We start from the raw sequence: 126,373 nt of genomic DNA on the forward strand, positions 1-126,373 counted from the left end.
TGACCCAGGTCAAATGACACTTAATTTTGTTTTATGGTTATCAACAATCAAAAGCTAGCCTGGGTGGTAGTCTACTGAAGCCTGTTGCCATCTGGCAAGTCAACAATGGAGTAGTGTTGAATGTAGGACTAGTTTGGTACCCAGGCTGTCTGAAACAGTCTGAAACAGCCATATTACTGTCAACATACTCAGTCTCACTGTCTCACATTGAAAGGACCTCATAATCTTAGGGAGTCTCCTTCTGTCTTGTGGATACTGTTGAATCATCAGTTATTTTAATTGACCGTATGGCATGAAGGCACCGCAGCTCCTCACATCAAGACATTTACATAACAGTCTACCGTATTTTCCGCCCTATAAGGCGCACCGGAGTATAAGGCGCACCTTCAATGAATGGCCTATTTTAGAAATTTTTTCATATACAAGGCGCACCGGCTTATAAGGCGCACCGGCTTATAAGGCGCATAGAATAGATACTGCAGTCAAACGTTTGACTGGGGTTGCGTTACGCCCAAGCTCCACCTACTGCGTTGCGTCACCTCTCCATCGGTGTTGTGTCAACTTCCCGTTGTCCAAGCTCCACCTGAGCGTTGTCACCATCAACGTTCTACCTGCTCCACTGTCAAAAATATATATTTTTCCACCTCAAGTATCAGCCGTTCGTCATCCATTTTTGCAACAAGCGTCAAGGACCTGCGGTGATTCACAGCTGACTCGCGTGAATAGCAATTCGCAATAGCTGCAACCACGAGATATAGAGTAGTTAGCTACAAGCATTTTCAATCTGCTATTATCTCTATTAGTGGATTAACCGCTGTGGTGATTTAACAGCTGATAAAAATACATCAAGTAGACTACAAACAGAGCAAAACAACACCAGAAAACAACCAATAGGCTATACAATTATAACCAACAACCAATATGTGACAGCTCCTGGTGAAATGTGCAACGTACTTTTTCAGTTTTTACACATGCTTAAACTGCAGATTGTAAGCTTTCAAATGATGTGTCATACATTCAAATCAGAGAAAGATTGAACACGACAGGCGTATTTGAATGTTGGTTCATCTCAAACACTGAATGGGAGAAAAGTGAATCTGACCAAAACACAACAAACGCTGCTAGCGGCTAACAGCTAACAAAACACATCGCTACGAAGGTCTAAACTGTATTTTAATAACATGACAACATACTGGGAGAACATCGACATGCTAAAAACACATAACTACACATAACTAGATGAACACACAGTTCTTGCTTTTGAACACGAGCTAAAACGAAAGTATGTTTACAAATCAACCCTCCCTTACCGGTAGCCTCCGGCAAACGAGAATAATGAATCCAATACACAAATGATAAGTGTTTAGTGATCGTTAAACTGTTGTTTATTATATCGAGTGGGTACTTTAAAACTTCAAGTTGAAAGCACCAAGAATCTCACTTTGTTCCCTCGGAAACTCTGTTTAGTCTTCTTTACTTGGGGTCTTGTGGTGTGGGACTGTGAGTAAGCACAACACCGGTGTTTACTGATTACCGTAATGCTGCAAGCGGTGTGAGTGTCCGAATTGAACAGTTGGGTGAGTACGGCATCCATTCAGAGCACATGATAGAATAACAATAGCATGTAGTGCCGAGAGACGGGAGTCGGAGGCGGCGTATTAAATGTCACAGCTAGACGTTTATTGACAGACATGAACCAGTTGTTATCACACACTTAAAACAGGAACTAAAACTCAGTACCACCCACTTAACCCTCCGTACGGAACAATACTCCCAACTATTAGTTCCGGGGGTGAATTATGTTAACCCACCACAAGCATAGCATTCGCGGAGATTCCAAGATGGCGGCCGTCGTTTACTGATTACCGTAATGCTGCAAGCGGTGCGGCTTTGTAGTTTACCAGTCGTACTGAAACATTGTATTATTATAAAAAAAAAAATATTGGTCATGTAATTTTTACATTTTGATCCATATATAAGGCGCACCGGGTTATAAGGCGCACTGTCGTTTTTTTTTTTTTTTTGGGACTTTTAAGTGCGCCTTATAGGGCGGAAAATACGGTACTTGAGTCAACTTCCTCACTCCGACACTCCCCCAACTCTCTTTCAACAAGCACACATCCTTCCCCAGCTCTACAGGAGGGCAACTCAGCTCTTTGAGGCATTTTTGATGGGACGAGGGAGCATTTTTTAAGTGAGAGAGAGAGAGAAAAAGAGAGAGAGAGGGTTGAGATGATGAATCCCGCTGAGGTAATGAATGTCTGCAGACAAAAGAGAGAGAGAGGGTTGAGATGATGAATCCCGCTGAGGTAATGAATGTCTGCAGACATGTGAAATACCTCCTGGACCATTCATAAACTGCCCCCAGTGTCCTGCTGCCACATTTCGATTAAGCCAATAAATCGCTTGATAAAGCACCAAATTTGGCACAAAGAAAGATTCATGTACTCTGAGAAAAATACGGAATGCCTCAGATATGGCTCCTCGGGGCCACTGATGTTGTCATATACAGAGCTAGTTGGGAAAGTAAAGCCAGATATACTGTATGTATGCTAGGAGCAATTCATAATAAAAGGTAATTCATAATAAAAGTTAGTTCTAGAGTTTTGAGTGTTATATCTGACTCAAACAGGTTAGCCATGTCACACATAGCTGCTATGAAATAAAATATGTCACTGCATGTGAACAATTTCTCTAGGAGGAGCTAAAATAGTATTTACCGACCAAAATACACATACTTTTACTTAAATTGCCACTAACTCCCTTTGAGACCAAAGTCTCTTTTTCAAGGGTGCCCTGCATACAACATATATACACATCACTATAACTTACATCAAGATTTTAAAAGGACACACATTATTATTTTTTACAGACAACAATCAATTATAACAACAGCAGGGTTAGGGTTGAAGCTAGGCCTAGGTTTGGATCTACTTTTTTTTTAGGGTTGGAGCTAGGATTAGGGCTGGTGGAACGCCTTGAAGAGGGCATCTGATAGGAATGTAAACAACTCTATCTTGTTGTGATCCACACGTAGGAAGTCCTGCCAAATGCCAATATCCCAGAAGGGCATGTCTGCAAACTCCTTGACCAAGTTTTGCTCTTGCTGTTCCCTTCAGAGAATCAACAGCTGTCCCACACAAGGTCAAGCCCTAAAGATCTGATGTATGACATTCAGTAGAATCATTAATTATACCGAATCTGTAGTGGCTCCATACAGTATGTACATCTTGTCAGGGTATTTTGGGGCCATTTTGAATACAGGTAGTCTGTGATAACCCTGACTCTGTGGGGGCGAGCATTGTCATCTTGGATGAAGGAGTTAGGTCCCAGATTGTGGAGATATGGGATCGCCACTGGCTGCAGAATCTCATCCCGATATCCCACTGCATTGAGATAGCCTTGTTTTACCAGTGATGGAGATACCGCCCCACACCATGACACTGCCCCCACCAAAAGCTGTTACTCGATCGGTGCAACAATCAGCATAGCGTTCAGCACGTCGTCTCCATACTTTGACCCTGCCATCCAACTTCCACAGACAGAATCTGGACTCATCACTGAACATGACAATCCCCCACATGCTCAGGTTCCATTGTTGGTGTTGCCGACACCAGCGCAAACGGGCCTGACGGTGAAGGGCAGTCATTGCAGGCTTCCTGGTAGCCTTATTAGCTCGGCAGTACCCAGCAGTTCCCATGCACACTGGTGCTGCCAATCAAGCACCTGATTGGCAGTACCTGGAGCTCAAAACAAGAGTGAATACCAACAGGAGAATACACTGTTTAGCATTGGCAATTGAGAATTTTGGCAAATTTTACTTGGGCGCTACCCACATAATTAGCTGTGCTGTTCATCCCACAACTGCATGATCCTAACAAGTTGGACATCGAGTTGGACATTATATAATGCCAATTGGCATTGTAACAACAGAGAAGTAATCGACCAAACACACATTTCTAGGGGTATCAAAAATTGTATGATTCCCTCAAATATGTCTGTTTAACCACTCCACTATAATTTCCCCAACAGGCTGTCAATCAATGTAATTGCCCTCTTTTTCCTCCTCTGCCACGGTCTCTCCTTCGTCACAGTAGGTGAGCCTGTTATTATCGAAATGGAAAATGTGACACAACCCCAATGGTTTTAAACTCTAATTGGTGAATTAGATCTTAGATGGTGCAGCAAGGCAGATGTGCTAACATTCATTGGTAATGGCCTATTATGATAATGTAACTGCTGTGCTCCGGTGTCTGTCTGCTCAATCTGTCACGTCTTTTCTTTCATTTCCTTCTGCTGAAAAAAAGTCCTTCACTTTTCCCGGAATAACCTCTTAGCCCCATTTTTGTACTTTTGTACTGTTCTCTATTTTGCAACGATAATGTTATAATAATTTCCTTTTCGAGGGTTTTAATTCCTACACTTATATGCGGTCTTGTCCTCCAGTTAGGTGCACCAACTGTCAATCTTTAGGACAAGAGCATCTGTAAAATGACAGATGTAAATGCATCAAGGCTTTACAGACTTAGCCATTGTGTTATCAAGCAAGGACCGTAACTTGATCTTCCTATTCCACAGGTGGCCATCAAGTATGTGTCCAAGGCCATAACTGAGGAGGAGCTGGACATTGTGAGTGTTTGTGGGCCCTGTGTCCGAAGAGCTCCTCGTAGGGTTTTAATCAGGATAGCACCAGCTTTTCAGATTGCACTCTATTAGTTAATGCTAATAACAATCCTAGTGTCAGCCTTTATTAGCACAACGCTAATTGCTAATGTAATAGTTGCTAATACTCATAGGAATCCTAACGGCACAAACATTTTTCCCCCTCATGGGTCCATCACACACACAGCCTGGGCAAGGGGGACCCATGCCCCTGGAGGTGGCGCTGATGAAGCAGGTGAACGTGGCCCCACCGAGCCCCTATGTCCTGCAGATGTTGGAGTGGTTCGACCAGCCCACGCGCTACGTCATGGTCCTGGAACGCCCCGAGCCCTGCCAGGACCTCCTTGCCTTCTGCCATGACCGGGGGGGTACCATGGGCGAGGGGATGGCGCAGCCGGTGATGGTGCAGCTGCTGTGGGCGCTGTGCCACTGCCGGGAGCGAGGGGTCCTGCACCGTGACATCAAGCCTGAGAACCTGCTCATCCAGACGGACTCATATCAGGTCAAGCTCTTTGACTTTGGCTGCGGGGTCCTGCTGAAAAATACCCCCTACAAGGACTTTGTAGGTGAGAGACAACAGGGGATGCATGTTGATAAGGTTTTTAGTATTGCCCTTGTTTGGTTTTACAAACTGAACTGTTGATATGTACTCACGATGGGATCTTGAGGGTTAGACATATACAATATTTAGAGCTTCTTAACAAAAAGGACTGGATAGGTCTAAGCAATTAGGCAAAATCATACCCTACCTAATCTTGCTTCATTTTTACACAATTACTTCCCTCTTAAATCTTCCCCCATGTCCGCCCCTCTCCCAGGCACCTTGGAGTACATCCCTCCAGAGTGGTTCCTCCAGAGGCGGTATCTGGCCGGCCCGGCCACAGTCTGGTCGGTGGGTGTCACCCTCTACAAAATGGTGTTTGGCTTCCTGCCCTTCAGCACCATCCGAGAGACCGTCAAGGGTCGTGTGCGCTTCCCCAAGAGAGTCTCCCCGGGTGAGCAGTCTCTTTCCACAACTACTGTGTCTGTTCCACATAGCTGAGAAAAGGGCTATTCCGCCCTCAAAACCAGAGGCACCAATCAGTAGTGTCTCGACTTAGGATGGAAGGGGGATGAAAGAGTTAAGAAAAGGGGGTTATGAGACGGACAGGTAGGGATGGAGTGATAGAGATGGTGGTCTGTGTGTCCCAATAGTGTGTGCTCTATTCCTCATATCCTCCTTCGTCTGAGGTTCCGCCCTTTAGATATTCTCTTCCAATGCTTTTTTTTTTTTTTTAAGTAATAGAGAAAAGACAATTGGAACGCAACCTGAGAGGGAGGAAATGTGGGTGGGTGAGATTACATGAGGTTAGGGTTAAGGATATATTGAGTCATCAAAACCCACAAGAGGACAAGATAACAATGACCGCTTCTTATAATGAAAGAAGTCTCTGTCCAATCATGCTCTGATTTCCTCATTGACAGAGTGCCGTCAGCTGATTCGCTGGTGCCTGAGCACTAAGGCAGTGGACCGGCCAACCCTGGAGCAGATCCAGCTCCACCCCTGGCTCCTTTGAGAGCCCGACCACACCCAGGTCTGCCTGGGTCTGCCCAGACAGCCAAACCCACTCTGGGAAAGATTGGTTAAAACATTTGCAATCTGCTTTGTCAGGAACAAGATAAACCTCAGATAACAAAACTGTTTTAGTACTATTTTTTACTTGTATCCAAATACGATGATCAGATCACAATCCCATCACAGTATACTGTGCCCACAGTGACCACATTTCTATCTCTCTTTGCTGTATTTAATAGGCTATATGCACTTTCTGTGGCCAGATTGTGTCTAGACTGGATGTGAGAGAATGTGAGAGCTGAACAACAATAACCGGCATATTCCTAGAATTTGAATCAAATGAGTTTCAACCATGAGGGGTGTCATACAGAGTAATCTTGGCCCTTTACTGTGGCCCAACAAGTGCCTTGAAACTCACTTGATATGTGTACTAGAAGTGTTGCCGAGTGAATAGACACTTGAGTTGAGAAAGACGGGTGTTTTATGTCTGAACAAAGTCAAATGAAAGCTTTGCTCAAGAAAGACATTATCAAAATCACACCACATTACTGCGTCTCCTGAAACTGCAATGAAAAGATTGGCAGCTCTTTCAAAACATATGAAACCCTACAGGTATGCAAAACAGAAAGGGTTTCACTTAAATTTCCTTTGAAAGAAAATTCCTCCCTGAGCATCCCTTCACTGCAGTTCTTAGTGATTGTTATTATATCTCTTTCTTCTCCATCCTATGCAGAATAATATTTTTTCTGAATGTCACCATATCTCAGTGATAAATCTGCTCACATTCCTTTGTATGCAACTTTATCAACCTATTAGCTGCATCACTGACGCTCCAGGTTTGGTTCTCAGTGTGCATCCCTGTTTGCCCAATTTTATATTCATTTGACTCTGCCACTGTTGTCAGATGGGTTCATTTCCGTTGGGTTACTGGCATTTTGTCAAGCATACATTTCCCAGAAACTATGGAAAGTGGGAAGGTCAGACATTAAACACATTGTTGATTGGTTTCCTTATAGGAATTAAATGAAAAGTCCCTAAGCAAACATACTGTTAGGAATAGCTAGACTAGACAGGTTCAGTATAGAGCGCAGTTCAAACAGTACATTATCACATTTCACAATCCGCACCTGTGTTAGTGGGCAGTTATGACTAGGACCCAGGGCGGAAGTGGCGATGACGAAATGTTATGTGAGTGTGGGGGTTGGTGTGAAGGCCGCCACTGAAGGTTGGTGTGAAGGCCGGTTGGTGTGACAGGGTTCGACAGTGCGACTGTTTTGGTCGCATTTGTGAGTGAATATATTTCTGTGCGACTTGGAAATACATTCAATCGCACCAGTGTGACCCTGTCATGCGCAGTCAATCTTATGTTCGTTAATAAGATCACAGCGCATCTAAACCAATGCAATCCTTTGAAAACAGAAAAAAAAAAAACAGACACGTGACCCGCAAGCACAACAAGCTCGCATTTACATTTGAAAATCCTGTCAGAAAAAGACCGCTGTTAAAATGAATCCGATTACGGCATACTTTAGCAAGGCTAATGTTAGCACCGTTCCAGACAGAGAGGAGGTAGAGGGGGGTAGTGGAGTCAACATTACAGCTGGAGACGAGAGTGACGAAGAAAACATATATATCCTCCAGTAGGTCCAGGCACGAGCGGCCCCGGGGCGACTTCCTCGACACCCTGGCCACCGAGGTCACCTCGTTCAGCAGCACCAGATGCACAAACAGGAGAGACACTCGACCGAACATCGTTGAGCACTTGAATGCGTCGCAGCCCAAAACCCACAAAAATGTCGACAACTATGTAATTTACAGAAGAAGAAAAAACACGAATCAAGAAAATATATTAATTTTTCGTCTCAGTTGTATATTAAAGTTGTATCCGAGTTCCCTCCCATTTTGGCGTTGCGTAAAAATGTTTGACTTTCTCCGCTGTGCGTAAAAGACTTTCCTATTCAGAGGTAAAGTAAATCAAACAGTAAATGGAGGCTAGACCATGCTGCTTTTAAAGCCATACCAACACTTTTCTTTAAATATGTTATGATTATGATAATTTGTTGTCGTCATACGAAAATTGCGCAATTTTCATTGTGCTACTGAAATTCTTGGTGTGCTACTAAATTTTTTGACATGGTAGCACAGTGCTACCTGGGGAAAAGGTAAGCGTCAAACCCTGTCCAAAGGAGACCAGTCTGCTACATGAAGAGTTGGAGGTGAGTGATGTTATTATTATTATTATTTAAACATTAAATATGTTATTTAGCTAAACGTTACTCCTCTGTAGCAGCTGACGTTGGGACAATCATGAATGTATCATTCAAAACTATAGCTAACGTTTCTAGATTCGTTTATGTTTTGGCTTTAGATATTCATGTAGTCGGCCTTGCCATGTAGGCTACTACACCGTAACTGTATTTTCATTACAGAATTTCGTGAGGGCTGGACCTGGGCGACAAGGTCAAAAGTTGTGTGACCGGGTTATCCGAGCCTGTAACCATCAACTGGAAGTGGGACCCCCGGACAGTGACCACGTCACACGTCTGATCCAGCTGGTGGAGTTTGCCCTCTCCGGGTATGACCTTTCCGGGGAGTTTAAGGCTCAGAGCAGTCCTCTGTACATGGAGAAAATCATCTTACACATACTGAGGAAACTGAGCTCTCTGGGAGTGCACCGTCCGTTTAGCCACCTGGGAACCCTGCTCTACCAAAGGATTGCTCCAGCTCCACAGGTAAAAGGAGCAGAAGTACTTGCTTTTTAAATGTAGGATAGTATAATGCATCGAGTTTTTACTGTGTACACCTGCTCAATCTGTTGTGTAGTTGACTGTGTCTTCATAGACCGGGGACTTCCGTGTTGTGGTGCAGGAATGCTTTACCGTGCTGTGGAATGGACTGTCAGGAGTCCAAGACAACACCCCCCTAAACCCTAGGGACAAGCTCCGTTGCCAGATGCAGTCCCTGGGCTTCCTGCTGCTGCTTGACAGGGGGAGTCCACTTCCTCTCTCGAGCTCCAAAGTACCCATGTACACAAATAGCGCCCTGGCCCAGTACGAGAAGAGCTGTGGGACTCTGACGGAGGAGGACGCTTCCTTCCTCCTACAGGAGACACACAGTCACCTCCTGGCCCATTGGACTGGGGGACAAGGCGGGGAAGGGGACAGGGAGCTCTCGGAGCAACCCTGCCTCTCTACGCTCTGTGAGGTGGTGCTGATGAACTCCAATCTCCTCTGTAAGGCAGGCTGCTGGGGTCTGGCCTCAGGACTGATGGACGGTGTTATGGGTAGGGTCAAGGGGTGTACTAACGGACTCAGGCAAGCTCTGGTGTTGGGCAGGCGGGCAGTAGACGTACATCGCTCCCTGAGCTCAGGAGAGGATTGTCGGCTGGCGTTCACAGACTGTGCATGGGACCTCAGGTCTCTCCCTGCTGCCTTAGAGGACCCGGTGGCCCATGCTGTCCTGTACGGATGCGGGATGGTGGTGTGGGCAGTGGAGGCAGGCAAGAGCAAGGGTCTGAGTGGAGCAGGCCTGCTCGCCTTGCTCTTCTTTCTGCAGGAGTACCATCGATTACTACAGAAGAGATCACAGAAGGTTGGTGACATTTATCATTGTCAGGCGTGCAGACTTGTCATCTTTCTGCTAAATTAGCCGTTTTTACGTCTAAGTCTCATCCAAGTCACATGATGCGTGAGCTAACTAATCTTCCTGTCTGCTAAACTCTGCTGCTGTTGAAATAACTTTTAGCTTCAGGCAGCTAGGTACAATTCCAGACAGCGTGGATAACAGTCAGAGTAAACTGTTTTCCAAGTAATTATGAGGGTGTTATGGTCAGGGCTGCCGCTACTTACACGGTTAGACCATTGATACATTTTCTTTGTTTTCAGGCAAAAATAAAAAAGTGTCACCTTTTTGGGCCATCCCCAATTTGCACCCCTGATTGTATCATGATAAAATGCTGTAGTGGAAGAATTTCCAATGTTCTCACAGAAACATGTCGGGTGGGTGTGTATGTCGCTCTTTAACAGGATTTGGCGCCGCTGCCCGAGAGCCAAATTCAGAAGCAGCTGTGTTTCAGCATGTGCCGGGGCTTTGTGTTTGCCTTTGAGAGCCTGTTTGCTTCGAAGGTAAGAAGGCTCCCAGCTCTCACCCAAATGAGTTTTTATCCTCTTTGGAATTCTACTTCAGTTCAGGCCATTGGATCATGGCCCTAGTTTATAAAGTTGTTGGTAATTGTTTAGTCAGCATTCACATTTATTTGAGCTCAAATTGTTAATTTGAATGAAAATGCTGTTGTTTTGTTTCAGCTGGAGAAGAGGGAGACACTAGACAGAGTACTGCTGTATTGCAATGCCACAGCAGGCCGGATGATGACTGAAGTCCGCAAACTGCCCAGTGACGACATGCTCGTCCAAGCAGGTAACTGACCGATTGTGGCATCTCATTTAATCTGGTTCAGCCCCAGCATGTTAATACCAGATGGCTGATGTGTCTGTGTGTGTGTCTGCCGTCCTCTCTATAGTCACAGCAGTGAATAGGCTGGCATGTGCTCTTTACAACCGCCGGCTGTACGACCAGGCCTTCACTCTGTTGGAGATCCTGTGCCAGGACCTACGGAAGAACTGCCCAGCCTCTCTGTCTGATAAGGTGATACCTACCCCCTTTAAACATGTTCATTTGTTAGTAGATTATCTTCATTTTTTTATATATACTGTATATGTTTTTAGGGCATTTCTGCTTTATTGGGATAGAGATTGACAGGAAAGATGGGTTGGAGAGAGGAGGGATGACATGCAGGATAGGTCGATGGCCAGAATCGAACCAGGGACCCTGCGATTACGCTGCATGCACCTTAGTGAGCTACTACACTGCTTAGGCGTCTCTAAACATGTTAATTTGTTAGTAGATTTGAGTGGATGCCTCATTTCCGTGGGTGGATAGGTTTCGATGTGAAAGTCATTGATACTTTGGGAAAGAGCTACTGTACATGAATTCAATCGGATGTTGTTGTTTTTTTGTTGTATTGTTTGTTTTTTTAAATATGTTTTTTGGGCATTTCTGCTTTAATGGGATAGACAGTAGAGATTGACAGGGAGAGAGAGAGCATATCAGAGAGAGGCGCCCCTCCATTCAGATATTGTTCATCAACACATTTGGTGTGTCTTTCTCCAGTTGAGCTGGGCCTTCATGATGGCGGTGCAGAGCTCTCGCTGGAGCGGTCAGCTGGAGCGTGCCTTGGACTGGGTCATCCTGTGGCTGCAGGCCCTGGGTGACCGGGTCACGGGTCACATGACGGAGCCCGTCTCTCTGTGGGTCAAAATCAAGGTGGATGCCGTTCAGGCCGGTCAGGAGGACACACGCCTCAGGTATTGGTTACTAGTAGGGATCCACTGTTCACAAGGCTTCTGTTGTTGTCAAGTGTCTGTGTGTTGTCAAGGAGGTACATTTTTCATCTTGTCTCCTTTATTCTTCTCTTGAGTTTCTATTAATGACTTGAACTGTTTGTGGTTGTAACTTGCCCTGTGGTGTTCGCTTAAATACTTCATCATCCCTCCAGTACTTCTAAATTCCTCCTCCAGTAAAGGTTATATTTTTACTGGAGCGGCTGTGGCGCAGGAGGTAGGTTGGCAGATCGGCGGTTCGAGCCCCGGCTGGCCACATGTCGAAGTGTCCTTGGGCAAGACACTGAACCCCAAATTGCTCCCAGTGAGCGGGCGGGCGCCTTGCATGGTAGCTTACCGCCATTGGTGTGTGAATGCGTGTGTGAATAGGTGAATGAGAGGCCGTTGTAAAGCGCTTTGGATAAAGGCGCTATATAAGTGCAGTCCATTTACCATTTAATGTTACGCATACAGAGCGACTGATTGGAGTAACTCTCCCCTGTCATGTTGTTGAACATTCTTTCGTTTTTGTTACTTAACGTTGACATTTGTATCTGAATGCCAATGTTGAGGAACCAAAGCCAGAAGAATTTTACTCTTGTGTACTTGTACATTGAGATGTAATAAAAGCCATTCTGAATCAGGACTCTGCGCGACGGTTTTGGGTGTAACGTCCCAGACGAGGGCGTGATGCTCTGTCTCCTCGAGGAGGAGCTACGCGTCTACAGGGAGGTGTCAGGAGACACCACCGAGGAGCGCTTCAACACACTCTGTGACCTGCTGGACATCTGCCACGAGAGCAGCTCCCACACACACCTGCGTGCTGTCTACCTGTGTGAGATGGCCCAGGTGGTGTGTTTCCAGGACTTCAGCGAACAGACAGACTGGTAGGATTTACCTTGAACTGTAGAGTGAACGATTTACAGAACACACAAACATGGCCCACGTAAGTGCCTTCTTTTTATATAAAAAAATAAAAAAATAATAATAATTCTTTGCAACTGTGCAGCTCGGCAGTTGATTTTACCCAAGAGGCCCTGCGCTTGCTGGAGGAGGAGCAAGAGACCAGTAAGAATGCTGATAGGCTCAAGGATGACAAGGCCCACGCCTCTTTGTGGCTCTACATCTGCACCCTGGAGAAGACCGTACAGGAGGTCGGTGCTCCCTAGTTTGAGTATCAGGAGTTGAACATTTTCCCCTTTTCCTTCTTTATGTGTCTTTATGGACATTTAAGCCTTAAAACTGACCGTTGGGATTTCTTCCTGGCCCTTTTCTAGGCCATCGAGACAGAGAAGAAGTTGCAGGATGTGAGTGAGCGGGCCGGGGGCGACGCCGTTCCTGTGAGCAGCAACGACCTGGACTACGAGGACAAGCAGAAGCAACAGGACAGTCACCTGGTGTACGAGGGGCTCGGCTTCGACTTGGCGGCAGAGAGCAGTAAAGAATTACATTTACATCTTTGGCATTTAGCAGACGTCTTATTCCAAAGCGACTTACAACAAATACATTCGACTGTCTATGTGAGTCATCTATCCACCAGTCATAGCAGGAACAAGTAATCTATGTTCAGGCCTGGAGCCATTGGCAGTCGGCTAGAAGAAGTGATTTTTTGGGGGGACATAGGAGAAACAGTATGGGGGCGGGTAGCAGATGTCTCAGGAGAAACAGTATGGGGGCGGGTAGTAGATGTCTCAGGAGAAACAGTATGGTGGGGGGTAGTAGATGTCTCAGGAGGGACAGTATGGTGGGGGGTAGTAGATGTCTCAGGAGGGACAGTATGGGCGGGTAGTAGATCTCTCCGGGGGGACAGTTAAGGTGTAGCCTGAAGAGATGGGTCTAGTCTCTGGCGGAAGATGGGGAGGAATCCTGTAACAGCATCAGCCTTGTGTGTGTCAGACCTCAGTTAGGATGTCTGTCAGCCTGTTGTTTACAGGGGTGGCCAGCCCTGGTCCTGCTAGACCATCGTATTTCAAAACGTTTAATCTAGATCTGGACAATGCAAGTTTTTGCTATCCAGGATCAGATCTATCTGGCCGATTTTGAGTAGTACGGGGGGGGGGGAAATCAGCCAGCTTGATCTGATCTTGGTTAGCAAAAAAGAATCTGGATCATTCTGATTCTCCAGATTTGAAAAATTCGAAATACTCGACCCTGAAGATTCAAATAATCACCTCAATTGCCGCCTCCCCGGTTAGAATCCACCAGACCTGGGTTGACCTGGGTTGACCTGGGTTGACCTGGGTGTTTGTCTGTCTGTCTCCTCAGAGCGGAGCCAGCCTCTGGACAGGGCGCTGAGAGAGTGGTCCTCTCTGCTGCAGAAGCGTAAAGATCTACCTTCAGTCAGGAACCCCAAACAGACCTGTTCCTCCATCGCCCTCACCGCTGCTCTCTACAAACTCATGGGCAAGGTAAGAGACTTATCAGTTAGTGTTAGTCTTCAACTGCCCTTTGGCACATTCAGATCTGAAAGGGATCTGATAGTTTTGAGCAGAAGGGTTTATGGCTCCATCTTGCCTTTTGACGGGTAGGGGTTATGAAGACAAAGGCACATTTATTTGTATACCACATAATCATACAAATTAATCTAGACTCGTAATGCTTTACAAAAAACATGAGCTAACATAATTAAAACGTGAAAAAAAAATCAGCTTTAAAACGATTCATAAAAAACAAATCAATCGGTTAAAAAAGCCTTGCTTAACTCTTTAAAAAATACACTCAATTAAAAGCCGAACAGAACATAAAAGTCTTCAGCATATTTTTAAAGGATATAGATCCAATGTGCGTCCGTTACTAGACTGCATCATGTCAACTCTTCACTTCACCTCTCCTCATCCTAGCCTCTGCAGGCTCTTGAGAGTTACCAGCTGGCCATCGGCCTCTCCCGTTGCCTTGGCGATGCCCAAGGCTGTGCCACCTCCCTGTGCCACTCTGCCAGACTGCTTCTCGACCTGGGTGCCCCTGGACCAGCACAGGTAACTCACCTGCTGATAGGGTTGAGGCTTCACATAAGCTTCACAGACGCATGACATCTAAGGCCGCATCTACACTTGACACTTCAATCCAATCCTTTTGTCATCCGAACAGGATGATCACATACTACTTTATGATAACTGTACACAGGGCTCCCATGGGTCCTTGAAATCCTTGAAAGTTTGTGAATTTCAGAGAAAAAAAAATCTATTTGAAAATAGACATGGGTCTATAAAGTGCTTGAATTTCTCTCAAAAAAATTACTTTACACATATTTCACAATATATTGTTTTGCTGTGCTGGGGTAGAGAAGGTTAGTTAGAGAATCTAGTGTTCAAGCCTCTACATTCAAAAGCCTCTCTTTTTAATTGTTGTCTGTGAGCGGATAGTTCCTATTATATAAATTCTCATCTAGATCTGTCTCAAACTATGCCGTGTTGGGTCCTTGAATTTGAGGAAATTGAGTCTTGAAAGTCCTTGAAAGGTGCTTGAATTTGATGTTTCAGAAGGTGTGGGAACCCTGTGTACAGGTCTAGATGATGCACAAGAGTCGCATTGTGTTGACATTGTGGCCCGATTGTGTTTTGGCATCCGGCTGACCACCATTTTTTGTGTTTGTAATACCAGGTGAGGACACATGTTGTGATCTGATCGTCATGTTTGTATATCAGAAGTCTGGTTTTAAATGTCAAGTGTAGACGAGGCCTAAACAAACGGGTGAAACCCTATTCAGCTACATCACGTAAGCTAAATGTTGTGTTTTATCTTGACCTTTTGATTGGCTGTTTCAGAGCCAACTGGAGGAAGCAGAGCAGTGTCTGACCTCTGACTCCATCAGCTCCACCACTGAGGGACCCTCTTCTCTCTCTATGACGGCCAAACTGCTGAGGGCTCAGCTCTGTTACAGCACAGGACAGGTAACACACACACACACACACACACACACACACACACACACACACACACACACAAGCTTGTGACAGTGATACACACTCGCACAGACAGACACAACAGAGGAAGCTCACTAGGCCGTAGCAGATTGACTGACATTTTTCGTCATTTAGACGCTTTTATTCAAATCAGTTAATTTTATCTCCAATTACAGGGACATTCTCCCTGGAGTAATTTAGGGCTAAGTGCCTTACTCAAGGCCACACTAGAGAGTGGTGTTCCCAGGTGGGATTGGAACTCATGACCTTCTGATCACCAGTCCAACTCACTATCCACTAGGTCAGGCCAACGCTAGCCGATGTCGGTACCACCCAATATAAACGACAAAGGGATCGTACAAGTAGCCATTGCTCTCTCACCCTCACCATCTCTTGTTTCCTTTTCTCCTCCTCCTCCTCTCAAACTCTCCTGTACCTCTTCATGTCTCCAGGTGGAGCTTGGGGTGCCTTACCTGTGTGAGGTGCTGAATGAGTTGGGCCGAGAGCAGAGGTACTCTAAGAGCTGGTACCTGCATCGTGCCCGAACCCTCCAGACCAGCAGTGCCTACTTGAGTCTGGACACGGGCACGCTGCCACAAGGCCTACGGCAACAGATCACCCAGCATGGTCAGCAGCACCCTAGATTTCAAATTGTATTTGTATTTCTATAATAATAAAAAAACTGCTTTATTGGGATAGAGACGGTAGAGATTGACAGGAAAGATGGGTGAGAGAGAAGAGGGGTGACATGCAGGATATGTCGACGGTCGGAATCGAACCAGGGACCCTGCGATTACACGGCTGACGCCTTAGTGTGCTACGCCACCAAGCGGCCCTTTACGTTTACATCTGAACCGTTTAGCAGACGCTTTTATACCAAAACAGCTTATAATTAAACATTACAGGGACAGTCTCCCTGGAGTAATTTAGGGCTAAGTGCCATACTCAAGGGCACACTAGTGGTGGTGTTCCCAGGTGGGATTTTAATAATACTATCTACATGTATAGTATCATATCTGTATTTAGCTTGCAGGGTGGCCCCATTACTAATGGTCATTAGTGATCATATGCCGTCTGTTGCTTTATTAAATCTATGATGATATGATGATATGACAGGTATGAGAATGAGGTGTTTTGGTTGCATTGCTGTTTTGATGGTGTGTGTGTGTGTGTGTGTGCGTGCGTGTGTGTGTGTGTGTGTGCTCCAGGACTGAAGACTGCAGACACTTCCCTCACTGTGAGTCTGAAGCTGCTCGCCAGTCTGCTGGTGGCGCTGGTGGGGAAAGACTTGTACGGAGCGAACTGTAACATCGAAGCACGCTTCGTTAACCAAGGTAGGGCCGGGCTGGCATACCGTCCACCACATGTACTGTAGTTCATAGACTGCGGCATCGACTGGCTAAGTCGTCTCATGAAGCTTCATTGACCATGGTTTGGGTGTTCCCCCCCACTCCACGTAGAATACGTGTCTATAAACCTCTTGAATGTGGCTCAAGGGAAATCCTCACTCTTGTACCCCATTTTTAAAACAGTGGTAAGATGTGCCTACCTTTTATACGATACTCCTTTAGGCCCGTCCGTCTGCAAGTCGTGCTGAGGTTAATTTGGTTGTCAGTCTGTTCTATTGACCTGCTCCCTCTGCCCCCCCCCCCCCGGTGATAACCTGGTGTTGTGTGTCAGTCTGTCCTCTTGACCCGTTCCCTCTGACCTCTGACCCCCCCCCCCCTCCTGCAGGTGATAACCTGGTGTTGTGTGTCAGTCTGTCCTGTTGACCTCTGACCCCCCCCCCCTGCAGGTGAGAACCTGCTGATGAAGTGCCTGGTGATGTCAGAGCTGCTGAGCTGCTCGCTGAAGATGGTGGCTGTGAGGAGCAGCACCGGGGCCGTAGATGAGGCCAGGCACCAGTGTCTGGATGCCCTCAAACTGGCCACCAAGCTGCAGGCTCTTAGCCAGTACGTGTGTGTGTGTGTGTGTGTGTGTGTGTGTGTGTGTGTGTGTGTGTGTGTGTGTGTGTGTGTGTGTGTGTGTGTGTGTGTGGGTGTGTGTCTGTGTCTCTCAGCAATACTAGTTGTATAAACATCTTTCTTTTTCTTTTAGTATGCTGAACATTTATTTACATTTTTGAGCAACAATTTTCTGCATTTTCAATCTTGGAACAAGAATTGGAAAAAACATGCTTTTGGCTTCTGAAACTCTGAGTGTCTTTGTCCTTGTGTAGATGTGCGGAGCTGCTGGTGCTGAAGGCCGAGTTGGAGCTGATGAAGGGCAAGAGGGTGGAGAGTGCACTGGACCTGGACAGAGTCTTTAACCTTCTGGAACTCTGCATGGGTTAGTCAACTTCACCCTAGTAGTGCCTCTTACTGTTGGAAACTCTTCGAGTCCTGTGGCCAACGATGCTAACAACGTTTTTGCTCTCTTTAACCTCTTAGATTTTTCTAATCAGGAGAAGAAGGTCGAGGTGAAGATCAAACCGAGGAAAGGCCGTCCGTGGCGGAAGCCCGATGCCCCCATCCCCAGCCCTGTGGAGGACTCCAAGAGCTTCCTGACCACCAGGTGGCTCCCTAAGGAGCCCGTGGAGAGGAAGGACCCGGCCAGCTCCCCGCCGCTCAAAGCTCGGCCCCAGTGCTGGCCCTCCTCCCTGGACCACAGGACCGACTGCCAGTGCCCCTGCTGCTCCGAGCCCAGCCTGGGCCGGGTCACCGTACGCTGGGCGACCGCACAGGCCGACCTGGCCCTCCAGCTGGGCCCGGCGGAAGCCGGCGCCAGCCGCAAGCTCCACCTGGCCACCTTGCCCCGCTGCAAGAGCGTCACCGCCAAACTGGCCGTCAGACTGTCCGGGCTCTTCCCCGGTGTTGTTTCCGGCCCTGCGAACCGCTTCCCCAAACCAGCCTTGCTGCAGGACGTGGTGGGCAGTGTTTACCTGCGCATGGCGCTGGCCGGGCTGGAGCTACAGCTGGACAAGGGCCACGGGCCGTGGAAGATCCTGGAGGCCGGCCTGGCGTTCGTGACCGCCAAGCCCTCTCCGGACCTGGGGCCCCTGAGGGCGGGCCTGCTGGCGGCCAAAGCCCTGGCCGCATGTCTGGCCCTGGCGGCCCAGAGGGACTGCTCCCCGGAGGAGCTCTTCTCTGCCGCCTGGACTTGGAACGCACCCAAAGGGGACGTGGAGACGCACCACATCAAGGCCAAACCGCTGCCTCTCCCAGCCTCGGCCAGGAAGACGAGGAAGGAAGACCCGGCGGCTGTCGCCGCCGAAAGACGCCAAGACGCCCAGAGTCCCCAAGAACAAAGTGACGTTCTCCTTGTCCTCCATCAAAGCAAGTGGCAAGTGTCTGGCCCCGCCCATGACACCGGTGATGGTGAAACCCTCCCAGGCCAGATCTGGAGGGAGGGAGCTCAGCTCGTTTTACTTCAGCACGGAGGTGCCCACGGTGGCCTGCACCCCTGTCCAGCGGGCCAGAGCACCGAGAGGAGGAGCGAAGGCGGCGCCCAAGCTGGCGTTCCAGGTTTATGAAGAGGCGTCACCATCTCAGGAGAAACCCCAGCCTGTCCCTGCAGCCCCCAAGAAGACAAACAAGTCTCGCTTCAAGGTACGCCAGGGCCCAGTCGTTCAAAACGTACAATCTGGATCAGAATGATCCCGCTTATTTTTTTTTGCTATCCAGGATAAATGGTAAATGGACTGACTTATATAGCGCCTTATTCCAAAGCACTTTACAATGACCTCTCATTCACCCATTCACACACCAATGGCGGCATGCTACCATGCAAGGCGCCGTCCCGCTCATTTGGAGCAATTTGGGGTTCAGTGTCTTGCCCAAGGACACTTCGACATGTGGCCAGCTGGGGCTCGAACTGCCGATCTGCCAACCTTGCGATCATTAGACGCCGGCTCTACCTATTAGACGCCGGCTCTACCTCCTGAGCCACAGCCGCCCCAGCCATTTTGAGTCATTTCAGCCAGCTTGATCTGATCCTGGATCACAAAAAAGAATCTGCATCATTCTGATCCAGATTAAACGTTTTTTAACAACTGGGCCCAGGAGGTCAAATTATTTTAGGGCTTTCATAATCCATCGTCTTATATGATCTTTAGAGAGGCCTGATCATAAAGACTTGTACTACTATCATATTTGTATATGTCGGTCTGTTTTGTGCATCTTGAAATTAATTGGTATGGTGGAGTGTTAGAATCACTAGCAAACTGCCACGGGTATTGCAGCACGGTTCTGACCTTTTGTCTCCTGGCCTAGGTGCAATTCAGTGACGAGAGTGACGCAGAGGCCGACCCCCAAGAGAAGGGGCTCAAAGAGAAGAAACCGGCGGCCTCAAAAAAGCCGACCGCCTCCACCAGAACGACCCGCGTCCGCAAGCAGCCAGCGGCACCGGAGCCGCCTGCGGAGAAGAAGTCCCTTCCCAAGAGGCAGGGCAGGCGCAAGGTTAGCACAGCGGTCCCCCACTCCACCTCTTCTGAGGTGGAGGTGGTGGAGGTGGTGCCGGCCCCAGCCAGGAGAGGAGGCAGACCCAGGAGACAGCAGGCTGCCGGAGAGAGAGACTGTTTGTCTGAGCTCAGGAGCGGAGGCCCCCTTCACTCCAACGCCGTGCCAGGTGAGCGTCACGAGTCTGAGGCCCTGCTCTGTCACTAGTCGAGGCTTTTAAAAAACTAGCTAAAACAGATATTTTCTCCCTGGCCTTTGACCTGAGGTGAGCCTGCCTCCCGACACTGCACTTTTTGCACTTTTATTTCTGCACTTGTATTTGTATCGCACCATGTTTTTAGATTTTATCTATTTTATCTGTTTTATATCTGTATTTTATCTTGTTTTTTTCTTTTACCAGCACTTTGGGCGGCTGTTTGTCATTGTAAAATTGTGCTATATAAATAAACGTTACTTACTTACTTAGTCTTCCATGGTGTGCATCTGAGAGCTCTGTTGAGAGATTTGAGACATAAGAGATTTTGTTTGAATCTGAGTGATCTGTATAGACAAGACAGGCGAGTAACAGCCCCCCCCCTCCCTCTTTCTCTTTCCTTTCCTTCCACATAGATGGTCTTTCTCTGGAGGTGGTGCAGTCTTTGCTGCGTTCTGCCTGGTTGGCCCTTCAGCATTTCCCCCCGCCCAGCCTCTACCCCAGCCTCTGTACCCTGCTGGCCCTCTTGCTGGGGCAACAGGACCCGGTCACCACGGCGATGCTCCATGCCCAGTCCGTGGGTGTCACTACCCAGCATGACATGATCCGACATCTCTCAAATCGCCTCAGGTCAGTCACCCATATTCTCTTTCCTAAGTCCAAATCAGCCCCTTCCCCCCCCTGGGATTGGCAATGATCAATAGTGCCATGGAAGTTGCCTTCCAAAACAATCGATTCAACCTAGCCTATCAGATCTACACAAGGGGCTAGGGGGTAGATCAGGAGATGAGCATCTCTCTTTGATCCTATTTCTTCCTCCTTTTGTTTTTGTGTTTATTGTAGTATTGTTTTTAAGTCGTTCCGTCAGAGAAGATCCAGTGACCTTGTTGCTGTGTTCCTTCTGTAGGAAGCTGAAGAAGAACGCCAGCAAGCTGAAAGACAAACTGGGTTCTCTGAGTCTGGACGACCCCCCTGCCCGGACCGGGACGGTCCCTCTGGAGCAGAGACTAGCTCAGCTGGAGAACATCTTCGCCTTTCCTACCGCAGACCCCTCCGCCTTCCCACAGCACCACTGCCAACAGTTCATCCAACAAATAAACAACCTCCCTAAAGGTACAGTACATAGGGTTCCCACGGGTCCTTGAAATCCTTGAATGTTTGTGAATTTGAGAAAAAAAATCAAGGCCGTAAAAGTTTTTGAAAATCGACATGGGTCATTGGAAGTGCTTGAATTCCCCTCTCTCTCTCTCTCTCTCTCTCTCTCTCTCTCTCTCTCTCTCTCTCTCTCTCTCTCTCTCTCTCTCTCTGTCTCTCTCTAAAATAAAAATATAGGTAACATGTAGAAGGGAATAAAACAACCATACTAGTTACTACGGTTAATTAGTTAGCTAGATTTTAAACCGACATAACGCCGCTAGATTTGAAAACCGTTCATGGTCATTCCTATTATATACATTCTCATCTAGATCAAACTATACCGTGGTGGGCCCTTGAATTTGAAGGAACTGAGTCTTGAAAGTCCTTGAAAGGTGCTTGAATTTGATGTTTCAGAGGGTGTGGGAACCCTGAGAACAGCTCAAGGGTTTTACATCAAGACCCATCTCTTCAGGCTATGCACCTTATGTCAGTTATTCTGCCTAAAATGTCAGTTATTCTGCCTAAAAAGTATGTGCTAGGTCTTAAAAATGAGATCCTGCAAGGAAATCAGTCCGACCACATCTATTTACGCAGAACATAATGAAGCTATATGGTGTCGCGAATAGGTCTAAAATTATATTCTAAGAGGTCTATAAAAAGGTCTAAAAAGATCTTACATTTGACTTGTTGGAACTTGTAGGAACCCTGAATAAAGCTTATTAACACCCAGGAGCAAACTGTCAGTGAATGCGAGTTGTGTTTTGGTGGTTTACAGCATGGTGACCTGACTTCTCTCTCTGTAGGGGTGACGGTGTGTCTGCTCTCGGTGGCCAGGGTGCAGCCAGGGGAGATTGGGGACACCCTCCTGCTGTCCCGTCTGGAGAGGGGCTCCTCTCCTGTCACCGTCTGCATCCACACCGCCCAGCGGCAGGTGAGGAACTCACACACACACACACACACACACACACACACACACTCACTCACTCACTCACTGACTCACACACACAGACACATGTCTATTACATGTGTATTACACCGTTGATTGTTGCTTGATACCTATGCGTGCGCGCACACACATATACTGTACATATACTGACTGTCTGTCTGTCTGTCTGTGTCTCTGTGTAGCACACTTTAAGCTGGCTGCTTCAGGAGTTTGACAGTATCCAGAAGCAGGTGAAGGTGGTGAGCTCTGAGTCGGAGAAGACCCAGTGGTGGGGAGGACGCTGGGCACTGGACAGTCGCGTTGAGGTAAGGGCAGGGGCGGGCGGTCACTCTGCTGGGTGCGGGCAGGCATGGATGAGCAAGTTGGTCGGGAGAGAGTCGGGCTTAACCCGTACATCTAGAGGGCGATGCTTAACAAGCAAGTGGATGCATGTCTAACGGTTGTTCCTCATGTGGGTGTTTTTGATTTGCCCCTAAATCTTGTCTCCCTCTCTTGTCGTCGTCGTCCCCCCACCCCTTGTTTTCCTGTCTTAGAAATTGTGTGAGAAGATGGAGGCATTGCTGGGCTGCTGGCGGGGGCTTCTTTGGCCCCTGACCTCTGACCCCAAGCTCATCACCCAGGCCAAGCACCTCCACAAGACCTTCACTGCCTGGGGAGTGCAGACCTCTGAAGAGATGCTCAAGGTGTGTGCCCCTCCCTCTCAGAAAAGGATGTGAAAGGAAGGGAGTCTTAATGGACATATCGCCACGCGATATAAGCCACGACCCAAAATAGAAATTGTCCAATCATATCACAGCAAAAGTCACTACAGGCAGAAAACTCGGACAAACAACTTGCTAATATCTGATGGTGAAAAGCTTCTAGACTAAATATTCTTGTCATCTTTTAAAAAAACATGTCTATTACTTGCTGTGGCAGAAATCTGAAATTTGCCAACTCCCGCCATTGTAAGTCATTGAATGTCATTCAGTCACGGTCAGTCAGTCACTGTCAGTGAAGCGTTGTTTGTTTTTCCGAGTTTTCAAAGGGGGCGTGGCTTAGCGATAGGTCCATTGATCCGAGTACACGGTCTCTCTGTTGACTAACAGGCGGTTCTCGTTAACCCTGTGTGTTCCAGGCTTTGCTGTCGGCCTCTCCTCTCCTCTCCCTGGGAGACGTGCGATGGTTCGCCCAGGGACTGTGTCCGGAGCAGGCGGAGGAGTGTGTGGTGCTGCTGCGGGCGGCCGTGTCGGCGCTGCGAGAGAGGGCGGAGCCACAGGGACATGTGGTGCTCATCCTGGACAAGGTTAGTGGTGGGAGGGGGGGTCACATAATCTCAGTTATCCCTCATAAACATGCATGTGTTTATGAGGGATCGCACACACCCACACACACACACACTTTTCCCATCTCTCCGCAACTCTGTCACTCAAATGTGCACCACGATGTCAACATACCCTGCGGACAACAAAGCACAGTGTGGTAGTTTGTGTGACGTACTACTATGCTTTTTTTAGTTGTTCACGTATTGCAAGCGCTGTGATGTAATATCTATCATGTTTTCTCCTCCGCAGTACCTCCAGAAGCTTCCGTGGGAGACCATCTCCTGCCTCAGTTCCCGTGCCGTGACCCGCATGCCCTCTCTGTCCTCCCTACTGGGCCACTGTGCCCTGAGAACTGTGAGATGAAGCACTGTTTGAATCGGCACATTGGGGCGCGGTCAGTTAGCCTGGTCAGTTAGCTTGGTCAGTTAGCCTGGTCAGTTAGCTGGGTGCGGGCAGGCATGGATGAGCAAGTTGGTCGGGAGAGAGTCGGGCTTAACCCGTCCATCTAGAGGGCGATGCTTACAAGCAAACTAACAAATCAGTAACAGTTAACTAACAGTCAGATGCATGCAGCAAATTATTACTTTTTTTTTTTAATCAAAAAAAAAAAAAAAAAAAACTTCCTTCCTTCACTCCCTTTTCCTTCTCAAGTGGGTATGCTTGGCAAGGTGTGAGTGGGGCTGCTCCCGACACTGACCATCTGCAGGAAGCTGTCACTACTAAAGATCTCTACATGTGAGTAGGGAAATGTCACAATTGAGTTGACTGGAACTTACTTCTGTTTGGAAATGTCTGCTGCAGCTCCTCTGTGTGGTATTTCAAAATGTTTAATCTCTCTTTCTTTTGCAATCCCGGATCAGATCTAGTATCTGGCAGGTTTTGAGTTGTATTGGGGAAATCAGCCAGCTCGATCTGATCCTGTATCGCAAAAGAAACATCTGAACTATCATTCTGAGCTCGTTTGACATTTTTTAAATACTGGGGCCCAGGTGTTCAAAACTTTTAATCTGGATCAGAATGACCCCGACTCTTTCGAGCTGGCTGATTTCCCCTATACGACTCAAAATCAGCCAGATAGATCTGATCCTGCATCAGAGAAAAGAATCGGGGTCATTCTGACCCAGATTAAAAGTTTTGAACAACCGGGCCCAGAGGTTGCCCAGTCTTTCCTGTGTTGCTCACGTGCCGCTCTCTGTTGCCGTAGTTACGTGGGCCACGGAGCAGGGGCACGCTTCCTCGACAGACAGAAGATCCTGCAGGAGGAGATGAGGGCCGCCTGTATGCTGTTTGGCTGCAGCAGTGCTGCTCTGGCTGTGCGTGGGGAGCTGGAGGGGTCTGGCATCATCCTCAACTACCTAATGGCAGGCTGGTAAGACTCGACAGACAGGCTAAACCCAGGGACGCATGCACGAATACACAGCGTTTCCTTGTCTCTGTACTCTGCCAATTAAATTGAATCTAAAGGGGAATCCTTTTACAGTATTCTATACACACATCATGCAGGGTTCCCACTGGTCCTTGAAATCCTTGAAAGTGTGTGAATTTGAGAAAAAGAAATCAAGGTCTTCAAAGTTTTTGAAAATAGACATGGGGTCATTGAAAGTGCTTGAATTCCCCTCTCTAGTTCTGTCTCAAACTATGCCGTGTTGGGTCCTTGAATTTGAGGGAATTGAGTCTTGAATGTCCTTGAAAGGTGCTGTTTCATAATGTGTGGGAACCCTGATAATTCTACTTTAGTGCCCAATCTGCCCATACAAGGTACTGAAATAAAAAAACTGAGTGCGTGATCAGTTGCTGTGTGCGTGTCTGTGAACCGGATGTTTTAGCGTGTCCCGTCTGCTCTGCCCTGTAGCCCGTTGGTTCTGGGGAACCTGTGGGACGTTACGGACGTGGACATGGACCGCTTCACCATTGCCCTGCTGCAGTCCTGGATGTCTGCAGGCCCTGGGGCCGCTCTCCTGGACCACATGGACTCCTCCCGCCAGGCCACCCAACTCAAATACATCATAGGAGCTGCGCCTGTGGTCTACGGCCTCCCCGTACACTTGCGATAGGACGAGGAGACGCACCGTTAATATAGTTGTTTTAAGCAAAAATGACACGTGTTGTTATGCACTGTTGTATAAAAAAACGATTGAATAAAAATATATGAAAAAAAAAAAAGAGCAACAATGATTTAGGCAACCCACTGTAGATTTTAAAGTCTGTAATGGGAGCCATCACTGCAGCACACTTGAATACGTTGTCGGTTGCTGCCAACATCTTTAGTGCGAGAAGTCCACCAAACGCCTGTTGAAAAAAAGATGAATCATGCACATGAATATAATTCACGGGATGATATAGCATTTTAACCCCCTACAGTAAGAGTGTGAGCTTAGTTAAGTCAGCAGGATAGCATGTGTACTGCACTGACAACCACAATCCTCAATTTTTGTCAAACAAAATGTGTACCTCTGATCCTCTTTCTCAATGCTCTCTCTGATTGGTGGTGGGGGTGTTGGGAGGGGAGGGGAAGGGGGGGGTGGGGGGCATAGGCTACAGAGGGACACACAAAAGGTTAGATGTTTTGATGCACTCCCTCCTTGTCCCCTGCCTTTGAGTGACGAGTGACGACCGGTATACCAACACACTGTAGCAACTGACGTTAAAAACGCCACACAGTACCTTTCCATATAGCCGCACAGTACCTTTCCATATAGCCGCACAGTACCTTTCCATATAGCCGCACAGTACCTTTCCATATAGCGCAATCCTCCTGCGGTCAATATAGGGCAGCTCCATCAACCACCTACAACAAAGAACGCATTCATCTTTCGTTGTGCTTTTTACACTCTTTACGGATGGATTGAATGGTGAAAATGGGTTTTCTGCTGCGAAAAAGCACCACAGTGAAACAGGATTTGAGCTGCTCAAATGTTCCGTTTCTGTTAAGCTTGCAGTAATGTTCAGATGTGTCAACCCTTTCCACAACTGGTCTGCAGCCAGGCAGTAAAAGCATCATCGTTAACACTGTAACTCACTCTGCCGCGCTCAGCTGGTCTTTCACTTTCTGGGAGGTCAGTTTCCTGGGGTCAAGGTTCAGGGACTTCGGGCCTCGTGCCCTCCCACTCCTACTCTCCACCCATGCCACAGCCACTCCATGGATGTTAGCCAGAACCTGGGGCCAGTCCAGAGAGAACCTGTCTGTGACTGCCTGAGTACCAGGAGCTTCATCCCTGTAAGACAAAGATGACTGGGTGATTTTTTTGCTTTTTCGACTACGGCTGACCCTGTGCCTAGAACCCAAAAATACCAAATTCCAACAATTGACTGACAAGTTGATTGCATGGCAAATAAAACATTCTTCTGTTCGTCTTCTTCTACAGTAGGCCTACCGTGGTGGTCAGCTGTGACGTGTCTGTAGTGTGTGAATGGGAGCCGTTTGCCCTCCAGGGCCAGAGACAGAGGCTTGTTGTCCTCCAGCACTGTGTACCCTAGGAGAACAACCGTGGGATACTGACATTTACACAGCTGGATGTACAAAGAGACATTCCAGTGTTCAGGAGTAACAGCTGGAACCATTGTACGGAATACAACTACTTGATTGTTTTCTATATCAACCTCTTCATGAAAAAAATCAGACAAATATATTGTTAAGTAATGCACTTTTTATAGAGAGTGGATGTCCCAGCAGCATTCAATGTCATTTGCTGCTCAAGCTGTATGCAATGTACCGGTACACACAAAAAACATGACACCGCCTCTGAGTCCATTTTGGTCAGACGAATATATAGCTCAACATTTCCATCTAGTGGACACGCTGTGTAAAGTGGAACATGAAAATCCTAAGAGAAAAAAGTGCTTACTGAAATGTTCTCTTGTGCTGTGAACAGTGTGTGTGTGTGTGTGTGTGTGTGTGTGTGTGTCTTCTCTCTCTCTGTGTGTGTGTGTGTGTGTGTGTGCGCGCGCGTGTGTGTGTGTGCGTGCGTGTGTCTGCGTGCGTGTGCGTGTGTGTGACATCAAGAAAGATAACGAGATATACATATATTTACCCAAGCAGTGAAGAATGAAGCGACTAAGGCCGGGGTTGAACTGGGGCTTGTAGAAGCTACAGGTCTCCGTAATGGAACAGGTCAGACAGTGTCTCTGGGAGACACCCCAGAGGTTCACACTGAGAGAGGGGGTTAGTGAGACAAAAACATTCAGATGTCGCTATCTAAACATGTATTTGAACCACAAACATTATTCCAGGGTATTATGAATGCAGGTCTACCTGTACAGATGTCTGCTGTATGTGGATTCCTCTGTGCTGACAAAGAATCTACCAAGACAGGGAAACATAGGGAAAATGTCAGGCTGTGGGTTGGGGTTATGATGGGGTTAGATATGTAGAGATACAGTATGCCAGATATTGATGCAGGGCCCCAGTTGTTCAAAACTTTTAATCTGGATCATAACGATCCTGATTCTTTTCTCTGATCTGGGATCAGATCGAGCTGGCTGATTTCCGCTATTATCTCAAAATCAGCCAGATAGATCTGATCCTAGATCAGAGAAAAGAATCGGGATCGTTCTGATCCAAAGTTTTTGAACAACTAGTTCCCTGGTGATTATAGGATCACAGATTGCAGATGGCAGATTGTGCATCAGAATAAAGTATGATGAGTATGATGTTTCCCATGATGTTGGCGAAGTGACCTGTCCTCCTACATCTTCTCTGCGTCTTCATCCAGGCCGCAGAGCGACGTCACGTCCCAGTGTCCCGATATCAGGAAGCCCGGCGACATGGGAGAGGTCAGCGGCTACAGAGAGAAAGAGAATGAATGAATGAATGGTCTTTATTGTCATTAATACAGTACAGGTACCATACAACGAAATTTAGGAGGGGGGGCTCCCCTGGTGCTAGGAAAAAAGACTAAAAACAAGAGAGCCAAGGATAAAACAAAAAAAGAGAAAAGAGCTGGTTGACATAAATAAAGGCTATGTACACTATCTACTATACTATACTACTATACTATACAATAAAACACTGTGCTGTACTCTATGCTATGCTATACATATCCTAACTTTTCCTATATCTGAACCTTATGTACACGTGGGTTGTCATATTGCACATAATATTTGTGCACAGAAACAGAGCGCGCGTGGTGCACAAGACAGAGATGAAACAAAGCTAAAAGACAGAGAGAACGAGGGGAGAGAGAGAGATGGACAGGGAGAGACAGGAACACGAGATGGATTGGAGGGGGGTAATTGTAGTTGTGAAGGGCAGACAGACGGATTGACAACAGGGAAATTAAATAACGCCAGATATTGATGAAATTATATATGAATTATTTATTTGACATATCACTGTAACCTGAGCAGGCAGGACAGCTATGTGTCGATACTCTTCTTCTCCCCCTTGGATGACAGGAAGAGTGACATAGAACACAGATCCATCTCTAGAGAAGAGGCAGCAATTCCCACAATTATCTGATGTCAAATTCCCATTTTACCACCTCACAAGCTGCGTTTCCATAAACCGTTCTGATTCGCATTTCGAGGTGATTCGCATTTCGAAATTCGCTTAACTTTCGTGGAAACACAGAGAGGACATTGTGCCAAAACACAAGAGGGCTTCTCATTTGTGACAGCAGCAGGTGAAAGCGGGAACAAGTCGTCACCCAATCAAAATGTTTCTTGTATATGTTCTGTGTGGACCCCAGGAAGAGTAGCTGCTTTGCATAGCTAATGGGGATCCTAATAAATCAAATCAAATCAAATGTTCAGATTTTTGGTCGGTTGCCGACTTGTTCCCAATTTCACCAGCTGCTGTCACATTTGTGAATAATTGTTGTGTTTTATTGGGAGATTATTGGTCTTGTTTTTAGTGACAAGTAGGATTTTTTTTTTTTTACGTACCTGTGGCTGACCGATCCAGATATTCATGGGCATTTTGTTTTTCTGTAGGAGGGTTGCAAGAAAAAGTGTATTATGTTCAGAGATATCAACTTCACCAGATTATTCATCATGCATAATGTAGAATGATTCCCTCAATCAAAGCACCACATAAAAAAAAAGATACAATTACAGTGTTAATTATTTTACATAGTAATGTAATATATGCAATTTAGCTGAGGCTTTTATCCAAGGCGACTCACATTGCAATGATTGCATACGTTTCATTATACTGTATGCAAAGACATATTACTGAACGGGCCTACCGGGCTCAGGCCCAGGGGCCCAAGAGCTCAAGTGGCCCTCTGCATTTCTTGTCGCAGGGACGCCGGTAGAATTTTGGGCCCTATGAAAGAATATAGTATTGGGCCCCACCAAAACTAGACCTTATGATAGCATTAGAAACTCTTCACCCACAGAAATTAGCTGTTTATATGGCATTTCTTTTTAAGTGGTTCATGAAGACCCCATTATAACTTGTTATCCACCCCTGATCTGTCTGAATGGGGCCCCTAAATCATAAAACACATCACTGTATGCTCCTACTGTAACTGGGACAAATGAGATTCCTTATATGAACATAAAAAAAACTATGTTGAACAGTTTATAAGGGCCCATGTCTTGCAAAGAGTGAAGCTTGTGTGGGCTACATTAGGGTTGGATGGTTTACGGTTAAACCGAAAACAGGGGTTTCTAAAAAATAGCAACGTTTCTTTCCCCAAACCGTCATGACTTTTTAAATTTTTTTCATTATTATTTTTTAACATTTAATCACGTCATAAATTGTTATATTTAATAAACGCCATAAAAGTGTGTGGTTGAAGATGCTATGAAAGTGATTTTTGTAAATAATGTAGACCATACCTGTCAACCCTCCCGTTTTTCCCGGGATTCTCCCGTATTTTACCTTTATTTCCCGCTGTGCTCCCGTTTAAGTATTTTCCCATAAATCTCCCGTATTTTTAACCTATAATATAATATAATTTAACACTTAATTGTTGGACGTTGTCGCATGCGCACAATCGTTATATCCATGTCGGAGTTTACTTGTTTCCTCTCGTTTCTTGGGCTGCGTTCGTACTTTTGCTCTGAGAGCACCGGAACGCACACTAGGTGCAAAGTCATAAAGGGACCACGTAATTTGATTGGACAAGAGGCATTCCATGAGTGTTGATCAGATTTCCAGAGCGTATTTACGAACGCAGCCTCGGTTATCTCCGTTTTGAAATGATCGCTGGTAGCATTGCGCCGCTCTTTTCCCATTGACATCATGGTGTCAAGTAATGTATAAATAAATGTGCTGAATTGATATGCCCTTTTGTGTTTTCATGTATATATATATATGCAGGGATGTTCAAAGTATTTTACTTTCAACCAGGTATCTGATTCTGATCACCTGTAGTCACTTACTTAATCATAGGAACTAGTTAACCCAATTCTTGTTGCACTGAAGCAGGTGGTTGATTGACTGTGTCCCCTTGTCTAAATGTAAGGGGTCTCCTATGGTTGTCTAGTGGTGATGTTAGGACTGACTGTGTGTACCCTTGTCTAAATGTAAGGGGTATCATATGGTTGTCTAGTGGTGATGTTAGGATTGACTGTGTGTACCCTTGTCTAAATGTAAGAGGTATCCTATGGTTGTCTAGTGGTGATGTTAGGATTGGCTATGTGTACAAGTTAAAGTTTTATATTATAGTCTTTGAACAACAGAGCGGGACAGGCGCGAGAAACTGCCATAATATATCATACATATATCTGCCATCCCACACCTTACCTCCATCCCACATGTAGCCTATTTATCATCATATTTTTCAATATACCTCCATAGCCAACCTGGTCTCACACGGCAGCCGCCAGGATTCGACGTCTGTCGTTCGTCTCCAAACGTCGAATTCCGACGAGAAAACGAGCTCTGAAAGCGCAGGGGTACGCCTGTTATGTGCGCCTGTCGGGCTGCACGCCACATTAATTAGTTACGCCACATTTTGAGATACAAGCGCTTCAACGTTCATTCATTTGGAACTGCGAGAATGAGTAACGTTAGCCCGATGACACTTGCATTAATAAAGCGTTATATAAATATAATTAATTATTATTATTATTGCCTACAGCTAATTGTTACAAGGTGAGAGCTAAAATAACATACGTGTAACGTTAGCCAGCAATAGCTAGACTAGATATAGCTAGATATAGTCACTATATAGTCTAAATGCAACCTGGTCTCACACGGCAGACGTCAGGATTCGGATGTAATATTAAACTCCCATATTTATTCTTTAAACAAACAAATCTGGGGGAGTGGTCGGAGTTAACGAGATATTGTTCCAATCCATTACCTGCCTGGGAAAAGTATGAAACGTTTGCATTGCCTAGCGTGTAGGCCCGTGAGAAATTGAGAGCATATAAATCACTAGATGCCTACAACTACGCAATCTGTGGTCATGTACAGTACATCAAATACCATGACATAGATTCTAAATAAGAACAATATTCCATTTGCTTACAGATTCCGGGGTGGCGTTATTTGCCGATGTCCGTGAGTCGTCCGCGAATACATGCGTCTTCCTCTTTGCTGGATTTGTCTGCTTGACTGCATCACGTTTTTTAATTATAAATAAGAACAATATTCCATTTGTTCATTTGCTTTAATGAAATGACTCTGCAAAATGACAATAATTAAACAAGTCCTGAGCAGGACGAACGCAGGTGTAAACTAACGTATTCACGCGACACGGCGGACAACTGTAGGGAGGTTCTAGTGCTTGATGTGAAGTGCCGTTTGGAATGAGACATCTTCTCACACGTACAGGCACACAACGAGTACAACATGTTGCATTTTCATGCCATTAGGCAACTTGCTTCCTAGCATAGCAGGTCCATTTGGACTTTGAAATACCTCCATGACTTTATATGGCCACTGTGTGTGTCTGTGAAGAAAATGGTACGTTTGGGCCCAGGGAAGGGGCTGCGAAAGAGTCACACTCACCAAACTTTACACACTCCTTCCCCTTCATGGGACATTGTACCATGTCAACTTTCACCCTCCTAGGCCATTCCCTAGAGGCCCTGCACGCGACTGCTATATATTAGCAGGGACCTGCTATGCTAGGAAGCAAGTTGCCTAATGGCATAAAAATGCAACATGTTGTACTTGTTGTGTGCCTGTACGTGTGAGAAGATGTCTTTTTACAAACGGCACTTCCAATCAAGCACTAGAGCTCCCTACTCTGTATGGTACATTATATTGATAATTGGGTCCCTGGTTACCTACTACATACCTACTACATACTGCATACCTACTACATACTACATACCTACTACATACTGCATACCTACTACATACTGCATACCTACTACATACTACATACATACTACATACCTACTACATACTGCATACCTACTACATACTACATACTGCATACCTACTACATACTACATACTGCATACCTACTACATACTGCATACCTACTACATACTACATACTGCATACCTACTACATACTACATACCTACTACATACTACATACTACATACTGCATACCTACTACACTCTGCATACCTACTACATACTGCATACCTACTACATACTACATACCTACTACATACTGCATACCTACTACATACTACATACATACTACATACTGCATACCTACTACATACTGCATACCTACTACATACTGCATACCTACTACATACTACATACCTACTACATACTGCATACCTACTTAAGCATTACTGTTAAGTGACAAGATTCTCTGTGTGTCTGTGTCACTGGCGTACCAGAGACGCCCGCATCCCCTCCAAGACAGGATTTGTCTGCAAAGACAAACAGCACACATGTGATTGTGTTTGCGTATGTGATCAACACACAGCTATGAGGTCATGTGACGGGGCTGCTCACACTAATAGTAAGGGAAACATATGAAAATCTGCGAAGTAAATCGTTACCAAAAATGTTCTTCACCAATGTGTTTCTAAAGGTGTGTAATAACATGTACTAAAAGGTTGAAATTCAACTTCTGTGGGAAACCTCATAAAAAACTGCTCAAAGTTGGGGTACCGATAACCGATTTTTGAAAATTCGAAAATGCTTAAATTGGACTTGAGTAACTTTTGAGGGGTCAAACTAGGCATTTTTCATGATTCTGAGTTGATTGCAAGCATTTATTTGTCACCAAGACCACTTCCTGGTAGAGAAACTGCCACACCCTTTTTTTTAGAGAGACACTCTGCTGGGCAGTAACTTACCTGTTATGGAGGCCTAAAAAAAGGGAGATGAAAGTGAAGCTGAATAGCTTCACTCTCACCTCCCATTGTGGAAGAGATGTACCAACATGAGATGTACCAAGGTCTACCAGAGGTGTTCAGCTAGACACACAGCCCAGAGACAACACACCTTCCAGGGGTGCTGTGACTAGGCCTGTGGCCCTATGCTGGAGGTCACATGAGCTCCAGGGCCTCAGGTCCTGCACTACCAGGCCGAGTAGGAGAGCCCTCACTGGGCCTAGCTGTCTACCAGTCACCCCTCTTCTGGTGCTCTGACCTCCAGGGCCTATGTCATACACTATCAGTCCGATTAGGAGTAACCTCACTGGGCCTAGCTGTCTACCAGTCACCCCTCTCCTGGAGCTCTGACCTCCAGGTACTATGTGATACACTGCCAGTCCGATTAGGAGAGCCCTCACTGGGCCTTGCTGTCTACCAGTCACCCCTCTTCTGGAGCTCTGACCTCCAGGCTATGTGATACACTGCCAGTCCGATTAGGAGTGACCTCACTGGGCCTAGATGTCTACCAGTCACCCCTCTTCTGGAGCTCTGACATCCAGGCTCTATGTGATACACTGCCAGTCCGATTAGGAGAGCCCTCACTGGGCCTAGCTGTCTACCAGTCACCTCTCTTCTGGAGCGCTGACCTCCAGGCTCTATGTGATACACTGCCAGTCCGATTAGGAGAGCCCTCACTGGGCCTAGCTGTCTACCAGTCACCCCTCTTCTGGAGCTCTGACCTCCAGGCTATATGTGATACACTGCCAGTCCGATTAGGAGTGACCTCACTGGGCCTAGATGTCTACCAGTCACCCCTCTTCTGGAGCTCTGACATCCAGGCTCTATGTGATACACTGCCAGTCCGATTAGGAGAGCCCTCACTGGGCCTAGCTGTCTACCAGTCACCCCTCTTCTGGAGCTCTGACCTCCAGGACCTATGTGATACACTGCCAGTCCGATTAGGAGAGCCATCACTGGGCCTAGCTGTGTACCAGTCACCCCTCTTCTGGAGCTCTGACCTCCAGAGCCTATGTGATACACTGCCAGTCCGATTAGGAGTGACCTCACTGGGCCTAGCTGTCTACCATGTAACCCTCCTCTGCAGCTCTGACCTCCAGAGCCTATGTGATACACTGCCAGTCCGATTAGGAGTGACCTCACTGGGCCTAGCTGTCTACCATTCAACCCTCCTCTGGAGCTCTGACCTCCAGGGCCTATGACCTACCCTATAGTGCCCGGTCTAAGTGCCTCATCATCAGACTCCTTTCCTCCATAACACCCCCTGGTTCCTCCACACCCTACCACGTGCACCAGGCGGTCCCGGGCCCCCACACTTAAGCACCCCCCCACTGATAAGGACAGCCATCCGCGACTTCCAGAAGAATGCATCCCTGGTATCCTAAAAACTTTTTTAGTTACTAGTAGTACTGGCAGGACCAGTACTACAACACATGTCCTACAACACTAGGCCCAGTCTCAGAGCCTCTTACTCAGCCACTCTACCTACCAGCCTCCCTGCCCTGGAGCTTAGACTCTAGTGTCCACAGACTAAGTCCCATTAAGTACCAGGCCTAGTAATACTTCCAGTACTTACATTTCATGAAAAATGCCTAGTTTGACCCCTCAAAAGTTACTCAAGTCCAATTTAAGCATTTTCGAAAATCGGTTATCGGTACCCCAACTTTGAGCAGTTTTTTATGAGGTTTCCCACAGGAGTTGAATTTCAACCTTTTAGGACATGTTATTACACACCTTTCGAAACACATTGGTGAAGAAATTTCTTGGTAACGATTTACTTCGCAGATTGGTCAAATATCTGGTAAAATGCCCTTACTATAAGGCTGTGAGAGGAAACATGAATGCTGCTAATCACCTTGGGATAGCTAGCAAGCTAGGTAGTTAGCTGACTAATTATATTATAATAATAAATCGTATTAAAATCAAACGTGAATGAAGAAATGTGAACTAGCTTACCTATGGAAGCTCCTCACTGACTTTACAGTGAAAAAAGCGATTGAAAGAATTTAAACACAATGAGCAGGGCTTACGGAGCAGCTAGGATAGTCTAAAAGAAAATCATTTGAGACGAGATGTTTGCGTGTGTGAAAAAAAAGCATTTTACCCACTCCGTGTCACACACACACACACACAGGCCGTAAATGCTTATTGAGGAAAACCAGATACCAGAAGTTTGCTTTCTTCCTACACAGAAAAACGGCAAAATAGCTTCATACTAGCTTATCCTGATGGGATTTAGAAAATGTAAGGACTTCACATATCTCCTTTATCAGATCTTTATCAGACCTTTATCAGATCTTTATCAGACCTTTATCAGACCTTTATCAGATCTTTATCAGATCTTTATCAGACCTTTATCAGATCTTTATCAGACCCTTATCAGATCTTTATCAGACCTTTATCAGACCTTTATCAGACCTTTATCAGACCTTTATCAGATCTTTATCAGATCTTTATCAGATCTTTATCAGACCCTTATCAGACCTTTATCAGACCTTTATCAGACCTTTATCAGATCTTTATCAGACCTTTATCAGACCCCCCCCACACACCACTCCCAAATTTCGTTGTTTGGTACCTGTACTATAGCAATGACAATAAAGACCATTCACCATTCACCATAAAGTTATGCTCTGTATATATATATATATATATATATATATATATGGGTATAGTACACTTACACACAGGACAAAGTGGCCTGGAACCCACAGTGGAAGGATAAGGGCATCCTATCAGCATGTTCCTGTTCAAAACCATGTACTGCATTTATCATTTTTATCCAACACTTAACTGGGGTGTGCATGATTATGAATTACATGATAATTTGATGAAGTCCTTTCTCATACATGTAGTGTTTTTTTTTGGCTTAGTGTTAGGAAACCATTTAATTTACCTTGATGAAATCAAGTAAAAAAAAAAAGAAGGTATTTAGGACCAACACAGCTAATGTGCTGATGTCCCATGAAGGGCATGCCAATTGTAATGCTGGATACAATGTTGTCTACATAGCTGTTTATCTTATTCAAATACCGGCTCAATCATTTGACTTACTGGGAAATGGCTCATGGGATCACAGTTGTGGGGCTGGACCCACGTTGCGGTTACATGAAGGTCAGCAATGAAAACCTCCTTTCCCTGTAGAATTCAAGTGCATCTAAAATTAGTCAATGCTAGAAAATGGTACGTAAAACATATGGCTGAGTTCCAGCTATCTATTAAAATCACAACAAGGCATATAAGCCACAACATTACCTTTTCATCCAGTCACTTCAACAATCAACTATCCTTAGACATTTCTTGCATACATGATTTGAAAAAAACATACCGTCGTAAGGCGATGACCTATGCAAATATGCAGGCGCGGTATGATGACGCGCTCCAACCACTCCAACCAAATATGGTCCATCAAGTGTCCGGGTGATAGGCGTTGAAGAAATACGTACGCTCCTCAATGTCAATGAAGTATTTAATGACACAGATGAAAAAGCCCTGCAATAATACAAACAATAGAAGCATGAATTGAGATAAAGTATAAGCAGGGTAAATGTAATATATATAACTTAACCAGAAACATTCGAATAACCAACTTACAGGAATTAGGTGGACAGCTCAATAGACGGCCACCGTAACATGAACGTCTGAAACTAAACAAATAATAACATGGCCGACTCCTGACTGAGCCGGACAGCATAACAAACGAGATACTGCCACCTAGTGGACGGCGGTATACCCTTCAGGCGTGATGTCCGCAGCTGGATATACTTGGAGAGTGTTTGTAAGGCTGGCGGCCATCTTAGGTGAGTCTGGTTGTGTTGTAAGGCTGGCGGCCATCTTAGGTGAGTCTGGCTGTGTTGTAAGGCTGGCGGCCATCTTAGTTGAGTCTAGTTGTGTTGTAAGGCTGGCGGCCATCTTATGTGAGTCTGGGTGTGTTGTAAGGCTGGCGGCCATCTTAGGTGAGTCTGGTTGTGTTGTTAGGCTGGCGGCCATCTTGGGTGAATCTGCAGGGCTGCCAAGTTTCACCAAAAGTTTGGAGTGAGATTTTTTGGCGGTGGAGCGACACAAAACTGTTTCAGTATGACTTTTATTAAACTGCGGTTCCTCCCGCGCACGCCCACATACAACATCCGGGTCTTACATGCAACATTATCAGGTCACCCCTAGGTGTCCCTGTAACAGGCTACTAACATATGTGTGGTGGCCTGGGAAAACCCTTCACATGGTGGCATTTTGACATTTTCATTTTTTAATATTTCCATAAATTAGAAGTTCTCAGCTGTTCATAACTGGTTGAATGACTGAGATAGCCCTTTATTTTAAAAAGTTATGAGCATTTTAATGTATCATGTCAAAAAAAGTGAAAGGTGAGAAATGCTGCCCCGACACCTTTCTCCTCCGGGTCGGGGGAGGAGCCTATGCAGATCGGCTGGTCTCGTTTGTCTGCTTGTGATGCGGTGTTAGTCTGCTCGCCTCGTCGGTATGCGAGGGACAGATCAATTTGTGTGTCTTCTAGTTAAGATTGTATTACTTTATGCTTATTGTGAGCATCAGTAAACTGGCAATAACACAGGTGGAAGTATCGTCTCTCCTTTCGCTCATGTGTGCGTGCGTTGCTTAACTGAGAATGAGACACGTTCAACGTGACGTTGTTTCGCTAGCAAACTACCCACCACAAAAACATAAAAATAAGTACTTTCTCTTTTGTTTTCTTAAAATGTTTATTCACCATAATGTAGTATGGAGTTCAAAGTACTAGAATACCACATAATATCAAAATCGCCGAAATAGGACATTTCCATCTATTTTTGCTCTTTGCCACAAACGAACGCCAGCGACATCCGACGGGTTTTCCCAGGCCACCACACATATGCCTATATGTAACATCTCCTTTCCTTTAGCTGGTTGCAAATGACATGCTTGCATCTCCGTCTGCAATTCCATTGACAATAACAATCCCAAACATTAACAATAGCATTACAACATTGCATTATTTCCCTTTTTCTTTTTTTTTCTTCTTTTTTTCTGAACAAAGAACAACAGTCCAGTACAGCCGTCTGAGGCAAAGTCAAAACAGTCCGAGAAGAGCTGTCCCTTTACTCACCCCTTCCTTTTTTTTTCATTTTTTTTTTCAAAGTCATAAGTCCAGTCGTTGTGGCGGCCGTGACAGGCGACCACTCCGTGAGTAGACACCCTGGCCTGCCGTGGCAGGACCCCCCGGCGTCGCCGGTGCCCTTGGTGTACGAGGATGTACCTCGCCGCCTGTCTCCCCCCGACTTGAGACAATCCGTGTCTCGGCTGAGGCAGTCTCCCCAGCGACCTGGGTCTGGTCAGGACTGCTCCGCTCAGGCCGTAGAATGTCTGTCTGTTGCGCTTGAGCTGAGCGCTCTGCAACACGCAGATCCACTCGGTTGCGTCTGTACAGTGTGCCGTCCACATCCACCACGAACGAGCGGGTAGCGACTCTCTGGAGGCACTGGCCTCGTCGCCACCGCCCTGTGCGATCACCTGGCAGAGGCCTCATCCTAATGTGATCTCCAACATCCAGCTCTGGAAGGTCTCTGGCAGACGTGTCATAGAATGACTTGGCGACCCGCCGTTTCCACCGCAGCTTCTCTGCCACTCCGTCCACCACACGTGGTAGAAGCAGGCTGTCCGCGACGGGCAGTGAAGTTTTGAGCCTGCGTGCCATTAAGCGCTGGGCCGGGCTGCTGTCCAACCCCTCTGTGGGTGTGTTGCGCCAGTGAAGGATGGCCATCCACGCATCCGTGCCATCCAATTTCGCCCGCTTGCAGAGTGACTTGACAATCTTAACGGCCGACTCAGCCTTGCCGTTGGATCGAGGATGTCGGGGTGAGGAGGTGACATGGGCAAACCCCCAGCTCGCTGCAAACTTCCTGAACCGTTCGCATGCAAACTGTGGGCCGTTGTCCGAGACCACCCTCTCTGGCTGCCCATAACGTGCAAACTGAGCTTTGCAGCGCGTGATGAGCGTGTCAGCAGACAGATCTGGCAGCTGGTCGATTTCCCAGAAATCCGAATACTGGTCCACAATGACGAGAAAGTCCTTGCCCGCATATGAGTAGACGTCCATACTCACTGCCTGCCACGGGCGCACCGGTATGTCATGCGACATCATCGGTTCCTTCTGCTGGACCCGTGCGTACTCATTGCATGCGGAGCAGTTCGCCACAAAGTCCTTTATCTCCGCTCTCATGTTCGGCCAGAAGAGCGTATCCCTGGCCCGTCTGTAACACGCCTCCCCACCAATGTGGCTAGCGTGTATGCGTTTGAGCAGCTCAGATCTCATGGCTTTTGGTATGACGACGCACTGTCCCCTGTACAACGCTCCGTCTTGAACATTCAGCTCGTCTCTGAAGGGCCAGTATTCCCGCACTGCCAGCGGAGTGTCCTCTTTAAAGTCTGGCCAGCCACTGAGGATCACAGATGCCAGCTCCTGAAGCACATCATCCGTCTCTGTGTGCTGCACAATCTGGTGGAATCTGAAAGCCGTAACGTCCAGGTGCTGCGCCTGGTCCAGCTGTGAATACCCGGCCTGGGTGCTGTTCACGGCGCACACAGCATGCTGCACGTACGGGGTGTCAGACCCACGGCACGGGGGCGTGGCCCTGCTCAGAGTGTCGCTGACATACATCTCGGGGCCCGGCTTGTACACAACATCCAGATTGTAGCTTTGCAGCTGCAGCAACATGCCTTGGAGACGTTTCGGTGCGCTCAGGAGGGGCTTCTTGAATATTGTGATAAGCGGCTTGTGGTCTGTTTCTGCAGTGATAGCCTCCCTGCCATACAGGTACTGGTGGAATCTCTGGCAGGCAAAGACTATGCTCAAACACTCCTTCACAATCTGAGCGTAGTTTTGCTCTGTCGGCGTTAGTGCCCTCGATGCAAAAGCCACCGGCTGTCCCCCTTGTAACAAACAGCCCCCCAGCCCGGTCATGCTGGCGTCGCTCTGGACCGTGACAGGCTTTGTGATATCATAGTACTTGAGGACGGGCGTGCAGGTGACCATACGCTTCACTCCGCGCACTGCATCTTCGTGTTTGGGCAACCAGTGCCACATGACGTCCTTATCCAAGAGCCTGCGGAGCGGCTCACAGACCTCCGAGAGCTTTGGCAGAAACTTTGCAAGGTACGTCACGAACCCAATAAAGCGCTGCACTGCTTTCACGTCGGTGGGTGTCGGCATTTCCAGCACGGCCCGTGTCTTCTCTGGGTCGATTTTCAGTCCCTCCGAGGACAGAATGTGGCCGTGGAAGTGTACGGCTTTGAGCTTGAACTGTAGCTTGCGTTCACTCAGCCTGAGTCCCACTGCTCTGCATCGTTCCATGAGAGCACTCAAGTTTCTGTCATGGTCCAGTTCGGCCTCGGCATCCATATCGCCACACCGACCACCAGGATGTCATCCGCGATCGGTTCGATGCCGGCCAGGCCCGATAGCAGCTCGTGTTGCTTGCGCTGGTAGATCTCAGGCGCTACTGAGACTCCGAAAGGGAGCTTGAGCCATCTCATCCGACCCCACGGTGTCCAGAAGGTCGTCAGACGGCTGCTCGCGTCGTCAAGCTTGCACTGTAAAAAGGCAACACGAGCGTCTGCCAACGTGAAGAGGCGAGCCTTGGGCAACTTGTACAACACATCTTCCAGCGTAGGCATATGGTAGTGAGACCTCAGCAGCGCTCGGTTGAGAGGCTTTGGATCAATACAGATTCTTATTTTCTCTGGCTTTGCGACAGTCACCATGTTACTTATCCATGCTGTCGGCTCAGTCACCGGCGCAATGTTGCCGACCTTGACATGTCTGTCAAGTTCCTCCTTGACTCTCGCCTTCAGAGCCACTGGAACATTCCTCGGCGCGCACTGCACCGGCGTCACATCAGGATCCAGCTCGAAGTGTATCTCGCCCGGGACTGACTCGATTGGGTCATTGAAGACGTCATGATAGTCTCTCAGCAGCTGATCTTTGGTGAGGGGCACAGATTGGCTTGCATCAACTGTGTGGAGTTCATCTGGAACGGTGAAGGATACGAGGCCCAGACGTTCGCATGTGCCCCCCCCCGAGAAGAGGCTTTTGCTCTGTGTCGACTATTTCAAATGTGAGGTTGTGCTTTTCTCCCCGGATGACACATTCAGTGTGGAATTTCCCCAGTGATGGCATGATTTCCCCAGAGTATAACTTTAACTTGGCTGCGCTCGGGCCTAGCGCCGCTCTGGGTGACAGCTTCTCTTTAATCTTGCGGCCCATGACATTGCAGGTGGAGCCTGTATCCAGCTGACACTGTTGCCTTTTCTCATTCAGGCATAGATTCACAAACCACTTGCGCCCCTGCTGGGCCTTTGCAGTATTGACACATTCAGTTACTAGAAACAGTCTATCATCAGTATCTGAGTCATCTTCTCTTTGCTCATCATTTTCAAGCACATTCACTTTTTTTATTTTGTCAGCCTTGCTGCCAGCCTGGCATACCTTGGCAAAGTGATTTGCTATGCCACATATCCGGCATGTCTTACCGTAGGCTGGGCACTGCTCCCTGCCCCGTTTGTGGCTGCCTCCACAGTATTTGCAGCTCCACTGTGGCTCTCTCTCCGCTGGCGCTGTTTTCCTTTGATGTGCGCGCCTCTCACTCTGCCTGTCCGCGGCATTCACATTGTCCGTCTGTGCTAGCGGGGCCATCACTCTCATGTGTCTCTCGGTTAGCTCAGCGAGCCTACAGATTTCAGTCGCTGTGTGTAACGTCAACTCACGTTCGCGTAGCAGACGCCTCCTGGTGCCCTCACTCGCAACACCCAGCACGAGCCTGTCACGAACCAGCTCGTCCTTCAGCGCACGGTATTCGCATGATGCTCTCTCCTTAAGCTTTGTCACTCACTTCCCATCAGCCGTCTCAGCGTGGCTGCCTTGATCAGCTTCGACTTCTCGCTCAGTCCGGTAGCGAGCAAAAAGTCCTCAAACTCTGCACGGAAAACTTCCCAGTTTTTCGCCAGATCACCAGTCATGCGCATACCATCGGGCGCGGGGATGCTGTTGCTTGCCATGGCGTTTCATTTCTTTAAGCGTCTTTATTTTATTTTTATTTTTACTTAGATCCCGCTTCTGACTCCATGTTTCAGTATGACTTTTATTAAACTGCGGTTCCTCCCGCACACGCCCACATACAACATCCGGGTCTTACATGCAACATTATCAGGTCACCCCTAGGTGTCCCTGTAACACAGGCTACTAACATATGCCTATATGTAACAAAAACTGTGCAAGTTTTGGCAGCGGCGGCCCCTCTCTCCCACCCAATTATTTGTGCTAGTTTCCTGCAATTTTACATGTTGTTCATAATAAACCAGCACAAGAAATGAAAATAATAACTAATAAATAATAACATTTTATAAAACAAGAAAAAAATTCAGACAATATATCATATTTATGAAATCTTAATAAACAAATACAGTAGCCTACAGACTCTAAAAGAAAAATGGGCCCCATCAACAGGACTCAGCCCCTTGGTCAGCAGCAGGAAGACCCGTGGTCATCATCTTATATACAGTGCATTGCTCATAGATGGCTATCATGTTATACAGTACATACCAGGGTTTTTCCTGGGTCCGAATGAGGGCTTGGTGGGTGATTTTGTGCGCGCACAGCGCGCCCATATTTTTTGGGAGGGACCCCCAATTGTTGTATTTGTATTGTAAATTGTAATTATTAATTATTATTATTATTAATGTACCTGGTTATGTTACAGTAGAGAAACAAAAAACAGTTACCAAAACTGAGTAGCTAAGATTGGCAAAAGATTGGCGTGGTGCAACCGAAATTAGTAAACAACTAGTTTGAAACTAACTAGTAACAACTAGGGGTTTAGTAACTACTAAATGCCTGCATTTAGTAATGACTTAGGCCATATTGGTGCAACCCAGTCCAGTAGGCTACCAGATACGATGTTGTAATGTATGCACATATTTTGCTACCACGGTTGCCAGACGGAATTGACAATGTCCAGCCCAACCGGTCTAAAAGCTGCCGAATCCACCCGTCCAGTGTGACCAAAAGTAGCCCAATCTGGTGTGGCGGGTGGCGCCAATAGGAAAAGGGGAGGTGCCCAAAGGAAAGCACTTAGGGCTCACCTTAGGGGGAACGCCAGAGCGCAGCCGTGTGATCAGGTCGGAGGTAAGGTAGTTGCACACCTTACTCCATGCTGACAGGCAGAGATCAAGAGGTAGGCCGCAGCCTATGGCTATTTTCTGTGCGTAGCGTTTTATATTATTTCTTTGATTGTATGTAATATTGATGGTGTGATGTATTACAGGTCACCTACTTCCCTGCTGGGTTGAAGGCGGCTGGTAGTCGCTGGTAGGACGCTGCCATCGACGTACCAGGTATTTTAATGTATTCGTCATGTAAATTGAATCATTATGTATTTTAATATGTCGGTAATAGTGTTTTAAGATTGTTCATTTGTGTTTCCTCCAGAGCATCAGTGCGGCCAGCTGCTCTTGCCGTGAGACGTTTTGTTTGGTTAAAGTTTATGTTCTTATCTAGTCCGCCTGGGCAAGTGTGCCGGTAGCGGGGCGGACTAGTTTTTCTTTTTGTTTGTTTGTTTGTTTGTTTGTTATTTAAATCCGCTTTTCCCCCACCATTGCCACTTCACCGGGTTAATCCCAGTTCGACCATCAGGGCAGGTTTGAGTGTGCTATATTTATAGATGATTGCAGTGAACAACCCTTTTCTACAGTGTGTAGCCTATGGTGTGCAGTGAACAACCCTTTTCTACAGTGTGTAGCCTATGGTGTGCAGTGAATATAACACTTGCCCTGGTAACAATAACTGAGGTTCTTTGGAGAGAGGTCAATGTGGGCCTGGATTGTGAACTAATGTAATAAAACTATTTTCTATTTAAAGTACATTCTCAACTGTCATTCTTATGCTAGGGACCTATATGGTGGGTGTAACACTGGCAACACTGCTTGCTACGTTCTTGCAGCTTGCGTGAACACAGGTTCTTCCATCAGCGCTCGCCTGCCGCTTCGATTGCAGACTCAAGTTAACGCGCGTGCAGAAAGATGCCACAAAACTCATGTCCGGTAGCTTTCTTTCAAGGAATTTCAAAAATAAAAGTCCCATAAAACAATTGTTATTTCTCGCCGTGAGAAATAGAGATGTGGCGTGAGAGCGTGAGAACTGGTTGAAATGCGTGAGTCTCACGGCGATTGCGTTTGTTATCGCATAACCAGTCGTTCAGAATGCTCTCAGTATTTCCCCTACAGTTGCCTTGGGGTGGGCGGGCCAGACCTCCACACACAGCTTCGTGCCGCGCTGGAGAATGGTTTTGTTTTTGTTTTGTTTTGTTTTGACCGAGAGAGGTTTTGCAGGGTGAAAGCTCTGCAGAAGAAAGTAAGCAAGTTGAAACGTTAGCAAATATAATTACTGTGTTCTGACAGAGAAAGTTCGTTTAAATTAGTCGTTATTATTGTGACTAGAAAGTGTCTGATTATAGTTTCATGATGTGAATAATAGTGTCAAAGAACTAGCAAGCTAGCTAGCGTGCTCAGAGGTGATTAGATGAGCTAGTCTGCTGCACACATGCCAGCTAAAGAGCTAACTGGATGCACTTTATTATTTTACTTAAAGTAGATATACAATCTTTCTTATTCTGCTAGAATTGGGCTTTATGGTAATACCATAATGGTATATTTACAGTACATGGACAGTGGATTGAAGCATTGGAACAAACCCTCACTCATTGGAAATGTCTGTTTTTTGTAGTTGGACATACGATTTTCTTACAGGTGAGAGAGTAAGTAAAGACAGTATCTGACTGCATTGCCCACAGCAACCCAATATTAAATTAGAATGATGTTATGATTTGATATGAATTCAATGTATACCTCTTATTAAATTATAAATACTCTGGTTGTTATATTTGCCTTTTGGTTTACAGCAAAAGAGGTAGAGGGGAGGATAGAGAGGGAGAGAATGAGAGAGAGCAGGATGGTGTCGGCACACCAGAGAGACAGCCAGAACCAGGTGAGAAAGTGGACATGTAGTCAAGACCACATAGGTAGCCTTGAGAACCGATGGTTCTCGAGCCTAACGGCCCTTAAGGGGCAGGAGCCTATCTCCTGTTTCTGTAGCGTGAGGCAGCTTGATGTACAAGTACAGTCCATGCCCCCCCCCCCCCAAGGCAGCAAACACCGGTGTAGATGCATACTGTATGCATAAGTGAGTGTGGTGGTGCTTATGGGGTGTCGCTACGGGACAGGTGTCGCTCTGACTGGGAGGGCAAAATCACAGTATACCCACTAGAAAAAACTAGACTACACCACTGTGTATCATTCATAACTGTACATAGGCTACACATATCATAATATCTTATCACTATTGCATGGAACTTGGGTATACCCGCTGTGAAGAAAAAAAAACTCAGCTCCAACAAATCTGAAGGGATTGGGAGACATACTGTACAGTTTATCATTTTCATAACTGTCTGTACATATACATATCTTATGTATCACTATTGCTATATATAGCCTATATATAAACACATTATGTTACAAATATCAGTCTTATCCACTGTATCTAATTCAGCACTGAAGCCTGAAGGTTGAGCACAGTGTGTGCCCCCTTGCTACCTCTGCTGATATAAAAGAGAATTGCAGCCTTGGAGAAAAAGATGGCAGCCGAATCCCAAGGCAAATACACAGGCACACACAGAAATACTGCAAAATCGCTTTATACTAACTCGATTTTGAAAATGTAAAGATGCTGGGTGGTAGAACGCACATATCTAGGAAAAGTCATGAAAGGAGGGTCCTGACATTTGATCGAGTGCAAAGGTAAACTTTTTTTGGTACTCACTGGTGCCCGATGACACCTCACGGCTTTCCTAGTGTTAAAGTGTTGCACACTGCTGGCAGTGTTCAGCTTTCCTGCCCGCAGGACAAAGCAGCTCCCCGTTTTATTGGCCTTCTAACAGGATCAGCTGAATCCAGGCCCTTTATTGTGTAGTCTGGCGTTAGCGAGAGAGGGGAAGAAAAGCCCTGGTGCGACTGCACAACTTGACTTCCTAAATTCCACACTAGGGTCCTTTAGAGGGGAAGGGAAGCATGAAGAAGGCCCTCTTTTGGATGCATGCACGGAGCACTCCTCTCTTTCGGATCCTGTCCCAACAGTTCAACTGCGGCCTCTCCTCAGGAGGCTGTAGAGGTGTATCAATATAACATGACTGCCTGGGGCTTATTTATTTTAGATACAAGAGGAGTCAGAGGGCAGTGTTGTGTGATTGTGTGTATCTGACATGAAATATATGGTGAACCAAGAAAATATTTGCTAAACTGTTCTCACGTAAATTACTTTTTCCTTGTAAAGGAAATATATGTATTGTGTTGTTCAATGAAAAGTCTAAGCAATAAACTTTATTTCACACAATTTAAAGACCGCTCTTATCAGTTTGAATAGTTTTATATGTAAGTTGTGAAATGTCATGGGCTGCAAACTACCTGCCGTTCAGGACATTTACTCGAGGTGCAAGAGGAAGGTGGTAAGATCATCAGAGACCCCAGCCACTCCCTGTTCTCTGTTGCCTTCTGGCGAAAGGTACCGGAGCATCCAGACCCGGTCCAACAGGCTCCGGAACAGTTTCTATGCGCAGGCCATTAGAAATCGCAACTGATTCACCTCAACCGCCACTACCTCAACAATTATCTTTCCTGGCAGCGTCTTGCAAAACAAGATATGGTCATTTATGTCCGACTCTTCTTTATAACGCACAAAAGCCAGCAGCTGAGCCTCCCCACTAACGTCGGTCATTTCATCTAATTGCAAAGCGAACTGACCTGCTTGATTCATTTTATCCACCACTTGTCCGACAATATTTATGGATGATCAATCCGACGGGAGACGGTTTTGTTTGATAATGGTACCAACTTGAGCGCGTCAGCTGCTTTCTTGTCCAGCATAGTTTTAGCCAAAATCATAGCGGCAGGCAAAATCAGATCTTCGGCGATTGAATGTGTTTTTTTTAACTTAGCCACCAGTAATGAAACAGCATAGGACGCCTCCAGTGCTTTGCTTGACACACTTGCCGCTTCCTTCAGTGTAGCCTGACTTGACTTGAACTCTGACAGTTTTCGCTTGAAAAAGTCGTCAGTTTGACCAACAGTTGCTAGGTGTTTGGTGCTCTGGTGTCGCTGTAAATGGGCTGGCTTCATTGAATTATTAGCCAGGACTTCGCCACAGAAAAAGCACTGTGGCTGTGGTGGATCAGCCGATGTACATGTAAATCCCCACAAAACATATGTTTCCAAATAATAGCGGGGTCCTTTTTTTTTTTTTTTCTCTGATCTGACCGTCTGATCTGCCTCTGATCTGACCGTTACTGTAGCTGGTCGTTTTAGCCATCTGTCCATCTTTGCGGTATACTGACAGGCCTAGCTGACTTGCGCGCGAAAATGATCGTGAACGTGATTTAAATGTGACGTGACTACCACTTGTGTTACAGTCATCACCTGTCGGGGAGGAACTTAAGTTGCAGCGTACCATTTTAACAACAGGTTTATGAAACGACTATATTTAATTATTTTTTGGGAAAGGGAAATAAATTATAATTCCAAATCTTTCCACGTACCCCCTGCAATCCCCTCACGTACCCCCAGGGGTCCGCGTACCCCCGGTTGGGAACCACTGGTCTAGGTGATACGCAGGACTATGCCGTATAGTATACCCACTAGGAAAGGCCAAGGATTTCCGTATACCCACTTAAAAATGTGTGAGGATACGTAACGGCGTTTTGTGACAGAACTTTCACTTTCATTCATAACATTCACCCCGTCTGTGTTACGAAGCGCTTGACTTTTGGACCATTGGGACTGACTAAAGCGTCATATACCATCAACGGGCGGAAACATGAAATATGTCAAAATGCAGCACTATCATGCGCAGATCAGCCTTATAACATGTAATGTATATATATATATATATATATATATATATATATATATATATATATATATATATATATATATATAACAGCAGTGGTGTGCCGTCAGGGCCAGCAAGGCCTTCTCTGCTGGCCTAAACATCATCAGAATATACATTTTATTTTAATATATTTTTTCCACAAATATGTATTAATGATTCCCCATAGTCTATTCTCTTCATTTCATAGCTTTCCTCTTGGTTGCGCTGCTTCCAGTCTCCGATTGAGATTTGGAGGGCTGGCCTTTATGTTAGAGCTTTTATCCAATCAAAATGTGTTGCTAGGGGGCTCCAAAATCTGCCCAGCCTGCACGATAAACGGTGCCGCGGTTACGACCTGTAACTTAACGTTGGAACGAGAAAACCTGTGGCGTTCCTAGTAAACCTACGTAGATGCGAGCAAAAGCAACAACGGCGCCTGCTGTAAGGCTCAATGATGTCAGCACCCAGCACGTCTTTTGATTGGATACGCACTATTGATACGCACTATTGATACGCACTATTGATATTCACTATTGAGATGCGTAACTATGCCGGTAGATGTGAAACTTTTGAAAGTGCCAGGGAAACGGAGCGCCACAACGAAAGCTTTCGTTGACTGATCGATAATACTGATCGATTGTGTCCTGTTTTTGGGTAAACAATAACTTTCATTTAGGGGACACGATAAAAGCGCCGAGTCCACAAACAGGAAACTACGTTGAGCTTCTTTCTTTTCTGGCTGAAAACAACCCAGATTTACATTACCACCTGTCCACAAACAAAGTCTTTACTGGGACGTCAGGCAAAATACAAAACGACCTGATTTTTGCTATTGCTGAAGTGGGAGAAGAGATCAAAATGGAGATTAAAAAGGCACCCTTTGTTGCTATTATGGTGGACGAGACGACAGACGTGGGTAATGTAGCGATCTTAAAGATGTTAGTTTAACACTCTTCATTGTAAATGCGGATTTATTGATTAAAAATGCTTCGGAAATATTAATATAACTCTGTTGTACTTGTCTGACTATGTTAAGGTGATGCAACGCCCGGTTATACTGTGTTTCTGTCTAGTTTCTAGAGCCATGGCGTCATAACGATGGTATTAAGAGGTAGAATAATTCAGGTAGGAATGTGTCGGACATCACTGAAGGCCTAGGTGTGAAATGCACCGCCCGCCACTGTATAACAGCACAGATATATTTTTATGGCGTTACGAAATCCGATGTGACAGGAACACTGGAGAAACAGCCGCTGTCCACTGCATTAGTTAATAAAGGTAAAAAAAAACAGTTTAGTTTTTTCCCCCCTATGAAAGCATTTATAGACATGCTTTTATGTCATGTATGCGTTATTATGCTTTGGACCTCCGCGTTAGCGAGGAGAGGCGCGTGCAGAGGCCGGGGAGAGTGCACTCTTTCCGGATAGACATTTATGCATGCTCTCGGGGTTCGAAACATAACTTCCCGGGTTTGCCAGCAGGGTGGTTGACAGCTTAAAATGACCGTATAGCGATGGTGAAGTTAGCAAAGCAGTATTTTGTTTTTTACCACCTTCCTAGCCGGTGTTATTAATGGACAAAGACGGTGCCCGGGGCACACTCTTTGCGGGTTAATAACGTCGCTTTACCGGGGCTTACGGTGAAAATTCAAATGTGTCCGGACAGGGGAGAGGACAGGGAATCTGAAACCATTTGAATGGTGTCGATACGACATTCCTATCACGATCGACACAGCTAGGAGCGACTGCCCTCCATCAAAAATTGCACATATACTAGTACATAATAACAACTGCTCGGATAGGATTGCGGGTTGTTTTGGTTTAATACGTGCCATAGCTGTAAATAAAACATGGACATAGGTCATGCGCGTCTATCATGCACACATCAGCCTAACGTTAGATAGATAACTTAACATTAAATATGTCTATCATCATCCGCTGTCAAACGCCACAGGTAATCTTTTATTTCTAAACAGGAATGTACATCTCGATGTGAATCGCGCTCCTTATGGGATGGCTGTGCTTGACACTTCCATGGGGCGCTGCATAGGCACAATATCGGCATAATAGCGATCTTTCTTTGTTATGCTTGTTGTAAAGAAAAGGTCTATAATGCATTGAAATGACATCAGACATTTGACATCAGACATGGAAATATGTCAATGCGCGGCTGTCATGCACAAATCAGCTTGTAACGTTAGACACACAGCACATCGGCAATATAACGTTTTGTTTTTGTTGTGCTTGTTATAAAGAAAAGGTCTATAATGCATTTAAATGAATTCTGATACAACCCATTAATAATATTACCTAATAACAACTGCTCGGATTAGATTGCGGGTGGAAATAGGTCAAAATGCGCATCATGTACAAGTCAGACGAACGTTTGATAGATAACTTTACATACTGTATGTGTACCATCATCCGCTGTCAAACGGCACAGGTAATAATTGATTTATGATTGTACATCTCTGAAATGCTCGACTGTCATGCAGCGTTGCGTTACTGTAATGTTAGACACAGCACCGACATAAAAGCGATATTTTGGTTATGCTTGTTATAAATAAAAGGTCTATAATGCATTGTAATGACATTGAACTAAGATAATACGATGGTTATCATAATTTTTCAAGTCTTTAATTACAAGTAATTCCAGAAAAAGTAAATGACATTTCAGGCTCGCTTCCGTATTACGAGAGCGAAAAGAAAATTTCTGTAGATGTTTCGCAATGCATGCCGGAAGGGAGTCTCATGGCTCCGAATCGAACGAGGGTCAAGATTTTCTCCGAACGGAGCCAACCCTAACCCTAACCCTAACCCTAAATGAGTAATGAATTGGGACGCCACTACGGCTACACATGAACGCGCAAAACGGAGATTAGGGGTGAAAACGGAGCCAGAGTGGTGAATTGGGATTCACCCATAGTCTCTGATAACATTGTCTCTGCTGCCCGCCTGTGGACGTTAGATGATGTACTTTAAGGGCTCAAAAACAAAAGTGTCGGTTGTTGATACTGAAATCATGTTTGTAGTCTTTAGTCAGATACAACACTATCATGTCATGAACAAAGAAAAAATAGGGATGAAATCACATTTTGCCATACACTGTACAATGTGTGTGCTACAAATATTATATCACCAACTTCAATGATCCTTCTTTGCAAGTGTGATTTAGACCTGGGCTTTATCTGTGTCAGTGTGACATGTATGATGTTTGAAATGAGCAGTTATGGCCCTGTGATAACCCTGCTCTGTCTCTGTGATAACCCTGCTCTGTGGTAACCCTGGCCCTGTGATAACCCTGCTCTGTGATAACCCTGCCCTGTGAAACCAAAACAATAATGTTTTGACCCTCTAATATACTATACAAGTAACATAGTCTCTGATAACATTGTCTCTGCTGCCCCCCTGTGGACGTTAGATGATGTACTTTAAGGGCTCAAAAACAAAAGTGTAGGTTGTAGATACTGAAATCATGTTTGTCTTTAGTCAGATATAACACTATCATGCTTATAATGATGAAAAATGCGTATGGATCTTCCACCTGCTACTGAGGCTCCTGACGGTGTATTAAATGAATAAAGTGTCAAATTGACCATATATCTTGTTTGTTCCTTGTACTGAGAGAGAGTTCAATCATCCAATCCACCAAACAACTCAAAACAAGAGTCAATACCAACAGGAGAATACACTGTTTAGCATTGGCAGAGGATTTTGGCCATCCCACAAATGCATGATCCTTACAAGTTGGACATCATTGTAAAGGTAAATAAACAGGCTTTCCAACGTTATAAAATACAATGCCAATTAGCATTGTAACAACAGAGAATTTAGTTTATCTTGGTATTCTAATAAGGTAAGACCCTTTAAGCTAAAGATATGCAGACCAAAGCATTAGAACGTAACACAATTTCCCTTATTTAGAAATCCCAATGTTGACAGGTATGGTACAGCAGTGGAGGCTCCTCCATAGAGGTGGAGGAGGCCTGGCCTCCCCAATAATTTGAGAGAAGAGAGAGAGATTTAAAAAAGCAATAATTATATTTTTAAAAATACATAGGGGGAGGAGTCGGGGCGCCGGCCGAATGCAAGTCTATGGCAGGCCAAATACTTTTGGCTTACACGTGAGCTGTAGCAGCGCTCCAATTGGCTGTCTCCTATTTCTCGGCCGGGGCGCAAAAATTGCGTCCCTGAATATCCGGTTGTTAAGTCTCACGTCAAACGTGACGTTTTGCAATTTCCGGCTCCAAACCAGAAATACAACATTGTGCGCGCGACGCGAGAGAGTTTTTGCAGGGTGAGATGTCTTCAGATAGAAAGTAAGCAAGTTGAAACGTTAGCAAATATAATTGCTGAGTGTTCTGACAGAGCAAGTTGGTTAAAATTGGTCGTTATTATTGTGACTAGAAAGTGTCTGACTGACACTTGACAATGACTATAATTCCATTGTAAATAGTGTCAAAGAACTATCAAGCTAGCTAGCTCAGAGGTGATTAGATGAGCTAGTTTGCTGCACACATGCCAGCTAAAGAGCTAACTGGAGGCACTTTATTATTTTACTTAAGTTAAATTAGATATACAATCTTTCTTATTCTGCTAGAATTGGGCTTCATTGGTAATACCATAATGGCATATTTACAGTACATGGACAGTGGATTGAAGCATTTGAAATGTCTGTTTTGTATAGTATAGTTGGACATGTTTTTTTTTCCAGGTGAGAGAGTAATGTCAAAATGACATTATCTGATTGCATTGCCCACAGCAATCCAAAATTCAAGTATAATTATGTTATACATTGATATGGATCAATTTATACCTCTTATTAGATTATAAATACTCTGGTTGTTATGTTTGCCTTTTGGTTGACAGCAAAAGGGAGAGAGGAGGATAGAGGGGGAGAGAAGGAGAGAGAGCAGGATGGTGTCGGCACACCAGAGAGAGAGAGAGCAAGAACCAGGTGAGAAAGTGGACAGGTAGTCAAGACCACATAAGTAAGTAGCCTTGAGAACCGATGGTTCTCGAGCCTAATGGCCCATAGGGAAGGAGCCTATCTCCTGTTTCCGTAGCGTGAGGCCGCTTAATGTACAAGTTAGTACACCCCCTGGACATGACGCTGGTATGTCGCAGGGTCTTACCCCCTGGGGGGGGGGGGGGGGGGGGGGGGGGTCCATGCCACCCCCCCAAGGCAGCAAACCTAGGGGAAACACTGTTATTCTCATGCTATAATCGACTGTAAATCCTGATTTTAAAGTTGATATTCTTCCCCGTGGAGCATGCCCCCATAACCTGTGCCCCACCCAAAAAATTTAGCACCAGCCGCCACTGGCATATACAGTTAAAGCTGTATGTCAGTGAAAAGCTTTACCCAAGGCTAGACTAGGGCATGTTCAATTGGCTTCCACTGCCTTCTGCTGAAAAGTCTGAGATTGGCATTCCTTTTCCATGCATGTTGAACATTTATTCAGAACCTGGCCCAGTTAAATTGAGCAACTCCTTGGTGGGGTTCAGATCAGATGGACTGAATATGATACAGATTTCTATAGACAATTACAAACAGTAAACAAGTGTAAATTAAGAAACTTTAATTTACCCTTCAAACCAAGCAGCACAATAAAAAATAAAATAAAAACCTGCTTATACAGTAGAGTAACCTCATCAAAAGTTAATACAGAAATCTGGAGGAAGATAATTGAACTGAGAACAAAAACTGATACATCTCTAAATGTATTATTTAATAATAATATATATATATTTTTAAAATAATTATTATAATTATTCCAACCAGCATTAAAGGGTCATTTTACTTTGTATTTTAAATTTTAAAAAAAGTGGTTTCGCTTTGTCATTCTGGGGTATTGTGTGTGGATTGATGGCAAATTATTTTAATTCAATCCATTTTAAATTGAGGCTATAACACAACAAAATGTGGAAAAAGTGAAGGGGTCTGAATACTTTCCAAATGCACTGTACATTATATTACATTCACAATATTATATTCACAATGAACACTTTATTAGGAACACTATACTAATAGCCTCAATTCTTCATGGCATTGATTCCACAAGATGGAATTTCAATTGGATCTAACTCTGATGATTGACATGGCCAGTCATTTCTCACAGGATTCTGCAAAGCACCTTTCTCAGGACAATCACCTTGAACATGGCGTTTTAGTTGCATGGGCAAGTCGGTCGCCTCTCAGGAACACTCATGGATTTGTTGTGTGTGTGCACGCGTGGGGGAATTAATTCTCGTTGGCTGGGTCTTAACCAATTCAAATGCTTAAGTCTTAAAAATGTGTCTGTATTCCTCTCTCTTTATGATATGTGAGGAGAAGAAGAGTGTTTTAACATTCTGAAAATGTCCAGTTAGTCTTTTACTGTATATCTGAACCAGACTTAAACTATTTAGGATCTCTTGCGTCCTTGGCCTCCAAGGCTAAAGGAGTTTGGCAAGCTGAACAGTAAAGAGAGAGCTGGATAAAGGTTGGGGGAAACACAAAGTCCTCTGACGGTTCCAAGGCGATATTTCAGGGCAGACTGATGGGGGTTCTGGTTGAAGTACTCAGTCGCTCTCACTGAGCCAGTCAAGTGCCAGTACTCTTGTGGGCCAGGGTCTCCTCGGCAGCCTGCATCCTGTCCTCCAGAGTCACCTCAGAGCCCTCCGGCCTAATATGACACACACACACACACACACACACACACACACACTATTAATGGGGAGCCAGTGAAATCTCTCTATCATATAGAAACGAAATGCCACGGGTCCCCTGACGTGTTAGGAGGTCATTAGGATGTCTGGTGTGTGTGGTGCTGGAAGCCTCATCGCTCACCCCAGGCTGTGAGTGACCTCCCCAGCGCCGGCGGGCACAGCCCCCCGGCAGAGCTCCTTCAGCAGGTCTAGGTGGTGCAGGTTGCTGGTGCCCATCCCTGTGTTCAGGATCTCGGCGTGGACGTTGTACTCGTTTATGGATATCTTCAGGCCTGGCAGACGGGTGGTTCTCACCTACAGACATGCCACACAAGGGTTAGGCTAGGAGTTCAGTTGACTTTGAAATGAAGTAGAGATAACTCTGGGTTATCAAGTTGCTATAGTGCTAAGTGTAATGTAAAGCCTACCATGGGATCAACAAAGACGGTGTTTCCCAGACACAGAACGACCTTGGCTTGGTGATGCAGGCCTTTGATCTTCTGACTGATGGCTCTCGTGACCTGCTCAGAGGAGAGATGGTGAGCCCAGAGCGGGTAAGTTACACCCTTGGAATGTCATTGTATGATGTTCTTCTACAGCAGGGGTAGCCAACACGGTGCCCGCGGGCACCTGGTCGCCCACAAGGCCAACGCTGGAGAATATAACGATTTTTGCGCGACTGTGCAGGCGCAATGCGAGAGAGTTTTTGCAGGGTGAGATGTCTGCAGATGAAAGTAAGCAAGTTGAAAGGTTAGCAAATATAATTGCTGAGTGTTCTGACAGAGAACGTTGGTTCAAATTGGTCGTTATTATTGTGACTAGAAAGTGTCTGATTATAGTTCCATGGTGTGAATAGTGTCAAAGAACTAGCAAGCTAGCTAGCTGGTCTGCTCATCTCCTTTGCTCATCTCTGTCTCTTTTGTACATAGATTTGCGAATCGTGATACTCGAGTCCTGTGACTGTACTGACCTTGGGGTTCCAGTTCACCTCAGCGTCGACGGGCTTGGCCCGGCACACAACCATCTCCACGGCCTGGGGAGGCAGGCTGTGGAACTGAGCAGGCAGCTGCAGCAGCTGGTGGGCCTTCGTCTCCTGCTCGCGCCCCTCGTCCAGGAACGCCACCGTCACGCTGGAGAACAGACGCCCGGCCGCCTCTGGCACCGAGGTCACCCGCACTCTGACAGAGACGAACGTCAGAGCGGGGAGACGGTTAAGTCTCTCAGAGGAGCCGCCTCTTTGTTGTCTAAGCACAGAAACACACTCAAACGGGACTTCTCTCTGAGTCACCCGATTGTTGACATTGAGAACATCGTTTCATAGCTGAAATTTGTTCATTTGTATTCATGTTGTGTTTGGTGGGGGGGGGGGGTTCTGACCTTCTTCTTCTTGTACTCCATAGAGGCCTCCCTCTAGCACCTCCCTGGCATACAGCTTCTCCTTGGCGTAGTGAGAGACCATCTCTGCAGCCAGGCTCTCATAACAGTCGTCTTTGTTGCTCACAATGCGGCCATAATAGAGGGAAGCGGTCTTGATGTGCAAGGGCAAAACCTTGGATGACAAATAGGTAAAAAAGGGAAATATTGTGAGTGTACATACACAGATAAGCATGTTACAGTTAGAGGTTCATCTCATTGTGGAAGATAGACAAGCACCCACTACCACCCATATAATATACTCTGAATGACATTTGGACCATAGTCAAAAATGTGGTGAATCATAAACTATGATTCACCACTATAGTTCCTGAGTCTTGATGAAGTGGGCGGTCCTGTTTGGGGCTGATGCTGTGTCGATAAGGACAAACACTACTGTCCCTGCAACAGAAAGAAAGTCATTAAGCATTACAGAATTCAGTTCCACTTCACCTTTCTTCAGACGCATACCTACAAGCAAAATAGCCAAATCCAGGGTTCAGCTAATTACTGTTGCATGTTAGCAGATTATTAATGTCAAATCAAGTACATTTTAGGTCAATCCGTCCATATTCTAAACACTGACTTGCAGAAGCCGAAGCTCTTGAGGTAGCTGCAGAAGGGCCTGTCTGTCTTCTGCTCCTCCTTGGCCTGCAGGACCCCCTGGGCGAAGTGGAGCAGCTCGGGGGGCAGCGATGCCTCGGTGTGCTTCAGGTAGCGCAGGACCCCGATGACGTGACGGGCGTTCCTCTCAGACAGCAGCAGGACTGACTTCAGGGGGTGGGATGCACCCTTCTTGTCCTGTTGAAGAAAAGCCTTTGGTGAGTCCAGACAGCAATCTTGAGGTTGAGAAAGCATACCCAATACAATCATGGTGCTGGGAAATGGGGCACATTTCTCAGACGTTTGCAAAGCAACAGGTATAATACGCAAATTAAAAGACCTGTGAACTGGGGGGGCGCTAGTGAGTAGTGGATGGATTAGACGTGCTTTCGAGAGCTCCTCTCCGTTCTGCCCTTATCTATGATGGGCCGTATCAACACGATCAAGATGGTATCGCCCCCTAGATTTTTTCTATTTATTTCAGAATCTCCCAATCTTCCTCACTTCAGCATTTTTTAAGAAGTTGGACTCCATTATCTTTCCATTTGTTTGGGGATATAAAACTCATCGCATATCGAAAGCACATCTGCAAAAGTCCAAAACTGAGGGAGGATTAGGCCTTCCTGTATTTCGTAACTATTTCTGGGCAGCCAACGCTAGGGCTTTGTCTTACTGGCAATGGGGTTTCCCAGGTGAGGCCCATCTGTATCCACTGACCATCTGAGGGAAGCCTGGTCCTTAATATCGAGGTGACTGACGACAAACAAGGTTTAGCTAGAATCCAATCTTGATCAATTAATGTCAGGTACAAATTGATCCAATTCAATGTCATCCATAGACTCCACTATTCAAAGACATTACACCGAATTTATCCATCGGTTTCTCCACTGTGTGACAGATGCAAAAATGCAGATGGGTCTCTAGCGCATCTTTTCTGTCTCGGTCCTCATTTGCAAAAATTCTGGTGGTTTTCCAGGGTCTATGGAAGGGACATTCCCCCTGATCCTGAACTGGCACTCTTTGGATGTTCAGAGACTGCTTCCAACTATACGCCTGAGGAACGGTCGGAATGAATGACTGGTATTGTTGCTGCTAAGAAAATTATTCTATTGGATTGGAAATCACCTCCACCTCCCTGCTTCCAGAAATGGCTCTACGGATTAATCAGTATCATGCAGATGGAGAGAATACGCTTCTACAACTCTAAAGTTCCCAATAGATATTTGAACATATGGGGTCCAATTATTGCAGTGTTTCCTCTATATGCATTTATTGGTGGCGGGCCGCCACGAATGAATTTCCTCCGCCACTAATTGATTCAGTCCACTAAGTGCACGATTTCTCCAAAAATAATAATAATTTTTAAAAAATCCACCTCTGAACATTTTAGCTGATTAAAATATATCTGATCCTAGATCAGCGCTATAATGGATGTTGACTAAAAGTGCACCTAAATCCACGCCCATCTCTCTCTAACCGCTGATCCAAAATCAGATTAATGACATTAAACATTCAGTTGACGACGTGACACAAGGGCTACTCCTGATTGGTCTAAATGTGAACCATCTAAAAGATACAAAAAGCTCATCTAGCTAGCTAGGTGCACAAATAAGATATCACGTTAAATAACTTCGAAAAATTAAACGAAAACAGCGACAGATGGATGGATTTTTCAAGAAAAAAGACAGACACTTCAAACATTGCTAAAGCTGAGTTACCGAACGGCGGAGGTACGGGTAAACACGGCTCATGTTGGTGTCCTCAAAGGTAAAAGTTGGTTTCATCATTGATAGCATTACCTTGCTGTTGTTGTTTACCGAATGCTCCATCTGACTGTCACACTGTGATTTTACTTGTGTAAACAGTTAATGAGTAACGTTAGCCGGTTTTGTGCGTGTACTCTCATGTCGGCCTACTTCGTATTGATCTTTCTGTGTGTGTGTGTGTAATGCGCGTTCCGCATGTTCCGCTGCAGCTGTAGGATATGTTGGTATTTGATCACCTTCTATATAAAATCACCTGCTTGGCTTTAATGACTTAACCGATATTTAAGAAATTATAATTGTTGCCACCCTCTAGTCAGTGGTGTAGTCTAGTGTTTTCTAGTGGGTATACTGTGATTCTTCCCTCCCAGCCTCATATCGTTCATTTCGGAACCCCATAAAAATAAATCTGCGCTCCTTTCTATATATATCTAAATTACATGTTATAAGGCTGATCTGGGCATGATAGTGCTGCATTTTGACATATTTCATGTCACATCTCCCCCTTTGATGGTATATGACGCTATAGTCAGTCCCAATGGTCCAAAAGTCAAGTGCTTCGTAACACAGACGGGGTGAATTTTATGAATGAAAGTGAAAGTTCTCTCACAAAACGCCGTTACGTATCCTCACACATTTTTAAGTGGGTGTATGGAAATCCTTGGCCTTTCCTAGTGGGTATACGGCGTAGTCCTGCGTATCACCTAGACTACACCACTGCCTCTAGTTTTTGGTGAAACTACGTCTTTGTTTTGAGCGCCAGTGCGCGTTTTATGCGCGTGCACGCGGAAAAAAAATCGCGCACGCTATGTGCGCAAAAGATAACCACTCCACCACTAATGTGAAAAATCCTGGAGGAAACACTGTATTGACTATCTCAAAGTGTATTCAAATGTTTGATTATATCCTGTAGTGATGCAAGCCTGTACACTTTTTTATTTTTAAATTGTACTCTTTACTTGTACCCTTGTAATACCTGACGATGTTGCATTTTGGGAATTGCTTTGAACCAAATCATACTAGACATGTATGCCTGGCAGTTTGTTGTTTGTTAGTTCGTTTGTTTGTTTGTCTTGTGTATAAAAGAATAAAATAAAATAAAAAAAAGACCTGTGAACTCAGTATGCTTGTGAAAGGAGTGGAGGGTAGCTGGTCTGTCCTACCTTGTCAGAGAGGTTCTGGAAGTTGTCAGACATGCAGAACAGACGGCTGCCAAACAGTTTAGGGGAGCTTGGGAAGCCGTAATGCACAACACACGTAGCATCCCTGATGCCCAGGGCCTTCAGACACTCATTGGTGGTGACTGGAATACAAGGGAAATACAGGGAGACATTTGTTGAAAGTTATCAATAATATGAAATTGACAAGATTTAAATGTCAAATAATTAATTGATTTAATTTACCCAGAATGACATGAGTGCCAAGTCCAATGTCCTTCCTCCACTGCTCAATCACAAAGTCAAACTGGTATGTTAAACCCTCATGAGCTTTCAGGGAGAATGCAGATGTGCTGGTCACACCCTGAATGACAGATACAAGGAGGGAAGATCAAATAGATGTAGTTAAAAACATGTATTAATGTTTGGTGACAGTGTTATGTAGGAGAAATTGTCCAATAGAGTTATTCTGTGATATTGTTATCATTTTATACTACAGTTGTATGAGTCGAGAAATGTGTTGACCAAATGTGACAATATGAAAAATCCAATAAAATCCAGATTATATATATATATATTTTTTTTTAAAAAACATGTATTAATTAATGACCAATAGGGTTGGGTATCGTTTGGGTTTTATCCGGTACCGGTACCTAACCGATACTTGAAAAACGGTACCGGTACCGAAACGGTACTTAATTCGGTACTTTTGATTTTTAAAAATGACATATATACTGTATATATATATATATATATATATATATATATATATATATATATATATATATATATATAATAACACGGTCGACAACATTAAACAGCTTTTCACTTTTTTATTGCTGAGGCACAATATATATTGTTAAATATACACTCAAATTAAAATAAATGAAAATAAAACTCCTGCTGACTGAGGCACAATATACATATATATAATATTACAGTTAAATATACACTAAAACAAAAAAAACAAAAAACAAAAAAAACTCCTACCTCAGCAATTCTTTTGCAAAAAGATCCGCATATTTGCCTTCTCTGGCAAAATACGACACCTCTCTTGACTAATTGCATGACCTGCACATGAGAAAACCCTCTCAGATGGTGTGGATGAGGCTTGTACGCACATGTATTTATCTGAAAGCTTAGACAGTATGGGGAGGCTGTCCCGCTTACCCCACCACCAGGCTACAGGGTCTTGACCTGATGGGATTGAAGACAAACTTGTGTACAGTTAAATTTCTTTCTGGACCACTTCAGTGATGGGGAGGGCACTATTACTGGTCCCTGTTTCCTGAAGAAGCTCTAGGTCCTCATCCTCAAACAGCTCCTCTAGGGCTGACTTTTTGGCACGCTTCTTGTGCTGAAAAATACATAAAAGTAGTGTTTAGACAAACATACTTAAAAAATTGCATTCGTTCATTTGAGGTATTCCATGATTATTTATGAACTTACATGTTCCTCTGCCTTGTCCTCATCTGAATCTACTTCCCCTGGCCCTGTGCCCGCCATTGGAAGCTGTAGGCACAATTTTGCACATAAATAGCAATACTTCATCATAGAAACGGTATTATAGGACACATAGTAAACAAGGATGAGGATAAAATACCTGTTCTGTTGCACTGGCACTGGCAACTGCTGCTTTCTTCAACCTCTCCCAGGCATCAGCATATTTAAATCTGCCTTTGAAGCGAGGGTCCATCGAAGTGGCCTCCTGGAGAAAGTTCTGAATATCTGGATTCTGTAAATGAACATGACAAACTGTTTAGTGTCTAACAGTGAAATTATGTGGTTTGCCCTCTTGTAAGCATAGGCTATGCTTGGAAATGGAAAATACCTGGTATCGCTTTTTCAGATCTCCCCAGACCGCCTCTTTCACAGCACGGGTGAACTGAGTGTCGTCTCCTTCAATCACCCTGAAATGCTTCTCCAGCTTGTTCAGGATGGGGAGAATTTCGCCACATGTGGGGGACCTCTCACTGGATACGCAGAGGGTTGAGGTGTACAGCAACTTCATGACGTTCACAAACTCCTCTGCTTTCTGGAAGTCATTGTCTGTGAGCCTTTCCAGCCTGGGTGAAAAAAGAAGATAAAATAAAGAATAAAAAATATCAACAAAGTTGTTTAACAACTGATCTTTTCAAGGTCCACTTCTCCATACTCCATCACACAGGTATAATGTGCAGTGAAATGTTATTGCTAGCTCATAAAGTGTGCTTAATTAAAATACAACCATCTTGTCCATCACCTGTCTTTCTCCATTGGCTTTCTGAGTCGCTGGTCCAGTGAAGCTGCCTGGATGGCTGGGTACTGCTCCAGAAACCGCTCTACCATCAGGAACAGGGAGTTCCACCGTGTTCTGACATCCAGAATCATGTTGTGTTCTGGCAGGTCTGAAACACATTTTGAATTACAATCTACATTGCTGAAGATGTTTGAAACAAACATAACCTTTTGAGATTTATAGGCGCTACTTACTCAGAAGTCGCTGCTTCTCCCGCAGGACATGTTTTGACAGGGTGGACCGCTTCAGCCACACCACAACTGTGCGCAGTCTGGCACACCACCGTGTAACTGCACTGATGGAGTAAACCTTCTGGGCTGCAAGGTTTAGGGTATGGGCGAAGCACCCCACTTTTAATAAGGGCAGATTTTTCAATGCAACATCCATGTTGCTGGCATTGTCTACTGTGGCGGCTACAGCTTTTTTGTTTAACTTAAATTCATCCAGAATGCCATGTATTTCTTCTGCCACCACCAGGCCTGTCTGTGACTCATACACAGCTTTGGTGTTAAGCACCTTCTGCTTAATGTGGCCATGAATCGAGTAGTGCACAGTAACCGTTAAATAGTGGTCCTGTGCCACACTCGTCCACCCATCACAGGTAATAGCAACCACATTTATGTGTGCTAATTCCTTAATGAGGTTTTCTTTTTCTACGGAGTACCATGCAGGAATAAGGGTATTGGACAGAGCATCCCTGGATGGCGGTTTGTAGCGAGGATTGAGGGCGGTGGTCATCTCTCTGTAAACATATTTGAGGATATTTATTATTAGTCATTTTGACTTTTGTTTTGTTTTGACATAATTGTCTAATGGCACAGATTTATAAACATAAAGTAAACAAATATTGTTTTCACGTCACTTTACCTGAAACAGGGAGATTCCACAGTGGAAAAGGAATGCAGTCCCTTGACCACAAACCTGGTAACAGCCCTGTGAATTTCCTCCACCTTGTCATTGGTCAAAGTTCCCTTCTTTGCCAAGGTGAATGGAGTCTCTGATGCTGTAGCTGGAGAGCCAACAATATAAACATAGGTTAAATAATGTTACTGTAGCTAAATATTTGCTGCTGCCTGTCTTGGATAGGACCCTCTTGAATGCTGTACCACATAACGACACCTGGGGTCGCTTGGGTGCGGATCAGACGGTCTGCCTGCCTGACCTCCACACACCCCTCACCCTACTCCCCCAGTCCAGCTAACACCATCTATCCTGGGCCTACCTACCTGCATGTTTAATCTCTCAATCCCCCCCCCCCTTTCCTGGTTAAATAAAACAAAACAAGAAACCATTTAATAGAGGGCGAATGTCAGGTCATTTGGTCAGTTGATTTGAAAATTGATTTCACAGAAAAAGAATGGGACAAAATATGTGAGAACATTAAGAGAGTATCGAGAGACATTAAAATTAGATTGATCCAGTTCAAGGTTCTTAACCGGTTCTACTGGACCCCCTCCAGGATGTTCAGGCTGAAGCTCAAGGACAATGCTGATTGCTGGAAATGTTGCAGGCCGGAAGGGACCCTGGTTCACTTACTTTGGGAATGTCCTATGATTCAAAATTACTGGCGAAAGATCCACGAATGGGTGCAAAACATTACCCAGGACAACTTTGAGTTTTGTCCGAGACTGTATGTTCTCAGTGATCCACAAATGACGTCTCTATGTGGAGCTGCAGAATTTATTCAGACCAGTATAATGGTTGGAAAACAAATCATTATGAGACACTGGAGGAACGCAGGGGAGCCGTCTTTCCAGGAATGGCTTATGGAGTTGGCAAAGGTGGCAGCATACGAACAAATGTCCTTCAGGACTATGGACAGAAATGAACAATACACAGCAAAATGGGGAGGCTACTTGAGATATATTGCTAGTCGGTTGTAAGACTTAAGTTGAAAAATTGGATGAGTGATGAATGTAATCTAGGGGTGCTTTTAAAAAAAAAAAAAAAAAAATGTATATATATTTTTTTTCTCTGTATTATTTCTGTTTGATGACAGCAAGACTTATTCGGTGATATTGATACCATTTTATACAAAAGTTGTATAAGTCAAGAAATGTGTTAATTGAAAAATTAAATAAAATACTGATTACAAAAATAGAGGGCGAATGTCCACTGTCCCCCTCTTTAAATGACAAACATGACAAACTTCAGAGCCAACAGGCTCACAGCCGCAGAGGATGACCCCCTGCTGGCGGGAAAGCTGAACACCTTCTACGCCCGGTTCGACGAGGGGCGAACGGAGGTAACCACAACACAAACACCACTCTCTCCAGCTCTCAGCAGCCTCACCCTCACAGAGCATGAAGTGAGACGCGTGCTGAAGGCGGTGGACCCCAGGAAAGCCTCGGGGCCGGATGGCGTCCTGGGACGGGTGCTGAGGGACTGCGCCGACCAGCTGGCCGGGGTTTTCACCAACATCTTCAACCAGTCCCTGTCCCAGGCCACCATCCCACCCTGCCTGAAAAACTCAACTATCATCCCAGTCCCGAAGAAAAGCACGGTGAGCTGCCTAAACGACTACCGCCCGGTGGCACTCACACCAATCATCATGAAGTGCTTCGAGAAACTAGTCCGGGACCACATACTCACACGCCTCCCGCCCAACCTGGATCCATACCAGTTCGCCTACAGAGCCCACAGGTCCACAGAGGACGCCATCGCGACGACTCTCCACGCCACTCTATCCCACCTGGAGAGGGGAAACAGCTACGCGAGACTGCTCTTTGTGGACTTCAGCTCCGCCTTCAACACCATCCTTCCAGACAGGCTAGTGACCAAACTACTAGACCTGGGTCTATCACACTCTATATGTGCATGAATCAAGGACTTCCTGACCGACCGCCCCCAGAGGGTGCGGGTGGGCCCCCACACCTCCACAGCCCTCAGACTCAGCACTGGGTCCCCCCAGGGCTGCGTGCTAAGCCCCATCCTCTACAACCTCTACACCTACGACTTCACCCCCGTCCACCCCAGCAACTCCATCGTAAAGTTTGCAGACGACACCACCGTGGTGGGATGCATCTCGGGGGGGGACGAGGCGGCGTACAGGGATGAGGTAGAGCAACTGAGCAAGCTGTGCAAGGTTAACAACCTGCTGCTGAACAAGTCAAAGACCCAGGAAATCATCGTAGACTTCAGGAGGAAAAAGTCCGAGATCCAGCCCCTGCTCATCGACGGAGAGAGCGTGGAGAGAGTCTCAACCCTCCGATTCCTGGGGATGCACATGCGGGATGACCTGACCTGGAAGGACAACACAAAAGCCACCATCAAGAAGGCACAACAGCGGCTATACATCCTGAGAGTCCTCAGGAAGGAACACAGCAAGCAGGAGATACTGGTGACCTTCTACCGCGGCGCAGTGGAGAGCATCCTCACCTACGGCATCTGCAACTGGTTCTCCAGCTGCACAACCGCGGAGAGAAATGCGCTACAGAGAGTCGTGAGAACAGCACAGAAGATCACCGGCGCCCCCCTCCCCTCTCTGGAAGAGCTGTACAACACACGCTGTCTCAGGAAGGCCTGCAAGATCTCCAGGGACCCGACCCACCCTGGGTACGAACACTTTACCAGGCTGCCCTCGAAAAGGCGGTTCAGGACCTTGGCCGCAAGGACAAACAGACTGAAGAACAGCTTCTACCACAGGGCCGTCCAGGCCCTGAACACAGCAAAGACCTAGGTTCTGGGCCCTGGACAGTCTGGACGGATTGATGGCAGCTGCTGGACTGAAAAAATCAGGTGTAGTGCTGAGGCACAAATATGTACATTTCAAGCCTGCAAACTGCGACACTTTAAATAAATGTGCAATAACACTATTGTGCAATATGACAACCCTAGTCGTCTATCTGTACAGTATAGTATAGTGGATAGTGTACATAGCCTTTATTTATGTAAACCAGCTCCTTCCCTTCTTGTGATTTTTTAACTTTTTTTCTTTTTTTTTTCTTTCCTAACACCAGGGGAGCCACCCCTCCTAAATTTCGTTGTTTGGTACTTGTACTGTAGCAATGACAATAAAGACCATTCATTCATTCATTCATTCATTCATAAATAAATAAACGGAAACATTACTAACCTGAGGAAATGCTGCTGTCATCATCATCCTCAATGGGAATGGCGGTCTCCCCCTCCCCCTCTCCGGAGGTGCTTGCTGCTGCTGAGGTGCTTGCCGCCGAAGGGCGGGTGAACTTGCGCAAGCTGTCAAACACGGTGCAGCCTTCTACCCTTAAATGTATCCCGTGCGTTGCCAGGTGTTTCATCAAGTTCGATGTGTTGCCTGCTTTACACGCGAATGATTTTAAACATTTTGAGCACTTCGCGTTGTTTTCATCGAGTCGGGTGAAATGCAGCCACACTTTAGAACGCTTCATTGCGGCCTTCGGCATTCTCGGTGACCTCGTAGCTAGGCTAGCTAGCGAAATTCGATAATGTGATTATGATTATGATGATGATAATAATAATAATAATACAATAATACAATAATACAATCACTAACTATATTACTACACTTACTATAAACTCACTCTTCTTAAGTTCTCGTAACACAACTGCTCAGCTCACTACCACGACACGCACTGATTGGAAATTTAACAGGCGATGTCACGTCACGACTCAGTCACGTGTGGTTGACTGTTGCATGACACCGGACACCAGGGGGGAAAAGAAAAGAAAAAGTAGAAAAGTACCGAAATGAGGTACCGAAATCTCCTTTGCGATTCGGTACGGTAAATACCGAATGTAAAGTAACCGGTACCTATTATCTGCAAACTGCGACACTTTAAATAAATGTGCAATAACACTATGTGCAATATGACAACCCTAGTCGTCTATCTGTACAGTATAGTATAGTGGATAGTGTACATAGCCTTTATTTATGTAAACCAGCTCCTTCCCTTCTTGTGTTTTTTTTTAAGTTTTTTTTTTTTTTTTTTTTTTTCTTTCCTAACACCAGGGGAGCCACCCCTCCTAAATTTCGTTGTTTGGTACCTGTACTATAGCAATGACAATAAAGACCATTCATTCATTCAGACAGTCCTCCACTGCATCAGGCGGTTGTTCCTCTTTAAACTTAGTGAACTCCATTCTAAACATCATAAAATCATGTCTCTCTCTCTCTCTCTCTCTCTCTCTCTCTGACCTCGTCTGGGGCCTGTGAGTAGAGCAGATCCACCTCGTCCAGCACCAAGTGACACAGCCGCAGGAACATAAAGCAGTTGAAGGCCATCAGACGCACCAGGCTGAAGGGAGTGGTCACAACCATCTGGCCTGGAGACAGAAGGGTTAGGGAATGAGGGAATGACATATTCAAATATCCAACAATATACTATACAGTCAATTGTTGGAATTAGGTATATTTGCTCTAGACCCAGGGTGCCCAATCTTTTTTGAACCAAGATCTACTTTTCAAGTAGCCACACACACACACACACACACACACACACACACACACACACACACACACACACACTTCCCAGCCTGCATAGTAAACGCACAGGGGTTAATTGCCTTGCCACATGCAAGCGCCCTCCTGACCTTCCTATTGCAAGCCGGCCTCTCTAACCTCTAGGCTACCTCTCTAACCTCTAGGCTACCGGCCTCTCTAACCTCTAGGCTACCGTCACCCCCACCGCCGCCCCCCCAAATGTTGTAATTCAACCCCCCCCCCAAAACAATTTCTTTGACTTCAACTAGAGCAAGTCTAATAGAGCTCCCGAGACAGTAGGCTTACAGTTCTTCTGGATCTTGATCGTCTTGGCTTCGTCCTTCCCTAGTCCCACCAGTGCAATCATGGGGTGAAGGGACTGGGCAGTCTGGCATTCCTCCAGCCGGTCAAACACAGTCTGGGCCTTCTCCCACCCCGGGCACAGGATCACTGCTATGGGCTGGGGGGGGGACACCAGACGACAACAACAACAACAACACATGGGTATCTTCACTCACCACTTGATCGTTTTACTATGGATTTGTAGTAGTCCAGAAAACCACATCTAAAAATCAGCCTTCTGATAGCATGGAAAGTACTGGAGTTGGAACAATATTGTTCTATTGTACATATTTTAGCTAGTTTTAGGCTAGTCTGTTAATAACACAGACACTCCTACATTGACACTATGGAGACAGGCTTGAGCTTCCATCCTCCAGTCTGGTGTGTGCGTGTGTGTGTGTGTGCGTGTGTGTGTGTGTGCTGGGCTCACCCCGGTGTGTGAGGAGAGGGTGCTGTAGCCTGAGGAAAGCTGCATGTGAGCCAGTAACGGGGGGAGGTAGGTGAGGGGCTCGTCTGCGCTGCGGGAGATGTGGACCGTGTCACAGCCCCGGGCGACTGCTGGCCAGCAATAGCTTTCAGCCACCGGCGGCCTAGTGAACTTCTGTCTCACTAGGATCTGGAGAGAACACATATGACACATTCTAATGCTTTGGTCCTCATGTCGGGATCCGATGTAATGATCGGACTTTTCTTTCGAAAAATGTGAATACATTTCCGCGTTGTTGAAAATCAATGACACACACGTCGCTAGTCAACTAACACAGCTTGTTTTGTGAGCCTGCTAACAATGTAAAGTAGTGTAGTTAACTAGATAGCAGTGGAAATTACTCACCGGCAATCCATTGCCTTGCAGTATTTTGGCTTGACTAGCGAGTTTGTGTTGTGATTCTCAACAACGTTGAAACTTAGTGTTTCAAAAGAAAAGTCCGAACACTTTGATTGGTTGCCGACATGCGGACCAAATGATCAGACTGTGCAGGGCTTGACATTAAGCTTTTTCAGGTACTTGTCCTTCGGACAAGTGAACTTATCTTTTACTTGTCCTAGAGCTCAAGTTACTTGTCCAAATCCAAAGATTTTGAAAAAGCAATAATATGAATAATAATATATTATACTCTCACCGGCCACTTCATTAGGTACACCTTTTCAACTGCTTGTTAACGCAAATACCTAATCAGCCAATCATGTGGCAGCAACTCAATGCATTTAGGCATGTAGACATGGTCAAGACGTTCAAACCAGCATCAGAATGGGAAATAAAGGTGATTTAAGTGACTTTGAACCTGGCATGGTTGTTGGTGCCAGACGGGCTGTTGCGTGATATTATAGTGTCAATATGGACCAAAATCTCTGAGGAATGTTTCCAGCACCTTGTTGAATCTATGCCACGAAGAATTAAGGCAGTTCTGAAGGCAAAAGAGGGGGTCCAACCCCAAGGTGTGCCTAATGAAGTGGCCAGTGAGTGTATGTGTATGCAAATAACACATTTGACTACTATTGATTTGATAATGATGTATCCTTAATTTTCAAATGTATTCATTAAACAATATTTTGTAATTATTTAAAAACGTAGGGGTAATCAGTGATTACCCTAACCCTAACCCTTTTAGATTAAGATTGGCCACAAAAGGGATGAATATCTAGGAATATTTACAACAAATGTTTGTAACTACAGTCCCTCCCCAATGGAAGCAATCTTATTTGCTAGCCTTTGGATAGTATCCTATATTAAAATTGAGAAATCTATCATTAGTGTCATTCTGAAGTTCGTATTGCTTTGTGCTGGTCTTAAAACTTCAAACCTAAAATATATGATCGCATCGAACTACATGAAAATAAGCGGCATTGAGAAGAAGCGAATATGCGCATGTTCACGTGAATGGCACTAGTGACAGGAGACCCACAACACTATGGCTGCGTTCGTAAACTCGCTCTGGAATCAGAACAGCACTCATGGAATGCCTTTTGTCCAATCAAATTACTTGGTCTCTTTATGACGTTGAACGCAGTGTGCGCTCTGGCGCTCTGAGCGAATTTACGAACTATGACGATAACGAACTACGAGAGACTGAAATAGCGAGAATGAGGCGCGGCATCGCGTTGCTTGGTATTTTTTTTTACTATTCAGATCGGAAGGAGGAATTAATGTTTGCAGATATTAATACATATTGATTTGTTTTTTTGTTTTGACTTGTCCATCGGACAACTGCAGGAGGAAGTCCACTTGTCCAAACATAAAATGTACTTGTCCCGGACAAGCGGACAAGCCTTGTCGAGCCCTGCTGTGTCACATATATTATACACATTCGTCACCACAACATCTGACTTAGACAACTGACAATCAATGAATGTGATTTCACATCAACCAGATCACATGTAGAAACCCTCATTCAATATTTTTATTAATATCAAATTGTTACAGCCGTAGTGTGTTGTGTGTTTTCTGTGTTTCTCCCAGGTGATTGCCCTTCCTCCCTGCCTATCGCCATGGTGACGGCCTGAGTGAGCCGAGTTTTTTTTTTGTGTGTGTGTGTGTGTGTGTGTGTGTGTGTGTGTGTGTGTGTGTGTGTGTGTGTGTGTGTTTAAAGTGTTAGCTACAGCTATTGTGTGTTGCTACAGGTTGTAGTGTGTACCGGTGTGGGTAACTTTGACTTTGAGAGTGCGTGTTAGTTTTGTGTTTGGCCATACTTTAAGTTACTTTCTACATTTAACCATGTCTTTTCTACAGTTAACTGCTAACTATATAATTTACTTGTTACATTGCTTATAAATATTCATTTGCTTTCTCCTTTTTTAATAGAATGTAGTTTTTAGTTAAGAGTTTCACGGAAACCTGTTTATTTGACAAATTATACAATAAATCTTGGTTTATTTATATTCTCCTGTCCGCCTCTTGGTCTCGTCTCCCGGTTCTATTCTATTGTTACTCCCCTCATCCCCTGGATACTATTTGGGGACATAACAAAATGTAATATACATTTAACTGACTTCATCTGTATTCCAGGTGCAATTGAGTAATATAATGTTATTTGAACAGTAGATTCAGTCAGGACTATCAGTGCCTGACAGAGAGCAGAACGTACCCTGCGGAAGGTGTCAGTGATGGGAGCGTTGGCCAGACTGGTGAACGGGTCCAGACTGAAGGCAGAGTGCACCACAACGGCGCTCCTGCTGGGATCACTATGGATGACCTGACACGGACAACACGGTCAGTCAATGACGCTTAGACGTAATGGTGCCAAGAAGATGTATTAGGTTATTGCTACCCACACAGCCAGTTGCATGCATTCACACATTCCTAAGATGCTGATCCAAAGTGCTTACGGTGACATCTGATGAATCGACGTCTGGGTTCAGAGGGTCCGGGTTCAGAGGGTCCGGGTTCAGCAACTGCAACAACCTGCAGAGACACAGCGGCAGCTCGGGTCACTGGTATGATTCTCAACGCACTGAAACTCCCACCATAGCCCAATGCCACGGTTATGAATTGTCAGCACATGTGTATTTCAATTTCTAGTGAGCGCAGCATTAAAAGACTCCAAAGAGAGCAGCACAGGGCAGGATGACCATACCGTGCACAGGCTAGCTCGTCCTCAATGGTTGGCTGCTCAGCAAAAGCCTCCTGTGTAAGAGCTCCAGGTGGGTCACTGGGAGTACTGTCATTAGAGAGGTACAACACAGTATAGGAGCCTTTACACAGGTACAACACAGTATAGGAGCCTTTCAAACCAATGACCAACTGAACGACATTGTTAACCACACAGAGAATGTACAAATCACTTTCCTTGGCGTTTAATATGATAAAGTACGATCAAAAATTGTATTTTTTCAAACAGTAACATGGACTTCACGGTGAAGACAGACATGAAGTAGAACATCAGACAGAGAAGGACTGGCACACCTTGGTTCAGTGCCCTGCTGTTCAATAGGATCATCAGTTTCACCTCCGCCGTTACTGCAAGAACATAGAGATCTGGACTATTACAACAGGTCATCATCACGTCAATAGAATACAGTGTCATTTTTAAATTATTATTAAGTATTGGAAAGAGGAAGTATTTTGTCTTCTTTTAGCTCTATACTTCTAGCTATATACTCCAACAATTTGGAATTTAAAATCTAACAATTACTTAGGGGTGGTAGTAGTAGCAGTTGTGTAACGTGCATTCATACCATCCTGCTGTTTCATCTACGGTCTGCTGGGTTGCACCAACCAGCTCCTCTTCATCTTTAGCCCCAGAGATCCCATGAACATCATCTTCTTCATTCTCTTCCTCAAGATCAGTCTAAACATCAAAACATCCACAGTACTTAAAGGGACGGTTCGGCCTATTTTCATGCTCAGGTGAAATATCATCTTGTTGTCCACAAAAGCCAGTAGTGAAAGATTCTACTTTGCTACCGCAGCACAGGCTAACAGTTACACTAGGGCCACACTGGCTACCTCTACCTCAGCAGGGCTACCTCTACCTCAGCAGGGCTACCTCTACCTCAGCAGGGCTACCTCTACCTCAGCAGCGCTACCTCTACCTCAGCAGGGCTACCTCTACCTCAGCAGGGCTACCTCTACCTCTACCTCAGCAGGACTACCTCTACCTCAGCAGGGCTACCTCTACCTCAGCAGGGCTACCTCTACCTCAGCAGGGCTACCTCTACCTCAGCAGGACTACCTCTACCTCAGCAGGGCTACCTCTACCTCAGCAGGGCTACCTCTACCTCAGCAGGGCTACCTCTACCTCTACCTCAGCAGGGCTACCTCTACCTCAGCAGGGCTACCTCTACCTCAGCAGGGCTACCTCTACCTCAGCAGGACTACCTCTACCTCTACCTCAGCAGGACTACCTCTACCTCAGCAGGGCTACCTCTACCTCAGCAGGGCTACCTCTACCTCAGCAGGGCTACCTCTACCTCAGCAGGGCTACCTCTACCTCAGCAGGGCTACCTCTACCTCAGCTGGGCTACCTCTACCTCAGCAGGACTACCTCTACCTCTACCTCAGCAGGACTACCTCTACCTCAGCAGGACTACCTCTACCTCTACCTCAGCAGGGCTACCTCTACCTCAGCAGGACTACCTCTACCTCAGCAGGACTACCTCTACCTCAGCAGGACTACCTCTACCTCAGCAGGGCTACCTCTACCTCAGCAGGACTACCTCTACCTCAGCAGGACTACCTCTACCTCAGCAGGGCTACCTCTACCTCAGCAGGGCTACCTCTACCTCAGCAGGACTACCTCTACCTCAGCAGGACTACCTCTACCTCAGCAGGGCTACCTCTACCTCAGCAGGGCTACCTCTACCTCAGCAGGACTACCTCTACCTCAGCAGGGCTACCTCTACCTCAGCAGGGCTACCTCTACCTCTACCTCAGCAGGGCTACCTCTACCTCAGCAGCGCTACCTCTACCTCAGCAGGACTACCTCTACCTCAGCAGGGCTACCTCTACCTCAGCAGGGCTACCTCTACCTCAGCAGGACTACCTCTACCTCAGCAGGGCTACCTCTACCTCAGCAGGGCTAACTCTACCTCAGCAGGGCTACCTCTACCTCAGCAGGGCTACCTCTACCTCAGCAGGGCTACCTCTACCTCAGCAGGGCTACCTCTACCTCAGCAGGGCTACCTCTACCTCAGCAGGGCTACCTCTACCTCAGCAGGACTACCTCTACCTCAGCAGGGCTACCTCTACCTCAGCAGGGCTACCTCTACCTCAGCAGGGCTACATCTACCTCAGCAGGGCTACCTCTACCTCAGCAGGGCTACCTCTACCTCAGCAGGACTACCTCTACCTCTACCTCAGCAGGACTACCTCTACCTCAGCAGGACTACCTCTACCTCTACCTCAGCAGGGCTACCTCTACCTCAGCAGGGCTACCTCTACCTCAGCAGGGCTACCTCTACCTCAGCAGGACTACCTCTACCTCAGCAGCGCTACCTCTACCTCAGCAGCGCTACCTCTACCTCAGCAGGGCTACCTCTACCTCAGCAGGGCTACATCTACCTCAGCAGGGCTACCTCTACCTCAGCAGGGCTACCTCTACCTCAGCAGGACTACCTCTACCTCTACCTCAGCAGGACTACCTCTACCTCAGCAGGACTACCTCTACCTCTACCTCAGCAGGACTACCTCTACCTCAGCAGGACTACCTCTACCTCAGCAGGGCTACCTCTACCTCAGCAGGACTACCTCTACCTCAGCAGGACTACCTCTACCTCAGCGGGACTACCTCTACCTCAGCAGGACTACCTCTACCTCAGCAGGGCTACCTCTACCTCAGCAGGGCTACCTCTACCTCTACCTCAGCAGGGCTACCTCTACCTCTACCTCAGCAGCGCTACCTCTACCTCAGCAGGACTACCTCTACCTCAGCAGGGCTACCTCTACCTCAGCAGGACTACATCTACCTCAGCAGGGCTACCTCTACCTCAGCAGGGCTACCTCTACCTCAGCAGGGCTACCTCTACCTCAGCAGGGCTACCTCTACCTCAGCAGGACTACCTCTACCTCAGCAGGGCTACCTCTACCTCAGCAGGGCTACCTCTACCTCAGCAGGACTACCTCTACCTCAGCAGGGCTACCTCTACCTCAGCAGGACTACCTCTACCTCAGCAGGGCTACCTCTACCTCTACCTCAGCAGGGCTACCTCTACCTCAGCAGGGCTACCTCTACCTCTACCTCAGCAGGGCTAACTCTACCTCAGCAGGGCTACCTCTACCTCTACCTCAGCAGGGCTAACTCTACCTCAGCAGGGCTACCTGTACCTCAGCAGGGCTACCTCTACCTCAGCAGGGCTACCTCTACCTCAGCAGGACTACCTCTACCTCAGCAGGGCTACCTCTACCTCAGCAGGACTACCTCTACCTCTACCTCAGCAGGACTACCTCTACCTCAGCAGGGCTACCTCTACCTCTACCTCAGCAGGACTACCTCTACCTCAGCAGGGCTACCTCTACCTCAGCAGGGCTACCTCTACCTCAGCAGGACTACCTCTACCTCAGCAGGGCTACCTCTACCTCAGCAGGGCTACCTCTACCTCAGCAGGGCTACCTCTACCTCAGCAGGGCTACCTCTACCTCTACCTCAGCAGGACTACCTCTACCTCAGCAGGGCTACCTCTACCTCAGCAGGGCTACCTCTACCTCTACCTCAGCAGGACTACCTCTACCTCTACCTCAGCAGGACTACCTCTACCTCAGCAGGGCTACCTCTACCTCTACCTCTACCTCAGCAGGACTACCTCTACCTCTACCTCAGCAGGACTACCTCTACCTCAGCAGGGCTACCTCTACCTCTACCTCTACCTCAGCAGGACTACCTCTACCTCAGCAGGGCTACCTCTACCTCAGCAGGGCTACCTCTACCTCAGCAGGACTACCTCTACCTCAGCAGGGCTACCTCTACCTCTACCTCTACCTCAGCAGGACTACCTCTACCTCAGCAGGGCTACCTCTACCTCAGCAGCGCTACCTCTACCTCAGCAGGGCTACCTCTACCTCAGCAGGGCTACCTCTACCTCAGCAGGACTACCTCTACCTCAGCAGGGCTACCTCTACCTCAGCAGGGCTACCTCTACCTCAGCAGGACTACCTCTACCTCAGCAGGGCTACCTCTACCTCAGCAGGACTACCTCTACCTCAGCAGGGCTACCTCTACCTCTACCTCAGCAGGGCTACCTCTACCTCAGCAGGGCTACCTCTACCTCTACCTCAGCAGGGCTAACTCTACCTCAGCAGGGCTACCTCTACCTCTACCTCAGCAGGGCTAACTCTACCTCAGCAGGGCTACCTGTACCTCAGCAGGGCTACCTCTACCTCAGCAGGGCTAACTCTACCTCAGCAGGGCTACCTGTACCTCAGCAGGGCTACCTCTACCTCTACCTCAGCAGGGCTACCTCTACCTCAGCAGCGCGTGTGTCGCGGAGCTGCTGCGGCTCTCACTCGTGCGGTATCTTTCTACATTGAGTTTGCCTTTCTGAAAAGTGAAGACAGTCATCTATGAGCAATATCTGCCGATACTAGGGATGCACCGAAGGTTCGGCCACCGAATGTATTCGGCCGAATAATAGCAATAACAATGCTTCATTATCAGACAATGACAGAATAACGGTGCTCTAACCTGTATGCAACCTGTGCTCCTACCCTGCCAGTCTGCACTGATATAGGACAACAGTGCAACAACTTCGCGGCTGAACTTCTTGTTGTGACATTTTTGTTCATCCCGCCCCTTTGTCACTTTGGTTTCTTGGAAACAAAACATGCCCCCCACCCCCAAACCCTACTGTTAGCAGATAGAAAAACAAGCTCACTTTGCTGACAAATTAAGCGTATTTAGTGATCGTAAAACAGTTGCTTGTTATATCGCGTGGGTACTTCAAGTTGCGTATTATGAAAAACTAAAATCACATTTTGTTCAAAAGAAAGCTATGTTTAGGATTCACAAGGTTTCACAGTTGACAACTGGTTGCACCTTTCATCAGCTGCCATCACATATGGACCTAACTGTATACTTCCTGGATTTGGATGATGAATCACCAATATGTAGGAATAAGACATTAGGGGATGTGAAATATACTGCAAGTTTAGAAAACTAAAAACAGCCAAACTCACATTAGGAACCGGCCTTTGAGCACTCGAAGCAGGATTCAGAAACGTCAGGAATCTGTTAAGAAAAAGTAGGAATTAACTTGACTCTCTTTGGAGCTATTACAAAACTAAAAGTCAATATCTTACCTGACCCGATTCAGATTTTTTTAACAAGTCTGACCCGGAGAAATTTCTGTGTCCTGTGTGTCCTCTCTCAACCCATGGTGCCTAAACCCACACATGTTTAAACAATTCAGATCTAATTACATCATGCTGCATATAATGCAGCCATATTTCTGAGTTTATTCTCAAAACGATGTAAAAACATTTGTACCCCTCGTCACTGTCAAGCTCTGGATGGTGCGCCTCCTTTTGGTTAATTCCGCCTCCCTCAGAGAGCTTTCTGACCTTTCCTTGGCCCTTAAATAAAACCACAAAGAACATTTAAATTAATTGGGGTAATTCAATTGCAAATCACAGTAATCTCTCCTAGACGTTGATATGGGCAGTGACACTGACCTGTGATGCTCCATTGGAAGTCTGCAATGCCACTTGCCCTGATGTTATTACCGGTCTCTGATTGGTCACTGAAGAAATCAATATAGAGGGCTTTTTTTATAAGTGGTACCATCAAAATCTACCCCTTTCAAAATACATGCATTAGCATTGTGGAAAAGGGGAAAATAATAATAATAATAATAATAATAATAATAATAATAGTGCATTCACCTTTCGTGACAGCAGGGTGCCTGGGTGAGACCAGGGGTGACAGTGATCGTATGGTGCAGCCATTTGTGGCCAGGAAACTCTCCGTGTCAGAGTAGATGTCACAAGTCAGGATGGCAGGGGATCGATCCACAACACCATTCTGTGCAGGGGAATGACTCTTCCCGCTTGGGAAACATGCAAACCTCTTGGTGACTAGATCGTCATTTACACAGATCTGGGAGAGAGAGTGGGAGAATTAGCTTCTATGACTAACGTTAAACAAATGTACGTTAGAAATTCTGCACACTTCACTACTTTTTTCTTTTTGCAAATCCACATTTCCGCACCATCGCACCTTCATGTTTCTTATGGTCAGGTAGAGCTCAATGAAAGTGGAATCAGCTTGTGTTTCACGCAACACTGCCTCCATCTGGTTGGATGCTTCAGGTAAACAATTGAACAGACAATATAGTTATTTTTATGAGTGGGGCAGTCCCACTCATAGTTTTCATTTTATTGGACAGATATAGTGAAGACAGACAGGAAAGTAGGAGAAGAAGGGTGAGAGGGCATGTCAGCAGGGCATGTCAGCAGGGCATGGGCCGGATTCGAACCCATGCCGACATGGGCATATGTGTGCACTGTAGACCGTGGTGCTAGACCACTGGACCACCCCAGGCCACACAGACAATATAGTTAGTGCTGATTTGGGGCTGATATAAGAATCTCAACACTGAAGTTGTACAAGACTATCTATCAACAAAGATGTTAAAATCACACTTCTCATCTTACAATGACACAGAATTATCTTTACAATGCTACAGAATTATCTTGCAATGGACACAACATTAGTTTACCTTGTAAGAGGTTGTGCAGATAGCGAGTAGCAGAGCTGTCCCATTGATTTGACGGTCTAGAATGAAAACGTAAGCTCTCAAGGATCCGTAATAACCACACAATTCAAATCTAATAGCACAATTGCAATTACAGTGATTTAAGACCAATATCAACCCTTACACTAGTCCAGTAGTTAGTCAAACCTTACACTAGTTCAGTAGTTAGTCAAACCTTACACTAGTTCAGTAGTTAGTCAACCCTTACACTAGTTCAGTAGTTAGTCAACTCTTACACTAGTTCAGTAGTTAGTCAACTCTTACACTAGTTCAGTAGTTAGTCAACCCTTACACTAGTTCAGTAGTTAGTCAGCCCTTACACTAGTTCAGTAGTTAGTCAAACCTTACACTAGTTCAGTAGTTAGTCAAACCTTACACTAGTTCAGTAGTTAATCAACCCTTACACTAGTTCAGTAGTTAGTCAACTCTTACACTAGTTCAGTAGTTAGTCAACCCTTACACTAGTTCAGTAGTTAGTCAACCCTTACACTAGTTCAGTAGTTAGTCAACCCTTACACTAGTTCAGTAGTTAGTCAACCCATACACTAGTTCAGTAGTTAGTCAAACCTTACACTAGTTCAGTAGTTAGTCAACCCTTACACTAGTTCAGTAGTTAGTCAACCCTTACACTAGTTCAGTAGTTAGTCAACCCTTACACTAGTTCAGTAGTTAGTCAACCCTTACACTAGTTCAGTAGTTAGTCAACCCTTACACTAGTTCAGTAGTTAGTCAACCCATACACTAGTTCAGCAGTTAGTCACCCTTACACTAGTTCAGTAGTTAGTCAACCCTTACACTAGTTCAGTAGTGTTAGGGATTTGTATTAAATACTGTGTGTTCATTTAAATAACATGTGACTGGGATCAGTTGAAGTCTCACAGAGTCATGGAAGAGAGGCTCTGCTTTTGAGCGACGTGGGGGGAAGGGGCTCCTGACTGGGAGAAAGTATTGTGGTTCAAACCGCCTGTAGATTGCTTATTTTTACCTATGTACTAACAACCATTTTGTACCTGCTGTTATGATATCCTATTTTCCTATACTCATTTTATACTATCATAACTAATGATTAATGATAAGTCTATTCTTCAATATTGTATTTTAAACTTGTTAATCGAATCCCAAGTCATGGGAATCTGTGGGCCTGGCAACAGTGATGTTTACACAAGCGATCCTGATAAGGACATAGAACCATACAGACCTGGTCATGGAAGGAATGTGTTTGAAGATTAAATAACTGGCCAATTAGTGCTTTAGAACGTATGTAGAATACACCCAAAATAACTATCAAAATATCTGTGCATTCTAAAAACATAACTGTGTGCATATGCTTACTGGTTCCTTAAAAAAACATTAGAATGTGTGTGTGTCTAAGGTCGTGTTAGGCTGTTCAGGACAACGTTGCAGACAGAGTGTCCAAACACTCCCACCATGACAAACGACCGGGGGGTCAGAAGAAGAAGATAACACACTCGCACGGACACCGAAAGGAGTCGAACGCCACATTCAGACATAAAACAGACGTTTACCATAAAACCTACGAGAGGGACAGCCCATCCCAAAATGTTAAAGAAAAATAGATATAGACTGTGGACCCAGGCGAAACGTGGCTCTTGTCCGGTGAAGCTTCGGCAGTGAACCAGCTATTCTGGTCTGCGGAGGTGAAGCTAGATAAGACCCCTTTCCATGGAATGAAATGCTATTGTATGCTGATATTATTGTTTGCCGATGTGCTCGAATAAATATTCTCTTAAAGAACAGTTCAGTAGTGGTGCCGAATATTTGATTGGATCATTTTATCTTAGAAGTTATATCAAGGACGTCTCGTTGAGATTAAACGGACTCGCTTGTAAGTGACGACTCAATTAAATCAATTCTGGAGAAGTTGATCACCTTACAAAAGTTAGTCAACCCTTACACTCGTTCAGTAGTTAGTCAACCCTTACACTAGTTCAGTAGTTAGTTAACCCTTACACTAGTTCAGCTTTCTCTTCGTAGATGGACACCTGGAGCCTCACAGGTTGGATACCAGCCAGCTGGAACTTCCTGACCCAGAAGGGCAGCTGCAGAAACTTCTCCAACGGGGTTCGGACCCTGGAGAAAGAAATAGAAGGGTTCTTTGGAGACAATTATAATGTCATAATCATTATATATTTAGGGATGTACTGATTAATTGGGCAGCAATCGGTATTGGCCGATAATGGTTAGGAAATTGATCAGCCGAATGCTTTGAAATGGCTGATTGTTCAAACCGATATTGCGATATCTAACCTGGCATGATAATTTGATTAGGAATATTTTCTTAATGTCTGTATGTGATCAATTCACCGAAGGAATATACTGTCTTGGACAATAGATCCTAATAAACACTGGTGGCTGATTGTTGTAACTAAAAACCAGCGTGAATTCTCTCTGAAAGGTCCGTAAACCCAGACATTCTGCTCCTCTGAATGAGCCTTGTACGTGGTCAAAAGGGTGAGTTTCTGAAATTCAATGGATGCAAAATGCTCATAGGTCCAGAGATGCCAGACACACACACACACACACACACACACACACACACACACACACACACACACACACTCAGGGATTACTGAAAGGCAGTAATCTGCTCCTGCTCATTAACAAACCTATTTGTCAGATCATTTGATCCGTTTTAATCTCATGTTTGTTTTTTGAGTGAGAGAGTGATTATAACAGCCAGCTGGGATGGATTGGGCAAAGCATGCTGTAAACTGAGATTATGTTAAGATTAAGACAGTGAAGGCCTATCTGAAGCCTCTCTCTCCGGAGGTCTTTCCAACTCTGATGGCCTGTCAGACCAATTTACCCATAATGACCTAAGATCAGTTTTGCCCTTTCCTACATAATGATTACGCTATGGTAAACTGACTCTAGATCAGAGCCCCGTTTCACCACCTGAACCCGAAGCGTTGCAGAGTGCAGTGTCACTTGTCTTAGGTCAATGTCAGGCGCCGGCTAAAAGCCAACAATGTAAATGTAACAAATAATCGGTATGGGTATTGGCCGATTGTGTTATGAATAATCGGTAAGGGCCCTGAATTTTCATACTAGTGCATCCCTACTTGCAGCCCACCACAGCATAGTTTGAGACAGATCTAGATGAGAATTTATATAATAGGAATGACCATGAACGGTTTTCAAATCTAACTAATTAACCGTAGCAACTAGTATGGTTGTTTTATTCCCTTCTACATGTTACCTATATTTTTGGGGGGGAGAGAGAGAGAGAGAGAGAGAGAGAGAGAGAGAGAGAGAGAGAGAGAGAGAGAGGGGAATTCAAGCACTTTCAATGACCCATCTCAATTTTCAAATACTTTTAAGGCCTTGATTTTTTCCCCCTCAAATTCACAAACTTTCAAGGATTTCAAGGACCCGTGGGAACCCTGATTACAGCAACGCATTGTTCTTCTAGTCCTGTATTGTTTCAGTAGCAGAGTCGAGACATACTCATCTGAGCAGACGACGGTGTGTTCTCCGTGGTCGACCAGGAAGCACATGGCCTGACTGCCGACGGTACCCAGGAAGAGGGACTCCACTATGGCTCTGCACCAGTTCTTCAGGCCAGAGACGTACACCACACACACCTGGGGGAGCAACACAGTAGACCCAAGTCAGGGTATATACAGGAATCTTGAGGTTAATTTCAATACCTTTCTAAGACTTTTTAAAGACCTTGTCAATATTTTTCCAGACCTCACCGCCACTTCGAGCTGTAACCGTTTACATCAGTAACACCTTTAACTTAACAGTTTTAGTTTGAAATAGACTAGACCACTATCATACAACAGAATGTCCGGTTCATCTTTGTTTTTTAATAAAACGAATAAATTCACAAACTTTTACTTAAGGTTTTTAGGACTCAAACTCTTTGGACATAGTCTAATTCAGAAAAATACCTACAAAATTCAAGACCTCATAACATCGTGATACGACTTTTTAATACTTATTAAGGGTCTTGATTTTCCCAAAATTGATTTATCAACTTTTAATACTTTTCAAGACACCGCGGATACCCTGCAAGTTCTCCATCTCATGTAGGAAGAAGAGCTGTGGTCATTCATAGGGATGGAAATCGAGAACTGGAATATGTTCTTTTGTTTTATCGACGCCGGCATATTTTTTCTGACAGTTGCGCGTTGCAAAAACCCATGCGTCAAACTCTGTGGTGTAGTATCCGGCGTAGATATAGAAACGTAGATACCTCATTGGACACGGCTGTATGTAGCCGGTATGCGTCTGACTGTCTATCGTCGTGCACGAGGCATCTACTGTGTGTAATATCTATGGTATCCGAAGTGTAAAGTTTTATTTAGTCGCAAAAAAGACAGTATTCAAGCGCTCAGGCTATGCCACAATTCATTTCAATTCAACTTTATTCGCCATGTGCAGTGCACACGGTATTCTCCAAGCGGAAAAAGCTACAGTACATAAAACAACAAGCCGAAAACACAACAATACTCAAGACACACAATATATACGAGTGAATAAATAACAACTTAGTGCAAAAACATGTTAAGTGCAAGGTGCAATGATCAGGAGTTTTGAGGAGGGTTATGGCTTTGGGGAAGAAACTGTTCAAGTGGCGTGATGTTTTTGACCTGATGGCCCTGTACCGCTGTCCAGAAGGGAGTAATTCAAACAAGCTGTGAGCTGGATGTGAGGGGTCAGCCACAATCTTGCGTGTTCTCTTCAATGATCTGGAGCTATGGAGGTCTGTGATGGGAGGCAGAGGGCAGCCGATGAGCCGCTCAGCTGTACTTACGACTCTTTGTAGCTTGGCCTTGGCTCGGGCAGACGCAGTGTCGTACCAGACAGTGATGGAAGATGTTAGGATGCCTTCTATGACGGCCCTGTAGAACTGGACCAGGATGTGACGACTGATGTGAAGTCTCTTCAGCTGACGCCTGACGGAGGAAGAACAAACGCTGCTGGCCTTTTTTCACTAAATGGGTGATGTTGTTATCCCATTTTAGTTTGTTGGAGATGGTAGTGCCCAGAAACTTGAATTCATCCACTATCGTGACAGGGGAGTTATTGATGACCAGTGGAGAGTGAGTTGGAGCCTTTTTCCAGAAGTCCATAATCTCCTCCACTGTCTTGGTCCTCTACGAGGACACTGAATAATAATGCACCCATTGATACTTTGCGCTCTGTGCCAGATAGTGCTACTAATGTGTTAATGTTTCTTTGTCTGGGACAAAATATCGATACAGCGATTATTGTGTCACGGCCTCTTGTGATACAATTATCAGTTCACGTCGCCAAATATCGATGTTTGAAAAAAGAAATTGAGGGGAGAAACAAGCTGCGGGCTACGACTATTCTATCGCTGGGTTTATCATGCAAAGACCTTCGCCCGTGCAGTGTAGTTGAAAATAAAGGTTTCCGCAGAATGACGCAAAATAAAATGCATAGTTTAATATTATCAGTATGTATTTGTGTGATGTGACTTAGTTTGCTTTTGAATTATATCTTTTATGCAGCAGTGGTGTGCAGCTTGCTACCTTTTGCCTATTTTTGCTGTTTATTTGAGTTACAGAGATGCATCTCTTTATTGTGTGTTTTGTTGTGATTACGTTAGTGTGTTTTCTTGTTATGATTTGATTATCGTTGACAGCTGTGCTCCTTCAACCCCATGGAATCAGAGGCTCGTTGAGCACAGACCAGAAAGGTGCCGGTGTTGGTAGTGAAAACTCAGCCATCCTCTTCGCCAATGTTATATTTCAGAGGCATGAAAGAATTGAGGTCCACACCGTGTTTGTAGTTTTAGTGACGTCGCAAACACCAAAACACAGTGTCCTACATAACAGTCGCATGCTCAATAACCTAAATGAGCCACTCTCCATGGAAAACAAGCTTTGATTGAATTCATATTATTTATTTATTTTGTTTGCAATAATGCAAAGCGGTTCCAAGACATAATAAGGTCATTTTTGTTTCTTTTTTTCCAGCCTAGTAATAAATAAATAATGTGTTATTTAATTCACTATTTGTATTCTTGAATCCATATGTCTTTAGACTACACCAGATTAATGTTAATTATGTGTTAATTAAAAACACAAATCTTCATTATTATTATTATTTTATTTTTTAAATATCGGTATTGGCAGTATATCGGCAGATATTGCTCATAGATGATCGGTGGCCAAAAAAACGGTATCGGGGCATCCCTAGTATCAATAACATCTTATCAATCACCATCCCTATTCACCTCCACATTCAAGTCATGCATGGGCTAAAGTTCCAGTGGTTCTCAAACCTCTCCTCGGGCCCCCCAGCCGCTCCACATATTTGATCCGTTCCACCACCAGCACACCTGATTCAACTAATCAAGTACAAAGCGATTATGATTTGTACTTGATTAGTTGAATCAGGTGTGCTGGTGGTGGAACAGACCAAATATGTGGAGTGGCTGGGGGGCCCGAGGAGAGGTTTGAGAACCACTGAGCTAAGCCATGTAGAAATGCAGGCATATGTTTACTAGAAACTACAAAATGTGTTTCTTATACCATGAAAATGTCTCCAGAACAGGTAGATGGAGAATGTGTGCAACAGTTCACAGTCATTACCTGCCCTTCGTGTATAGATGAAGGCTTTATCTTCTGCACATCCTGGTTGACCTCATGATAGAAGAGGTTCATCTTCACCTGCAGGTCTTCATACACTTTTGGACTCTCTGGTTCGATCCCTGGTCCCTTCACGATCCGGCCCCAGAGACAGAACGGATTCTCAGCCTTCGATAGAGAGCATGTCAAGTCAACTATACAGGTTAGGTCTCAAAGATGCAAGGTAACAATATGGTATGGGGGAGGCGGTAGCCTAGTGGTTAGAGAGGCCGGCTAGCAATCGGAAGGTCACTGGTTCGATCCCCGCCTCATGAGGGAGCTGCATGTGCTCTTGAGCAAGGCACTTAACCCCTAATTGCTCCAGGGGAGCCGACTATTGCTGACCCTGTGCCTAGAGCAAAAAATACCAAATTCCAACAATTGATTGACAAGTTGATTGCATGGCAAATAAAACATTCATTCTTCTTCTAACAAGGTCAGAACTTGAACCGACATCAGCCACTATTAATACTACACATTTATGCAATGATGAAATAATTACCTTCAAAATGGATATGTGAAGCATCGTTCAAACCTCCAACAGCTTGGCCAACTGCAAGTTAAAACAAAGAATATCGCACGTGGCTGTGTTACATATAATTGAAACTTGCTTTATGAGCTTAGCTTCCACAACACAGCAACAAACTCAGCTTGGTGTGTTCTTCAAATCTATAAGCTATATAATAATGGTTAAAATAGTTAGTTATAGTCGTGCATTTTATGATTTTGCTCAATAAAATAACTAAGCACGTGCGGTTAGCTTGCTTAGCTAATGACTTCACGAGAAACGCAGTCTGGTAATAAACTAATATGGTAAACAGAGATTTTCTTGGCTAATTATAATTTCAGCTAGCAGATAATTCGCTTGCACATGCCTTTTTGAAACGTGATAGCTTAGCAATTTCACTAGTTTTGTACATTCTTAAAGTTCGCTGAGCAAGAAGTCCAACGCACCGAACACAGACCTGACTGGATCACCTGCAATGTGATTGGTCAATCACAGCGAGCTGCTACTTGCTGTAGCTAACCCGTTGCCACTGCTTCCCTGTATGAATCCTATGAATCCTGTATGAATCCTATATGAATCCTTGTATGAATTTCGTACCCGTTTTAGTTGAAGTGTAAGTATAAGTGTATATGGATTAGTTTTAGTTTTTTGTGTGTTTGTTGTCCAGGTAGAATCAACCAACGGAATTAGCTAACCGGCGTCATCCACATCAGCAACGTGGTTATCGAAGTGATCGGGTATATAAATGTGTAATGTTCTCTACTGCCACAAGGACCCCAATTGAAATAAGCCAGTGGCTTTCTTGGGTTTTTATCCTGTTAGTTGACCTTGTATGTAATATGTACTTTCATGTACCTACTTCTGCAAATCTTCTAATAAAGTTTTCAATCAATCAATTCAATCAATCAAACCACCAGGTGGCGGTGTAAGATGTATTCACTCCGCTGCCCACCAGATGGCGGTATAGATGTATTCCCTCCGCTGCCCACCAGACGGCGGTATAGATGTATTCCCTCCGCTGCCCACCAGATGGCGGTATAGATGTATTCACGTCCGTCAGAAACTTCACTTTCAGTCCCTGCCGTTTTTCACCAAATGAATTAGGATATTAGAAATAGAATTACAAACCCTTAAAAGCAATAATTGAGATGTTTATTTCCATAGATAAGTTAAATATAAATGTGTCGTTCCTTTATCCATATTAACTATTTCTATACTAAAATGCTAAAAACAAGTTTAACGTTGGCACTTTTATTTTGAAGCGAGGAGGGAGGTGGACAGGCAGAGTCGGACTGTCTGTTGTCGTTCACGGGACACAGATGCAATTCTGGAGGCAAACTAATCCCAGGAAACTCGTCCTCGTTCGTAATTCCAAATGGAGACAAAAAGGGCAGTGCTTGTAAATGCTGTCCCCCCCTTATGGACACATCATTGCCAATGAGAAGTGGAGGGGCTCAGTACTCGTGCAAAACTCGTTTGAAGGGGAAGTTAAACTCGCTAAGCAACCTAGTCAAAACAAACAGCCACTTGATACGACTGCATGGTAACTTGCCTTCTCAACTCACCCATCAACTTTGAACTTTTGATGTTCAATCAATTGATTCTCAATTGACATCTGGTTAAATAAAATAAATACAACTTCCCCCGGAAGTTCGGAGTAACGCAGGACCAACCAATCAAGGTGATGAAAAACAGTAACACCTCAAATGATCATGTCCTTTTGATCAAAGTTCAACTGATGAGTGAGTTGGGAAGGTTGTCTGACTCGGTGGTAAAGTGCCATGGAGTCGGATAAGACAACAACTGTCTGATCTGTGGGTAGACAACACTACTCATTTGTTGAAGCACTTTTTTTAGCCTTTAAATTTTTTGGGGGGGGGACACACAAATGACCCTGACAACACAAACGATAGAATAAGCCTTTATGGTGTAGCATGTATTGCAGGCTAAACTTCTTCCTATAGAATTGTACCTATCATTTACTTATTTGACTCTAGGAAGTGTGAAAATCATCTTCGAGAATGAGCTTGGCGTGGTTGACTTTCATCTGTCCAATAAAAGCTGTATCCTGTACGTCTGTGAGTGTGACATTGTGGCTGGAAATAACTACAAAAGAAAACTTGTTCGGTTTAGAAATGTAAGTTTAAATTCAATTTTGTGTTGTTTACTACTACTATTTTAAAGGTTTTCATTAGTGTTTTTATTTTTTTTTAACTGTTTTTATTTGGGGTTTTAAATTTTATATAGAGGGCACAAACAAAACAATACAACGACAAGGACAATATTAAACATACACAGCAAGAACCCCAGAGCTGATTGAAACCCCAACAGAACCCAGACAGGACCACTGGAACTGTGAAGACTCCGGGGCAGCCCAATCAACTCCCCCCCCCACCTGTTGTTATCAGCCGAGAAAATGAGTTTAATTCAAGATTTAAAAGGAACTGATGTTTATGATTGTATTTCAGTCTTCCTTTATATCCCTCCGTAGCTGTCTATCTCCCCTTCAACATGCCTAGTGCGTTCCACAACGGACCTTGCCCGGCCACGCGCTAAATTATACTAGATTTTCTCCGGTGTCAGGGAGTGAGCAGCCATATAAGAATAAGACCACCTGATAAGAATAAGACCATTATATTATTACAGTATAAGCAGCACTCGAGTTGAGGGGGGATGGCATCCCCCCTGAAATAAAAACAGTCAAAATCGCCCCCCTCTTTCCATACTTTGTCATTTTATCAATGAACGTGGTATTACTGCTTTTTCAAGGTGCGAGGGGGCACGCACACATGCAATGACATTTTTACCAAGTTACTGACACTGAAGTCACTGACGAGGGGATGCTAAAATTGTCCTCTTATGATAAAATCCACCACCTCCCCTGATTTTCTTTTACAACTTGAGTAGAGTATAAGCATGTGCCTGGTTATGAATGAATGAATGAATGAATGAATGAATGGTCTTTATTGTCATTGCTATAGTACAGGTACCAAACAACGAAATTTGGGAGGGGTGGCTCCCCTGGTGCTAGGAAAGAAAAAAAACCTAAAAAAACAAGAAGGGAAAGGAGCTGGTTTACATAAATAAAGGCTATGTACACTATCCACTATACTATACTGTACAGATAAAACGACTAGGGTTGTCATATTGCACATAGTGTTATTGCACATTCATTTAAAGTGTCGCAGTTTGCAGGCTTGAAATGTACACATTTGTGCCTCAGCACTACGTACACCTGATTTTTCAATCCAGCAGCTGCCATCAATCCGTCCAGACTGTCCAGGGCCCAGAACCTAGGTCTTTGCTGTGTTCAGGGCCTGGATGGCCCTTGGGTAGAAGCTGAGCTTCAGTCTGTTTGTCCTTGCGGCCATGGTCCTGTACCGCCTTTTCGAGGGCAGCCGGGCAAAGTGTTCGTACCCAGGGTGGGATGGGTCTCTGGAGATCTTGGAGGCCTTCCTGAGGCAGCGTGTGTTGTACAGCTCTTCCAGAGAGGGGAGGGGGGCGCCGGTGATCTTCTGGGCTGTTCTCACGACTCTCTGTAGCGCATTTAGTTGTCATGATCAAACGTTACAAATGCAACTTAAGCCCCTTTTCCATTACAGGGCCAGCCCGGGTCGACCCGGGCTGGCCTGCTTCTTTGGCGCTTTTCCATTTGTCGGCCCGGGTCGCCTCGGCTCGGTTCGGGTCGCTTCTTTAGCTACCCTTCTTAACCAGGAACCAAATTTAGACCCGGAACCTTTTTGCCAGGCTGCGTGTGACGTGTGACGCTGCACACCGTTGATTGGTCAATGGAAATCGTCATCCCATGTTCATAGATTTCTTCGCTAACCGCCATCTTGAAATACCACATTCGCTCTTGGAAAATGTCACTACAGTTTCTGTAATAGCTTATTAATAAAGATTCGAAAAATTATGCTGACCATCGTATTATCTTAGTTTAATGTCATTTCAATGCATCATAGAACTTTTATTTACAACAAGCATAACACAAAAATCGCTATTATGCACCGTCTTTGCCCGTGAATAACACCGGCTGTGAATGTGGTAGAAACACAATACTCCTTTGCTAACTTCACCATCGGTATACGGTCATTTTGAGCCCTTAACCACCGCGCTGACACCCCGAGAAGTTATGCTTTTAACCGTAAACTCAATGAACCAGGAGTTCACCCGCTGCTGCTCGCAGAACCGCGCCTGCTGGTTGAAACTCCCGTTGACAGCGGGGGCAGAGAACAGTTTTACCAGGGAATTCGCGCTGTCGACCGTGATAGGAGTGTAGGATCGACACCATTCAAATGGTTTTGGATTCCCTGTCCTCTCCCCTATCCGGACACGTTTGAATTGTTATCCTAACCCACGGTGAACCAAAGTTATTAACCCGCAAAGCACAGCTTGCTGCTGGATGAAACTCCTGTTGACAGCGGGGGCAGAGAAAAGTTTTACCAGGGAATTCGCTCCGCGCTGTCGACCGTGATAGGAGTGTAGGATCGACACCATTCAAATGGTTTTGGATTCCCTGTCCTCTCCCCTATCCGGACACGTTTGAATTGTTATCCTAACCCACGGTAAACCAAAGTTATTAACCCGCAAAGCAACGCTTGCTGCTGGATGAAACTCCTGTTGACAGCGGGGGCAGAGAAAAGTTTTACCAGGGAATTCGCTCCGCGCTGTCGACCGTGATAGGGGTGTAGGATCGACACCATTCAAATGGTTTTGGATTCCCTGTCCTCTCCCCTATCCGGACACGTTGGAATTGTTATCCTAACCCACGGTAAACCAAAGTTATTAACCCGCAAAGGGTGCCTCCGGGCACCGTGTTTGTCCGTGCATAACACGGCACACAATGATACTACAGTTCATAAAGCAGACAAGTGAAGGCAGTGGTTTTAAGGGTTCAAAAAACATGACTTTATTATGTGTACATAGCTTCCTCTCTCTCTTTCTCTATCTCTCCAAAAAAATCACGGTTAGTAATATACCACATGCCGAGGAAAAAGTATACGATAGCTTCAAGTTCCTCCATGTCGCTATTGTGTCTCGTGAAAATATACGTCACCACCATGGCGCGCTTTTATGACGCGTAACTCCGCCTACTATCTCCTACTCCTCCTACTCGTTCCTGGTCTGTTGTGTATAGTGGAAAACCAGAACTGTTCAAAAGCGTGCCGAAGCGTGCCGACCCGAACCGACCCGAAGCGATCCGGGCCGATAATGGAAAAGCGCCATTACAGAGAAGCCACCCTTCTCTGCCCTCTCCCGCTTCCAGACGAACGCCTACCCTATATTATAGAACTTGGCTTAATTCAGCCGCTATAATTGAGCCGCTATCACAGGGCGTTAATACAAGCCTCATTCACCTGCGTTCATTTTACCTGCGTTGGTATTTATAGAAGGAAGCACGTACGCAACTTTAAACCATCTCAGCCCGTTTTATAAATAATGCTTACGTTCGTTTAGAAAAATGTGCTTACGTGAAAGTCAAAGATGACGTTCAAGTACTTTTTTTATAAATGAGGCCCGTGGACAATCTTATTGATCTCTCCTGCGACAGCGCGTTGAAACGGACTTTCTCACAGAAGCACCTGACAAACTTCTGGCTTCATGTTGCCTCGGAGTATCCTGAGCTGTCCAACAGAGCTGTGCGCTTTCTGATGCCTTTCCCGACGACATATCTCTGTGAGACTGGCTTTTCGGCGCTTGTGGCATTAAAGACAAAATACAGGAATAAACTGAATGTTGAGCCAGATCTTCGACTGAGGCTGTCATCCCTTAAGCCAGACATTAAGCATTTGGTGTCTGCCGTGCAACATCAGGGGCCCATTCCACTAAGGTCGATTATCTTCTAAGCCTCGATAAAGTTCTAAGCCTCGATAATGTTAGCTTGCGTTCGGTTCCATCAATGTGGCTCAAATAATTCGCTGCTTGGTTGAGCTCCTTCTGAGTCAGATATAATTAGCCTGGTCGCGACCCGGCTAAAACACAGGCTAAAGTAAGACGCGCGTCAAAAAAGGCTCACAGGCGGAAACTACATCCCGAACGACAGTTCCTCTTTTAGGAAATATTAGTTCCCACTTCACACGAGATAGATAGATGGATAGGTTGACTGTGTGATAGATAGATAATTTGATATTTTGAAAGTGTGATCGATCGATAGATAGTTTGATTGTGTGATAGATAACTTGATATTTTGAAAGTGTGATAGATAGATCGATAGATCAATAAATAAAAGAGTGTAAAAAAACCAAAAAAATGTCATTGTTTCAACTTGCATTGCTGTCATCACAGTGGTCTGGCTGGCGCAGTGGTTAAGGCAGCCAGCTAGACCTCCAAAGGTTGCGTGTTCGAGACTTGACTAAGTGATTTTTTTTTTTTTTTTACATTTAACCGAAGCCTTCATGCAAAGGCTTCAAACACCATTGTAATCGTGTCAGTTCTTGTAAATTAGCCTGCACCATAATTTTATAGCCTGCATACTTTTTTAGATGAGATTTTAGATTAGATTCAGACAACGAAATGCAGTAAAAAGTGTGTCCGAAGAGGGATTCGAACCACCGTCTAAAAATGACGAATAAATCCTATGGCAGCGGTCGATACCACTAGGCCATTGCGGCGATATGACGGCTTGTAGCCTGCTGCTGATCACCACAGTAGTAATATTCATTTATTAAAATATGAACATAACTGGGGCTAGTATGACCTACGCATTTAATCGGTCAGCAATTTCTTGCCAAACCATTTCCCTCGCCTTGTTAATTGCGGCAGTATTGCACTATTTTACATCTTATTTTTCCGTCTTCATAAAAATCAATAATTCGGAATCCTGCGCAAATGTAGGACCCCTGCAGAGTGGAGTATCTTCATTTCGACAGATCGACTCTTCGGGGCTCTTTATGTCTGCGTGCACGCGCCCATATCGAAGATTTCTAAGCCTGTCTTCTGTGAACACTCATGACACAAGCCTGATCCTCGTTCGAGGAATCACCTGAGGCTTGAATTCCAATCCTGAGTTGCCTGATCGCCGCATTTATTTCAATCGCCGATATACTGATCCACCTTTAGTGGAATGGCCCCCAGCCTTCTTATTAGGTGAGTCAACATTAATGTGTGCCTATTGTTGGTTTTATTTTTATTACTAGGCCTACTGCACTGTATGTATGATGATGCATATGAAATAATAAGATAATTATATATATTTTTGCTTAGGACTTCAGTTTCTGACTGATGATTCTCCTCCACCAACCAAAGACTGACACACCAGAGAGACTGATATGTATTTTTTTGTTTTCTAAAAGAATAAGAGAAAGAAGAATGATATTTAATATTTGAGTTTAATTGAAAGGTGTGTTAAATGTTGAAAACCTCGAAAGCTGTCTTTATTTATTTATCTTTTATGTATTTATGTTAAAGTGAGAATATATTTGAATGAATGAATGAATGGTCTTTATTGTCATTAATACAGTACAGGTACCATACAACGAAATTTAGGAAATTTAGGAAATTTGTAAAGAATGTAAAGCTAAGAATATATTTGAGTTTAATTGAAAGGTTATGTGTTCGACAATTGTTTTATATTGAAAGTTGATGTATATTGAGGAAAGGAGATGTAATGATGTGTCTATTATAGCACGGCTATATATATCATCGACCTGGGGGCCGTTCCACTAACGTTGATTAGTATATTGGCGATTAAAATAAATCCTGCGATCAGGCAACTCGGGATTGGAATTCAAGCCTCAGGTGATTCCTCGAACGAGGATCAGGCTTGTGTCATGAGTGTTCACAGAACACCGGCTTAGAAATCCTCAATATGGGCGCGTGCACGCAGACATAAAGAGCCCCGAAGAGTAAAACTGTCGAAATGAAGATTGATCTTTATGAAGACGACAAATAAGATGTAAAATAGTGTAATACTGCTGCAATTAACAAGGCGAGGGAAATGGTTTGGCAAGAAATTGCTGACCGATTAAATGTCATACTAGCCCCAGTTATTGTTATATGTTCATATTTTAATAAATGAATATTTACTACTGTGGTGATATCAGCAGCAGGCTACAAACCATCTTATCGTCACGATGGCCTAGTGGTATTGACTGCTGCCATGGTATTTATTCGTCATTTTAAGACGGTGGTTCAAATCCCTCTTCAGACACACTTTTTATTGCATTTCGTTGTTTGAATCTAATCTAAAATCTAATCTAAAAAAGTATATAGGCTATAAAATGATGGTGCAGGCTAATTTACAAGAACTGACACGATTACAATGGTGTTTGAAGCCTTTCTGAGTCAATTATGTTCTTCTAACTTTGGCATAGATTATTTTTTCTTATGATTACTGATGGATAGATGTTTCACTTAGACAGATATATATATATATATCAGCGGCAGCTGGTGATAAAAATGTTGGGTGGGGCACAGGTTATGGGGGCATGCTCCACGGGGAAGAATATCAACTTTAAAATCTGGATTTTAGTATGAGAATATATATATAACTTGTATTAAAGGGCAAACTGCAAACACAACAAAAATATAATGTACGTACATTATGATGTATCGGACAGGTTGCTAAGTATGTGGCTGGCAAATAAGGAACAAATATTTACAAATATTATGTATATATACTGTATTAGCTTTCAATATTTTTTATATTAGCTTTCTAAACGAAGACTTGACATGAGACAGTGCCGTGTCACTGGTTTCCCCAACAAGTGACAGGAAATACCTTTGTGATTAACTCACAAAAACTCTATTACACTCCGTAAGTCTTAGAGTGCTATTCGTAACTGTCTTAAACAGTAGCACTTAGAGTGCTATTCAATTACCACACCTCTCTGACACCTCACCTCTCTGACACCACCTCACCTCTCTGACACCACCTCACATCTCTGACACCACCTCACCTCTCTGACACCACCTCACCTCTCTGACACCACCTCTCTGAAAACCATGCACATATCTCTTCTAGTCGTGACGTGTAGTGACGTGTAGTGATTAATCAAAATCCATCTAAAAAAAAAAAAAAAAATCATTGAAAAATAAAATTGCTTCTCATATCTTTATCGGGCTACACTACACGCCGGTGTACTTTAGGAGATAAGCTCCAACATGATATATAGATGTGAACTTTTGTAGCATATTTTGATCATCACATGTTAGGAAAATGTAATCAACATCTCTCTGGTATTTACTGTACAGAAGCAAACTATTAAAAGAAGAAATGTTGCTTTGTGATGTCAAAGGCAGCGGCACTAACAATGTACATTAACAATTGTATAAATATCAAATATTCTGATATCAAGTCCAACAAAAACATGTAGACATGAGTGTACTTATACGCAGTGGCGGGCGGTGCATTTCACACCTAGGCCTTCAGTGATGTCCTACCTGAATTATTCCACCTCTTAATACCATCATTATGACGCCATGGCTCTAGAAACTATACATTTAGACAGAAACGCAGTATAACCGGGCGTTGCCATTGTTATTATAGCGGCACCTTGTCTGGGTGTATTCAATTCATTGCATGAAAACGAAAGTTATTTGCCGAACGTTGCGGTCTGTCGATCTCGATAGGAGAACCGTTTCGAGGTTCCATTTAAGGATGGTTATCTTCCTCGTGTTCATACGGTCACGGGGGTGTGTCGTTTTCCATGGTAGCAGCCCGGGAAGTGGTTAGAAGATCGCATTGAAGCCCCACTTACTCACACAACTGAGCCAGGCAACACAACACACATATCTCTATGGACCCCAGGGTCGCTCCGTATGTCTACATCTCTTGCAGAAAACATCAAATGCTTTGTACTCACCAAAACAACTGATTATTTGAACACAAAATCCATCCTCCTTTCTTTCCTCAAGAAGACTTCAATGACTCTGTTGTACAGTTGATCAGTTCCACCAATAAGTCCTTTTACATGGATATCGTCGCTAACGTCGGGGTTCGGCTTGTAGAACAACACCTTCCATCTACACAAATTAGCGAGATCAAGTTTCAGTGTGTTAGCTCCGCCTCCCAATAGTTTGTATCCAATCAAAAGACGTGAAGGGGCTGATCAGGTGCTCCGCCATCCAGAAGGCCCCTTCGTCGGATTTGCTTGGATTTGCTGCCAACTCGAGATCTGACCACGGCACACCACAGCTCTTTTCTCGCTCACTTTAAATTACATCTGTACTCGCGCCACTGTTGAATCTGCAGGCGGGCAGATTTCTTGGTACCCTGGCAACACATTATGGCTGAATTTGATTGGATAAAAGCTAAAGGCCAGCCCTCCAAATGTCTGGAAGCAGCGCAACCAAGAGGAAAGCTATGAAATGAAGAGAATAGACTACGGGAATAATTTAATACATATTTGTAGAAAAAAAATATAAAAATTAAATGTATATTCTGATGATGTTTAGGCCAGCAGAGAAGGCCTTGCTGGCCCTGACGGCACACCACTGCTTATACGTATATGCACTTACTCAGACAGAAGGAGGATTACACCGACGCTAATGCTAATGCTAGCTTGCGAACTCGTAGTGAATATTCACACTTTTTAAAAAGCTGGGACCGGCGTGTACATCGTGGACCTCGTGGACCATGGTGCCGTTCAGCATCTGCTTGGACCCAACCGAATTGTCTTTTAGTTCAGAAGCACTTCTCCCAGTAGCACATGCAGCCGCCTCCATTGTTTCACTTCCAAAGTGAGCCGCCAAAGTCACGTAACAGTAATGAGGTCTACAATTGGCTATGGGGAGTTGCCTCCCCCTCCTCCATCTGGACGATCAATTGGCTATGGCGGAGATCCCTCCCCCTCCATCCGGATATGATGTAATCTAGCATCTATATTTGCCCTCCGGGGCGCATTCTTTGCGCCCCGGCCGGGAAATAGGAGACAGCCAATTGGAGCGCTGCTACAGCTCACGTGTAAGTCAAAAGTATTTGGCCTGCCATAGACTTGCATTCGACCGGCGCCCCGACTCCTCCCCTATGCATTTTAACAGTGAATTTTACACACACACACAGATCAAATGTTAATTGTATTTGAGGATTTTTAATGAATGCTGATAGGCGCCGACAGAATATCAGCCGCATTTTGTGAATAAACAATGTTTATTTAAAAAAAACTTTTTACAAGTCGCAACTAGGAAGTGAAGGTGGGGGCGGCGCCCCAGCGCCCTCTATTGGCCAGCCGCCACTGGTTCCCAGTCTCTGTGTACGTTCTCAGTCTCTGTGTACGTTCTCAGTCTCTGTGTACGTTCTCAGTCCCTGTATACGTTCTCAGTCTCTGTGTACGTTCCCAGTCTCTGTGTACGTTCTCAGTCTCTGCTAGACCTTGCACCAAAAATCCAACTACTCAGTATCAACATTACAGTTTCTTTCTAGTCAGTCTGTGTACGTGGATATAAGAGCAGGGGAAAACAGTAAAAAGAAAAGGTAAAGAAAATACAATAAAAATACATTTAAAAAAGGGCTAGTTGATAAAACATTTTAAGTGCAGTAGCTGGCAAATGAGCAGTGGGCAGGTGCAGATAAGCTAGTTGAAGGCTATATTGAAGAAGTGCGTTTTTAGCTTTCTTTTAAAAATATTTAGTGAGCTGGCTTCCCTGTATTTCACTGTGGTTAAATGACCCTGCCGGTTTCTCATCTCATCATCACTTCCATCTGGGTTTGGAAGATGGATGACGCTTGTTTAATTAACCTTTATTTATCCAGTTTAGTCTCACTGAGAAAACATTTATTTTTCAAAAGATACCTGGTCCAAGACTGCATTTGAAGGCAATTGCTTACTTTTCCACTTTAAAGCGCCAACAGACTACTCTAGATATAACATTTTACCCTAGAATCATAGCTTAAATTAATAATATATACATTATACATACATACACTTTTGTGCTACTAGATGAAATGTAACAACAAATACAAAATACAAGTTTAAGTTATATTAATTAATGATATCCTCTGCTGTGTCATTCATTCCCATACACACACACACACACGGTCAATGTCGTCCTGCAGTCTCTTTCAAAATCAGTGAGGACTGGTGAGGGATGTGTGATGTTTGATGTTGCTGTGACATTTCCAGAGAGGTGTGTGTCTGGCCTTTAAACCCGACACACATCACAGGAGCTTTGAAGCGCCCTCCGCAGTGACCTCTGCATCTTTGTTGACACAGAGAGCAGAGGGCTGGGAGTAGAGGACAGGTTAAAAGGAGACGAGAGGTGTGTCACTGCAGACATTTTCCAAAAGCCGTAATTCCTACAGCTAAATACATACTGGGGGATAGCACAGGTTGAGGATGGGATAGCACAGGTTCTGAATGAGCATTTAAGTTCAAATTCTGGAAAAATTGGACTGTTTTAATTTTTTCGGTTTTATAGGTACTGATCCATAGGCTTCAATGTCACATTCAAAAAAGGATTCCAGTACAAAAGTTATATCAATTCCTGAAGGAGGAGAGTGTTCAGACTGCAAACAGGTACTAACAGAGGGAGTTTGTACCTCTCTGGTGTAGGTGATGTCAGGGAAGGTGTGCAGCAGTAACAGTGTCTTACAGGCACGGAGAGCTGTTGAGCAACTACGTGTGGAGGCAAGCACAGAGAGGATCAAGGTGAGAATGCGTGTATCATGAAATGCATTGTTTTGGTACAGACTTCATGCAAGGAATGACAAAAGAAACAACAGAGAGAAATTGAGAGAAACATTTCTACATTTTATTTTGTGTGTCAAAATGTTGCTTATTAAGGTTTGGAGGAAGGGAATGTGGACTATACACAGTACATGTTTCGGAGACAACTCGTCTGGGTATGCATCATGAGGCAGTATCTAGATTGTGGGCATCACCCCTCATTTTAATAATCAGATAATGGACATGGAGCTAGTCTTCAACTAAACAAAACACAGAATATCTGACCAATTGCATAGGTAACGTAACTGTGATTCTAAAAGCTGTCGTGTGTTGGATGTACATGCAGGTTGTATTGGACAAGCTCTCAGTCATGTCATTTCTCTCTCTCCCCCCCATAGACCTCTCTAGCAGCCGCCCAGCTGGTGCAGTATTGTCAGGAGCATGGTCGGAGTGACCCCCTCCTCACTGGCATCGCTGCCTCCTCCAACCCCTTCAAGGACAAGAAGACCTGTTTGCTGCTGTAGCTCCTTTACGGACGCTGGTTCCCCCTCAGCATCACAGCAGAGTCACACCCCTGGGAGTCAGGACGCATTCAGACTGAAACGGACGGCATGGACGTAGTGTTTGTATATACATACTCTCTACGGTTAGAATGTGGAGGTGTGGCATTGTGTACTATGGTCCATCACAAGCAGAATCCTCCCTAATGTTGGACATATGTCAGCTGTAGGAAAAAGACAGGAAATGGAAATGTTGTGCCCATTATCGGTGAGCCCCATAGGAAAACTATTGGCTCCATTTGTTTTTAAGGGATACAAAAAGGTCCTGTCTAAACTCGCCCTTAAACGCTCTTCTTATATTGGTTACCTGGCTAGAAGTTATACTAAAAGCTGGCCCTCAGTGTCTTGACAGCAGTGGTGTTTGCATACCTTGTGTAGTAGCTTGTAGATAAGACTATAACACACAGTGGTTTCCAAATAAATAACTCTGAAGCTGTGAAAATAAATCATACACAGTATATTATTCATCACAAAGCAAAAAAAAAAAAAAGTCTCATTGCTGCTGGAACTGATGAGGAGATCATGATGACTGTACAGTACATGTCAGGGAAGGCAGCATTAACAGTGCAGAGTAACACATAGCTACAGTAGTACTGTATGACCAACAACAACAACAATTGGATGATAATTAGGGATGGGAATTGAGAACTGGTAACAAATAGTTTGATGCATTGGAATCGTATGCCTCCGAGGTTATCGATTCCTCTTATCGATGCCGGAATGTTTTGCTCATTCGCTGGCAGTTGTCCGAGCATCTGAACATTACAATCTAAAAACGTTGGAGCAAGTCGTTGCAAAATGTTATGGTTGCGGCTTGACTGGTACTCTAGAGAGTATTATTCAACAACACGCATCTACATGTAACAAAACAGGTAATAATCATCTAACTGCATATACGCTATTGTTTTAAGAAGAAAACACTGAGTTTTCAGCAGTAAGTGTAAATGTTCAGATATTATACACTGTGTTCGGAGACTTGAGATAATAAAACAGCTGCGTTGACGCTGAAAACCTGTGTAGGCCTATTTTTTTTCCACATCAGGAATCGATAATGGAATCGATAAAGAATCAAACCGATAAGCAGAATCGATAATGGAATTAATCGGTATTAATAACATCTTATCAATTCCCATCCCTAGTGAGAATTCATTGTTTACATGAAGGCTAAGTAGATTTGGAGGTTTTGCACTCAGTTTCGACAATTGACGCACTTAGCCTCAGGGTAGATGCTATGAAGCTGCTGATTCCATTAGATGGTAAGAAATGCAAAAGCACTTTGGGTCACCTTAAGTAACAGCGACCACAGAGGAAGAAAATGTAACGCAGTGTCAATGACAAACATGCTATGCTACTGTGAGACCATTCTGATCCCGTTCATTAATAGATAATAGTTATACAAAAGACAATCAGCAGGTCAGAGAGGGCTGGACTGGCCATGGTGGTTCTGTTGAATCTATTTACATTGCCACAGAGCAGTTTGTAAAAAGCTTTCTACGTACCTATGTCATGTGTTGTGTAGATTTGGTTATATGCCTCAACCCAGAAATGAATGGGAAAGATAAGCACAGTAGTCTTATGTCCTAAATTTCATTCGGTGGACATCTTTTCCATTCATTTGGTGTTGAGGCATATAGCTGAGGTAGCCCTGCCTGCGACTTCTAAGCCCATATGTAGCCCTCATACAGCACAACAAGGACGTTCTCTGAACTGCAGTGTAATGGTTTAATGTCTGAAACCTCGGCGGTCCCACTATCTTTGAGGTCTGACAGCATCTGACAAATCTTTGATTTATTCATGGAACGCTAATTGTAAACTGTCATTTGGAATGTCTGCAATGCTTGTGTCAGTCTTCTTGAAAGTTTAGCCTTTAGTAAAGTAAATGCTGTGACTTGAACTCCCCTTAAAGCTGGAATCCAGATAAATACTCTTTTCCCCCGTCGCAATAGACACACACACCACACCACACAGCGTTCAGCAAGATGTCAAATCATTTTACAAATACTTAGGGAAGAACATTAAAAGCAATCACTCCTTTTCTTAAAGACACACAAACGTTTTTGTTTTGTTTTTTTTCATCTATGACACTAGTCACACTAGTCATATGCTCACAGCATATGTGGTTCTCTTCCTTATAGTTGGGGGCCTTAGGGATATTTTCGTGCAAATTTGTGCAAAAGCACCACATTTGGCCCAGATGTAGCTCAGAGTATGCTCTAATGATTTAGCCAGGGCGCCCGAGCCAACGACCACCGGGGTTGCCATGGCGGCCAAATCAATATGTCCGCCCTCCGAAAAAGGTTTTGGCTATAACTTTTGAACCAAATGAATTAGAAATGTAAGCTTGGTGTCTATTTTATGTTTTTTGACTATTAGAAACGCATTGGAATGCTTATATTTATGATTGGGTGTGTCTGGGTGTGTGCCATATTGATTTGGCCGCCATGGCGACCCCGGTGGTCGTTGGCTCGGGCGCCCTGGCTAAATCATTAGAGCATATCTGAGCTACATCTGGGCCAAATCTGGTGCTTTTGCACAAATTAGCATGAACATAGCCTCATATAGCCCTAAGGCCCCCAACTATATGATAAAACTCACTTTCGGGTAGTTGCCATCTTGGAAATATGCAAATTAGGGGTCCAGACACACCCAATCATAAATATAAGCATTCCAATGTGTTTCTAATAGTCATAAAACATAAAATAGACACCAGGCTTGCATTTCTAGTTCATTTGGTTCAAAAGTTATAGCCAAAACCTTTTTCGGAGGGCGGCCATATTGATTTGGCTGCCATGGCGACCCTGGTGGTCGTTGGCTCGGGCGCCCTGGCTAAATCATTAGAGCATACTCTGAGCTACATCTGGGCCAAATTTGGTGCCTTTGCACAAATTTGCACGAACATAGCCTCATATAGCCCTAAGGCCCCCAACTATTACAGAAATGGCAAACCATAACAGTGTAATATCCTTTGTTGTCAGTCTTGAATCATGTCATTTAGAAATGGCGTAGATCAACATAGGGTGCGGTGTCCCACCTCACCGTCTGGCCCTCCACACCTCCACGTCACCGGCGGCGATGGCCAGCACTCCCGCCTCCACACTCAACTGTCAAGACAGGAGGAAAAAAGGATGAGTTTTTATGTCCAAACAAACTCCTGTCAAGACCCATAGAGTGAGCTGAACTGAGGGAGGGCGGGAGAGATGAGATGGTAGTACACAAACAAAGCTCTTAAATGATGTCACAGATGCAGTTCACATTTGTTAGAAAACTCATCATGAACGGTCTTATAATTGGAGTAAGACAAAAGGGACTCACCCCGTTAACCCCGTCTTGGTGGTGCAGTGTGCATAGTGTCCTTGGGGGGGCGCAAGGGAGATGAACCTGAATTTAGCATAAGAGGAAGAGGGAAGGGGGAGCAGCACAGGAGTTATGTACAGTCTGAGTGCCCTCTGTAATTATTGGTAAAGATAAATCAGACCCACTTCGACACATGGCCTGCCGGGGATTTGATCCGCTGTGAGCTGCCGACATTGCGATCATTAGACGCCGGCTCTACCGGCTGAGCCACAGCCGCCACGATGTATGTTAAATTAGACAAATTCTGTTTGGATATAATTTGACCATCCCATGACCTCATATTTGTTTTTTTGTTTCTGTTTTCTTTTTTTTATACTATTGTGTTATTGAGTATGTTTCATTTTTGTAAAGAAGCTCTGTTTGTGAGTTTCTTGCATCTAAAGTGATGTTAATAAATAAAAAGTTAAAAATAGAATTGTGCAGTCTCCTCTTCAGCTCAGCCCACAGGTTTTCAATTGGGTTTAGGGCAGGGGACTGAGATGTTTTGACATATGTTTTGGATCATTGTCCTGCTGGAAGATCCAATGATGACCCAGTTTTAGTTTCCTGGCAGAGGCAGCCAGATTCAGAATTAAAATGTCCTGGTATTTCATGGAGTTCATGATGCCATGTACCCTAACAAGGTTCCCAGGGCTTTGGGAAGAAGAAAAAAAAGCTTCACAACATCCCAGAACCGCCACCATAATTAACAGTGGGAATCAGGTTCTTTTCGGCTTCCTTCTTTTTATGCCAAACCCACCTTGAGTGTTTGTTGCCAAAAAGCTCAATGTTTGACCATAGAACACATAAAACACGGTTCATCTGACCATAGAACAAGGTTCCAGTCACAGTTCCAGTAGCGTTTCATACTCCAGGCACTTACGTTTGTGGTGAAATGACAGGAAAGGTTTTTTTCTGGCATGCCTTCCAAATAATTTGTTGGCATGGAGGTGGCGTCTAATGGTAGTTTTGGAGACTTGTTGACCCCAAGATGTTACTCTCCTCTGTAATTCTCCAACACTGATCCTAGGGATTTCTCTCTTTTTTTGCCTCTCTTATCATCCTCCTCACTATGCGTGGGGGCAAACTAAACTCCTTTTCCAGGCAAGTTTGTAACAGTTACAGTTGCTGACTTATGAAGTTCAACACACTTTTCATTCATTTCATTTGATTTGTGTGTTCTCTTGTATTTCCATTGCTGATATATGAATAAGGGAATATGGCCTGTGTCACCTCATATTTATACCCCAGTGAAACAGGAAGTCATGGATTACTGCTTGAAAATTCCTAAACACTCTTGATCAACTTCAAAGAGTAAAATATAAATGGAAAAAAATATTTCTTGACAGATTTTTTTTCTCTGAATACATTTACTTCAATTAAAGGATGGATGTTTCTCATTTATTTCAGTTTGACATTAAGCTAATAGGCTAGGTGCACGATCTCCACTACTTCCTGAAAGGCACCTGGCATGAACATATCCTGTCTCACTCTATTGGTTTAATTGATTAATCAGCTGTGCAGTAAACTGTTGGAACACACAGTGCACAGATGATTAATCAATTAAACCAATAGAGTGAGACAGGATATGTTCATGCCAGGTGCCTTTCAGGAAGTAGTGGAGATCGTCCACCTAGCCTATTCACCAAAAGGTGAATTTTGTATAACCCTTTTTACTCATCTTAACCAGGGGTGCCAATAATTGTGAAGGGCACTGTACATTTCATACAAGCACGATGGACTACAAACTACTGCATCATCTTTGAGTCATCCAAGGAGTTACGAGAGTGGGCCTCAACAAACGCATGGGGAGCCTTGGGAGGGAGGGGGGGGGGGGGAGAGAGAGCGAGCGACCAGGTCCTACCTTGAGGGTACGGTCCGAGGAGCAGGTGTAGAGGGTTCCTGGGGATGTGTGGATGCCGGTGACCAGTGCGGTGTGTCCCACGTCAAACTGGGACGCAAGCTTCAAGGAGCCAGCCTGCATAGAGAAGGTGTGAACCATGCCTCGGTTGTCACCCGCCCACACCTCACTGCCACTGTAGGACATGGACAGCAGGTAGGAGCTCAGCTGAGGAGAGAAGACAAGTCAACAACATGAAGACACACAGGTGTCCCTCACTCACTCATGCACGCACGCACACTTTTCAGCGACAAACTATCTTCTAATGGGTTTGTTTGTTTATTAGGATCCCCATTAGCTAATGCCATGACATTAGCTAGTCTTCCTGGGGTCTGATACAAAAATCATATTTGAACAATTGTCAACATTATATACATACAGACAATTGTAAACATTGTATACCGTACATACATACATACATCATAATAACAAATTAAAATAATTTTAAAAAATTCAAATAAATGAAAAATGTCTATGCATTTCCAAAACATTTGTGCAGTGGAGAGCTAATCTAGCAGCTTTGTTTTGAGCTATTGGGAGTTATCTTAGATCTTTCTTAGCTGCAGAAACAGCTACACAGCTACACTAAACAACAGGGTGTTTAGTAGTCAAATGTTGTATTCTGTTTTGTTGGTAAGAGGAGTTTAGAACTTGGTCTGTATACCGTATGTCTGTGTCTTTATCCCTAGTCTTTATCCATCATTGTGCTGTCATACACCTTCCCCATCCCGTATCCCAGTACATATTACAATAAACTTGAATTGAACAAATTGTGGGGCGTGTGTGTGTGTGTGTGTGTGTGTGTGTGTGTGTGTACTGTGTACCTGGAGTTTCTGCAGTGTTTTCCCTGCTCTGCGGTCATATACAGCTACTGTCCGGTCTTTGCTGCCAGACAGGATGTACTGGTCGTCTGCAGCCAGGCACAGCACAGCGTTACTATGGAGACGGAGGCTCTTCACCAAGGGCTCCGGCACTGCGGCACAGACATATGACATCATCCCTCACGCCATAAATCCACCTGTCATTTTTTCATCCTCGTTTTTGATTGACAGACAATAGATGGGCCACAACCTTTTACATCGCAATCCCCTCTCCACAGTAGCCCCCTGGGTGTACTAACCTCTGATGTCGTAGATGCTGACCTTCTTGTCGTAGGTGCCGGCCAGCAGCACGTCTGTCTGGCAGGACAGACAGAGGACGGCGGCGCGGGCCCCGATCAGGCCCTTCTCCGCTCCCCCGGCCCCCAGGTCCCACAGCCTGATGGTGCTGTCGAAGGAGCCGGAGGCCAGGAGGGAGTCGCGGGCCGCCAGGCACCACACCCAGCCCTGGTGGGTACTGAAAAGGCCCTGCCCCCCCAGCGTGCGCAGCAGCGTGCCCTTCGACCCCTTTGACCCTACCCGCAGGTCCCATAGGTTGACGTTCCGGTCACGTGAGCCTGAGGCGCACACCGCCCCTTCTCCCCCGACCAGCAGTACGGAGTTGACTTCAGCGATGTGTCCCAAGGGTAGGGACAGGCGCTCCAGGGCCGGGGGGGGACTGAGGTCTCCGAGCTGGTCCTGCTCCCTCTCCCCCTCTCCACCCTGCATCTGGTCTGCTACCTCCTCACGACCGTCTCTGTCCTCCACCACCACCCTCTCTTCCACCTCAAGGGCCTCCAGCGCCTGTCTCTCATCTCTTTCTACCTCCATCATCATGTCGTCCGCTCCAGCCTCCTGCCTCTCCTCTTCCTCCCCCGCCCATGGCCATCCTACTCTCTGTAGCGGCCTCTCTCCCTCCTCCTGCAGTTCTTCTCCGTCCAGATGCTCCTCCAAGCCGGCGCCTGCCCAGTAGGCCTGCAGTAGTACTGCCATCTCTACTCCCTCGTCGGCCTGGGCCCTGCCCTCTTCCTCGACCTCGGCTCTTGGTCCACCGTTCCCTCCCTGGTCCTGTTGTTCTCTCTCCCTGGCGGCCCGCTCGGCATGTCCTGCCCAAAAGGTGATGAGCTGCTCCATCTCCAGACAGGCAGTGGGCCAGTCAAACCCGTCCCGGGGGCCGATGGGGAAGCTGGCTCTCGAGCCTGTTAGCCGGCGCGCCCGCAGCTGCCACGCCGTGCTGTCCTTGCCAATGTTCCCTAAAGCGTGACACACCTGTGACAGGAGAGAGGGGGGGGTTTCAAATTTGTCCAGAGGAAAGAAGAATAAATAACGTCATAATTGTGGGGCCGATTGAAAAAGATAACGCCTGTGTGCAGAGCCTGAGAGGACAGACAGTCTATCTGCTTTAGGAAACTCTCTTGTGAATGTAATGCCATATCAAGTTAGAGCAGAACCAGACCAGGCTAGGCAGGTATGACGATGACCCCCAGCACACACACTCACCTGAGGCAGGACCGTGATGACACACTGTGCTGGAAGGTGCGAGGCAATGCGGGCCACCATCTCCCATGGCAAGGATAGCAAACCACTTCCCTCACCAGAGGGGGAGGGGCTTGGCTGTGCAGAGAGCTGAGGCCCTGGAGGCAGCCTGTAAGAGAACAGTATGGGGCTATAAGTCTAAACTGCAATGAATTCTAGTCAAGACAAGGAAGGAGGTTTGAGACCTATGGAAATGTGATATCAAAGCAGGATGGTGTGTGTTTTGAGTGAGACTAACCCCAGTTGCTCAGGCCTGGGGACTTCATTGTAGTGCTGGTTCAGAAGGCCTTTCTGCCCATCCTGGCCCCTCTTTCCTCTCTCTGCTCCTGCCTCCTCTTCCTCCACAGTGACCCGAGGCTCTGACATCCCCTCCACTGCAACCAGGACATGGGCATCAAGTAGCGTCAAGTAAAATGATGGCCACAATTCTTTAAACTGTAGGAACTCACACCATTTTTCAGATCTAGATCCAGGGACAGTTCCTAGCTAGTTAGCTATATCATGGCTAGAGTGGCTAAGGACTTACCCAGCTAAAGGTCCTTCTGTCACGTTAAGTCTGACGGTAGCCTCCTTGTGTTATTATGTCATGTCACTTTGTCAGGGGTGTATAGCTTCCATAACAATGTAAAGACTAACGTTAGACAAGTGAATTAGCTTGGGGTGGTTAATAAGAAGTCACTGTTCGCAGTCAAGTTAGCTAGCTATGCAAATGACAACTTGTTTGTTCGACAAGTGAGTGAGACGCGGGTACCAGAATCCAATCTTAACGCTGGCTACAAGCAAGCGAAAAACGACATTTATGTCTTGAAGAATTCCGTTTTTCTCTCTTCTGAGAACAACACACGTTCTCATCTGTTGTTTTGGCAGCTGCTTGTCTGTGTTCAATTCAACATTTCCGGCGCACAGAAAATGTCGTCATCGGGTGTGGGGACAATTCTTCTTCTTCTTCTGTTGGATTGAAACGGCTGCTTGCGTCCTTAACCCTCCGGTTGTGTTCCCGGTCAAATCTGACCGAGAGCAACTTTCATCAATCATAAATATTGTGTTTTACATTTGATTGCCTCAAGGCCTTATGATATCCTCCACACTAGGCATTTGAACATATAAAATTGCTGACTAACCACTGGCATTGAATTTTGAGGTTTTAGTCAACTTTGTAACATCGGTGGTGTTCCCGGTCAAAAATGACCGCCATAGGAAATTAATGGATAACACAAGTTGGAACAAGCTACAACATTCCAGGATGTATCAGACCTGTTCAAATACCTCATATAAAGTTTGACACATTTCAAACTAAACAATTAGGTGTTTGTTATGGGAACCCTTCTCTTTCCCGTGCTTATTTGCCCATCCGAACCAGACCTTCCAGACTAAACATTGTTTAGTCTGGAAGGTGTGGTTCACCTGGGGTGAAAGAGAAGGGTTCCCATAACTCTGGAAGGTATGGTTCTGATGGACACATAAGCACGGGAAAGAGAAGGGTTCCCATAACAAACACTGAAATGTATCAAACGAAACAGGTGTTTGTTATGGGAACCCTTCTCTTTCCCGTGCTTATATGCCCATCCCCCCACGTGAACCACACCTTCCAGACTTAACTCTCACAGACCCCCTATATAAAGCTTTATTTGTGCTTTGCTCTGAATTCACTCTGTGAACACAATGAGTAAGCGGCTGTCTAAGCGATTATCTGTCAGAGAGGCTCTCGACCGAATTTTTTAACCAGATGAAGAGGAGATTGAAGTTGAACCAGAGATAGAGGAGGATGTCTCAGAATTGGAAGACAACACCGATCCTGACTTCGATCCAGAATGTTATGAGACAGACGGCGAGGAAGAGGCCCCTGAGGAAGAGGCCCCTGTGGAAGAGGCCCCTGAGGAAGAGGCACCTGAAGAACAGGCACCTGAGGTGACATTCCAGTCCAAGGGTGGCAACTTGCTCTGGTATTCATCCTCCCAGGATAGAGCAAGCAGAGCGAGAGTGGAAAACATCATAAGGATGACACCAGGACCAACGCGGTATGCTACATCTCGTGTGGATGACATCAAGTCCAGCTTCCAACTGTTTTTACCAGAGTCCATTGAGGAAATTGTACTGGACATGACAAACCTGGAGGGGAGGCGTGTGTTTGGGGACACATGGAGAGCACTGGACCAGGTAGACCTTCAAGCCTACATAGGTCTGTTGATTCTAGCAGGAGTATATCGGTCAAACAATGAGGCTACAAAGAGTCTGTGGGATGCGGAGTGCGGGAGGCCTATATTCCGGTCCACTATGTCATTACAGCAGTTTCATGTCCTGTCGAGAGTTATCCGATTTGATAACAGAGATACAAGACCTGCCCGCTGGCGAAATGACAAACTGGCTGCCATCAGGAACGTTTGGGACAGGTGGGTGGAGCGCCTACCACTGATGTACAATCCAGGCCCTGAGGTGACAGTTGACGAGCGCCTGGTCCGTTTCAGAGGTCGCTGTCCCTTCAAGCAGTACATCCCACGCAAACCAGGCAAGTATGGAATCAAGATCTGGGCAGCATGTGATGCCAGGAGCAGCTATGCCTGGAATATGCAGGTCTACACGGGAAAACCTGTTGATGGAAGGCCAGAAAAAAACCAGACCATGCGTGTTGTGCTGGACATGACAGCCGGTCTCAAGGGGCATAATATCACATGTGATAACTTTTTCACCTCATATGCGCTTGGTCAGGAGCTGTTGAAACGCAAGCTCACCATGGTGGGGACAGTGAGGAAGAACAAGCCTGAACTTCCCCCTGCGCTGGTGTCAACCAGAGGGAGAGAGATACTCTCATCAAAATGTGCTTTCACTGCCACACACTGTCTTGTGTCCTATGTTCCCAAGAAGAATAAAAATGTCATCCTGATGAGCACGGTACACAAAGACGCTGATGTCAGCACCACAGAGGACAGGAAGCCCCAGATCATCCTGGACTACAACAGCAACAAAGGAGGTGTGGACTGCCTTGATAAGGTAATGTATATTTTCATCTATCATGCATTTTATTTTACTTTTATTCATGTGAAACAATGAATTTTTGTGTACGACAGATTCAATATTATTTCCAACCTCTTATTTATTTTTTCTTTCATTGCAGCTTACTGGCACGTACACCTGCCAGCGAATGACAGCCCGTTGGCCAGTGGCAGTGTTCCACAACATCCTGGATGTGTCTGCGTGTAATGCATATGTGGTATGGATGGCGATCGACCCAGTGTGGAATCGGGGGAAGAGTTTCAAGAGGAGACTCTTCCTGGCAGAGCTCGGGAAAGCATTAGTTACTCCTCTAATTCAATGGCGCCAGCACCTTCCCCGCACACCAGCCTCTGCCAGTCTGGTTAGGAGTCAGCAAGCCCCAGCCGCTGCCCCCCAGCAAGGACAGGGGCAGAAAAGGCAAAGATGCAAGCTCTGTGCCCCTAGAGACAATAAAACAAGCCTTACATGCTACAAATGTGATGCCTACGTTTGCAAGGCACACTCTGACCTGATTGCAAAATGCCACTCCTGTGGGTGAACACACACACACAGGCAGAGAGACCTTGACCCTGACCACCGTTCTTGTGGTGTACCTCCTCTCTCAACCAAATCATCAAAATAGAATTATATGCACATGCAACACTACAGTAACAGCTATGATTGGGCAATGGTATAGTATATGTCCTGGCTTTCTTGCTTCTGCAAGCAAGCAAACACACACACACACACACACACACACACACGACAATTCATTCTGATGTTCTGTGAATTTGTTTTACAATAAATGTTCATTTTGGAATACATTTTCAGTGTCTATTCTTTCTATATTGCAGTTATTCAGGTTAACCAATAGTCTACATTGTTTATGTCTCATCAAATTTTGCACAGTATATGTTGAGATGTTGAAGAACTGATCCAATGTGTTGTTTGGCAGAGATATATAGAGTTTCAGGGTGTAACTGGCCTTCTTATTTGAAATTCTCAAAAACGGAAATGAAATATTCAATTTCTACTGTGTATTTAGTCTCATTACAGTAATTTGGTCATATCTATGTTCATTTTTTAACATCTCACAGGTCTCAGCTTTCACCAGGTACCAAATTTAGCAAATTTGACCATGTAGTTTTGGAGATATGAAGCAGTTAATCAGACCGGTCTAATTAGACCGGGAACACCAAGGATGGGGGGGCAAACATGAACACAACCCGAGGGTTAACGTTGCACGTATATCCAGCTGCAGCCGCAGCCAACGTGACGGAAGTTGAACTACCATATATGGTTCGTATAGCTACGTATGAACTACCATATATGGTTCGTATAGCTACGTATGAACTACCATATATGGTTCGTCTAGCTAACCATGTTTGGCTGCGGCTGCAGCTGGACCCTTCTTTAACGTTGCACTACTGCCATCTTCTAGACGTAGCCAACTCCTACATTGTCCGGTGTTGTGTCTCTTTCAACTGCTACTGCAAGTTGCTTGAAAAATAAAAAAATAAAAAAGGTAGAAAAATAACGTTAGTCGCCATGTCAAAGTGGGGGAAATACAAAAAGATGTACCGAAAGGAGTGGGAGAGTGAGCCAACTCTCAGAAGTTGGATTGCACGTGTCGTGGGAGATGACTCAAAGGCCCGTTGTAAATATTGTAACAGTGAAATCAGAGCCCAGTTGAATGACCTGAGAGACCACGCCGCCACGAAGAAACACAAGTCCCGCTCCTGTGTTCCACACGTCCAGAGTCGGGCTGGACCGGTGGCAAAAGATGGACATCGTCCTCCAGTTGATGCTCTTCACTTGATGCCAGTCAATTCTTCAAGTTCAAGATCGAGTAGTCTACGTAAAGGTAAGATCCTTTTATACATGCCTACTTACTTTGAGTGTTCTGTATTGTTTTATGTCAGCTGATGTGGCAGACAGACATGTTCTGTGTCTATCCCCGCCTGCACACGGACCTTGTGCGCGTGTGTGTGAGCGAAGTTCCCTTTCTACCACCTAACTTTATAGTTATGAATTAAGTCAGAATCAAGTGTTTATTCTGCCTTTTATACGTGCCTATGTCACGTCTCCTATTTTTACACCTGCGCAGTAGTATACGTGACACTTTAGTAGAGCCGAAACGGCTTACTACTATTGTTGTTGAATGCAGCTGCATCTTCTTGTTAATAAAGACGTTTTTCAAAACCTACGGCCAGTTTGTTACCAAGAGGAAGGATGAACATAATAACACCTGTGGCCTCTGCTTGCAAGCGTATGGTTAATCGGTTTTCTGCCAATGCACGTTTTTGGTGGATTTGGCGGTTTTTAGACTGGTTGGGCTGGAAATGGTCAATCTCATTTGGCAACCCTGGCTACGTAGGGCTTTTGTCCCATTTCCCTCTCCGTAGCAGGGCCAAGCAAGTGAAGCACAAGACGAGTCCATGCTGTTGATGTGTTGCTTGTTTTTTGGCTCTTTCTGCGCACAGAAAACTCTAACCAGCATCCATTAAATACATATAACCAACCGGTGATCATCACACCTTGGTATGTTGCTTAATTTGTCAGAGAACGTGTTGTCTTTAAACCCACTTTAATAGCTAGCTAGTAGTTACCTACCTTGGCAAGCTAGTATGATAGCACAGTATGACTAGCTAGGTACCAGCAGTTGTGATTCAACACAAACACTTCTATCAATGTCTTTTATCCATTAACTATTGTGTTATTGAATGTTTGATCTATTTACTTCTTATATTTGCTTTTATTCATTGTCATTTTTATTTTCTTACTATGCTCCTCTGGCTGTATTTTTTTTAATGCTGTATGTAAAGCACTTTGAATTGCCCCTGTTGTATGAAATGTGCTATATAAATAAACCATCTTGCCTTACATGCCAGGAAGCAATATTTAGCAGATAAAATGACAACGTCACAATATTCAACCTAGACTTTGTTACCAAACGTGATGAAAATGTAGCTATGTATTTTCTAAACTCAGAGAAAACCTTTCAACCTGTATCAGGATCCTGCTTACCACATCATTTTATCCTCTTTCTGATGATGTACTCGTACTCTCTCACAACTGCACTAATCTCTATACCAACCAATGGAGTTGTGAGAACAGCCAGACCCCTGCTTGGTCAGAAGCCTGACTTTTCTATCTTGTTTTGACAGAAGACATGGCAGAACACGCCCCCTCCGTTGCCATGGAGGCAGTGCTGAAGCAGAGCACTGCCCTCCCTGACGACATGCTCAAGATCAGAGGTTATGACTTCAATCAGGGAGTGGACTACCGGGCACTGCTGCAGTCTTACCTCACCACGGGGTTCCAGGCCAGCAGCATGGGCCAGGCCATCCAGGAGATCAACAACATGGTGAGGCACAGTGGACAGCCTGGAGGTGTAGGGGGATGGAGGACAGCCATACTGGAGGTGTAGAGGGATGGAGGACAGTCATACCTGGAGGTGTAGGGGGATGGAGGACAGCCATACTGGAGGTGTAGAGGGATGGAGGACAGTCATACTGGAGGTGTAGAGGGATGGAGGACAGTCATACTGGAGGTGTAGAGGCATGGAGGACAGCCATACTGGAGGTGTAGGGGGATGGAGGACAGCCATACTGGAGGTGTAGAGGGATGGAGGACAGCCATACTGGAGGTGTAGGGGGATGGAGGACAGTCATACTGGAGGTGTAGAGGGATGGAGGACAGCCATACCTGGAGGTGTAGGGGGATGGAGGACAGCCATACCTGGAGGTGTAGAGGGATGGAGGACAGCCATACTGGAGGTGTAGAGGGATGGAGAACAGTCATACTGGAGGTGTAGAGGGATGGAGAACAGTCATACTGGAGGTGTAGAGGGATGGAGGACAGTCATACTGGAGGTGTAGAGGCATGGAGGACAGCCATACTGGAGGTGTAGAGGCATGGAGGACAGCCATACTGGAGGTGTAGAGGGATGGAGGACAGCCTGGAGGTTAATGCTTTATAGCATTAATGATCTACTGTCATTAATGATCTACTGTCTAACCACACTCCAAGACATATTTGTCCTTTGTCACCCACTCATAACCACAGATAGAGAAGCGCCTGGAGCCAGTGGAGGAAGAGGAGGGATCCGACTCTTCACAGTCCCACTCAGGCTGTACCATCTTCCTGGGGTACACCTCCAACCTCATCAGCTCTGGAGTGAGAGAGTCCATCCGCTACCTGGCACAGCACAAAATGGTACACTCCAGTCACTGGCCAACTCTCCACAACATATGTGTGCTGTATACCACTGGACTACTTACCTACTGTACTGTATTCATTTTACTCTTGTGTACTTGTGTACTACGTGTACAGTGAGATAAAAGCGATGCTGATTCTGATCTATTCAAAGGAGATCTCATAGACTGTGATGAAATGGAATGTTAGATTTGTTTGTGGCCCCCCCTCCGCTTAGGTGGACGTCATTGTGACTACGGCTGGGGGGATAGAGGAGGATTTCATCAAGTGTCTGGCCCACACCTACCTCGGAGCGTTCAGCATGCCAGGCAAGGACCTGCGCCAGAGGGGCATTAACAGGTAGAGTATTACCACGGTCACTGACGCTACAGTACTCACGCTAATACTGTTTGTCATACTGATTCTGATGCCCTACTACCGTTGCTGATCGCTACCACTCATACAGATGCTACTGCTAGCGCTACAAGAGCTAACACCATTTTACCACCACTGCGTATTATTCACACTCACAGTCTTATTCACACGGTTACTGCCTAACAATCAAAACTGTAGTCTCAAGTCAATCTCCTGATGTCTCTTCCACTGTTTCTCTCTCTCTCTGTCTCTCTGTCTCTGTCTTTCTCTCTCTCTCTCTCTCTCTCTCTCTCTCTCTCTCTCTCTCTGTCTCTCTGTCTCTCTGTCTCTCTGTCTCTCTGTCTCTCTGTCTTTCTCTCTCTCTCTCTCTCTCTGTCTCTCTGTCTCTCTCTCTCTCTCTCTCTCTCTCTCTCTCTCTCTTTCTCTGTCTCTCTCTCTTTCTCTGTCTGTCTCTCTCTCTCTCTCTCTCTGTCTCTGTCTCTCTCTGTCTCTAGGATAGGTAACCTCCTGGTGCCCAATGATAACTACTGTAAGTTTGAGGACTGGTTGATGCCCATCCTGGACCAGATGGTGCAGGAGCAGAAAACCGAGGTACTGCATGCTGCTTTAAAGAGGATGGGATGTGTTCTTTCTGCTCTAGTGTTGCTGTTTTGGGGACTTCCATTTGACCGTTGACCCATCCATCCCTCAGGGTACTCACTGGACCCCCTCAAAGATGATCCACCGTCTGGGCAAAGAGATCAACAACCCCGACTCTGTCTACTACTGGGCCTACAAGGTGAGATCTGGGGGTGCTCTGAGGTACCAGCTCTCTTTGTAAGAAGTGCTGGAGCTCAACGCTGTCACTGGCTACATTTAAACCACAGCTCCCGCTTGATGGGGAATGTTGTGTGTGTGTTTCAGAATGATATCCCAGTGTTCAGCCCTGCTTTGACAGATGGATCCCTTGGAGATATGATCTACTTCCACTCGTATAAGAACCCTGGGCTGATACTGGATATAGTGGAGGGTAAGAGAGAGGGGACAGGGTGTATGCCTATGTATTTTAGTGTGTGTGTGTGCATGTGTGTGTGTGTGTGCACTTGCGCTCATTACTGATGTGTAAGATAGGGATGGACGGTTTTTCGGTTATACCGAAAACCGGGGTTTATACAAATAGAAACGTTTTTTTTATCAAAACCGTCTGAAACCGTATTTTTTTTTTTTTTTTTTTTTTTTCAAAGAATAAAACTGGAACATGTCACATGTTTGTCGTGTGTGAAAATAACAATGATACGGTCTGAATCTGCCGCGCAATGAGTGAGAGGTTTGGTCAGTTGTGAAGAATAACTGAGGATTAATATCTAATTGGGATTATATTTAAGGGTAACGAATCACTCTATGGGAAAGATAGTTGCTTTCAGTTATTGGTAGATAGGAAAGGTTTTTTACAATTACTCGCTTACATTTAATAAGATCATTTTCGCTGCTCTCTGTAAAGCGCATTGGGTCACTTTTGTGAGAAATGCGCTATAGAAATAAAATGTGATTTGATTTGAAATCAATCAATCAAACTTTATTTATGTTCTATAGCACAAATCATGCATTGAATGTAACTCCAAGTGCAGTATTTACTAAACCACAATATAATAAAACAAGAGCTATACGGATCAAGAGTGTTTGTGCACAGCGCCACTGTGTGTGAAGGCGCTACTGAAAGTGATGACAGAACGCATGTCTCAGAAGATACGCGGTCACTTAGTGACGCAAAGGTAGTTCTGTATTTATCTCTATCTGTATTAGTACATTTATTTTGAAAGCTCTATTTTGACAGCTCTACCATGGGCACTTTTATTTTGATGGGGCATTCTTTGTTGATTGACTTACGACAGTTCAGGACGAGTCAGTTCACTGCATAATTCTAAGTCTAATATTTCAGTGATTATTGAGCAGTATTCAAATATTTAAATACATTGAGCAGCAGCTGAAACTTTGTCTAAGAACCAAGATATTGAGAAAGCAGTTCATTCAAGGAAGACGCTGTTCCAAGAGATGATCTTCCGTGCAGGCGTGCACCCTGGATCAGCAGAGCTGGTGTGTTAAGTGTTCATGTGTTTTCATGTATGGTGTAGCTTACAAAAGTCTGCCTTTCCACTTATATTTGTGAAACTAAGTAGCCTAAATGTGTTGCGACTGTGCTTACGGTGTTTTAATGGTGTTCGACATGTGTATTGTAGCAGTAGGGCTCAATTATTTGAAATTGGCGATCTTTTTTTTAAAATTAATTTTTTTTTTTACGTTTTTTTTTTCCGGTTAACCGGAAAACCCCGGTTTTAGTCTTTGACGGTTTTTCGGTTTCAATAATTGGAAACCGTCCATCCCTAGTGTAAGATTGTTACTGCAGGACTATAGGACTATCTTTTCTGGGTTCCCACAACGTCAAAACTAAACGCCAGTGTGTTTGGTTTTGGAGTCAGTCGTGTTAGTCATGTTGTTTTTGATAGTTAGTGATGATAACACTAATGGTGCCGAACGTTTTAGATATCCGGAGGTTGAACAGTATGGCAGTATTTGCCAAGCGGACAGGAATGATCATTCTTGGTGGAGGACTCGTCAAACACCATATATCCAACGCCAATCTGATGGTAACTATTGTCCTTTTAGCTTTAAAAATCACCTCATGTTTTCTGTATGTGCTGTATGTTGTGTAACCAGTAAGCTAAGTATAGCACAATAATTTGAGGAATTTGAATTATTATTACTTCTCGCTCCCTCCCTCCCTCCCTCTGTCTCTCTCTCTCTCTCTCTCTCTCTCTCTCTCTCTCTCTCTCTCTCTCTCTCTCTCTCTCTCTCTCTCTCTCTCTCTCACACCCTCTCTCTCTATCTCAGAGGAACGGGGCAGACTACGCAGTGTTTGTGAATACAGGCCAGGAGTTTGACGGCTCAGACTCGGGTGCCAGGCCTGATGAGGCAGTGTCCTGGGGGAAGATCCGTATGGATGCCAAACCAGTCAAGGTACCTCCCCAGTAACCCTGCCTCACCTCCCCAGTACTGGCTATGAACACAATGAATCCATCAAATGTACAGAGAGAAGAGCAACGGACTACACCCTTACTAGATGTACTGTATAAGCACTATGGCAACAAACACTATTTCACTGATGAAGCTTTTTTTTAATATTACTGTCAGTGATCTGTATGTCATATGCAGGGGTGCACATAAATTTTTGGGGCCAGTGCTCAGAGGAGCACCTAGGGATGCTGCTTGGTGCTCCCCGAGCTCGCGAGTCACGACCCGTCCCATAGGATGGATAAAAAAGGGATACATGGATAACTTATATTAGCAAAACGACATTTATTCATAAATAAAGATGAACGAACAAATTATTGTGTGCAAAACAAAAGAAACAAATGCAAAATCAAATGACTGCTCTTTAAGCATGAAAGTCTGTCAGACTCCTTTAAACACAATGAAATCAACTGACATCTCTTTAAGCACTAACTGAATGTCTGTTCTTTAAACACAATGAAATCAACTGACATCTCTTTAAGCACTGCTCTGTTCTGTAAACACTGAAATCAACTTTTCAACAAAAAGTTACAGCCTAAGCATTTATTTATGCTACAAGCTTAATCATCATCATCACTGCTCTCTTGACTGTTGTTAATACTGTCCTCAATTTCAACCATGGTAGAGGATGTTGTAGGCTATCACTTTAAATAGCTCATTATTTTGATTGTGCAACAAAGTCTTTTTTTTCTTCTTTCTAATAGAATTCCAACCATATTCCCTGGGTCAGGGGTCGAGGTGCAATAATGAAGCTGTAAAACAAACGTCTGAACGTTTGAAATCTTCAGAGAAAAGAAACGTGTCCCTTGGTGTTGTTTTTCCTTTTAGCGACGAGTCGTTCGGGACTGAATTTTCACGTGGCGGCGAGATAACCGTGCGATACGCGATACGTGGAATGAAAGTACAAGTTACGATACTTTCCGAATGTTTTCGTGAGGGGAGTCGCCGTGGTCGTCGTCGGTCGACTGTTGTGATGGATTACTCGTCGGGCCTTCGGCTGAGGGGACGGCAAATAGTTACTTAGTGGGGCTTGCAGTGATGCAGCAGTCAGCAGTTGGATTTTGAGGAAGTAAATTCCTCTCCCAGCGCTTCCAGCTGTTGGTGCGCAAGAGCGCGTTCATGCGGCTGATCTGCCGCGCAGCATGCATTTTGGCGACGCATGCGCACTGGCGCACCAGTTATGTGCACCCCTGGTCATATGCCCCATTGTGTCCTTCAGGTGTTACGGTAGTGTTGTTTCCTTCCAGGTGTATGCTGATGCTTCTATCGTCTTCCCCCTGTTGGTGGCTGAGACCTTTGCATACCATGCAGAGAAGCTGGCACCTGAGAAGAAAAACTAATGGAAGCTTTTCCGCTCAACACTAGAAACTCGGCTGGTCCCCCTGTTTTGACTCAACCTTGACATGATTGACTGTTTTTTTGTTGGCGATTTAGAATGGACAAAGAGAACCTGGTGTACTTAACTTTACGAGTTATTCCCTGATATTTTTTGGGATGGAGAAAACACTTCCAATTGTTTTACTATGTGACTTTTTGTTGAACTATTTATGGAGGATGAATAAATCTATCCCTAGGTGTTTTTGTTGAATGGAGCGAACTGTCATGGCGAACCAAATAGACGTGTGTGTGTGTGTGTGTGTGTGTGTGTGTGTGTGTGTGTGAGAGAGAGAGAGATTGGGAGTGTCTCAAATCTAGCGTATGGCAAACTAATGAGGTTTTCTTTTTTTAAGTTAATGAAAGAAAGTCTTTGAGAGCGCATGTATGAAACTGCTTACCTGGGGTGAAATGTAATGGACCCATGGCTTCATTACCGTCTCAGACATGTACATGAATGACGTAATAAGATATGGTTGTATGCATACAATAATATCTTCATATATGATATAAATATTATATTTAAAATAGTTGCTTGTGTATTGGTTGTGTACACTTATTGCCTCTGTGTATGGAATGAAATTATGCCTACTCTTTTCACTCCCCTTTTTACAGTATGTTCAACTCATGTCCCAATGCTGTAGTACCGGATTGATCCACAGGGTGTCTCCCACACCACATTAATGTAGATCCATACCCAGTTGCCAACTCACTTCTTTTGTCCCATCACCACAACACCAATCTATTACGCTGTGGAAGCAGCAACGTTGTGTAATGAATACATGACAGAATCTGGATGCTATCTGGTTAAACTCCATGATATTCAAGTTGTACAGTACATGGATGGCAGTGCCTAGGGATGATTCCACTTGTTTAAAGGAGTGCTATATGTTAGCATGACGCTAAAAGTAGACCACAGAGTGTGGGTTATTGACAGTGAGTGGCCCTTGGCTTCACACCATTACACAGCTACGGTGTGGTGAGAGTTCATCATATGTGTTGCTTGTTCTGTGGCAAAGATGACCGTTTCCATTATTACACACACACACACACTCAAATGCACACACACCCATATACCTGTATCCATGTACCTGCATAGTCAAGCAGTTCTTATTTACCATACAGGTAGTTGATGCAGCAGAGTGCATTGAGGATGAAAGAGTTCAACACATCCACGGCTTTCAATGACGCTAGCCTACTTCAGTGGCAAATAGACGTCAGTTGTTCTCATTGTAATACAACAGTGCTCTCCTCTGATCTTACAATCTCTAATCACTCTTCCTACATCATCTGCTCAAGCCATTATAGTTGCAACCTTTGAGATGGAAATATGGGAACAACCAAGTGTGTATTCTGCTCTATAGCCTTGTTGACGTGGGGAATATTTAGTTGTCAAAATGTCATTTCTTAGTGCTAAGTAGGCTCTGTGACCTTTCCTTTCTGGATGTGGAGACGGGTAAAGTGAATAGAATTGGGATAAGGTCAACTTTCCCCAAACCTCAGCTCACTGTGTCCCACAGTTGGGCGTTCCTCTTTTTGCACCAACTACTTTTCCATTCAATCTTCCCTTCATTTCCCATTGGCTGTGTCTCCGTGGTGCTGTGTGCTGTAGACTAGAGAGAGAGTGTGTGTGTGTTTACCAAGGGCCTTGACGTTAGATTGACAACACAAAGGCTACACTGTATGGATTTTCCATGACATATACTCTTATGTTTGCTTAACGCTTTGTTGGATAAAGACAGGGAGACAGAGGGGTTGAGAGACAGAGGAGATAGTAGCTTGGGGTGGTTGTCTAGTGGCTGTCGTCTGTGTGTATAAACACATGTGTGCGTGCATGCGTGTGTGTGTGTGTTTTTATAAGACCAATGTGTGTGTGTGACAGTGTGATTTGTGCCGTCCAGGACAGTGTGTATCTGGATGAGTTGTAGTCACGCTATGATAATGTTGTGTGGCATCTGCACAGAGCAGACAGTGTCAGCCCCCTCTCCTTCTGAACAATCAGCAGTCTGTGTGATGGGCTGGGGCAGAGCAGTCATAATGGCAATTATGCCTGTACCATAGCCAGATTGGCAGCTATCTACTGTGAGAAAGAGGGAATGAGAGAGAGAGAGGGACAGACGGACAGACTACAAGAGAGGGTGCGTGAATGAGAGAGAGAGAGGGAGAGAGAGAGCAGAAAGAAGGAAAGAAAGTGAGGGAGAGAGAGCAGAGAGAGAGAGTAAGAAGACTGCCTGCACAGCTGTAGGGTGGGGTGAGCCTGTAGGGAGTGTATGTATGTCTGTGTGTCTGTCTGTGTGTGAGACAGTGTGAGTGTAACTGTGTGTGTGTGTGTGTGTGTGTGTGTGTCCTGAGCAGCACTCTGAGTCTATCAAGCAACGTCCTGGGCCCTTATCTGCCTCACTGTTTACCTGTTATGTGTTATGTTTCCATGGTGACTCCCGCCCTGGATCCCTGCCACGTTAACCTGCAGAGGTAACAGCAGGTGAGGGAGTTTGGAGAGAGAGAGAGAGAGAGAGAGAGAGAGAGAGAGAGAGAGAGAGAGAGAGAGAGAGAGAGAGAGAGAGAGAGAGAGAGAGAGAGAGAGAGAGAGAGAGAGAGAGAGAGAGAGAGAGAGAGAGAGAGAGAGAGAGAGAGAGAGAGAGAGAGAGAGAGAGAGAGAGAGAGAGAGAGAGAGAGAGAGAGAGAGAGAGAGAGAGAGAGAGAGACACAGACAGACAGACAGACAGACAGACAGACAGACAGACGGGAGGGTGAATAGAAATATGAGAGAGAGAGAGAGAGAGGGGGGGGGGGACTTACCTATGCTGCTTTCTCAGAAACAGGAAGTTGGCTGATGCGCTGTTCCCTCACTGACGCAGCCAGCTGCCGCCGATGACGGACAGTGTCTCTGTTGCTACGGTGACAACCCAGAAAGTACAAACATCCGCACCACACCGCTGCTAACCTCTTTATTGTCATCAGCATCATCTTCATCATCATCATGGTAATAATCATGGTTATCATCAGTGGTGCAGGGAGAAACGTATTGAGAACGCACAGCTAGATTGTGTAGCATTACACTGTGGGTGATTATCTAATTAACTATAACATCTTTAAGAAAAGGCTGGTCCCTGTTATCAAAACAAATTATGAGACATTCAGAGATGAGAAATGTTCACTTTTCATTGATTCCCTGCTTCTTATAACATATATCATATTTTGTGTCTGGGCTAAGCTATAATTATCATAAACTGCTGGTGATTTGTGTTTGTGTTATTACATCTTTTTATATCCATTGTGGTTTTGTTTTATGGTTTAATAGGATATTGACTGGGAATTCATCGTCCTTATTTCTAATCACATCCTGATGACCATTTAGTAGTAGTAGTGTGTCGAATGTCGATTAGTGAATTGGTGCGATGAAATAACATCTCAGGAAAATGTATGTATGTAACTGGTGTTATGTATTTCCATTACACATTATTTGCATCACTTTCCTCAGCTGTTTTCGCATGTTTGAGTTTTGTGAAGTCACTGATAAGTACAGTAGATTACAATGGGTTAGGTTACAATGGGAACCAGTTAGATAAGTTAGACAATGTGTTCTGACCTGAGTTGCACAAGAGAACAGTACTGTGGACTTTACAGTTTCAGCCCCTTGTTTCCCAATATACATCTACTGTGAAAGATATCACCACCAGAGACATCAAGTGTGAAAGATATCACCACCATTTGTGACCTGCTGCCATAAGAAAAGGGCAACCAGGAGCACAAAAGCCAAAATAAATGTAATAAATCTCCTTTGCCATTCGTAATTCTACTATTTGGACATTGTTACAACACTGTACATAGTAAATAATAACATTTAAAATGTCTTTATTATTTAGAAATGTTTGTGCGTGTAATGCTTACCATTAATTTTGGATTGCAATGTGTGTGACATGCTATTCATCATGAGATATTGCAGACTTGCCAAATGATACACAGACACTACTCATAATGCATTTGAGATTTTTCATTTATTTGGACATTTTCAACACACACGTAAAAACATTTTTAGACATTATTTTAACAGGACATCATTATTTCAACCAACCAGCAATACACACACTCAGTTATAGTTACATGTATATATATATATATTTTTAATTGCCTGTCTTGTTGTTCTTGTTGTTCTTTGTCATATATTCACACACAGGTCCAGTCTCTATTTGTTGACCTCCTATTAATGGCCTTGGTGAGGCAGGAATGATGGAGGACAAGCGAGAGGAGAGTATAGTTGTCCCCTCTGTATACTCTTACCTGTAGTTACATTATTGTGAGGTGACAGCACAGTCTGAATTAGGGATCACTCCTGTATTGTATGCCTGTCTCCCTCTCTCTCCCTCTGGCTACTGTGGTTAGACCAGGCCCCTGTTCCTGCTGAACTGAGCCAGCTAACGTCACACACTGATTATCAGCACAGCAGGCACGGGAGACCAGCCCAGTGGGGGGGACAGAGAGGGACGTGTGTGTGTGTGTGTGTGTATGTGTATGTGTATGTGTGTGTGTGCATTATGTTTCCTGTAACCGTCGACTGTACCACTTGATGAATGTTGAATGTGTGTGTGTGTGTGTATATATGTGTGTGTGTGCACATACACACACACACACATTCAACATTCATCAAGTGGTACAGTCGACGGTTACAGGAAACATAATGCTGGGTAGTCATTCATGTGCAGAGCGGATGTGAGATATCATATATAGTTTGCCTAGGCTGGACTGATCGTATGACACCACACCCTATTTAAACTTTGCATTTTCTATATGAGTCAATAGGGAAACCGACACATTCATATAGTAACTCAAACTCTCGCCTCCATGCATGCACACAGTCTCAAACACACACACACACACACACACACACACAATGGGCAAGCACAGAAACAGTGATGGATGATATGTATGCATTGTTAATTTGTCAGGCATGAATACAGTTCCAGAGACATTGGTGCACCTGGGCACACAGATTTACTATCAAAGACCCAACGACCTAGGGTGGACATACAGAGATCTCATAGAGCCATTACTATTGAAAACTAAATCAACTACAATAACATAGACTCTTTGGATAGCCACTTCTCCTATGCAGTACATACAGTAAACACCTCAGCAAAGACTATGCTACTTCCCCCCTAGACAAGAGTAGGGGGCCCCTGTGCTGCAGTCTCCCCCTCTACCACCTCTCCTCTCCTGGACTCGTATTGCAGCCTGTGGCCCCGGGGCGGCAGAACTTAACCACTGTGAACATGGAGGGAACTTACAGTGCTCACATGTGGGCTAAGTCCTGCCGCCGCGCAGCCAGGTGTGCCAGGGGTGTGTGTAAGGGTTGTGTGTTCTGTGTGCGTTTGTGTGTGTGTGTGTGTGTGTGTGTATGTGTGCGCGTGCGTTTGTGTGTGTTCCTCCAGGTTGCGTTCTTCATGGCAGCCATTGGAAATCCCTGGCAATGTGATTCAGTCTTTAGTCTCAAAAATCACTCTACCAGGAATTCCCCTGGCCAACAGCAAAGTAGATTAGAGGTGTATTTGTGTGTGTGCGTGTGGTCGATGAGGTGAGATCCATGGCATTCGTGCATGTGTGGTGCCCAAACAAACACCACGGATGAAAAGCAATTTAAAGGTAGGCTGTGTGAGTCCAGATGGATGTTCTTGTTTATGACTTAGTGTGACCTTAAGTCTCTCCTCCTCACGCAGTCTCCAGTTGTTTGTGAATAATTTCAGTCTACACTAGTGTGTGTGTGTGTGTGTGTGTGTGTGTGTGAGTGTGTGTGTTTCAGCTGAGTTTCTCCTAAGTGCTCTCGTCTTTGTCATTCCACAGGGTCATTGTTGATGCCCTTTTTCAGCCGTGGGTGCCTCTCTGAGACCTGGCTTCCTGTGGCCTCTTAAAAATAGCATTTCAATGACAGTGTGGAGAATCAGGTCAGAAGGAAGTACAGCCAAGTGACACTCCCATTAAGATGCAAGCTCTGAGTCAGAGTCTGCAAGCCCTTTCTGTGCCCCTTGGTAAGGAAACGGCCAGAGAGCAAGACTTGGGTCCTAACTTTCCCCAACCGAACCTCAAAGCTGTGCACGGGAAACAAAAGTCTCCCAACAGTACTACAATATGAGTGATGTATGTTTTCACACTTAAGGGCCTATAATAATATAATTCCATCCTGGCTTAACCTGTTGGAGAGTAGAGCACATAAAAAAGTTAATTGCGTCTAATGTCTAATTGCATTAACCTCACATTCGGTCCCTCCAGTGCTTTATTACTACCTAAAAGACTAGAAACTATTTCAGACAGTTTTATTCTAGTGATTGTGCGCATGTGATGAGTCAGGTCATTTTTGGGGGGAATTCCAGGCCTTAAATAGGTTTAGTCTGGTGTCTGTTCTTAGGGTCTGGCATGCTGTGCCAGGGAAGACTCATACTGTAGGCAATGGCTTAGGCTAACATTCTGTATCACTGTTGTCTTTGCTTGGATGACACACCAGCAGATGCTAATGCTAGCTTTTCACTGAAAGCTGTAGGCTACTGTGCTCCGAGCTAATCTGCCTAGTTAATTATGTGAGTGTTGATGCCAACACTCACATAATTCACTAGTATCTATTGAAAGAGTTAAGTTTTAGCACATGCTAAAGGATATGAAACGGTCTATTTAGACATTCTACACAAACCGCTTTCTCATGACACAAATATCACTTTACAAATGGCAGTGTAGAGCATAGGCTAACTCTTCATAGCCTTTTCTAGCTTTGCCAGACTAATGTTCTGTCCCTCTGGTCTGGGGGTCAATTAACCAATCACACAACATTAACATCTCAGAACAGACTGTGATACTGGTGCTGGGATGAACCTGGGACACAAACATAGTTTCTGTTTGGCATTCTTCCCTTTCTCTCTCTCTCTCCCAACAGCTTAGCGAACAGTATCAGGAGCATTGTGGTTGCAGCTTGACTGACTTCAATTTCGGGTCAAATTAAATTACCGTGGTTATTATTTCACCTGGTGTTGACTCACAAAGTGTGCCACTGTTGGTTCGCCCAGTGACCAGAAACAGATGCATATAAATCAATCATACAGAAACACAGATGTATCCATGAAACATGTTGCTTATTATCTATTAATTGATTCAGTTATGTTTCACACAGGCGTACTGTAATTCCTGACATATGTTCATATAAAACATATACGATATGATCTCCATCTCCATCCTATAATGTCCACGATATTGACCGCTTGAACCGCTGTCTCCTGGAGACAAGAGGTCATGTGAGGCCTCAACCAATCAAAGCTCCTTTCATCTCCTCCACCACTGGCCCATCACATGTTTCTATTTTCTCTCACGTTTCATCTTTTCCATTGGCGTTCTATTCCTTCCCTCGTTCCTCAATCGAACCCGCAGCCGTTAATACCTATGAGCTCATTTCTTCCCTGCTCTTCTAATGACAGCATGCCGGATGACGCACGCTGCCTCACCTCAAACACTCATTTAAGGGTATTATCACTTCTGCATTTCACCGCTCTCATTCTGAGTAGTGCATGCCAGCTATAGCATAATATCCACACTGTTTTCTTTTTTGTTTTTTTACAATACTCACATCACTGGCTTTCATGGTCAAGAATGAAAGTTGTACTTTCAGTGAGGCCACCATGTGGATTCTAGCTAATACTCCGCTAGTTAATGGACCCGGAGCGAGCGGCGAACAGGATGAAAATGTGATAATTGAGTGATATTCTGAAGCAGATGTAGCCTAGTAACACCAAGCACATGTTTTCTATGTGTGTGACGTGTGTGTGTGTGTGTGTGTGTGTGTGTGTGTGTGTGTGTGTGTGTTTGTGTGTGTGTGTGTGTGTCTATGTGTGTCTATGTGTGTATGTTACTGTATGACTGTGTGTCTGTGTGTAGACGTGGCCATGCTCTCTTCCTGGGTGTGTTCTCCGAGAATATTCACT

General features: G+C 45.0%; 5 protein-coding genes across 5 annotated transcripts; 3 read left to right on the forward strand and 2 right to left on the reverse strand.

The window, feature by feature from the left end:
* Nucleotides 1-7,179: 7,179 nt before the first annotated feature.
* LOC308150374 (separin-like) lies at nucleotides 7,180-25,567 on the forward strand (the record flags this gene model as incomplete). The annotated part of the gene is made up of 31 exons (XM_080523214.1): nucleotides 7,180-7,194; nucleotides 8,647-8,949; nucleotides 9,059-9,808; nucleotides 10,243-10,341; nucleotides 10,522-10,633; nucleotides 10,737-10,861; nucleotides 11,387-11,580; nucleotides 12,240-12,482; nucleotides 12,605-12,749; nucleotides 12,873-13,032; nucleotides 13,861-14,003; nucleotides 14,436-14,570; nucleotides 15,360-15,485; nucleotides 15,950-16,124; nucleotides 16,706-16,831; nucleotides 17,293-17,449; nucleotides 17,716-17,825; nucleotides 17,927-18,769; nucleotides 18,813-19,084; nucleotides 19,748-20,102; nucleotides 20,543-20,756; nucleotides 21,034-21,239; nucleotides 22,067-22,194; nucleotides 22,392-22,514; nucleotides 22,743-22,892; nucleotides 23,327-23,494; nucleotides 23,763-23,867; nucleotides 23,913-23,920; nucleotides 24,165-24,248; nucleotides 24,718-24,882; nucleotides 25,366-25,567. The coding sequence occupies 31 exons, from the start codon at nucleotides 7,180-7,182 to the stop codon at nucleotides 25,565-25,567; spliced, it is 6,141 nt and encodes a 2,046-aa protein (XP_080379340.1).
* A 29,695-nt stretch (nucleotides 25,568-55,262) lies between these two features.
* LOC308150375 (putative ATP-dependent RNA helicase TDRD12) lies at nucleotides 55,263-96,325 on the reverse strand (the record flags this gene model as incomplete). The annotated part of the gene is made up of 25 exons (XM_080523215.1): nucleotides 55,263-55,344; nucleotides 55,509-55,681; nucleotides 55,795-55,887; nucleotides 56,337-56,544; nucleotides 56,734-56,915; nucleotides 57,100-57,181; nucleotides 57,366-57,580; nucleotides 60,309-60,448; nucleotides 60,549-60,666; nucleotides 61,752-61,814; nucleotides 62,134-62,368; nucleotides 62,545-62,689; nucleotides 62,775-62,823; nucleotides 67,718-67,845; nucleotides 68,309-68,462; nucleotides 68,775-68,960; nucleotides 71,428-71,535; nucleotides 71,669-71,744; nucleotides 71,917-72,000; nucleotides 72,179-72,299; nucleotides 78,491-78,546; nucleotides 80,498-80,617; nucleotides 81,995-82,131; nucleotides 85,117-85,281; nucleotides 96,218-96,325. The coding sequence occupies 25 exons, from the start codon at nucleotides 96,323-96,325 to the stop codon at nucleotides 55,263-55,265; spliced, it is 3,228 nt and encodes a 1,075-aa protein (XP_080379341.1).
* A 1,829-nt stretch (nucleotides 96,326-98,154) lies between these two features.
* Nucleotides 98,155-98,789, forward strand: LOC308151403 (guanine nucleotide-binding protein G(I)/G(S)/G(O) subunit gamma-12-like; the record flags this gene model as incomplete). Its single annotated transcript, XM_080524266.1, has 2 exons — nucleotides 98,155-98,247; nucleotides 98,664-98,789. The coding sequence occupies 2 exons, from the start codon at nucleotides 98,155-98,157 to the stop codon at nucleotides 98,787-98,789; spliced, it is 219 nt and encodes a 72-aa protein (XP_080380392.1).
* Nucleotides 98,790-101,552: 2,763 nt separating this feature from the next.
* fbxw9 (F-box and WD repeat domain containing 9) lies at nucleotides 101,553-107,180 on the reverse strand. The gene is made up of 8 exons (XM_080523216.1): nucleotides 106,978-107,180; nucleotides 106,690-106,825; nucleotides 106,416-106,560; nucleotides 105,179-106,184; nucleotides 104,883-105,031; nucleotides 104,023-104,226; nucleotides 102,138-102,203; nucleotides 101,553-101,926 (listed from the first exon to the last, which is right to left on the reverse strand). The coding sequence occupies exons 2-8, from the start codon at nucleotides 106,815-106,817 to the stop codon at nucleotides 101,858-101,860; spliced, it is 1,767 nt and encodes a 588-aa protein (XP_080379342.1). The 5' UTR covers nucleotides 106,818-106,825; nucleotides 106,978-107,180; the 3' UTR covers nucleotides 101,553-101,857.
* A 4,661-nt stretch (nucleotides 107,181-111,841) lies between these two features.
* dhps (deoxyhypusine synthase) lies at nucleotides 111,842-118,831 on the forward strand. Its single transcript, XM_080524264.1, has 10 exons — nucleotides 111,842-111,962; nucleotides 112,589-112,788; nucleotides 113,490-113,639; nucleotides 113,857-113,978; nucleotides 114,488-114,584; nucleotides 114,685-114,771; nucleotides 114,897-115,002; nucleotides 116,514-116,617; nucleotides 116,862-116,987; nucleotides 118,289-118,831. The coding sequence occupies exons 2-10, from the start codon at nucleotides 112,594-112,596 to the stop codon at nucleotides 118,379-118,381; spliced, it is 1,080 nt and encodes a 359-aa protein (XP_080380390.1). The 5' UTR covers nucleotides 111,842-111,962; nucleotides 112,589-112,593; the 3' UTR covers nucleotides 118,382-118,831.
* The last annotated feature ends 7,542 nt before the right edge of the window (nucleotides 118,832-126,373 follow it).

Source organism: Nansenia antarctica (genome assembly GCF_963989245.1).
Source record: "Nansenia antarctica genome assembly, chromosome: 2".
Classification (NCBI taxonomy): domain Eukaryota; kingdom Metazoa; phylum Chordata; class Actinopteri; order Argentiniformes; family Microstomatidae; genus Nansenia; species Nansenia antarctica.

Excerpts from the sequence above, each read along its gene's own strand:
- fbxw9 (XM_080523216.1), bottom strand. The coding sequence starts at position 106,817 with ATGTCAGAGCCTCGGGTCACTGTGGAGGAAGAGGAGGCAGGAGCAGAG. Across the intron at positions 106,561-106,689 it reads CCCAGGCCTGAGCAACTGGG|GCTGCCTCCAGGGCCTCAGC; the intron begins GTTAGTCTCACT and ends GTTCTCTTACAG. Across the intron at positions 106,185-106,415 it reads TCATCACGGTCCTGCCTCAG|GTGTGTCACGCTTTAGGGAA; the intron begins GTGAGTGTGTGT and ends CTCCTGTCACAG.
- dhps (XM_080524264.1), top strand. The coding sequence starts at position 112,594 with ATGGCAGAACACGCCCCCTCCGTTGCCATGGAGGCAGTGCTGAAGCAG. Across the intron at positions 112,789-113,489 it reads TCCAGGAGATCAACAACATG|ATAGAGAAGCGCCTGGAGCC; the intron begins GTGAGGCACAGT and ends TCATAACCACAG. Across the intron at positions 113,640-113,856 it reads ACCTGGCACAGCACAAAATG|GTGGACGTCATTGTGACTAC; the intron begins GTACACTCCAGT and ends CCCTCCGCTTAG.